Source organism: Panthera pardus, unplaced genomic scaffold, assembly GCF_024362965.1.
Source record: "Panthera pardus isolate Hobbes unplaced genomic scaffold, ASM2436296v1 HiC_scaffold_6, whole genome shotgun sequence".
NCBI classification, from domain to species: Eukaryota; Metazoa; Chordata; class Mammalia; order Carnivora; family Felidae; genus Panthera; species Panthera pardus.
The window spans coordinates 124794421-124938599 of record NW_026526991.1 but is presented as its reverse complement, the minus strand read 5'-3'; the positions used below and the strand labels follow the sequence as shown (position 1 = coordinate 124938599).

Genomic DNA, 144179 nt, shown 5'->3' with positions numbered 1-144179 from the left:
TAAAATGATAATAAGAGAAAATGTACTTAAGGTTTTGAGGTGTCTAGGTCTTTTCGAACAAAACATAGAGAAAAGACTGGCAAGTTTTGCACTTTATAAACAAAACTAATCATAAGCGCTCAATGGAAAGAAACGTGTATGTTAAAGAATGTAAGCAGATGAAGGGGCACCTGGGTGGCTCAGTCGGTTGAGTGTCCGACTTCAGCTCAGGTCATGACCTCACAGTTCATGAGTTCGAGCCCAGCATCGGGCTCTGTGCGGACAGTTCAGAGCCTGCTTCGGATTCTGTCTCCCTCTCTCTCTGTTCCTCCCCTGCTCACACTCTGTCTCTCTCTCAAAAATAAATAAAACTTAAAAAAAAAAAAACGCACGTAGATGACTTACGTATGCACTTACACATCAATAAAAATGACTAATAATTCGACAGAACGGGGGGCAAACAATATTCCTGAAAAATTCACATGAAAAATACAAATAATCACTGAACATATGAAAATACATGAGGTTTTAATAATCAGGTGCACATAAATTGGGAAAAAAAATTTAAACTGACACTATTTTGTGTAGGAATATGAATGGTACAGGTGCTCCCATGTCTTGCTGTTGGGGACCAAATCGACAACAGCTTTTTTGGAGCACAACTTAACGGCATCAACCAAAATTTAAAATGGGTATTCCCTTTAGCCTAACAATTGACACGTAAGGAGTCTCTTACATATGTGTATCTGCACAAAGGTACAATGTTCTTGGGCCTTACTTAACCTCTCCGAGACTAATCTTTTATTGGCAAAATGTTTATTATAATAGCATGTACCTCCCTTGGTTGTTTTTTTTTTTTTTTTTTAATGAAGTAAATTAGCTCCTGGCCTGCTACAAAATAAATTTCAATGAATGTTATAATATACTGATGATATTACTATTATCACATTGCCATTTAATTGTGATACGGTTATGTCTGTGTCCTTGTAATTATACACAAGTGCACCTCAATGCAGCAATACATGTTATGGAATAGCACGCACACGTATGTACATAGAACTCTCTAAAGTGTGCGAGCAAAATTCTATAAAACATGTACAGATTACTTCATTTAACAATTACGCATGTGCGTGTGTGTGTGTGTGTGTGTGTGTGTAAAACAGAAGAGCAAGTGTGTTTTATAAGTCTATGAAGAGGGGCGCCTGGATGGCTCAGTCGGTTAAGCATCTGACTCTTGACTTTCAGCTTAGGTCATGATCTCACGGTTTGTGAGTTCGAGCTCCACGTCAGACTCCACACTGACAGTGTGGAGCCTGATTGGGATTTTCTCTCTCCCTCTCTCTCTGCCTTGCCCCTGCTTGCTCGCTCTCTCTCTCTCTCTCTCAAAATAAATAAGTAAACTTAAAAAAAAAAAAAAAAAAGGCCTATAAAGATACCAAGCTGTTATTAATGCTTGAAGTATTGGAACAAAGGGAAAAAGAACATTTTTTTTACCCTGCATCTGACTGTATTTGAATTTTGACCTTTCTAAACAGCCAATATAAGCTGGCATGGTCTCTCTAAAACCAGTGAGTTTGACTCGTCTAAAACCATAACAACCAGACCATATGACTTCAATTCTAACCAATTTGGTCATCTAGTTTTTCAGATTAGAAATGACAGAAGATAGGGGCACCTGGGTGGCTCCGTCAGTTGGGCATCTGACTTTGGCTCAGGTCATGATCTCATGGTTCGTGGGTTTGAGCCCCACATCAGACTCTATACTGACAGCTCAGAGCCTGAAGCCTGCTTTGGATTCTCTCTCCCTCTCTCTTTGCCCCTCCCCTGCTCACACACTCTCTCTCTCAAAAACAAACATTAAAAAAAGTTTAAAAAAGAAATGACAGAAGATAATTTAAAATCTAGATTTTGCACACCATTTAGGACGATAGAGGTTTACATCTCATTTTTCTAAATGGGGACTTAAGATGAGCTTAAGTTTTTTGGAAAACCATCTTACTGCTAACAATGGCAGATCAATGAGGCATTTCTGAATAAAATTATGTCATATTCTGGTTAAGGAACTCTTCATTTGACAAACCTATAAAACTTTTATATACTTAATGCCATATGTACAAATTATTAATAATACACTGACATAATGGAATTCTCTAAAAGGATCTCTTGTTGTAAAGATGGTCACATACCCTCAGTCCTGGGACTGCTGTCAGTGGACTGCCAAGGGGGGACCAGGCTGGCTGGAAAATACCTCACCACAGATCCTGCCTTAGCGTAAATAGTCACTATCAAAAGATATGCCCATCAGGATACCACATGTATCCTAAAAGAGATCAATTTATAGGTAACTTCTTTCCACCATTCTACCAAATGAAATGATGTCCTTCTATGTCTAATCAAGATAAGAACAATAAATCATTAAATATCAGCCATCCTTCAAATCAATATAGAAAGAAAAAATATGGGAAAAGAAAATGTTACCAAGACAATTCTTTATAAATTACATTAAATTCTACCCGAGAAACAAGTGGGTTTGGTACAATGGCAGAATTTCACCTGACACAATATCATTGTTATAAAACCATTAAAAGCAGGGGCACCTGGGTGGCTCAGTTGGTTAAGCATCCAATTCTCGATTTCGGGCTCAGGTCATGATCTCACGGTTTGTAGAATCGAGACCCATGTCGTGCTCTGCACTCTGAGCCCCCTTGGGATTCTCTCTCCCCCTCTCTCTGCTCCCCCGCCCTCAAAATAAATAAGCATTTTTAAAAAGTATAAAAAAATAATCTGTTTAAAATAAATAAAACTATTAAAAGCAAACTGTCACTAGCATCAATATTTACTGAGTGTTTATATTTGAGAAAGTCTGTGCTACAGTTATAAATGTTCTCTCGTTTGCAACTCAGACAACCTCTTACCCTCTTTACAAATGACTCTGAAGCCAAAGAAAATTGGGTATTTTTCCTCCAAATCTACCACAGGTCTTATGCCCGTGCCTCACTCTCGACCATTCCACAAGCCACCAATCCACCACCAAATGTGGCTGATGAGAGAGAATTTCAAAATACCTGTCATCAGAATCTAATAATGATATCCTAAGGTATCGTCATAATTTTTTTATTTTGTATTTGTCAAGAAGTAAGTCCACGTGCTCTTTTTAGCCCCTACAGAAATATTTACAGCTTGAAAAGTTAATTCACTTCCTTTACGAGACTAGAATTGCTGCTCAAACAACTCAGCCTTCATTCCACGAAACTTTAGAATAAATGTGGTAATTTCTTCTTTCAAAGTTTACTCAACAACAAATCTCAACAGAAATTCAAGGAGTGTTTACAACACACATACGCAGTGTAATTCACAGAAAATATTTTTGAAATATTTTCAAAAATTATGTGAGGGGTGCCTGGCTGACTCAGTCAGTTAAGTGTCCAACTCTTGAGTTCGGCTCGGGTCATGATCTCATGATTTGTGGGTCTGAGCCCCGCATTAGGCTCTGGGATGTCAGCATGGAACCTGCTTGGGACTCTCTCTCTTGCTCTCTCTGCCTTTCCCCTGTGCTCTCTCTCCCAAAAATAAATAAACTTAAAAAAAAAAAAAAAAAAAAAAAAAGACTGTGTGAATGAATTTACATAAAACAGATCACTCCTCACCATAATAAATTAGGAATTTTCCAGGACCCACACTTCTTCAGAACTATGAACATGGCCAACCTATAAAATAACCAACATTCTCACAAAATAATTTTTAAAAGTCTTTTTGCTATCTATAGTCACACTTAACTTTTGGTACCTATCACGTTGTTAGTTTATACTACTTACCACAGACAATAGCACCTCTTCTACCAAAAAAAAAAAACAAAAAACAAAAAAGTATTCCTGAAATCCTGAACCTTCTGATATTTAAATTTTCATGAAAAGATGTAATACACTTTGAATGCTACAAAATAAGCCTCTATATAAATTATGTTGATTTTAATATTGAAATAAAAGAGTAACTCCAGATTTGGGTGAAAATGCTTATGCATACAAGTTACAAATAAAGTTGGAGCTTTGAAAAGGAATATTTGACGCTCAAAAATCTACATTCCCCCAGCTGAAAACTGATTAAAAGTCTTTTTTTTTCCTTTTTGAGTACACTTACTGTAAATTAATCTTTCCATTTCTTCAGTTCTTAAGATTCATTTCTGTTGGAAGGGTTCTAATGAAATTCAGTTAAAATTTAACTCAATAAAAACCAGCTTCAGAGCATATTAATTTAGCTACAAACCTATTTTAGTCAACTGACGATTGAATTACAAATCCTCCAGGCAAATTATAATTACTTGCTGTCATGCGCATATTTCTCAAAAATCAGGGGCATATACATTTTTTCACAATCTTGAATACATTCCTCTCTGGTGTGTACGTGTGTGTCTGATTTACAACAGAGACTAGAAGTTCTGTTCGATTAACGATACCATCAAACTAAAGTCTTTTAACATAGTTTCTAACTGTAATGATGTCCACTTAATTCGGATCATTAAATTCAGCACAACAACAAAAAAAAAACCCTATTACTCTGGATGTTACTTGTCTTATGTTCTATACTACACCTCGGCGAGTGGACGGGTGAACGGTATGGCTGTAAAATAATAGTGTTTAAAAAAACACATGGAGAATGTCTTACTTCTTCATACTATGTTGCGATAGGGTCCCCTCCCTGAGGAGAAAACAAAAAACACCTCAAGACAACCTGGCTATAGAGCACAAGACAACATCCCTCACGACCTTGTACCATGAGACCACTTCATCAGACTGCATGTTTGTATACTACCATATATGGGAGACAAAGGAGTTAAAAATATATAAAAAACTACGCCACGCGGCGTTCAGGGCTCAGTTCTTCGGGTACGAGCCCAACTGAGCGGTGCCGGTACGAATAAAGTTGCTTCCTGGAAAGAAAAGCCTCGGTGTCGTGACTTTGTGCCAGAATCCTGCTACAATGTTAAGTTCAAGTTTTCCATGTGTATAAACTCAAACTATGGTGTTCATTTTGATTAGAGACAATACGGAATGATGTAGGAATGTTGGCTTTTTCAGTGATATTAAGTACACTGAAAAGGGCATTTGTAAGAAATCTTCTTCCTCCACCCCCCGATATGTAACATCTCTATGGGAGGGACTCTGGGATCTCAGTCGGCTCTTCTAAAAGCTGTGGTCTGATGACCATTTCTCTTCAGCCATTATCCTCAGAGTAAAACCACAAAGCATTAAGTGGATTTAAGCATAATTTTCAATTTCCAAACTGTACAAATTGCTTTTTAAAATATAGGGGTAAGACACTACCATAAATAAAGAAGTAAACTTAATTTTTACAGCAATCTCAGTCTTGTGTTATCATTTTAGTATAGCAGAATAACATGGTAAGAGTATGTCATAGTATACAACAGAATGCTGTGGTTAAGAACTTTTAAGCAAAACCAAAGTATATTAATTAGTCACCGAGATTTATAGTCTAGAGACACAGAAGTCAATAGAAAGGTGAGTTAATAATATGCCTGGAAATTGCATGTGTAAAAAGAATTTAGTACTTTTTAAGTACTTAAAAAGACATCCATCTTCATGTATCAGAGCACAAGCATCTTAATTGGGTAAAAAAGAAAAAAATCCCAGTGCCTGATTTCAAAGACAAAACTCCAAAGAACTAGACCAAAAAGGGCTTCTCTTACTAAAATGCCTACTTGTTATTGTAATATTATAAAACAAAAACCCTAACACATCCAAGTTACTATCACCAGTAAATGGAACAAATCGATATTCCTGCTGAAGGATACATAAATTGAATGTAATCATGAGGAAACATCAAACCCAAATTGAGAGACTTTCTACAAAGTTACCCCCCTGTACTGCTGAAAAAGTCAAAGTCATGAAGCATGAAGAAAAATCAGGGAGCCACTCTAGACCGGAAGAGGGGACAGGTAACACCCGAACCAGGACGGCATCTTGACCCAGAGCACGTATGTGTTCCAAAGACCCTGCTGGGGAGATTTGCGTGAGGTCTGTAGTCTAGAGAAAGGTACTCTATCAACGTGGAATTTTCTGATTTGGGTCACTGCACTGCGGCAATGTAAGGGGATGCCCTTGTTCTTAAGTAATCACAAGTTCATGCTTCCAACTTACTCTCAAATGGCTCACAAAATAGTATGGAGAGAAACAGAGAAAGTGAGAGAGAGAGAATGCTAACAGCAAATGGGGCAAAGTGTTAGAAGTGGGGAATTCAAACAAAGACGTTCTAGCATTCCTGCGACTTTCCCGTTAAGTTTTAAATTATTTCAAAATAAAAAGTGATAAAAATATTTTTTAAAGCTATCATAAGAACACCAAAAAAACTAAAACTTTTGGGACATATTTTTAAGCTTCATATCTAGAGGTACTACTTATGTCTATTTAAGTTGTTTTGTAAATCTAAAAATATAAACAAACCAAATCTTCACTTCCATTCAATGCCTTCCTTCATCCTAGAAATTACAGAACTGTGTTGTTCTTTTTTCTTCTATCAGTTATATGTACGTCCCAGATCACTATATAGGTTAGTGGAAAAAAGTTCTGCGTTTTGCACGTTGATTTGAAAAATAATTCAAACGTTGATTTTTATGGTTATTTTTTTTTCCCTAATAGTTCTTTCCTTCCTTTCCTTGTGCCTTAATGATTTCTTTTATCAGTTTCATATCTGTAATTGATTTTGGGTCTATTTGAAAGTAGCTTTAAACCAGAATGTTACCTGTTTAGTGGCGTAGATACACTTACACACACGTAAGCAACAAAACCCCCTGCCACATCAGCTCTCCAATACACGGTATTTTGTGATTATTTTGGATGTGATTTCCTAACCGACCTAACAATTGTGTCAGAGGTCCTACTGCGTAGGGTGGAGAGGGGGATGATAGGAAAAAGATGCCAATTCCCTACAGCAGCACTTGACGCACATTTGCCACAAAATAAATATGTGTGGGGGACAGGTCAGTGCATGAATCCACATCACCTGCCATGTATCGTCAGAAACCAGGAGACCATGGCATACGAAACAGATGCTTACAAATCCAAAGGTGTGGAAATAATGCTTCTGAGAATCTAGAGATGTCAAGTAATATAAGCTTTTGGTGAAAATGACTTTCTTGTGTTTATTTTGTCATGCTTCTAAATATTAAGTTATAACAGGGATGTTGTCGTATTAATATCAAATTAAGGCCATGAAAAGTAAAAGAAAAAAAAAGACTTGTACACACTGTATATATTGTGTATTAATCCTTCAAGCTATGAAAAATTTAAAACAATCAGATTTTTATGGAGTGTCACCAAATATAACTGAAAACTTGTTAGTATCAAAAAGTCTTGATGTATGCTTTCCAAATGCCAAAATCTTCAGGACCAAATGGAAGCTCTGTTTGATTCACGTCCTGGTTCGTCTACCGCAAAAGGAAAGTTAGGATGACTTCAGGAGAACTCTAAAATATGCAGGTACAGGAAATAAGTGCAAAGGAATCTCAAATACCCCCTCTTTAAGATCCAAATATCATTTAACCCCTTCATTTTCTACACAAGGGACAGTTTAGAATTAGTTGAATATAGAAGATACCGAAGATAAACTAAATCTAAAGTGTAGGGATAATATGCTAACATAGGTCAGTAGATAATTGTTTGAGGCATTTTCATTTTTATTAAAGTTAATCACAATTTCTACTTCAGGATATTCCACAACTAAAGGAAAAAGAGCTATTACAGCTGCTTGAAGGGGGTACAAGTTGAATTGACACAAGTTTTAGGAATAGGATTTAAAATATTTTGAGCAGGACAAGCATCTAACAGGATCAATATTTACTTGACCTTCTTATACTATGGTACCAAAGGGAAAAACTCCCTGAAAATTTCTTCCATATAAAAACTCAAGACAAAAACAGATCAAGCAGTGTAAAAAGCAGAATGAACATTTGCATTTTGAGAATTAGTAGCCTAATACACAGAATACACTGTGCTCGTTGAAACATTCAGCTGCAGAGAAATATTAAAGTGTAATGTAATAAAGGAAATAGCACCTTTCAAAAATCACGTTATCTAAAATGAAAGTTTGCAGAACTATTCTTGCTACAAATCTCCATAGGAAGAAAACAGAGAAGGAGGTGGTAACGCAAAACAGTTTTGAAAAGTGTAATGCTACGTGTTGATTGCAAGTGCAAACGTTACAAAACACTTAAGGCCAAAGTTACACTTCCATAGCTGCAGGATGCAAAAAAACCCTCTTCTTTTAAAGTCACATATTTCATAGCCTCTCTAAACTGGGCCAGTAAAGCAGCATACCTTAACGTAAGGGGAAAAATATTTAAAGGGCCTACTTAAGAATTAAAGCAGTAAGTATTAAAGTATCTTCTGTATGTCTTTCTACTAAACGCATGGCGAGGAGCTTCACTATAAGACTCTTTTGCTTCAACTCAATGGAATTCAGAATAAAATGAGTCTGTCATGTCATAGCCCAAAACTTTTCATTACCTAAGTACCACAAAGAGATTATCATGATTTTTATTAGATGAGTCTAGGTACAGAGAAACCTTTTGCAGCCAGAGTTCTGACTATAATGTTATGATCAGACTCAATGTTATTCTTTTGTTTTTTACAAGTGAGGCAAAGTATACACTCATTCTTTCTAGTCCCTTAAAATCCTTACAGTTGAAAAGGTGGTCCTTGAAGGTTAATTCAAATAGAAATAAATTTGCTTAGTGGTATATGTAATTTTAACAGCCTAGACATATATTCAAAGAATATTTTCCAATTGTGACATCTGTTTGGATATTTTGTTATACGGCTACTTTATCAAAAGTCCTACCATAGCCAATTATGTCCATGTTTCCAAAAATTGTTATTAATCAAAAATGCTGCCATCTAACTTGTAAGAAACAGATCTTGGGTTCAGGAAATACCAATACATTACTAACAAGTTATTATAATTCTGCATTTACTTTCATTTATAAATATCATATAAATATCACCGCCAAGTATCATAATGTTAAATCATTAAACTCATTTGTAAATATTGATTTAAAAACCTTGGAGCATATGCCACAAAAACAAAAACAAAAAAACTTGAGTAAAGCTAAAAACAAAAACAAAAAAAAGTATTTTTTTTCCAGGTAACACAGCCAATTATTTTCTTCATGATCATCACCTACCCGGGAGTTGATAATAAACACACGCACAGTTTTTATAGGAAACCGACCTTGCACAATGTGAAGACAAATATTGGCAAACACCACATCTCAAGTTATATTCTAAGAAATCATACAAGCTGTAATATTTCATAAAGTTGTTTATTCTTGTTATTAAAACTTGGACTCAAGTAATCCGGGTTATTCTGGAAAAAGCACCTTGTTTGCAGGGATCACTTAATCATCCTTTTCTACAATCACCTCTCCATGAAGCACCTTTCTTCTTTGGCGTAACATGTGAAAATAGAGTTGTGGAAACACTGATTGAAAAAAAAGAAAACAAAAGAAGGTATTGTTGAAAATTATTTATACTAGAAAGTTCTTCCCAGTAGCAAGCTTTGAGGGCAAGCACATCATCCACCACCTCGGCCTTCCCAAATATTCACAGAGCTCGGGGAAAGAGTAGAAATGTGGGCCTCCACATACCATACGCCTACATGTTTTACAGGCTCACCTCCTTTGATTGCATTTTTTACACATTGAAGGTCTGTGGTAACCTCACCTTGAGCGAGTCTGTTGGCACCATTTTTCCAACAGCATCTGCTCATTTTGTGTCCCTGTGCCACATTTTGGTAATTCTCACAAGACTTCAACCTTCCTCATTATTATTATTATCGTACTTGTCATGGCCATCTGTGATCAGTGGTTAGGACACGCTGAAAGCCCAGCTGACGGGGAGCACGTTCTAGCAACAAGGTATTTTTAAATTAAGATGTGAACATTGATGCTATTGCACACTTAACAGACTACAGCATAATGCAAACCTAACTTTGGTGTGCACTGGGAAACCAAAAAATTCATCTGACTCACTTCATGGCAGTAATAGCTTTACGGCAGTGGCCTGGAACTGGACCCACAGTATCTCCAGGGTATGGCTGTAATGCCATTAACTGCTGGGGATTCTGGAGCAAAGTTAAATATCTTGATAAATGTACCTTTGTAATGACCTGGAAGGCCACGTTTGAATTTAGAACTCTGTAACTCTTTGGAATCCTGTGCTAGAACGTTCCAGCACAAGGAAAACTGCCCCACCCGGCCCCCTTTTCTCTGGTCCACTGGCTATCCCGTATCACTCGGGGTCTCATGAACATGTATGGACATCTACGCCCACACGACCCAACTGTATCCATACCCTTCATACGCAGCTGCCCTTTGGCTACCCCTTGATCTCAGGACCGTTTTCACTGGTGACATGGTTTATCCCTCAGGAGAACAGACTGGGGAAGAGGCCTATCCGTGCAGTCCCTACGTGCATGCACGCTCAGCACCACTTGGGTTACAAATTCCATGATCCCAGGTTTCTAGAAAGTGGTCTAGAAGGGGAGGGGAGGCCTGTGTGGAGAATGATCAGTGGAGGGCCAGAACGCCGAGAGCAGAAGCCTCTCTTGGTTGGGTATATGGGTATTCTGCTATATACACATTTATGTATATGTATTAAGTCAGTTAGACAAATGGTCATCTGCCTTTCCAAATTTGAAGAATTACTTTGAGCCCATTTGAACCAGGGCTTTTAAACTATAGTGTAAATGTTAGTGGGTATACAAATTAACATCAGCTATAAACAACATAAATATTTGTAAAAATATCTCTGAAAATGATGAACTGAATTATTAAAATCAATTAATGACAAAAAAAAAGCTTTGAATATCTTGCTCGGGCAACTTTAGTTAACTATTTTTAGAACTTAGCCCACATGGAAGAAAAATACACAACGGATTTTATTCTTTTTGATTTAGGTATCACCCATCTTGATAAATGTAATCATCGGATCATACCCAGGGGCCTGAACATATTCAGGTAAAATATACTTAAACCTAACTGACCAGTTATTGAAAATACTTCTATCACATTCTGAGTAGTGCAGTGGAAGGGCAGGCTTGAGTTCAAACCCTAGCCTTATTTACTACCTGGGTGATTTGTAAGCCATGTCTGTAACGTCCTCATTGCGATGTCCTCTAATCTGTAATGTCATTATTGAAAAATGAGAGTAGCACTTCTTTTGAGTACTATTTGCAGGACTGTTAATACAGTCAATGAACAAAAAAATTCAATGAACAAACTAAAACTAGCTGTATTACAGCGAATATTAACGATCCAGTGGAAAACATCCCCCTGGCTGACAGATGCTCCAGCAAGTGGGACCCTCACGGAACCATCAGCATCGTGAACGGAGCTCCTAGTGACACGGGCCAGAGTCTACGTCTCTCAGGACACCACTGAACACACAACCAACAGTTACTAGTTTGATGGTTTCCAGCCATGACCTGTTGGGCCTCGGGTTTCTGTGGAGATGCCTCCGCAGTTACAAGGAAGAGGGGGACCCGATTCCCAAACCTGTAATAGGATATAAACGGAAGCAGGCCGTGGCCCTGCGCCAGGCATGGTCCATTCACCAGACGCTGCGGAAGCAGAGGGCGCACACGGGTGCCGCAGACATCCCACCCCTCAGCCCTCCCGAACGGCCGCTGGTGGATGATCTGATGACAGTTAGGCCCAACTGACAGAAGATGAGGGGAATAAATGCACTGTGTGACCATCAAGTCAATGCCAATTTTGAAAAAGCTTCAAAGTTCAAGGCCTCAAGGGGCTGGCCAAGTTTTATGTGCACCCCCATTACATAAAATATTTTATATCGTGTCGATGCAGATTTTAGATGCTATAAACTCTGCTTATTTCCTTGGCTCCCTCACGGATTTTAGAGTCTCTAATTTTATTGAGAAAAGTAAAGAACGGTCTTGTTTTACTTGTGTATTTCCTGCTGGTGACTATCAAAATTTGACCGAAAAACATTAACCCTGTGGGTATTTACATGAAGTGAGTAAAGCCTCACCAATTCACTGCAACCTACTGAAAGGGGACAAGAAATTAGTGAAGAGGCTGAATTATTCAAAATATTTTAATGGGGCACCTAGATGGCTCAGTCTGTTAAGCATCCAAGTCTTGATTTCAACTTAGGTCATGATCTTGAAGTTCATGGGTTCAAGCCCCGCTTCGGGCTCTCTGCTGTCAGTGCAGAGCCCACTTGGGGTTCTCCCTCCCACCCTCTCTCCCTCAGCCCCTCTCCCGCTCGTGCATGCTCGCACTCTCTCTCTCTCAAAAATAAATAAACATTAAAAAAATGTTTTTAAAAAAGCACCTTCGTTATTTTCTAGTACATAGAGCGACACACACAAGACTAAAAAGTAATCTTGAATAACTTTTCCAAGTATATGCTCAAGGAATAGATAGAAATGACCCGACATTTTCTTGGATAAAATGTTTATCTTCAGAGAAATAATTCTAAATGCTGGCAAATAGTTCACTGATGTGGGCTCTATCTTTTCTTTAAAAAGAAAAAAAGTCATATTAAGCTTCTCTTTAAATGATTTTGAGAAGGCAGTCATTTGTGTATCAATTTACCTACCTTTTTCCTTATAACTAGGAAACAGTCTTTTTTGACTCACTCTTCAATTATTCAAAATTATGAATTTTAAATGTGGGGTTGAACAGAAGTTTTGATATATTTGTAAGCCATTATGCTGCCTTGCTTATTAAGCCAGCATATCATGATACTTTACAAAAACTTTCACAGCATCTGTTAAACCAAAGTACTAATAACCATATACTTACGTGGTATATATGAGGCCATGGTTATAAGAAGAAAATAATAGTAGTCAAAAGAGACATTGTATTTATTAGGAAGTCTTATTGAAAACATTCCTGTCTTCTTCACGTAGGGTAAGGCAGCATATATTGTAAGAAGTTCACCAGCAACTCCAACAGGGTATAAGATGATAAAAAAATTGTATCTGGAGAAAAGAAAGACCTCAAGGAATTATTTTTCTAGGGCAATGACTGGATTTGACATCATCATTCTTTTGCTACTACTGTCTTTAAACCTAAAAATTCATCCTGCACATAGTTACAATGCCCCTCACAGGTTAGTTTTCTCTACTTTAATTATTTGCTTATAAATTTAATGATCTTCCTTTTTTCTCATAGCAGTTTCCATTTTAAGATGGCAAGATCTTAATAAAATAAGAAGTCAACTTACTTTACAGTACTGAAATAATGGTATACATGTTAAAAATATATATGTAGTTTTGTATTGCAAAGCACGTAAGCGTTGTAAATACTGTAAAGTACCTGTACGTATTATAAGGTATTGTAAAGGTAACTTCTTTGACACCTGAAATCAGAACTGAACGAGTCACTTACTGGTCAGGAGCAGTGTTTTTTAAAGACCAGTTATGATCCTAACTTTGTATCTACATCTTCAAATTACCAAAGGGGTTCTCTGGAGGCATTTGAAAACCCTGTTGTGGTTACTAATTAAAAGAGAATTAATTACCATTTCAGAAAACTGAAATAAAGCTACCTAAGGTTTCCGTAACCACTAATGAATATATTGTCTAAAACTGCTTTCATAATAAAACAAGAAAGACAAGTTGTTTCCAAAATTCCCACGTTAAAGGAACAACTTGCTTAAAACAGAACTGAGAAAGTTGTTTCCAAAACCCCAAATCACAAGCTTGTTCATTTGGGCTATGGCGGGGTCTCTAACGCAGAGTAGCCAGCCGTCACTTCCACCTGCAGTGAGAGAAACATTCTGCAAGTCTCTGCAGGCCTCCAGCAGAAAGAGCAGCAAGGACCCAAGGCGACAACATTTCTCCACTAAAGAAAATCATTTTTCTCCAAGGCAGTTACCACAGAAAATAAAGGTCAAAATCTCGATGGAAAAAGAAAGAAATCAAATCAATCCATATTTTATTTAATCATGTTGTTGGCATTAAGATAATATTTGTAGAGAAAAGTTAAAATCATCAGCATGGCAGGAAACTGGTGATACCAAGTACGCCAAGGGCATACAAGGATAAGAGATGGGAGAGGAACAGAATTATTTGCCAAAATAAACTAAGTGGTGAAAGAAAAGACCAATGATCCTTTTACTGTCCCTGTTTATCCCCTCCTTGCCTTGGGTATATCATCTGCTTTCTTACTAGTCTTTGTAATTTGTATATTATTTAAATCACTCTTTTCCAGTCTTAATGTCCTAACTCAATTTAAAATCATATAACTGAACATTTTATAAGCCCTTCTCCAGTAAAACGTTCAAACTTATTTACGTGGTTTTTAAACTTTATGTGACTCTCCAATGAGTTTTTTGGAAGCATTGTTCTTCAACAACAACAAAAAACCTTATCACTCCTAGAGTGAACTAGTTTAAGGCCTTCGGCCACTGATTATTTTTAATGTAATGAGAAAGAATTATGTCATTTACTTTCTTTGCACTTTAAAAAGACTGCACATCACCAACTCTCTAAGTTCGGATGGCAGCATGAGAAATTTAACTCCTTATTGAGAAAAAGATATAATGCCTCCTTTAAAATTCCCAATTGGCACCTAAAATTTTTTTTGAAGGGAATGCATTTTCAAAATTAAAGTGGAAATTAACATAAAAACAACAATATACAAGTACCTATTCAGTGGACTTTTCTAGGAACACTTCTAACACATAAACAGCATCAAAGTATATTCAAACTGCCAGAGTAGGCCGGCTACTTATAAATAAGAAGCCATTCTTAAAGTGGAACTTTTATTTGAGAACAGAAGCTTCAACATTTGAACATACATACAAATATTATTTTAGGTTTTTTAATGAGGTTGGCAAATACGCCTGGGAACTTAAGATTTTTGACATGAAATAAAATGATTCGTGATTACGATTAACTGACATGTATCATGCTAACATGGACATTTCAAAGCTGAAAGATTTTATAGTACCTGGTTTAACATTAATGCAATTGAGGAAGGATTTCTAAACAGCAAATTTAAACATGCAATGGCAGAGCTTTGAACTTTTCTAGAAATTCAACACATGCAAAATGCATTCTAAAAGGCAGACAGACAAAACATTAAAGACATGTGCCTTTCACAAACAAATTGTATAAATACGGCAAGTGAAGAAACTATCTCATGAATTAGTATTTTCGAAGGTGCCAGAAGCCTGGAAGACTGGGATCATGCAAGATGGCACTGAGGTATATTCTAGGATTAGTCTGGTGACACTCCAAACCGCCAACTGTGTGAAAGGCCCAACTGCTCAAAGCGGAAGAATGTTCAGTTACAGTAAGAATAAAACCAACAAACATACATCCATGGGAGCACGACCTTCTTACGATAGACAATGTGCTTAAGTTCAAACGACAATTTTGAAGCATTTTCAAGAAACAAAATGGGTCAGCCACAAATGTCTAAAAGGAGCTGGGGCACATAAAAAGTGTGAAAGAATATAAATCCAGTTAACGGTGAGAATCATGATAGAGGGGTATTATAAACAATTTGAAAGGTTTTTTTCCTTTATTTTTGATTTTTTATATATTCAACAGTTCATTATATTTGAACATGTGTAGTACAGAAGTTAGGAAAAAGGAGTAACTACTTAAAAAAAAGCGTTAGGCTTTTAATATACGGGGATGAAAATCAAATCTGACGCTAGTTGTATGCTTACTTTCAAACTAGTTAGGAATGTGTTACTATAAATATCAGGGTTTTAAAAAATAGAAATAAGGGCACCTGGGTGGCTCAGTCAGTTAAGCATCTGACTTTGGTTCAGGTCATGATCTCATGGTTCATGGGTTCGAGCCCCGCGTCGGGCTCTGTGCTGACAACTCGGAGCCTGGAGCCTGCCTCGGATTCTGTGTCTCCCTCACTCTCTGCCCTTCACCCACTCATACTCTGTCTCTCTCTCTCAAAAATAAATAAACAAAAAAAACCTTTTTAAATAAAAAACAAAAATATGGGGCACCTGTGTGGCTCAGTCACTTAAGTGTCTGACTCTTGATTTTGGCTCACGCCATGATCTCACAGTTTGTGGGATCGAGCCTGAAGCTGGGCTCTGCACTGACAGCACAGAGCCGGGAGCCTGCTTCGGATGCTGTGTCTCCCTCTCTCTCTACCCCTCCCCTGCTTATCTCTGTCTCTCAAAAATTATAAATACATAAATAAATAAACACCAAAAAAAATTTTTTTAAATAGATATATGGATATAGCATTGTTTATGATATCTCAAAGCAGGCCTTCTACTATTAGCAAACTGGAAATTATCTAAATTCTAGCAACAGAGAACTGGCCAGTCATACTACGGAATACTGCCCAGCATTAAGAGTTACAGCTAGATCTAAAAATTCCTGTTTTGACTTAAAAAAAAAAAAAAAAAAGCTCCAAGATATAAAAAGCAAATACAATGTCATTCTACTTCTGTTTTTAGAAACTCACATTTGCATGTTCACATTTTCGTTAACATGAAAAAGTCTGGATGGGTACACTGCAAACATCTTCCCTCCAGGGGAAGCGAGCTCGTGAGGTAGGTATAAGCAGGAACTTTCCGTGTTGATTCTATATACTTTGTACTTTTGAGTTTTTTACAACGAAAACATACTACTTCTGTTGTTTAACAGAAAATATAAAGGATGCAAATATCACCGAACTCTTGTACCCTACCTATGGAGAACAGACATAGAGGGGACAGACGTATCTGGGATAGATCTCTTTCACTCCAGTTGTCCTTCCCACCATCTGGCATTTCACATATCTGTGAGTGGTTTCATTTTTTGTCTCCTAGGTCATGAGAGGACAGAGTTTTTCTTGTGCTCAAACCTGCATCTCAGGTATGGAGGACGCACACAACACGTGTTACTCTTGTAGCAACTGTAAGTATGACACAGGGAAGGAAAAAAACAAATCTACGCTGGCTGGTATGATTTGTTCCCCAAAGAGCAGTCTTGTTTTTATAATAACTTTGTAAAATATCAGGTGCTCAAAGAATTCAAACTTAAAAAAAAAAAACATAAAAGTTGTTGCTTTAGGATAGACATATTTAGAACCCTTGAAATATAAATTTTGTCACATTCCAAATAATACAGTTTAGGTAAGTATGACCTTTAAAAATTTCTGTCTCTGCTACTTAAAACGTACCAAAGAAGCTGACATTATAGGGGCACCTGGGTGGCTCAGTCCATTAAGCATCCAACTCTTGATTTCGGACGAGGTCATAATCTCACAGTTTGGGAGTGTGAGCCCTGCATCGGGCTCTGCACTGGCAGCATGGAGCCTGCCTGCGATTCTCTCTCTCCCTCTCCCTGCCCCTCCCCTGCTTGAGCTCTCTCTCTCTCTCAAAATAAATAAATAAACATTAAAAAAAAAGAAGTTGACATTGTATATATAAGATCCTAAAAATTATGGATGCCAGATTACTAAAATAATTTAAATCATTCAGACAAAAGGCCATATTTTTGGCACTGTGTTTATTTAATAAAATTCAAAAAACTGTACATTTTGCTTTTAAAGAAAAATAAATGGCCAATTCAGGTTATTTAAGGATACTGATATAATTTGCCCTGCATTGATTTTACTCCAAATATATATCAATGTGATTTTTCTCTGATCATTAAGTTAAGCCTTTAGAATGCAAGTTATTATACGGCTAACAGCCAAACAACAGCATCCTGGCATCACGGGGCTAAGGCACAAATTTCGGTTCGCTGATGTTAGCACACAAAACGCACATGCACAGGGCTGTGAGCAGTTAAACCGCAAGACATCGCCACCTGGCCCATTTAATGAAGTATGGCAAGTGGTCGAGAAGACTGAATGTGTAGAAGGAATAGCGAGTGATCTCTGTCACAGTCCACGCGACCAGAAAAAGCACCACGCTCTCCTCATTCTGGATCTGCAGAATCACAGAGAAATCCACAGTGTCGTTTCACCTTGAACATTTTCCTCCGGGAAGAGATTTCATTTTAGTTATTTACTATGTGTCTTTTATCGCATTGGAAAGTTAGGGGTAGACCAAGGCAAGACAGCAAACTTCACGCAGTCCCCATTACGTAATCCCGTTATGACACACAACGCGACCGCGTCCGGGGCGGGGGAAGAGTCAAATCTCTACTGCTTTCTCTTCCTCAGCCTTCACTCCAGCCGCTGACAGAACCACCCGAGGACGACATCACCCCCTCAAAACCAGCATGGGAACGATCTAACGTTCCAACTTTCTGGCGGTCACCTGATGACCCATCCTCCTGCAGCCCTGGCCCCTGCATCCGCCCACCCGTTTCCTGTTTCCACCACTGTAATTCGGGGCTCTTCTCCCATCCAGACTCCCGTAACAGCCTCCCGGATACTCGTTCCACTCTACTCTCTTCGTGGATGGAAGTTTTCTCTCAAAAGCAAAACAAACAAAAACACATTTGGAAGTAGCTCGTCTGTGACTTACAGGCTTCTCGGGCTCCCCATTGCTTAACAGGAGAAAGGGATAAAATCCTACCCCCTGTGCATGGTGGTCAAGGTGTTTTTTACAATCTGAGCTCAGAAGTCTCTCCAACTTAACCTGCAATCTCTCAACACTCCACTACTACCTCTCTCTCTCTCTCTCTCTCTCTCTCTCTCTCTCTCTCACCAATTTTGTATTATTTCCAGAACATGTTCTGAATGTTTACATCTTAACACATCCCTCCATGAGAATGCTACTTACTCACTTATTGGCTCCCATAGAAAACCGTCTCTCATCCTTTAAGATCCAGCTACATCACGCCCTCTGGAAAACTTTTCCCAAACCCTTCCTTTCACCCCAAGCAGGTATTTGTCTACCTTCCTTGTTCAGATCTGTATCATAACACTTGCCAATTGGTTTTAAAGTCTGTCTGCCTAACCCTTGCGTATCCCTCACTGTGCTATTTATACACTCCTTCTTCAGGGAAGCCTTCCTTCCCCTCCATAGGTCAGACTAAGTCCCCAAGTATATTGTAATATAATGCACTCGTCTTGTTTCAAAGCACTAACACTAATATAATGAAACCATGACAGCTGACCCCTGCACAACGTGGGGGTTAGGGGCACCAACGCCCCCTGTGTAGTCAAGAAGCCTGTGTGTGTATAACTTTTGACTCCCCCAAAGCTTAGCTACTAAAAGCTTACTGGTGACCAGAAGCCTTACTGATAACATACAAACAGCTGATGAACACATTTGTATATCATATGTATTATATACTGTATTCTGACAAGAAAGTGAGCTAGAGAAAAGAAGACCCTATTAAGAAAAACTTAAGAGAAAATACACTGACAGTACTTTACTATATTTGTCCAAAAAAAAAAAAAAATCTGCGTATGAGTGAACACATGCAGTTAAATCGCATGTTGTTCAAGGTCAGCTGTATTTGCACATCTACTTGTCTACCATCTCTCCCAGCTACAGGCTCCACAAGGCAGGAACTGTACTTGTATTATGAACAGCCAGGTCCCCAGCACAGTCCCAGGCACAGAACAGATGTGCAGTCGGTATTTCTCAAATGATTCCACATCTGTATGACCGCACCCCCACTTCCCAACAGCCAGGATACATGACAGCTGGGACCGCCCCGTCCGTTTTTGTAAATCCGGACATTAGCACAGTGTCAAGTGCATACGAGGCACTCAGTAAATGTTGGCTAAGTTAATTAAAGAGTGGTGGAAAGGTGCCAGTGGGAAACTATTGTTGGAGACAATTAAGTAGTAATATTCAGGCAGAGATCCTTTGGAGGATAAAAGAGAGCAGATGGGTCTTTTTTCTCTTGGGGGCGAGCAACCTGTTAGATTCTTGAACTGCTCTGCAGTAACGTTGGCCACCCCATCTTGTCCTTCTTTCTCCTCGGTCTTCAGATTCTTTGTAGTCCTGGCCCAGCTCTTACATTCGCTCACTGTCTGGAATAGTCTCTCTTTTATTTTGTTAATGTTGGACTCCTGCTTTTAAACTGCATGGCAATCTGGATAAAAGGTCTGGCTCTCCATACGGCAGGCAGTCATTGCTAAGTGCATGGCGGGCACTGGCAAGGGCCCAGGTGGACTGAGTAAGGTGTGTGAAAGACACCGGTCGGAAGGGCTAACGTGCAGAGTGGTGAGAGGGCAGAAGGGCAGTGATCTGTCCCCACACGGACGGGGGCCAGTAAGTCTAGCAGGCAAGGGAAGGGAGTTACGGTATCATTTCAAGCAGACTAGGGACAAGAAAGGCATGTCAGGAATGGAAAGGAGGCCAGAGATCTGTCCTCAAGTAGACAGGAGACGCTGGCGGCTGTCAGAAGGTCAGAAGGGTCCATCTGGGAAATGTTTCTGTCATGGGTTTATAAGGCCCAGTGTCTTGACATAGTGAGCATGGTGTTTGTTTGTCTAAAAGGGTTTAAGCCATTAATTAGATTTAGGTCTGTCTCCTGTCATGCCTCAGTAAATAATATGCTAATTTCCCCTAAGTTCCTCAGCCCTTCCAACTTTCATTTTGCCTTCCCCATTTGCTCAGATCTACAGAACTACATTTGCTTTTTTATGCCTGTTGCTACACCACCCCATGGTGAATGAGAAACAATAAACTGTTGACACTGATGACTTCAATACAGGATCAAAAACAATACGCATCAATAGGAAATAGAATTTTCAGTTCGTTATTTGACGGAATATGAATATTAATTTTAAAAGCTGAGAAACATCAGAGAGTAGACTGTGGACATAAATATTTAGTTTTGCTTGTGTTACAAGGTCATTCTACTAATGCGCTAAGTTAATGGACAATCACACTTAAATCCAAACCCAGCCCTTTTCTGTCTAGTGGTTCTGTTTCCTGAAATACAGCAATGTTAATATTTTAGACTCCTATTAATAAAAAGCTTTTCTACAGGCTCCTGAAGAGAACACGTTAGCATCACTTACCGGTTTTATACTGTGAGTAATGAGCCACACCATAAAGATTCTTGAACTCACTTGGACCCCAGCCACAATCACAGAAGTAGGTACAATTCCTTAAAGAGAAAAACAAGTCAGGGGTGCCTGGGTGGCTCAGTTGGTTAAGCATCTGAATTCGGCCCAGGTCACGATCTTGCAGTTTGTGACTTTGAGCCCCACAAGGGGCCCTGTGCTGATGACAGAGAGCCGGCTTGGGATCCTCTGTCCCCCTCTCTCTCTGCCCCTCCCCGGCTCTCACACTCTCCCTCTCCCAAAAATAAACATTAAAAAACAAAAACAAAAACAAGTCAACCGCTGCCCTGGAGGCAATTTATACCAACAATAAAAATTAAGTCAGAAACTCACCAATTAAACAGTGGACTATCTGTAAGCAAATAAAAAAAAAACCACAAGTCAATAGCATGCAACATAAAATAAATCCCTGTGAACACTGGTTTTCTACAAATCCGTAGGTGGTATGTCATCAGCAGAATAAGACTGGCTTTGCTCAACAAACAATTTTTCAAATAAATATTACAACAATAGAAAAACAGCATCGTAGGAAACTTACCTCAAGCAAGGCAAATGTCTGGAAAAATTTAAGCGTCTTCTGAATACTTTTATATAAACCTTTGTGTGTTCCTTTTTCCATATAAAAACGTACCATGGCAATAGCTAGAACCAACCACCTAGAAGAAATAAAAGTATTTTATAAAGTTCTACCAAAATGAATACCACTGAGCTTCCTACAAGGAAATGGTGTAATTTAGAGTAACGATATATGTTTTATTATGTCCTCAGTTCATTATTCTTTTTTAACAAAACCCACAGGAAGAAATGACATTGTTTTCATATGGGCTCTTCAAGGGGATGAACACAACATACTGGAGACCAGCGAGACTCAAATGTCAAACAATATCCAGTTCGTGTTTGGTTTCAGCAGATAAACTGACGCACTGAAGAAATTAGCTTTATGTACCAAGTGAGGTTATTGCCAAGCATTTCATAATTATAGAAATATGTCTCAAGGTAAAAAGCTGTGAGTATAAGCACGTACTTACACAATATACAGTGTATACTTACATGTAAGTATAAGTAAAAATCTTCCATAATAATTATGTTTTTAACATTCTTACTTATTTTTGAGAGAGACAGATTGTGAGCGGGTGGGGGTGAGGGGCAGAGCAGAGACACAGACAGAGAGACACAGAATCCGAAGCAGGCTCCAGGCTCCGAGCTGTCAGCACAGAGCCTGATGCGGGGCTCGAACTCACGAACTGTGAAATCATGACCTGAGCTGAAGTCAGACACTTAACTGATTGAGTCACCCATTAAAAACAACTGTTGGGCCACACAAGACATACATACAGAAGGCCATATTATGGGCCTGCCTTAAAAGAATTTGCTTTACAAAAAGGACAAAATGCATATGCCTTCCCTTTTCAACTTGCATTTGTACATGAAACAGAGGTTCTGTGCTGTGAATCAAGGGTACTTCAAACACAAGCTACACCTGTGGAGACCAGCTTTCTCACCCTATGCCCAATCTGCTAGAGACACTCAGGAGAGTTAATTTTTTTTCCAATTCCCCTCACAATTACAAGAGCACGTTTAGGTTTGAAAAAGTTGAACCATCTATAACTTTTTTAAATCTTTACTAACACACCCATGGAAATGAGTATTTAAAAACCCCAGGCTTTTAATTCAGTGGTCTCCAAAGTGTCTAGTTAAATGGGTTTGTGAATGACATTTTGATACGGTTTTAACTTTTTAATTTAAGAACACTCATAAAATGGACAAACGGCTTAAAGGTTCCCGCAAAGAAACTACTGGTTGAATATGATGAACATGGGCAACAAGGTCAACAGAAGAAGATGGCGGCGGGCACTTCCGCTCCGGGCACTCATATTCCTCCTCAGCACACACCAGGTGAAAGCAGAGGTGTTCCTATGACAAGAAGTCAGGTAAAGTCTGGAACTATCAGCGAGACCTTCAAAATGGGGAACTGTTAATGATAACAGTAATGATAATAATCGGTAAACTTTCAGAATGCTTTCACATTCTAGACAATATTCTAAATGCGTGTTTAACATACTAATATTTCATCCTCACAAAAGCCTTGTGAGGTAGGGACTGCTATTAACCTATTTTAATGCTGAGGAAATAGGCAGAAAAGGTCACAGAGCCAGGCAGCTGGGATGTAAACCCATCGCTGGGCTCAGAGTCTATGCTCTTGAACCACGATGCTATACTGGTCTGGCTCTAGGTAGATACTGTGTCTTGGGATACTAGTTAATCACAATATTTCATATATTTAAGTTACAAGTAAATTTTAAAATGTATACGAAGAGGGGTGGCCTCGGTGGCTCAGTTGGTTGAGTGTCCTACTCTTGGTTTCGGCTCAGGTCGTAATCTCATGGTTTGTGAGTTTCAGCCCCACATTTGGCTCTGTGCTGGCAGCACGGAGCTTGCTTGGGATTCTCTCTTTTCTTCTCTCTCTGCCCCTCCCCTGCTCACGCTGTCTCTGCCTCTCTCAAATAAATAAATAAACTTAAAATAAATAACTTATTTATTTAAATAACAAATAAATAAACTTAACAAAAGTTATAAGGAGAATTATGCTCAAATATTTTCACCGATAGTAGTGTACTATCAAAAAGGTTGGAAGGCCACTGTTGTAGATGAGACAGTCACCAGGCAGAGATGTCCAGTGACTTACCCTAAGTATTAAGGTCTAGGTAGACATAGAACCCCTGAGGTCTCCTAATCCCCCATGCTATTCTGTCTCCACAATACCCCAGCTTTCCTAGATATAACTGATGGCTTCATCCCATAGTGAACCAACGTTGAATTCTGTGCTGGGCTAATCTGGGTGATGTTTTAGGTGCCTTCCAGGTTTAAAATGTTATGGTTTCATTATCTCCAATTCTAAGTCCCTATATACTAACAATAAGAAAACAAACAGCTTAGTAAGATATTTAAATTCACATTTTCCATCCACTGTCCTCTTTTTTAGGAAAATCCATAGATTTTTATAAAAGATCATTCTGAGAGGTAATTACTAACGTACCAAAGCATTCATCCAAGGATTCGTTTAGATGGCAAGTTCTCTACGACGTTAAATAGCATGATATAAAAAGCCCTGCATAAGAACTTGGGAACAAATTCTACTGTTGTTCCATAGGTGGCAGTATTGTACCACCTAGTGTGGTATTAGAACACCAATAACTAACTTGTTTGAAATAAAAAAAAAAAAAAAAATTAATACTCTGGGTGGGGTTAGAAAGGACCACTTCTCATCTATTTTTCAGTCAATATGGCCAAGAGCTAATCCGACCTAATCAGTGCTCACTTTCTAAGCCCACCATCACAAGGGAGTGACAATCAAAGTCTCCCATAAGGGCCCTACATTTAACTAACTTTGGACTTCCTATATTCACTGGTTTAGTAATTGGGATTCAAAGAAAAAAAATTCAAAAGCGATTAGAGCCTCTGCAACTGGCAATTCTTTTCCGGAAAGTTCTGTTTTTAAAAAATATGCCAGACCTACTGATTACCCAAATATGAACCCAGATAGATATGCTGAGTCCTTGAGAAAAATACTCATTTTGTGAAATATACAAACATGTGCTCTATATGTAGGAGATTGTTTCATTCATTTCTTTATCCATTCATCTTCACATTCAGCACTTGTTGCTAAGCCAGGGAGAGTGCTATATGCTGGCAAATTAGAAATAAATAAGACATAGGCCTTGCCTCAAGAAACCATTAAATTAGTAAGTGGCGAAAACAAAACAACGCTGTAACAGGAGGTATGTGCCATAACTCACTCAACACACGGCCTTCTCACCATGCCAGTATGCTACCATGACCCTGAAAAATCTTATCAAAGGAGTTCTTCTGTTTCTGGTGCTTCGTTTTCTACTGAGATTTCTTGGAGACAACCTGCTCCGTAAGTAACTTGGTTACCTAAACCTGCATCTTCTTTTCTTATTTCAATACTTCTTTCAAAATTTTAATTATGAACAACTTCAAATATATACAACAATACAGAAAATGGTATAATGAACCCCCGTGTGCCCACTGTCCAGCTTCCATCGTTATCATCTTACGGACAATCCTGTATTATCCAAACCTCCATTCACTTCTCTCCTCACCATCCCCCTCCCTCATTATTTTGAAGGAACTCTAATAGATTCTATAGTTTCATTCATAATAAAAGGATTGCTTTCAATAAACATTACCATAATACCATCATCCCATGTGAAAAATTTTAACAATAGCATCTTAGATCACAAAATGTAGAGTCAGGATACAAATTTCCTCAATTGTCTCTCAACTTTAAAAAATCATGATTGAAATAAGGTTCGTACATTGTAATTAGTTGCTTTGTCTTTCATGATTTATTTAATCTATAGGCTTCCCCTCCCTTCCTCTATCCACTCATTTCTCCCTCCCTTTCTTTCTTGTGAAACTTGTCTGTTGAGGACACCGAGTGGTTTATTCTGCAGAGTCATCCTCCATCTGGGTTTTGCTAATCACACACCCACGAGCCATTTACTATGTTCTTCTGTCCCCTGTATTCCCTGTTGACAGTTCCAGGGCCTTGATCAGATAGATTCACACTGGAGGCTAATTTCTAAGTTATGCTGTGCCCTTCCTTCCCTAAAGAGCACATAATCCGTGGCTGTCCCTCTTGTCTGTAATGTTAGCAGTCATTGCTGATCATTGCCCAGATCCATCAGTTGAGCAGTTATGGAGAAGTGATGATATTCTAACTGTATCATTTCTTCTTGACACCTCCTATAAAGTAGCCATTTGGAGACTTGCGCCCCTGGGCTTTGATACATTGTTCATTGACACCGCTAAACTTCCTTTCCTAAACTAAAATGAAACTTTTATTTCCCAGCCAACATGTGTGTCAACTTACTGCGTAGATACTCATGCCAATGGGATTAAGCTGAAAGGTTCACAAAAGAAAAAAAAAAAACAAAAACAGATAAACTAGACATTGTCAAGATTAAGACCTTCCACTCTTTGAGAGACACTGTGAGGAGAATGAAAAACCAAGCCACAACTAGGAGAAAATATTTAAAACATATATCGGAGAAAAGACTTATATCCATACTATATTAAAAAAAATCTTGGAATTCAGTAATAGAAAATCAACATCATTAAAAAAATAGGTATAAGGGGCGCCTGGGTGGCTCAGTCAGTTAAGGGTCCAACTCTGGCTCAGGTCATGATCTCGCGGTTTGAGTTTTTGTGAGTTCAAGCTCCGCGTCAGGCTCTGTGCTGACAGCTCAGAGCCTGGAGCCTGCTTCGGATTCTGTGTCTCCCTCTCTCACTCTGCCCCTCCTCTGCTCTCTCTCAAAAATAAACATTTAAAAAATTTTTTTTAAAATAGGCGAAAGATTTGAACAGACACTATTACCAAAAAAGATATACAATTGGTAAGTAAATGCATGAAAAGACGTTCCATGTCATTAGTCACTAGGGAAATGCAAAATAAAAACACAATACACCCATTAGAATGTCTAAAATTACAATGACTGACCCTATCAAGTGTTGGTGAGGATGTACAGAAGCTGGAACTCGCATTCGTTGCCCATCAGGATGTAAAATGGTACAATCACTCCCGAAAAGTTTGGCAGTTCCATACGACCCGGTCATTCCACCCACAGGTATCCACCCACGAAAAATGAAAGCGTATGTTCGAAGACTTGTGTATAAATGCTCACGGTAGTGTCACAGCCAAAAACTGGGAAGAACCGAAATGTCCATCAACAGATGAATGGACCAACAAGTTGTGGTAGATCCGTTGTATGGGATAAAATATATGTCTGTTACTTAACATTTGGGGAAATGGATATGCCTGAACTGTGGGTTTGGTACTCTACTAACTCACACTATTTACACTCTGAAACTATCTTAAATAGTTTCTCTTTCTGTGTCGAACACCCCGCTGATCATATCCGTGATCTTTTTATTCCTTGTAATACTCTCACAAGGTAGTTGTGTTGTTCCAATTTACAGATAAGAAAACTCAGGGACAAGGAGGTTAAGTAACTTATCTGAGGCTACCTGGCTAAAAAGGAGAGAAGCACAGCCTTTAACCAACACCTTATTGTGCTATTTACAGGTTAAAACCTGAATATGTTAGCAAGGTGTTTAAGGCCCTGTGCAATGATCCAGGCTCCCTATCCAGCTTCATTCCTCCTCTCCCCCCCACCACACACACACAAACACACACACACACACACACACACACTTCAGGCCCACTTGTTATTGCCTCAATAACATGTCTAGGAATGTCACATCTGTGTACTCTAATTCACGCTGTTTCCTCATCCATGCCTGTGAAATACCACTGATCTTTCAAAGCTCAGTTGAAATGCTATGATCTCCACCACAAAGCTTTCTCTGATTCCCACTACCTGTCTGACCTGTCACCTCTGCTGAGCACCTATTTCACTGTCTTTTATTGCAATATATAAATGCCCCAGGTTACACTTCTTCAAGGACAGAGCTTAAAATATTTATCTTATGTCTCTCATTTGACCAAGGAAAGGCACTTAACATGCCTGGGCTCAAAAGTCCTGAAAAGGAAAACAAAACAAAACAAAACCAGAGAGAGAGAGAGAGAGAGAGAAAGAGAGAATACATCCACTTCTCTGGTCAAGTATCTATTATGAACAAGTACCGTAAAAATCCTCACATCCTTTAAAGGTGTAATTCTACTCCTGAGAACTCATCTGAAGCTACTGACTTAAGAGAAACAAAAGGAAATTGTCATTAGGAGAATGATTTAAGCCATTATACACTCTGATGGAACCATGGAAGAATATATTTATGAAAACCACACAGAAATATCTAGTAGAATATTATGTGAAAATAAACTATATAATAGAGCAGATACTATAACCACAATGCTCTATAAGATGCATTTTAGAGCTTACACTGTAATGAGGGGGGGAGAGATAATGGACAATAACAACAAGCCGAATTAGTAAAATACACTATACAGTTATATGGCAATAAGTGCAATGAGAAAAACCAAGCATGCAAGAGGAATAATAGCATAATGGGGACATGTGCTATTTGAATGAAGATAGCTAGGGAAGGCCTCCCTAAAAATGGAGATTTGAATGAAATTCTGAAGGAAATTAGATACTCACATGAAAGCTAAGAAAAAAACAGAAGGTCGTGCTAAGCTCAGAGAATTAGGCAAGTTTTTTTTATTATTATTATTTTTAACGTTTATTTATTTGTGAGAAAGAGAGAGAGAGGGACAGAGTGTGAGCAGGGGAGGGGCGGAGAGAGAGGGAGACACAGAATCTGAAGCAGGCTTCAGGCTCTGAGCTGTGAGCTCAGAGGATGACACGGGGCTGGAACTCACACACTGTGAGATCATGACCTGAGCCGAAGTCATTGGACACTTAACCGACTGAGCCATCCAGGTGTCCCTAGGCAAGTTCTTTTTTACCGTTATGTAAATACTTCTTATCTCTGTTGTTTTCAAAAGTATTACAAAAAATTGATGAATTTCAAAGTTCTGCTGAAAGAGAAAAACAAAATAAGTTAAATGGACAAAAAGAACCTCAGCTAACCCCTCTGCTACCCATACTATTCGACGTCTACCTTTGTGTCTCATTTTCCACACCACAACCTTATTTGCCTCTATTCCCCCGAAGCCACCCTTCAATTAGATCAAGACAATATGCCAGGCTTTCCTGCACCTCATGCCTATTTCTAGACTTTATCTCACTCGAAATATCTACCCTCCATGTATGCCAATCCTATTCCTTCTTCAAATCTCAAGGTCTCTAGAAAGCCTGCAAAGAGTTACATGGATTATTCCATTTTGGTGTCCTTGGGTTTTAAACAGAGATGAAAATGACAAAACAACCTTCTCAATATAGGCAGGAGACAGATACAAGTTTCAGATACGCAGTAATAGGCTGGGCAGGTAGGAAAGAGAGGAATGAAGTGTGAGAACACAACGGACACGGCATTTAATTCTGCCCCAGATGGGGTGGGAGACCTAGAAAACGTCAAAGAGGATGGCTTGACTTAGAAATCATATGAGGAATAAGGAAGATATGCAAACAGTGAACAGCCTGAGCAAAAAAGGAGAGCCGTGAATATAAAAATGCACGGTGCTTTGCCAGCATCAGGAGTTAGAGTTGATTTCAAATGCCACCAAACTGGAAATGAGAATCAGAGAGCATATTGCAAAGGCCTTTGAATGACAAACAGCCTAAATCCCTTAGGTTACAGTGGGGGGTAACGGGGAGTCACCGGAGGCTTTAAACTAGTTACGTTAGTTTTAAGGTTAACCCTGTTTTCAAAAGGGAGAGTGCATTGGAAAGGGAAGGGACAGCAGACCAGTTAACCAACAGCAGGTATTCCAAAAATGTTTATTAACTGGGTGAGGCTATCACAGGAGAGAAAATTCTTTCAGCTTCCACTCTATCTAAAGACAGCAGGTATAGCGGGTACTCGATTGTTCTCCAGTTGCTCTGAATATATTATTCTTCTCTTTCAAGATTATAAAGCTTACTAAAGCGTAAAGGCAAAGAAGCAGCACATCTCTGAAGTCAGACTGTCTAGGCTGAAATCCAAGTCTGACCCCTGCTGGTTGTATGATCTTGAGCAAATGACTTAACCACTCTGTGCCTCGGTTTCCCAATCTGTCAAATGTAGTATCTCATACCCCTCACAGAATGGTAGGGGACTAAAAACGACATAGTACATCTAAAGTAACCAACACAGTATTTGGCACATAGTAAATGCTCAATAAATATATGTTTCATCAACTGTATTTGGTATTCGGGATCACTCTAAACACATAATAAGCACTCAGTACTGGGTCACACCATTTATTCTTTGTCAATACCATTTTTCTATGAGCCCTGGAGAAAGTTTAAGATATTAAGCTCTCCCCCACACTTACATAGGTTAATACTTCACGTGCTAGTGGGAAACTCACTTCTTAAAAAGGCAATGCAATTTAGATACGGAAGAGCATTTTCTCAACAGGTCTTGAGAAGCAGTCGACACAGCAGTCACTTTGACAGCTCTCTGACGAGCGACAGTCATTGTGTAACCTTAACTTGTAAGTCACACTCCAAGCCAGAAATAAAAGTAAGTACGGGGTATCAGTCGTCAAGTATGGGGCCATAAAGATGCTGCACACGAGCGCCGCACTCTGATAAGGCAGGCTTTCTAAACTATCGTCCCAAGCAAGTAGCTCTGGGGCTCAAAAATGTGAAAATCGTGGTGACATTAACAGTGAAGAAGACTCTGCCCAGCGACCCGCAGCACGAGCAAACGCACGGTGGGGGCCACCGGCCGGGCAGCTCCGGGCTCGGGGGGCGGCCGGGACCCGGGCGTTTCTTCAACGGCAGCAGCGGCAGCAGCAGCAGCAGCAGCAGCAGCAGCAGCAGCCGGTAGCGGCGCCCGGGGCGGCCGGGCCGAAGCCGCCTCCCCCGCGGGTCGGCCCCGCATTCCTGCCCGGGTCTATACTTAACCTCCGGCCCGCGCCCCGGGCCGCCGCGCCACGCCGTGCACCGTATTAGGCAATGCCGGGCGAGCAGGGCCCCGGCCCCCCCCCCCCCCCCGCCTCCGCCCCACTCCATTCAACGCCCGCGGCCGCGGCGGCGCCCGCGCCCCTCCCCCACGGCCGCCGCCCGCGCCCCCTCCCCGCGCCGCGCCCCCTCCCCGCGCCGCGCCCCCCCCCTCCCCGCCGCCCCGCGCCGCACGCGCCCCGCGCGCCCGGCCCGCTCGCCCCTCGCCGCCCCGCGCCGCCGCAGCCCCAGCCCCGCCGGCGCCCCGAGCGCTGAGCGTCCCGGGACGGCGGCGCGGGGGTGGGGGGCGGAGGGAGACGAGGGCCCCTCGCGGCGCACGTACCCCGCGGTCATGGCGATGTTGTAGAAGGTGAGCCAGACGGTGGCCAGCAAGCCGAGGCGCCTCCTCTTGCCGGGGGCCTCCCGCTCCTCGCCGGCCTCCGAGGCGCCGCCGTTGGCGCCGTCCTCCTCGCTGGACGCCATGGTGGCCGTGCACCCGGGGGAGGTGGAAGACAGGGGAAGGGGAGTGGGAGGGGGCCCCGCCGAGCGCGCCGCCGAAGCGCCGCCGCCCGCTGCCGCCGCCTCCGTCAGGCGCCCCATGTGCCGCGCGCAGGGGGCTCGGCGCCTACCGCCCTGCCGCCCGCGGGGGGAGGAGCGGGCGCCCCCCGCCGCCGCCGCCGCCGCCGCCGCCCCGGCCGCCCCGCCCCCGGCCCTCGGGAGCGCGCGCGGCACGGGGGACCTGGCCGCCGGGCCTGGGAGCCCGGGCTCGGGGTCCCGCGAGCCCCCGGGTACGGTTTCGAGGCGGCCGTGTGGCTTCCGCTCCCACAGAAACCTGTCCGCTTCTCCAACTGGGGGAACCTCCTCTTAGAGAGACGCCCCACATGTCTCGGGAGCTGGCGCCGGGCCCCTTGCTAGTGCATTTAGTCGGGACGCACGGAACACACCTGACTCGGCGTGGTCCTGCCCCGCCCAACCTTTGGGAAGGTAGTTTCTGGACGCCGGGCCGGGCACTAGGATCTTCCCGCCAAGGGCTCCTTCAGACCCTCCGAGGGAGACGCGCCCACTTGAGCCTGTTTCACTTGCGCGGGCCAGTGGGTCATGCACAGGGGGAATATAGTAGGATTGCCTCACTTGTGTGGATTCCCCTGGAGCCAGTGTTCTAAAGGCATTGACTCCAATGCAGTGCAGTGTTGGGTGTTAGAAGCTGGAGGAAAGAAGACATGACAGGATACCACAGGAGAGAAGTCGGAGCGGATACCGGCAAGCTACAGATGCAGGGCGAAGCAGAACCTTTCCCGGCAGTAAAGAGTATCTCACTGTTCCCCACTCTACCCCTTTCCTTTTTGTATCTTCCTCCAGAGACCCGTGCTTTCTCCGAACGGCTCTTTGCTCTTTCCCCTTGAAGCACACGGTTGGGAAGGCAGGCTCTGGAGTCAGATTACTGAAATCCAAACCCCAAATTCTTGGCTCCACCGGTCTTATTAGCTTGTGGACTTGGGCGCCTAAACTTCTTTATGCCTCAGTTTCCTCAGTGGGAATAATTTATAAACCTGTGTCATGGGTTTTTGTGAGATACAAGTGAAATCACTCATGTAAACCACTTACAGTTGTGAAACAGGTTGAGTCGCCCCAAATCGGCGTGCGATCACCATTCTGGCCACTCGGATCTTTGTTGATCCAGCGAAAGAAATTCTGGGCCGGCCTGTGGAAACGATCTGCCTGTTAGGCTGTGCTCTGGAACCTGAGCCTGGCCCCGGGCAGGGGACAACCACCAGAAGACCACATAGCCACGGGAGTCTGGTAGCGCCTCAGGGTACGGCGTCATTCTGATACGGAGGAAAGCATGAAAGAAGTCACCAAACTAGAGAAAAGAGGACACAACCCTGTCCATCCTTGTGATCTGGCCTCTGGGCGCCCGATCCGATCCCGGCAGCACCACCGGCCTGCTTGGGAAACTTAGATACGTTTGAGGAAGACATTCCAGTAGGGGAGGAGTCTGAGATGTTTCTGGGGAAGAAATAATGGCCGGAAAATGTTCAAATTGGATGAAAACTACAAACGACTGTTTTTTAAGACATTTAAATTGGAAAGGATGAAGTAAAACTATTTGCAAATGACAACATTGTATAATTAGAAAAGCCTAAGGAAACAAAACCAGTGTAAACAAAACAAAACAAAACAAAACCTAATTGTTTTTTACCTATTAGAAGAGAAAACTGGTAATTGAAATTTAAAATAAAACCATATAATGCTCATCAGCATTCCAATGAAATATATAAGGATACATTTAACACAAGGCTCAAGTCCTATACACTGAAAGCCACATAAATCACAGCCAAGGGAAATTAAAGACTTAAATAGCTATCCGTGTTCACGAACTGGAAGATGACAAGGTTAAAACGTCAGTTCTCCCCAAATCCCAGCAGAATACATATATAGTTTTTCAATTTGGCAAGGTAACTCTAAAATTTATACAGAAATGCATAGGAAAAGCAATGTTGAGGCACATACATACTTGTTTTCAAGATAGCGTGAAACTACAGTTTATAAGACGGCATGGTAGACGTAAGGAGAGACAAATCAGTGAAAAGGAATAGAGTCCAGACCCGTAAGTACGCGGTCAACTGATTTTCAACAAAGATGTCAACATGTATCTTATCAACAAATAGTGCTGAATTAACTGGATAGCCACATGGAAAAATGAACCCTGACACTTTTCTCGCACCATAGGCCAAGTATTAATTTGATATGGATCATAGACCTAGACACAAATGCTAAAACTATAAAACTTAAAAAAAAAAAAATCATTGTGACCTTGGGGAAGGCAAAGATTTCTTGGATTCAATAACAAAAAAAGCATTAATCATAAAGGAAAAGAAAAGACAGATGGCACGTCATCAAAATATAAACCTCTGTTATTTCAAAGACACCATTTAAAAGGTGAAGATTTTCACAACACACAATATCTAAAGAATCTTTACATATAATATATAAAGAATCTTACAACTCAATAATATATATATATATATAAAGAATCTTATAAATATATTTGATATATAAAGAATATATAAAGAATCTTACAACTCAATAATATAACAAACTGATTTGGGGCACCTGGGTGACTCAGTTGGTTAAGCATCCGACTCTTCAACCCAGCTCAGGTATGATTTCATGGTTCCTAGGATCAAGCCCCCATTGGGCTCTGGGCTGGCAGCATGGAGCCTGCTTGGGATTCTCTCTCTCTCCCCATCTTTGTCTGCACCTCCCCTGCTTGTGCTGTCTCTCTCTCTCTCAAAATAACTAAATAAAATACTTTTAAAAAATAACAGGGGCGCCTGGGTGGCTCAGTCAGTTAAGCATCTGGCTCTTGGTTTCGGCTCAGGTCATGGTCTCACGCGTTTTGTGGGTTCAAGCCCACATTGGGCCCTGTGCTGACAGTGCAGAGCCTGCTTGGGATTTTCTCTCTCTCTCTCTCTCTCTCTGCTCCTCCCCTGCTTGCTTTCTCTGTCTCTCTCGAAATGAATAAACTTCAAAAAAAAAAATTAAAAAATAACAAACCAGGGCATCCAGGTGGCTCTGTTGGTTGAGCATCCAACTTTGGCTCAGGTCATGATGTCGTGGTTCGTGGGTTCAAGCCCCACGTCAGGCTCTGTGCTGACAGCTCTGGAGCCTGCTTCGGATTCTGTCTTCCTCTCTGTCGCCACTCCCCTGTTCGTGCTCTCTCTCTCTAAAATAAACATTTAAAAATTAAAAAAATAATAAACTGAGTTTTTTTAAATGAACAAAAGATGTGAACAGATTCTTTGCAGAAAAGATATATAAATAACAATAGTATGCACAAAGACACCCAATCTTATTAGTCATCAGGGAAATGCAAATCAAACCCACAGTAAGGTATCACTACTTTTTAAATGTTGACAAGGATGTGGAGCAATTGGCATTCTCATACGTGGCTAAAGAGAATAACACTTGGGAAAACAGTTTGGTAATTTCTTTAAAAAGATCAACACACTCTTGGTTACCATATGACCCAACAATCTCATTACTAGTTATTTAACCAAGAGAACAAAAACAGGTCCCCACAGACTTCGACACAAACGTTCATAACAGCTTTATTCATAGTAACCCCAAACTGAAAATAATCCACATGTCCATCAACAGACAAAATAAAATAAATCACAAAGTGCTACGAGAGTTAAAGAGCCGTCAGAAAACATACCTTGTTTGGGGGATCCAAAAAGGCTTTGTGCAAGAAACCACCATTGAATACTTGAAAAATGAGTGTGATTCCGACAAATTGCAAGAGTATATTGCAGGCTGAGGGCTCACCATGAACATGGAGGCAGGACAAAACAAACCTGAGGAAAAGCGAATTGAACATTTTGACTAAACCTTAAAAATATCAGGAGAAAGAATAGAAGAAACATGTTGAGAAACACACTATTTGAAAAGGCAGCAGTGAACTTCTGAAGACTTGTGAAAAGGAAAATCATGTTAAAGAAACCTCTTTTCAAAAGATGAATTAGGCGGCAGGAGATGAAATCAATCGTCTTCTAGGAGGGAAGTAACAAAGGCCAAAACTAGGTTGGTGTGGTCAGTTTCAGCATGAAGACAGGAATGACTGAGGAGACTTCTTGAGACACAATAGAGTCAGGGAAAGATTTTTGTTTATTTGCTGAAGTGAAGGTGCCAGAAAACAGGGAGAGATGGTCTATGCGAAATAGGCTATTTATGAAGCAAGATCCTCTGACTGTGGGGAGATGAGAAATTAAGATAGATGGAGGAATTAGGTTTTGAAAAGAGAAAAGACACTTCTTTCTCAAGAATGAAGGAAATGGAGGTGGAGGTATTCTGAGGTAGGGAACAGAAAGTTGAGGTAGGGAACCTAATTGAAAGTGAGATGTCTTGACAGCAAAGAAGGTTTGGAAAAGCACTTAACATACAACCTTGTGTGATTTATCAAAACATCTTTGATTTTATCAATCCCTGGATTAGTCCTTGCCTTTAGGATAAAAACTGATGACTTAGCTTGATTTTAGAGCTCTCTACCATAACCTGAGCCCAAGGGAGCCAATCAAACATTATCTCTTAGTAGGTATCTGTCCCCAAAATACTGTGATCCAACTAAGCAGGTCTATTCATTGTCCGTAAACTGATCTGGATAAACTTTAATCAAATTTTGCATTCTTTTCATCCTACAAAAGTGCTATTTCCCCTTGTGTAAATTGCATTCACTCTCCAAGGCTGCATTTAATACCAGTTCTTTCAAGTGGCTTTCCCTGACCACTTCAACTTATATTGAACCCTTTGTTCTTTCCCAGCTAAAACAGTTTGTGTTGATAATGCATCATTCATTTTAGCAGTAAATTATATATTGTCTTCTGTTTTAACTAAACTTATGCTTGCATGTATTTTGTCTGGGAGCAGAATTGCATATCAGAGATCATGAACTCTATTTTTTAAAATCCTTTTCAAAGGCCAATTAGTTTTGCAATTTTTAGTAGCTTTATTGAGATATAACTGACATACAGCATAGTGCATGTATTTAAAGTGTACAACTTCATAAACTTTGACCTACGTATTGTCAACGAAACCTTGATCACAGACAAGATAGTGAACATATCCATCATCTCAAAAAGTTTCTCTGTGTTCCTTTTTCAATGCCCCCCTCCTATCACACCCCACATCGTCCCCAGGCAACCACTGATCAGCTTTCTTTCATTACAGATTAGTTTGCATTTTCACGAATTTTCTATAAATGAAATCATACATTATATACTCTTTTCTGTCTGGCTTATTTTACTCAGAATAATTATTTTGAGCAGGTCCAGCTTCATGGGCATGCAGCTTCTGCAGTCCCATGGGGTCCTGTGCTCAAAAGGGCCTGGTGCTTGATTTAATGCTGTTTTAATTGAATGCTCTTCTTTCTGTTTTGAAATTCTTAATAATTTGTGAATAAGAGGGACTATATTTTCACTTTGCACTGTGTCCCACAAATTCTGTAGCTGAACCCTAATTTAAGATTCGGGTGATGTATGTCAGTAATTCATTCTCTTATTGCCGAGCAGTATACCTCTGTATGGATATACCACAATTTATTAATCCATTCACCACGTAATTTATTTATCTGTTCATGTTTAGATGTTGGGTTCTTTTTTCCCTGTTACAAATAAAGAGGCATGAACATCTTTTAACAAGTCTTTTGTGGAGATACATTTTCATTTTTCTTAGGTATATACTTAGCAGTGGAGTGACCAGTTCACATATGTATGTCTAACTTTTTAAGAAAACTGCTAAAGTGTTTTCAAAAGTGGTTGTACTATTTTACATTCCAAATAGCTATATTTAAGAGTTTCAGTTTCTCCATATCCTGGCCAATACTTGGTATGGTCAGTCTTAGATTTTTACATACTTTAATAGATATGTTGTGCTGTCTTACTGTGTTTTTTTAAAGATGGTTTTATTTATTTGTCTTTAATTTAAAATTGTTTTAATTAATTTTTTTTTGAGAGAGAGAGAGAGCATGAGCAGGGGAGAGGGGTAATAGGGAGAGACAGAGAGAGAGAGAGAGAGAGAGAGAGAGAGAGAGAGAGAGAATCTTAAGCAGGCTTCATGCTCAGTGTGAAGCTTGACACAGGGCTTGATCCCACGACCCTGGGCATGACCTGAGCTGAAATCGAGTCAGACATTCAACCAACTGAGCCCCCCTGGTATCCCTATTTTATTGTGGTTTAAAATTTTTTTTATTAGTTTTCTTTATTTTTGAGAGGCAGAGAGAGACAGAGCACATGTGGGGGAGGGGCAGAGAGAGAGAGGGAGACACAGAATCAGAAGCAGGCTCCAGGCTCTGAGCGGTCAGCACAAAGACTGATGCGGGGCTTGAACTCATGAACCGTGAGATCATAACTTGAGCCGAAGTTGGTCGCTCAACCATCTGAGCCACCCAGGCGCCCCTTTATTGTGGTTTTAATTTTTCATTTCCCTAGTGACTAATGATGCTGAGCTTCTTTTCACATGCTTATTTTTCAATTGTATATTTCTTAGCTTTAGAGACTTTTCAAATCTATTCCCCATTTTCTTAGTGGTGAAGCTGTGTTCTCAGTAAGTTTTGAGAGTACTTTATAGATTCTGGATATAAGTCTTTTATCAGATATATGATGGGCTAATATTTTCTCCCATTTATGGTTTGCTTTTCATTCTCGTAACAGTGTCTTTCAAACAGTACAAAGTCTTAATTTTGACAGGGTTCTATTTACCAAGTTTTCTCTTTGATAGGTTGTGTTTTTTGGGGTCATATCTAAGAATCTTTGCCTGACCCAAGGTCACAAGAGACTTTGTGCAGTTTTGTTGTGGAAGATTAGTAGTTTGAAATTCTACAGTTAGGTTTTTAATCTACTTTGAGTTAATTTTTGTATATGGTGTGAGATATAGATTGAAGTTCATATTTTTGCTTATTGATAATGTTCAGCACCATTTATTGAGAATCTATCCTTTCTCCACTGAGTTGCCTTTGTACCTTTGTCAAAAATGTGTTGTCTATATATGTATAGTTATATTTCTGAAATGTCTATTCAGTTCCATAGATTTATCTATCCTTACACAAGTACGATGTCATCTTGTCTAGCATAGCTTTTTAAAATTATTATCATAGCTTTATAACAAATCTTAAAATCAGATAGAGTTAGTGACAGTGTTAGTGATGTTAGTGATCTGTCATGCATGTCTTTAGCATTTAGTGATAAAATCTGACTAGGCTTGGTGTGGTTATTTCAATAGGATAAGGGCAATGATATCATTAATGGGAAGTGATATCCTTAATTTAAGAGAAAAAACAATTTCAAATTTTAACCAGTTTTTCTATTTGTAGGTATCACAATAGGAATGGCTACAAGAGGGAAGAAGGCAGTTGGATTCAAGAGTAGAGTATTTGTAAAGCACTACCTAAGTGAGTAATGAATGGAAGGATAGTTAAAAGCAAATACAAAGAAAGAGAATGAGAACTGAAATGTGAAGAATGAGAAACCTCTTCAACACAGAGGAATTAATGTAGAAAATGATAAATTGAGCAATGTAGCTTGGATGGAATATTGGAGTTCATTTGATTTTTTTGATGTGAAAACTGAGGCATCAGTGTTGTTTTTACCTAGAGCTTACCTAGAATCTCCTCAAAAGTAGAATCAATTGTACAAACTTGGTTCTAGGCCACCAGCTGAAAGTCAAATCTTCTTAAGTAAAATCCTTCTGTTCAATAGGTTTACTATTTTACATGAGAACTTCATTCCTGAAGAATTATTTCATACCTGACAAAACTGATCATGAAAATGAAACTAAACACATATGCTATTACAAATATTAATTATGTCAGACTAAACATAATATAAAAATAGTATTTTAATTGTTCCTTTGGGGAACATGTTCTACATACACACAGATATAGTACAGGGAACTTAGGACGAAAATGCCTTTTTTTCTTCCTATCAATGTCCCTAGACATTCTAGTTCCCAGAAATGAACTACCTTCAAAATTGGAGTCACTTGTTTTAAAAGTCTGTGCCTGATTTAAAAAAAAAAAAAATCTGTGTCTTACTTTAATAGGCATGAAAGCCTCTGAAAATTCTTTGAATGGTAAAGGCTGGAGAGGAGCAGATTCCTTAGTGAGGCTCTTTTCAAAGATCCTTCAGTATACACCAGCTGCAAACAGAGTCAGCAGAATCACCATAAACCCAGACCAGCTGGTGAGTGTTACTAATCTAGTTACCCAGTCTTTGGCAGTTATTTGGTTAAAGAAAATATATGATCTTTGTAATAGGAAATGGGGCAAAAGTGGAAATGACAAGCTGAGGTATAATAAATCAAGGGAGTTTATATTTACTATAAAACTAGGGTTTGTTGTGAAAACGTTATTTATAGACCATGGCATTAGACAGATTGGTCCAATTTGCTCAAAAAGATGTTAAACGAAGAGGCAGCTGTTCCAGAATTATATATAAGGAGAGACTGGGGCAATCTGGTTGTTGGAGAATCGGTTGAGGCCTTGGTTTTCAAACATTTTTACCTTCACTTGTATTTTAAATGATACTCTGAAACTTTTCATCAAAACTATAAATTGTCATGAAGGATAAATTTCTGGTAATTAAAAAAATATTTTTTTTTTAATTTTTTTTTTTTTAACGTTTATTTATTTTTGAGACAGAGACAGAGCATGAACAGGGGAGGAGCAGAGAGAGAGGGAGACACAGAATGTGAAACAGGCTCCAGGCTCCGAGCTGTCAGCACAGAGCCCGACGCGGGGCTCGAACCCACGGACCGTGAGATCATGACCTGAGCCGAAGTCAGACGCTTAACCGACCAAGCCACCCAGGCACCCCTAAAAAAATATTTTTTAATGTTTATTTGTTTTTTTTGAGAGAGACTGAGAGAGAGCACAAGCAGGGGAAGGGCATAGAGGGAGACCCAGAATCTGAAATAGGCTCCAGGCTCTGAGCTGTCAGCACACACTCCGACGCAGGGCTTGAACTCACGAACCACAAGATCATGACCTGAGCTGATTAGACACTTAACTCACTGACCCACCCAGGGGCCCCATTTCTGGTAATCTTCATTGCTTTATTGAGGTCTAATTAACATACAATATCTGTACATATTTAAAATGTGCAATTCAATAAGTATTGACATACATGTGCATCAATGAAACTATTACTACTCTCAAAATAATGAAAATAGCTTATCAACCTCCAATTCCCAATTTCCTCATACTCCTTTGTAATCCACAGTGAATTCATGTAGGCCTGAAATTAATTTTGTTGAAGGTTTTTAACAAGCAATTACCTTTCTTTACTAGAAAAAGATCTATTCAAGTTAACTATTTCTTTTTGAGCTTTAGTAATCTGTGCCTTTGAAGGAATTTGTCATTTCCTCTAAGTTACTCAATTTATAGGTATAAAATTCCATTATTATCCTAATATCTGTAGTGTGGTCATTTCCCTCACTCCTGAAATTGGTAATTTGTATCTTTTCATTTTCCTCATCAGTCTGACTATAATCAGTTTTATCTCCAAAAAAAACCCTAGTTTTTAGTTTTATTTTTCCTATTGTTTTCCTCTTTGATGTTTTTCCTTTCTCTGCTTACTTTAGGTTTCATTTGCTATTTTTATTAGATTCTTAAAATGAAAGCTGAGATAATTGATGAGACCTTTCTTCTTTTCTAGAAAAATGCTATATTATAAATATCCCTCTAAGTATTGCTTTAAGTGCTTTCCACAAATTTGGATAGGTTTTCATTTTCATGACATTCAAAATACTTTCTAATTTCCAGTTTTATTTCTCCTTTGACCAATGGTTATTTAGAAGGGTGTTATTTTGTTTCCAAATATTTGGTGACTTTTAAGTATTCTTCTATTATTTATTTTTAATTCAATTCCATTGTAATCAGAGAATATACTTGTTTGACTTGAATGCTTTCAGATTTATTGAGATTTGTTTTTTGTATGTCATGGGCACTTGAAAAGAATATTCAGCTCTTGCTGGATGTGGTGTTTGATCAGTTTCAATTAGGTTAAGTTGGTTGATAGTATTGTTCAAGTCTTTACAGCCTTACCCATTTTCTGTCTACTTGTCCTATCACTGTTGGAACAAGAGAGTTGTAATTTCCAACTATAATTGTGGAATTGTCTGTTTTTCCTTGAAGTTCCATCAGTTTTTGTTTTACGTTCTTTGAAATTCTTTTATTATATACAAAACCATAGAGGGGATGTTCTATTATTAACCCCTTTTTCATTATAAAATGACATTCTGTATCTCTGGTAATATTCTCTGATCTGAAACCTACTTTGTCTGATATTAATATAGATATCTCAGCTCTCTTTTGATTAGTGTTAGCATGGTATATCTTTATATGCCATGATATACTCTTATACTTAAAGGAGTTTTCTTATGGACAGCTAGTTAATTTTGTATTGAATGTTAGACATGGTGTATTTTATCTGGTCCAGTGATGGAATCTTCTGTGTTCCAGCCATGTCTCCAGTACTCTTCCTTGCAAACTTTTTTAGCCTTGGCCCCTCTCAGCTGTTTCCTCATCTCAAGAAGACTAATGCTGTATGTGATGGCCTTGAAAAATCAGTCTAGTAAGCTAGGGCAATCATAAGGCTTTCTTCATTTGTGTCCCATCTCCCACTGATCATTGCCCTTTGTTGTTTGATGTCCAGTGTCATAAGAACTGTTGTTCATACATTTTGTCCAGTTCGGTTGTTTCAGGCAGGAAGATAAATCTAGCCTGTGTTACTCCATCTAGACCAGAGGTGAAGTCTGAGATCTATATTCTTTTTATTTTTTTCTTGACTTTAGTACTAACGCCACCATAATATTTACTGTAGTATGAAATGGATATTCTTGTATTGTTTATCATAGAAACACCATTTTCCTTCACCATTAGGTAAGATGTTAGCTTTAAGTTTTTCAAAGAGGCCCTTTGTCAGGTTGAGAAAGGTTTCTTCTATTCTTTGCTGAGTTTTTTTTTTTTTTAATTTTTTTTTTTAACGTTTATTTATTTTTGAGAGAGAGAGAGAGAGACAGAGCATGAACGGGGGAGGGTCAGAGAGAGGGAGACACAGAATCCGAAACAGGCTCCAGGCTCTGAGCTGTCAGCACAGAGCCCGACGCGGGGCTCGAACTCACGGACCGTGAGATCACGACCTGAGCCGAAGTCGGCCGCTTAACCGACTGAGCCACCCAGGCGCCCTCTTTGCTGAGTTTTTATCACAAAGGCTTTTGAATTTTCTCAGATATTTTCCTGCGTCTATTATCTCATATCGTTTTTCTCTTACATTCTGTTAAAATGGTGAACCCTGTTGATTTTCAAAAGCTCAAGTAACTTTGTATTCCTAGGATACACTCTGGTAATGATACATTTTTGTTTCTATATATTGCTGTAAATCTCTATTTTTTTTTCCAATAATGTAAATCTCTATTTTTAAAGAATTATTATATTATGTTAATGAAAGATATTGAAGTTTTCTTATAATATGTCATTTGATTTTGCTATCAGGATAATGTTGGTCTCATAAAATAAGTATGAAACTGTCCTTCATGTGTATTTTCTAAAGATTTTGTATAGATTTGAGATTATTTCTTCCTAACAAGTTTGATGAATTAGGATTAACTACTGAATTCATGGGCCTGAAGGTTTTTGTGGAGAGTTTTTAAGAATTTAATTTCTATTATTGATATATATCTTTTCAGGTTTGCTGTTTCTTTTTGACCCAGTTGTGCCCGTTTGTATCTCTCAAGGGTTTTTTGTTTTGTTTTGTTTTTTTCCATTCAAACTATGTTCTCAAATGTATTGGCATAGAGTTTAAGAATATTCCTTTATGGGTGTTTTAATTTAATATCACTTAATTCCTGTGATGTTTTAATTACAGGGTATGTAGTCGTGTTGCTTCTTTCAATCCGTATACTGGTAATTTGCATGTTTCCTCTTTATCCTTTGATCTAGGTAGAGTTTTATCCATTTTATTAACCTTTTTAGAGGCTTAAGTTTTGGTTTTATTGATTTTCCCTTTGTGTTTTATTTCATTGGTTCCTGGTTTTATCTTTATTATTTCCTTTTTTCTAATTAGTTTGACTTCTTCTTTACCTTAAGGGATTAATGTTGGATTTTCTTTTCTATTATATAATGCTTAAAGTATTCCTCTAAACAACATAACTGCATCGCACAATTTTGACATGTTGTGTTTTCACTTTCATCCAGTTCAAAATATTTTCTGATTTTTCTGATTTTCTGATTTTTCTTTATAACCGCATGGGTCAATTTTTACATAAGTTGCAATTTTCCAGGTAACTTTGTCTTATAATCCTAAATTAATTCTGTTTTAGTCAAGGAACAAAATCTGTATGATTTTATCTTTTAAATTATATGGAGTCATTTTAAGGCCCAGCACATTGTTAATGTTCAGTGTCCACTTGACAAAAATGCTTGACTTGCAGGGCCATTATAAAAGTCACTTAGGTCAAGTTAATTGATAAGTTGAGTAATTAATGAGTAAGTAATTACTAATTTTCTATTTGTTCTATCTTTATCTGAGAGGAGTGTTAAAATAGCCAACAGATACTATGGATGTATCTATTTTTCCTTTCAGTTTTGTAAGTTTTGTTTCCTTTTTTTCCCCAAATTCTGTCATTATGTTGATACATATTTAATACAATTATGTCTTCTTGGTTAACCATCCCTTCATCCCTATGAAATGTCATTCATTATCCCTGGAAGTTTCTGGTTTTCAGTTTATTTGGTCAGATATTAATACAACCAGAGATTTCTTTAGTATTTTCAAAATACATCATTTTCCATTCATTTACTTTTAACCTACCTTTGTCTTTATTTTTAAAGCAAGTTTCTTATATCATACATCATATAGTTGGATCTTGCTTTTTTTTAAATCCACTCTGACAATTTCTATATTTTAATTGGAACATTTTGATCTTTTATATTTAGTGTAGTTATTTATATGGTTGGATTTAAACTATTTGTTTTCTATTTGTCCCATTTGGGTTTTTTTCCCTTCCTTTACTGCCTTTTAAAAAATTATTTGAATTAAAAATTTTTCATTTATTTCTATCATTGTCTATATTCTTTTGATTTTCTCGGGGGGGGGGCTATGGCTCTAGGACTTAAGGTATGTTTTAATGTTTTTTATTTATTTTTGAGAGAGAGAGAGAGAAAGAGAGAAGAGTGTGAGCAGGGGAAGGTCAGAAAGAGAGGGAGACACAGAATCTGGGCTGTCTGCACAGACCCCAACGCAGGGCTTGAACTCATGAACTGCAAGATCATGACCTGAGCAAAGTTGGACGCTTAACTGAATGAGCTGGCCAGGTGCTTCCCCCCGCCCCCAAGGTATGTGTTTTTAACTTTTCACAATCTCTTTTCAAATAATATTTATGCTACTTTATATGTAACATAAGGACTCTTTCAACACTACATTTCTATTTTCCTCCTGCCATCCTTTGCGCTATTTTCATTTATTTTATTTCTACCTGTGTTATCGACTCCAAAATATACAGTTGATATTTTTGTTTTCAAAGAAATTTTTAAAAGGTAGAAATATCCTTTATATTTATTCACACATGACCATTCTGATGTTCTATGAAGATTTAGATCATAGATACCATACTCCTTTTGCCTAAAATTATTTTCATTTGTATGTTTTAACACTTTTCATTGTGTAGGTTTGCTGGTGATGAGGGTTTTTAATGTAAGTATTTATTTCACCTTCATTTTTGAAAAACATTTTTGTTGACAGAATTCTAGGTTGACAATTTTAAATTTCAGGACTTTAAAGGTACTGTTCCACTGTATTATTTTTTTTTTTTTATCTTGCATGGTTTGACTAGAAGTCTACTATAATTTTTTTATTCCTTTTTATGTCTTTTTGTTTTCCACACACTTTTAAGATTTTCTCTTTATCGCTGATTTTCACTAATTTGATCATGTTGTACCTTGGTGTCATTTTTTATTATTGTTAGTTATGATTGGGATTCACTCATATTCTCAGATCTGTGGAGATAAAATTTTCATTAATTTAGAGGAAAATTGGACATTTGAAAAATTTTCCCCCTTTTTCTTACTTGCTATGAGACTATACACATTGTACTTTCATATAATACTTTCATATTTTCATATACTTTCATATTGAGGTTCTGTTAATATTTTTTTGTCTTTTTCTTCTATGTACTTCAATTTGTAACCTTTCTGTTGATCTGTCTTTAAATTTCTGTATCTTTTCTTCTGCAGTGTCTAATCTGTTAATCCTGAGTTTCATCTTGGTATTATATTTTTGTAGAAATTCCATTGGCTTCTTTTTGATATCTGATAACTTTTATTTTCTCTCATTATGTTCATCTGTTTTTAAATCATTAAGTTTATTGACCATAGTTATAATAGTTCTTTAAACATTTCCATGTGTTAGTTCAATTGTCTATTTAATTTCTGGATCTGTTTCTATGGACTGATTTCCCCTACTGGTTATTAGTCACATTTGACTGGGCCTTCATGTGTCCAGTAGGTTTTCTTGGAGTCTAGCCATTTTACATATTTGAATGTTGTATTTTAGAAGAGGGGGGGGAGCATTCCTTTTAATTTCATACTTTGTTTTATCCTTCATTTAGGTCATGTCTTGATCTTTTCAAGAAGTACCATTTAAGCTTTTTTGGAGCAGATAAAGAGTAGCCTTTTCTTTTAGGCTACTACCCATTACTAAGACATTACTTTTTTGTGGTTATCTATTAAATACTCAATATATTCAATTGGGTTTCTTCAGACTTTGAGAACCCAAATGCTTCCCATACTTGTACAAACTCTTGGGATTTTTCAGATTTTGGTTCCCTGGAAATAGCTTTTTCCTTGAAAGTTCCAGCATACAGCTAGACTTGTAGAGCTCTACCTGACCCATGACTAGATTAGCATTCAACCATAATCTCAAGGGGACTCCTGTGCAGATTTCTAGAGCTCTTTTTCTACATAGTACCCTACTAGTATCCTGTCCTCCAAACTCTAGCCCCTTAGCCTACCTAAACTCGGATTTTTCTCTCTTTAATACAATAAGACTATTTGGTTCCTTTTGGGTTCCCCTTCCTATAGCATAGTCCAGAAACTGACTCTAGGCAGAAAGCTGTAGCAATTGCAGGGCTCCCTTTTCCCAATTGCATGTTCCCTTTCTCCTTGGGATTATAGTCTGTTGTCTCATGTTTGAAATCAATTGTTTCATATATCTTATTCAGTGTTCTGTTTGGTTATGGTAAAAAGATTAGTCCACGTCCTGTTACTCCCTCATGGCTGATGAGTATACCATTGGAAATATGCTACTTTAATCATGACAAATTTTATTTCTTTAGCATATTTAACATGTATTTATGGGACACCTACCATGGAAATGTAGAGATAAGTAAGTCACAGACGAAAGCTATACAAACAAGTAAAATGTTACACTATTGTGGTAGCTTTCAAATATAGTCCCTGAATTCTTAAATAGACCTTCCATCAAGAATTGGGTTTCGGGCACCTGGGTGGCTCAGTCGGTTAAGCATCTGACTTCGGCTCAGGTCATGATCTCACTCATGGCTCATGAGTTTGAGCCCTGTGTCAGGCTCTGTGCTGACAGCTCAGAGTCTGGAGCCTGCCCTAGATTCTGCATCTCCCTCTCTCTCTGCTCCTCTCCTGATCATGCTCTGTCTCTCTTTGTCTCTCTCTCAAAAGTAAATAGATATCTTTGAAAAAAAATTTTTTTTTAATTTTTTTTTAACGTTTATTTATTTTTGAGACAGAGAGAGACAGAGCATGAACGGGGGAGGGGCAGAGAGAGAGGGAGACACAGAATTGGAAGCAGGCTCCAGGCTCTGAGCGGTCAGCACAGAGCCCGATGCGGGGCTCGAACTCACAGACCGCGAGATCGTGACCTGAGCTGAAGTTGGACGCCCAACCAACTGAGCCACCCAGGCGCCCCTGAAAAAATTTTTTAAAAATTGGGTTTTATTTCCTGTGCCTTTTACTATAGACATTGTGACTGTTTGTCCAATAGAATATGACTGATATGATGTTGTGCCCCTTACCTACCTCAGGTCTTCGTATCTCTTGGAATGCTTGGTCCAATATGTTGGGAGAAAAAGGAGACACACAGGAGGTCCCATGTAGTTCTAGCTGACAGCCCCAGTGACCTAGCCAACTGCCAGCGTCAATTGCCAGACATGTAAGTGCAAAAGCTTTCCAGTGATTGCAACCCCAAGATGTAGGATCATTCCAGACTTTGAGGCACCCCTGCTGACACTGTGTGGAAGAGAAGGAATCTGTGCCTGCAGAACACTGACTAAATTTCTGATTTGTAATCAAAGAAAGGATTATCGTTGCCTTAACAAGACTTTGGAGTGGTTTTTATATAAAGACACTTGGAATAAATATAATACCACTAAGTGCTGTGACAGAGGTCGCCAATAACCAACTAATTAACATGTATTTATCATGTGCCTATTATTGGTCAGGTACTGAGTACAGAAAGCCCAGAAAGGGAAGTGAAATCTGAGAAGAGGTTTAGAGAAGTTATAGAATCAGAGCGGAAAAGGCAGAAAAACTTGCTTGTTTGAAGATAGGGAAACCATGGAACATCACAAATGTTAGAGGAGAGACTATGAAAAAAGACTGAAGAGATGAGATACTCAGGGGCCACTTCAGTAAGGATATACTTACTAAAGAATCAGAATTTAATCCTGAAGGTAGGAGACTACTCTGCATACCTGTAATCATGGAATTACTTAATGACTATTCTCCAAACAGGAGATACTCCAAATAGCAGATACTCCAAAAGAGGTTATCTCATATACAGCATTTATCCTTGTTATTTCCAACATACAGAATGGTACCTTGCACACATAAAGTGTTAATAAATATGTACTGAACGACTGAAGAACGGATATGAGAATTCCATAGGAATGACACAATCAGGTTTGTGTTAGAAAAAATCATTCCAGCAGGGGTTTGGAGAATGGTTTGGAGATAGGTAGGTGTATCAGTCAACTCTGGTGCTGTAAGAAATGATCATAGATTGGGAAGCTTAAACAACAAATTTGTTTTTGGAGGCTGGAAATAGATCAGGAGGCCAGCATGCTCAGGTTCTGGTGAGAACTCTGTTTCCGGCTTCCCTTCCGTGTCCTCACAGAGGAAGCTCCCTCTTGCCTATTCTTAAAAAGGGCACTAATCCCTTGGGGCACCTGGGGGCGCTCAGTCGGTTAAGCGTCCAACTTCCGCTCTGGTCATGAGCTCACGGTTCTTGAGTTCAAGCTCCGCGTCCAGCTCTGTGCTGACAGCTCAGAGCCTGGAGCCTGCTTCGGATTCTGTGTCTCCCCCTCTCTCTGCCCCTCCCCCTGCTCGCACTATCTCTCTCCCTCAAAATAAACGAACGTTAAAAAAAATTTTTTTAAAAAGGGCACTAATCCCATCATGAGGGCCCCACCCTCAGGACCTCATCTAAACCTAATTACTGAATTATCTACCAAAGGCTTCATCTCCAAATGTCATCACTTTCGGGGTAGGGCTTTAACATGAATTTGGGTGGGATGCAAATCAATCCATAACAGTAAGAAAGTAGAAAAACATAGGAGGTGGATGTAATAATTCATCTAAGAGATGATGAGGGTGTGAACTAGTGTGAATAATCTTCCTGGGATATTTCTTTTCCTAAACTTTAAAATTATAGATATCCCCTGGAACAACTCCATTTGCACACTGCTATCATTTTTTACTGTAGAAGAATTTTCAATGTCACACCAAAAAGAAAAGGAACTAATATTTTAAAATTAACCACAGAATTTATTAAACCCATGTATTATAGAAATTATATGTAATTTCTAGATTTTAAAAATTTTGGTAATCTTAAAAGTGCCAACTCCTGCAGTTTCAATGTGTTAAGGGATAATAACAGAAAGCTAACCTCAAAATACAAACCCATTTAACTTTTTATATTTGACTTTTATGTTAAGCATGACAATATTAAAATTTCTACATTTAAAAATGTCTATTATTTATAGCATATAAATTATAAAGGTCCCAAATAGCTGAAGGAATTCTTTTAGGTTGGAAGACAAGGATAATGGTATCAAGACTAACTAATTCCTTCACTATTCCCAGTGCTTTCACATACTGATGATCAAGGCTCGCACAATTTGATCACTAGCTTATTGCCAGCAACACGGCAACTCAGTCTCCTTATTGCAGCACAAAGCACGTCCAAACGCATTTTTATAAATAATTGGCTTTGATGCAGGGCGATTATGGTAATGTGCCCCAGACACTGCTCAGGACCTTAAGATGGACAAGCTGTCACTTGATTCTATCAGATTAGTCACCAAGAACCGGTTTTAGAGAGAATGTTCTGCTTTTCCCATCAATAGTGATGTTTTAGAATAATTTTATACTTGCCATCATGAAACACAAACAAGCTTTCGGTACTGGCTCCTCAAGATGTTAAGAAGTGGTATTACTAATATGCTACATTTTTTACACTGTTGTGTTTTAACTCTTTTTCTGCTTCTGAAAGAAATAGAGGCTCATCGTGAAAATATTTGGAAAACATAACATGCACAAAGAAGAAAATATCATCTCAAATCTTACCACTCAGAGACAGCCCTGTCATAATAGTCTCATGTATTTCAGGCTTTAAAAATTGGGCGTATTCTGTAATTTTACGCGTTTTTGTAACCCGCTTTTAAGAACTTATGTATCTGGGGGCGCCTGGGTGGCTCAGTGGGTTAAGTGTCCAACTTCGGCTCAGGTCACGATCTCAAGGTCCGTGAGTTCGAGCCCCGCGTCGGGCTCTGGGCTGATGGCTCAGAGCCTGGAGCCTGCTTCCGATTCTGTGTCTCCCTCTCTCTCTGCCCCTCCCCCGTTCATGCTCTGTCTCTCTCTGTCCCAAAAATAAATTAAAAACGTTGAAAAAAAAAAATTTAAAAAAAAAATTAAAAAATTAAAAAAAATAAATAAAACATTAAAAAAAAATTTTAAAAAGAACTTATGTATCTGGATGTCTTTGTACGTAAATACACATCTACATCATCACCTCGGACGGCTGCGGAGTTTCTACATCGTGTGTACTATGATTTGCTTGACCAATATTAATTATAATGATTACTTACGTTTATTTAGTGCTTACTACATGCTAGGCACCTAAGGGTTTGGTTTGTATTCATCCATTCCATGCTCACAACCCTATGATTGTTCCTGCTTCTCACAGATGAGAAAATAAAATTGAAGCACCAGGAGGCGATGTAATTTATATTGGGCATTTTAGTGGTGAACGACGCTTTGATATCAGAAGCCACGTTGCCACGCACACCGTTGTTCGTGTCCTTCAAGACTGTCTTTAGGATAAATTCCAAAAAGTAGAATTGCTGGGTCCAAAGGTGTTCCTACTTTTGTAACATCCTTTCAAACAGTTCCTTTAGGAAGACTGTATTAATTTAGCCTTCAGTCCCTGTCTGAATGGGCGCAAGGTATCCGGACGCTACTTGAATTTGCGTTTTTCACTTTCAGCAGTGAGATTTCATTCGCCACGGATTTTTGTAAGCCCGCCTTGCATAGTGATCCCGTCGCCGACAAGTTGGAAATATTTGTTTACACGCTACGTGTGTTAAGGGCTCTAACCGGCGGTACGATTCACAGAATTCCAATTTATGCGCAAGCTGCTCTTTAAGTTGGTTCCAAGTGGGACACAAAACCCCCCGGAAGCTGCTTAAAATTTCTACGTGACATAAACACAATTTGTTAAAGACTTAAAAATAAAGTTACCAAGTCAACATTCTGAGGTGCTAGGAATCCCTCATCAATTTCTAGCCCCATTTCTCAGTTGGTTTTGGTTTGGATTTTTTTTTTTTTTTTTTGGCTGGGTCTGGGAAGCGGGGCGGGGACGGCTCTCGCAGACATTCCTGGGGCGTGAAACTGATTTTCCAATCGCCACAACTGTTCAGTGACTGCACAGTTCGTCAGGCGCGCCAACGCCCAGCTAGAAGTGCTTTCCACAGAGACTCAGAAGCCAGGCGTCCGGGGACTCTCGGGAAGGTGCCAGCGTTACCTCAGCCTCTCCGAGGGAGCCGCGCGCCCTGACACTCCCCTCTTTGAGGATTCGGGCCAATCGGTTCAGCTCACATGACTTCATCCAAGCAAGTTTCTGGTCACCTCGGGCAGCGAACTGAACTCACGGCTTTTTGACTTAGCTGACCCCCAACGAAGGAGTTTCCGTCCCCCCTCAAGAGGGACTATAAAATCATGACAACTGACTGAGCCAGGGCCGGGCATGGGGTCTGGCTCAGTCCTCACGCGACCCTTTTTCTTTCTCGGTCTCTGATTCACGCCTGGGCTCGGTAGTCGTCTTCGGCGCGCCTGGAGGACCCCGTCCTCCGGAGACTCCTGGCCAAAGCAAAAGCAGAAAACACAGGCATTATTCCTACTCTCGCGCACGACCGATCGCAAGTGGGGGTCCGGGAGAGGGGATTCTTTGGTGGGGCCTGATTTGGCGGGGCAGGTTCCGGGCAGGTCCTGAGCAGGCAGCGCCGAGGTCGCCTAGGTTCCCGACAGGCTCCGCGCGGCGGGGGCCTTGCCTGCGCCTCCGCTGTTGCCGCCGCCGCCGCCGCCGCCGCCGCCGCTGCCGCGGTTGCTGGGGGTCGGTGAGAGGTGGAGCTGTCCCCAAGCCCGTGGAGTCCGTCTGTGTTGCTGTTTTTGCCTGAGGAGTCTTCCTTCCGAGGTCGCTCCCCGACTCCCGTGGTGTCGAGGGGGAGTCCCTGCGGACGCCTGGGCACGCAGCTGAGATGCCTCTCTTTGCCACCAATCCCTTCGATCAGGATGTTGGTAAGTGCTTTTGCCGCTCCCTGTCCGCCCCGCGCCGGAGTGCAAGCCCACCCTGCCTGCTGTGTGCGGGCGCCCCTGACCCGCTGGCCGGGGCTGAGCGCTTCTCCTTTCCCGAAGCTCCTTCTTAAAGAGTTTGGAGGAGGTTGGGGGCTTGGCTCACCCTCTTTGAAAGAAATGGGACTCAGAGAGCCTGCGAAATGGGCCTTGGACTAGCACTGTGGGTTTCAAAAGAACTGCTTCTGATGTCGAGGGCCTCGGAGGAACAGCTGGTGTAGCATCTGGTGCTGGGACAGTGCTTCTGGAAGAAGAGAGTTTGAGAGCCGAGCAATATGTCACCTAGGGTAGGATGATAAGCCCTCCAATAAAGTGTTTTCCCTGGACAAATGTTAAACGTTTGGAATAGGAGAATGTTTTGGGTTAGTTTCCTTAGGGGATTTAAAAAACATTTTTGTTGACTGTAGAGAGAGGAGAGAGCTTCTGGTGCAGGGTTGATTCTCAAAAATGTTAGGAGAGATGCAAATGGAATGCTTGGAAACGACTGGAACCGAATTTAGGACCGGAACCACTGTGCTGCATTTTTTAGCCTGGCTCTCAGTACTTTAAGAGGCGTGGAAGAGAACCTTAAATCTGAGAATGTTAATTCGTTTTGATTTTGAAATGCCTTTTTTGTTTTGTTTTTCTGTTTTCTGAGTCGTTGGTCTTAGGTCCTGATCGTACCGACTCAACAGGTTAGTTTTTTGTTTGTTTCTGGTCTGAGGGTAATAATTACAGGACTTTGAGTTTCCTGGAGAAGAATTTTGGGGTGATTTGAATGCACTTAGGAACCAGTTTGGCATATAAGTGTGGAATGAAAGCAAGCCAGATACCATGACTAACTACCATAGTAAAGAAATATAAGGACACCCTTTTAGACTTGCTTTTTATTTTTTAGTATGATTTAGCTACAAAAGGTAGGTGTTGAATTTTGCTTTTTAACTCTTCCTTAGAGTATGTCACTGAGTCTTGGAGGTTTGGGTTAAGACTAGAAAGGAGTTCACTTGGCCACTGCCTAGCTTGTAGTGAAATCATAGGCAAGTCACTTAAGCTCTCTGAGTCCCAGGGTGCCCATCTTTAAAGAGTGGAAAAACACATTATTTTTGTGATCAATGAAATAATATGCATAGAGGGTCTACTACGGTGCCTTTCTATAGTAGTCACCTACCAAATGATAGCTCTTTTTGGTTCCAGTTTCAATGAATGTCCTAAATCAGCAGTGGGTGGAACTTTAGAGATAGCCAATAATACTTAATAAATAATTGGAAAATCGCGTTTAATTCAGTAGGCACTTAGCACACAGATCCCTGACTCACAGTAGTTCAACTTAACGATTTTCAAATTTAGGATGGTGTGATAGCGATATGCATTCAGTAGAAACTGTACTTTGAATTTTGAATTTGGATCTTTTCCCGGGAGAGCCAGATGCAGTTGGTATGATCCCCTCTCGTGATGCGAGGCAGTGGCTCCCATCTGCAGCTCCCCGTTAGCCGTGCAACCGTGAGGGTAAACTCCCCGTATACTTAGAACCATTCTGCATCCTTAAAACCATTCTGTTTTTCACTTTCAGTACAGTATGCAATAAATTACGTGAGATAGTCAACATTTTACTATAAAATAGGCTTTGTATTACATGATTTTGCCCAACTGTAGGCTAATGTAAGTTTTCTGAGTACATTTAAGGTAGGCTAAGCTAAGCTGTGATGTTTGGTAGGTTAGGTATATTAAATGCATTTTTGACTTAGGATATTTTCAGCTTACTGTGGGTTGAGAGCTAACCCCTCATAAGTCTAGGAAGATCTGTATTTACAGGACACTGCCTCGGTGACATAAGAGAGTGATGAATAAGACATGGTTGCTGCTCTCAAGCAGTTTTATAACATTACAGTAATTTCTAGGGCAAATGTTCAAAATAATTTTTTTTAAGTTTATTTATTTTGACAGAGAGAGAGAGATGGGGGAAGGGTAGGGAGGGAGAGAGAGAGAATCCCAAGCAGGCTCCGTGCTGTCAAAGCGGAGCCTGAAGGAGGGCTTGAACTCACAAACCTTGAGATCATGACCTCAATCAAGAGTCAGATGCTTAACTCCTGAAACAATTTCTTAATATCTGCTTCTTTGGTTTCCAGAACTTTTATCTAGTTTTCATGGCTGTATATAATCTAGTTTTCAACTACATTCACTTTTATATCCTACTGACTTTTTGAACACACGTTTATATTGGGGTTAAACAAATTTCTTAAAGTCAAACTCTCCCAGTACCTTTACCACCCAATTCAAACACAGGCTCTGTCAGCCTTTATACTTTAACTTGTATTATTATGGCTTCCAAATTGCTGCACGTGCCCATGATTAAAGGCCAGCTCTGGGTCCAACTCGTTTTTCAATCATTTCCTGATTACTCTAGCCTAAAGTTTCTTAGTGACACTTGACATTTTGGACCAGATAAATGTCTTTCTTTTGCAAGCCTATCCTGTGCAATGTAGGGAAGCCTATCCTGTGCAATGGAGGATGTTTAGCAGCATGCCTGACCTCTACCCAGTAGAGACCAGTGCGCCTACCCGCCGTCCCCCCCTCCCCCACACATGATTTTAAAAGTTTTGACATTACTAAATGTCCCCTGGGGGCACAAAATAGCTCCCAGCTGAGAACCTCTCTTTTAGCCTACTGGAATCTTTGCCCTTTTCCAAACTCCTGCAATGCTTTCTGTCTTCACCAAATTATTTAGTATTAAAGATAGTTACATTCTGTACTATGTTTCTTAATTATTTTATTAGTTGCAACATATTAGGTGCCTAATGTTCAATTGAGAATGTCTCACTTGAGCTTACTAGATAGTAAGCTTCTTGAGTGTAGGAACATTCCTTTGCTCCAGGAAAGCTTACTTTTTTTTTTAATTATATTTTACAGAGAGAGAGAATGTGTGCGGGGGAGAGGGGTGGGTTGGGGGGGGGGGGGGAGAGAGAGAGAGAGAGAGAGAGAGAGAGAGAGAGAGAGAGAGAGAGAATCGTAAGCAGTCTCCAGTGTCCGCACGGAGCTCCACTGTGGGACTCCATCGCATAATCACGGGATCGTGAACTGAGCCGAAATCAAGAGTTGGCTGCCCAACCGACCAAACCACCCAGGCACCCCTGGGGAAGCTTACTTTTTAAAGTTAGTCCGGTTCTGTATTTGGATTAATTTGCTCCACATGATCCATATATCAAAATATCATGAAAGGCTACCTAAGGAGACCTGTCAGAGACTCCCAGTAAGTAATTCTTGGAAAGAGTCCTTTAGACTCCCATGTTAACTTTTTTACTAGTATGATATGTAGAATACTGTGTGTAGAATAAATTTAACAACATTCCTTCTTCTTTGTCCATCAATGAGTATGTGACATTAAAGCAGTCCTACTAACTCACTTGATTTAATATAACTTAATGTTGTATTTGTACTTTTTCAAAATTAACTGTCTTTAGCTTTATTTATAAACTGAAATGGTGAATCAGAAATTCACTATCTGACTTATGTAATGTAACATTTTATACAAAGAGGCAAAATACTGGTCATAGCTTTTTCCTGGAAGAAATGCTGAAATGTGTTGTTAGAATGTGAGCTCTAAGAGGACAGAGATTTTTGGTTTGCTCAGTACTGTATCCCAAGCATGTAGGCCACTGTCTGCACTAATAAAACATTCAGCAAACATTTATTGAATAAATTAATCTTATTTTGGATGTTGTGTTTCTTGCTCAGTTCAACTGTTGAATTACAACGATAACTTATTCTATCGAGCTTTTATTTCAAAGTCCCTAGTGACTTCCATCTTGCCAAATCTAATGGTCAATTCCTAGTCTCTTTGTTGATCTCTTAGTTTTCGTCTTTGATATACTTTATTCAGTTGGTTTCCAGGACACCAAACTTTTTCTAATTTGCTGCTTAGCTCCATTTTAGTCTTTCTGGCTTTTCCTTTTGTGACCTTCAAATGTTGAACCAAACTTTAGGCTCAGTTCTAGAAATTCTTTTGACATTTTTCTTCTTGCAGTCTTACTAGACAATTTAACTTAGCATTAAGAATTCAGACCTTGGGGGTGCCTGGGTGGCTCAGTCGGTTAAGTGTCCGACTTCAGCTCAGGTCACCATCTCAGGGTCTGTGAGTTCGAGCCCCGCGTCGGGCTCTGTGCTGACAGCTCAGAGCCTGGAGCCTGTTTCAGATTCTGTGTCTCCCTCTCTCTGACCCTCCCCTGTTCATGCTCTGTCTCTCTCTGTCTCAAAAATAAATAAACGTTAAAAAAAAAATTTTAAGAATTCAGACCTTGGAACTATACTGCTTGAATTCAATTCCTAACTTTGCTGCTTACCAGCAGTGACCTTGGGCTAGTTGCTTAGATGTTCTGTGCATCAGTTTCTTTATCTTTAATATGGGCTATTGAGGTAAATGGTTCTTGGTTTTCTTACCTAAACCTTCTCTTTTCTTCATTCTTGCCTGTTTCAGTAGATGGCACCATCGATATTCCTGTCACTCATCTCTAATGTCTAGCTAGGAGTCATCATTGATTCTTCTTTTTTCACATTCCACATCCATTCTGTCAGTAAGATCTTTGGCTCTACTTTAGTCACTTCTCCTTTCCTTACCATTATTATCTTACTAGTCCAGTCATTGATATCTCTCTCATAGACTATGGCATGAGCCTTCTAGTTGGGCTGCACAATTGCCCCCTACAGTCAATTCTTATACAAAAAAGTCAGTGATCTTTTAAAAATCTTAGATAATGTCATTTACTTGCTCAGAACCCTCCAGTAGCTTCCCATCAACTTACAGGGAAATGCAAATTCCTTATTGTGGCCTACATTTAGGCCCCTTCCTGTGTCTCTGATATGATTTTGATCTCCAGACTCTATCATTCTAAGCCTCTTGGGTCAGAACACTCTGAGCTCTTCCCTGCCTCTGTCTCTGTATTGTGCTGTCTTTTTTGCTTGCAGTGCCTTCCTCCCCAATATTTGAAGATCTTGATGTCCATTACATCCTTTAAGACTGTGTTCAAATGAGTTTCGAAGAGAAGCTTTCCCTAATTACTTTCTATAAAAAAAATCCATTTCTACCCTCTCATTCTGTTTCCTTGTTCCATTTTATTTTTCTTTATGGTATTCAACCACTTGACATTGATTGTTCCCTGTATAAAATACAAACTCCACAGGATGAGAAAATTTCATTTCTATTTTTTTTTAATGTTTATTTATTTTTAAGACAGAGACAGAGCATGAATGGGGGAGGGTCAGAGAGAGAGGGAGACACAGAATCTGAAACAGGCTCCAGGCTCTGAGCTGTCAGCACAGAGCCCGATGTAGGGCTCGAACTCACGGACTGCGAGATCATGACTTGAGCCAAAGTTGGATGCTTACCTGACTGAGCCACCCAGACGCCCCGAGAAAATTTCATTTCTATCCCTAGTATCTTAGGGACAGTATCTGATACATAGTAAGCAGTCAATAAGTATTTATCAAATAATGAATTACTGATTTTTTTTTTTTTTCATCTCCAGTCTTGTATTTCTATTGGGTATTTTGTTATCACCTAGAAATCAATCTATCAGAAAACTGAACTTATTTTCCAGTCTGGTTCTACCTTCATTATATGGTAAATATTTTACACTGTATTAGTTGTCTTGATTTGAAACCCTAGAGGCATCTCTGAATTATTACCTTGCCTCTTCTAAACCATATCTTTGTTTTTGTGATAGTACTTTTGCATTCCTAATCAGAGTACTTTGGACCAGCTCATATCCTATAGACTTGGACATGGTTTTAGTCTGTTTTGTTAGTCCATTCAGGATCATAAATCACAGCCAGTTTAATTTTCATAAATGTTAATGCTATTCTCCTGCAGTATGGTGTGATGGAAAGACCTTGGGCTCTGGGTTTAAATGGCAGCTGCAGCATTTGCTGTTAATAAATGGGCACGGTATGGACATGAACAAGTACAGAAGCCCTCTGCGTTCACTTTCCACCTTTGTAAATAGGGATAAAAATATCTACCTCATGGAGTTGTTATTAGGAATATTTATAAAAATACATGATGTTCTGATTCTTTTTTAAGAATTTTTTTTAACATTTATTCATTTTTGAGAATGAGAGAGACAGAGCATAAGCGGGGGAGGGGCCGAAAGAGAGGGAGACACAGAATCTGAAGCAGGCTCCAGGCTCCGAGCTGTCAGCACAGGGCCTGACGTGGGGCTTGAACTCATGGACTGCGAGATCATGACCTGAGCTGAGAGCTGAAGTCGGACGCTTAACCGACTGAGCCACCCATGTGCCCATGATATTCTGATTCTTTACTGGAAATGAATATGCTTCAAGTCTGGCTTTTTCAAAATCATATTTAAACTTTCCTTAAGTATTCTTTTCTTCTGTGCTGATGACTGGTACTTCAGTTTAGTCATGTATGTCTAGATTCTTGGGAGTCATTCTTGACTTCTGTAGTAATTTTCTACGTTCCAGACAACAGACACATATGGTCTACTCTGTGCCAGCACACGGATCATGCCCTTAAGGATTCTGGTGTTGCTATAATCTCTGAGCTTTATCTTCCTAACAGGTCTTGAATCCACATTCATTTTCCCTCCATTCATTCTTCCCCTCCTTTCTATTCTCATTGCCACTGCTAGGGCAGGTTTGGGTCACTGAGCTCTTAGATGAGTACATTAGCCTCCAACTGTTATCCCTGCCTCCAGTCTGTCCCCAGGAATTTTCTAGGTGGTTGATCGTGATATTTCGAAAATATAATATAATCATATGGCTCCGGTGATTACGGCATTTCAGTAAATCTACAGCTTTCACAGGAATTTGACTTTTCAGCCTAGAATGTAACACTTGTTAGCATTTAGCTCCTTTCTTACCTCTTCATCCTCACGTTCCACTTTTGTTTCTCAAGGCATGTTTCTTTGTTGGTTTTATATCACTGCTTTTTCAGGTGTGGATCCTCTGGCCTGGCATAGCCTTCTCTTCATTAGTTTTCATTAGGGTTGTTTTAAGGATATGATACATGTAAAGCACTTAACACAGTACTTGCTATAGTAAGTAATGGACAAATTTTAGCTTCTCTTATGATAAAGTTAGAAATAGCTGTGGAGCCTCTAGAGACTACTCAGATTCTAAGGGATGGGATTAGTTACTGTGAAAACATGCTTGGGGAGAAATGTGAAAATTTAGAATACAGGTCTATTAAAGGTCTGATAACCACTGGGTTAAGAAATTATACTCATTGTTTCTTCTGTTTTAATTTTATCTATCCTGTAAAGTTTTCTTTGTATAGCTTTTTAGGTTTTCATTTCTATTTTGTGCTTTTCTCTGAGATGCTTCCATGCTGTTCTTTTGACGCCTACTGATTCCTTTCTGGTTAGTAGAGCTTCAGATTGCTTTTCTTTGTAAACACAGTTTCTAGGGGTCAGCGGGACTAGGGACATAAGATGAAACATTTTTGAAAAATTGATAACCATAATCTCAAAAAGACAATAATTTCTTTAAGTCTTGCTTTTTCCATTAGCTCTTTTTGATGAACTATTACATCTCCAAACTGATTGACCTTTTTTCCCCCCTATAGCCGGAACATGATGGGCAATCATCCTGTCAGCATTTCTTACCTCCCCAAATCTTTTATTAAATTTTCAAAAATGTTTATTTTAGAGAGAGAGAGAGCGAGCAAGCACACACAAGTGGGGGAGAAGGGCAGAGGAAGAGAGAGAGAATCTTAAGCTGGCTCCATGCTCAGTGTGGAGCCTGACGTGGGGCTCCATCCCACGGCTCTGGGATCAAGACCTAAGCTGAAATCGGGAGTTGGACGTTCAACTGACTGAGCCACCCAGGCGCCCCGATTTAGCATAGTTCTTAAGGGCCCTAGGATTTCCATAATGATGAACGAGCATTGGCTTCAATTTAGACACCAGCTGCATTAGCCTCTAACAGGAGGGTCAGCCTGTCTTTCAAAGCTTTGAAGCTAAGCATTGACTTCACTCTAGCTATGAAAGTCAGAATTGGCGTCTTCTGCCATAAGGCTGTTTTGTCTACATTGAACATCTGTTTAGTGTAGCCACCTCCGTTATCTTAGTTACATCTTCTGGATAACTTGCTGCAGCTTATACTTCAGCACTTGCTGTTTCACCTTGCACTTTTGTCTTCTGGACATGGCTGCTTTCCTTAAACCTCATGAAAACTCTGCTATCTTCTAACTTCTGCAGCTTCCTTACCTTTATCAGCCTTAATAGAATTTGAAGAGAGGACATTCCTCGGGGTGAGGCTTTGACTTAAGGGAGTGTTGTGGCTGATTTGATACTCTCTCCAGCCACTAAAACTTTCTCCATATCAGCAATAAAGCTGCTTCACTTTCTTATCATTTGTGTGCTGGAGTACTAGAGTAGCATTTTCAATTTCTGTCAAGAACTTTTCCTTTGCATTCACAACTTGGTTAACTGTTTGGTTCAAGACACCTAGCTTTTGACCTTTCTCAGCTTTTGACATACCTTCCTCACTAAGTTGAATCATATCTAGTTTTTTATTTAAAGTAAGAGATGTGGCTCTTCCTGTCACTTGAATACTTAGAGGTGATTGTTGAGTTATTAATTGGCCTAATTTCAATATTTTGTGTCTCAGGGAATAGGAAGGCCCCAGAAGAGAGAGAGAGAGAGAGAGCCACGGAGAGAGGGGGGGAAGGAGGGAGAGAGATGGGGGAATGGCCATTCAGTGGACAGTCAGAACATACACATTTATCTATTAAATTCATTGTCTTACTATGGACGTGATTTGTGATGATCCAAAACAGTTAACAGTTGCAACATCAAAGATCACTAATCTTTGTATTCAGGCATACCTTGAAGGTATTGTGGGCTGGGTTACAGACCACTGTAATAGAGTGAACATATCAATAAAGTGAGTCAAATGAATTTTTTTTGTTTCCTGGTGCATGTACAAGTTATGTTTATAACATACCATAGTCTATTAAATGTGCAATAGCATCACTCCTAGAAAGAATACATCTTTTTTTTTTTTTACAAATTTTTTTTTAATGTTTATTTATTTTTGAGAGAGAGAGAGAGCGCGCGTGCAAGCAGGGGAGGGGCAGAGAGAGAGCGAGACACAGAGTCTGAAGCAGGCTCCAGGCTCTGAGCTGTCAGCACAGAGCCTGATGTGGGGCTCGAACTCATGAACTGCGAGATCATGACCCGAGCCGAAGTCGGACACTCAACCAACTGAGTAACCCAGGCACCCCAGTGCACACATTTTAATTAAAAAGTGCTTTATTACTAAAAAATGCTCACCATCATTTGAGCTTTTAGCAAATCATAATCACTAATCACAGATCACTGTAACAAATATAATAATGAAAGAGTTTGAAATATTGCAAGAATTATCAAAATGTGACACGTGGAAAAATGGTGCTGATAGACTTGCTCGAAGCTTGGTTGCCACAAACCTTCAATTTGTAGAAAAAGCATTATCTGCAGAGTGCAATAAAGTGAAGTGCAATTAAACGAGCTTTGTATTAGGGTGAGGATAATCTGAGGATAAAGTGAGATCATTATGAAGCTTTGAATTCTTTAGAAGCAAGTCTCTGTTTTTGCTTGTCACTTTTACCTTGCCTACAAACCCTGTTTTTGTCTTAGAAAATAGTTTTGATTTTGCTGTTCACAAAACCATGTTGAATTGTTACTAATAGTTTTTGTTCATCCGATTTAAAAATATTCGCTGTTTTTGTCACTGACGAAGAACTGTGCTATTGCTCTTGTTGATTGTGAGGCAGCATCGATAAAGAATTTGAATAGTTCTAGAGTTCTGAAATACGTTGCATTTCTGATCTGTAGAAGTTTGAGTCAGATCCTGATCCTGTTTATACATTGGAGAGTAAGAAGGTAGGTAGTTCACGAGTTTTCATCAAATCTGCTGACGTACTCCTGGGTACAACTTAATTCAGAACTGTAAGATCATACTCTGTTAATGGTTATAAGCAGTTTATATTTGATCCGACATAAAAATATCATTTCTAGTTAACTATTGACGTTTTAGTAAGTTTTTTTTTTTAAGTTTATTTGTTTTGAAAGAGAGAAAGAGCACGCTTGCATATGAGAAGGGAAGAGGCAGAGAGAGAGAGAGAGAGAAGGAGAGAGAGAGAATCCCAAGAAGGCTGCACACTGATGCAGAGCTTGAACTCACGAACTGTGAGATCATCACCTGAGCCGAAATCAAGAGTCAGATGCTTAACTGACTGAGCCACTCAGGCATCCATAAGTTAAGTTTTAATAAGCTTAGCTATTATATTTTTAAATAAGATGGTAGAATTTAAGTGTTTTCTTGTTTTTGCGCTATGTTTTTAAATGCATAAGTGCACTATGTTTTTTAAAAGGCTTGCTTGGCTACCAGTCAGTAAGGATGATGAATAAATTATTTAAATACACTATCAGATCAAAGTAATGACTTGATTTCCTTTTCTAAGATGAAGTAAATGTTAGACTGGAGGATATTGATCAGGATGAGTCACTCAGTTTTCTTTGGTTTCATAGGGGTTGGGGATCCATAGGGTCTCCTCAATTAGAGGAGGGTCTAATAGAGGTTGGGTCTCGCTGGGTCTCCTCAATTAGAGCAGTTCTACTTGGATTTGGTTTACAACTGAGTTTCTTTGAAGGTAAGATTTTCTTATAAAAGAATATTGAATGAGAGTCTGTGATCTTTGTCTATGTTAATGAGATGACTCAGCATGGAAGCTGGTCACTCTAGCTTAACCTTGTGATTAGATGGTTGAGACTTTGAATCATATGATATTAGCCAGATCCCCAGGGAGGAGTAGGAGGCCTGGAGATTGAGTTCCAGGAGGTGGCTTCATAACTTCGTAACGAAATGCCAGTAAATGCTCTAGACACCAAATCTTGGTTGAGCCTCCTTGTTGGTGATGCACATTTATGTTCCAGGAGGATGATGTGTCCTGAGGGTACAGAGGCATTGGGTTTGGGATTGTTCCAGACCTTACCCTGTGCAAGAATCTCTTTACTGGCTTGTACAGATTTGTATCTGTTGTAATAAAACTGTAATCATAAGTACTTTTCTGAGTTCTGAGTTGTTACAGTGAATTAATGAACCTGAGGGGGATAATGGGAACCCTTGAATTTGTAGCCAGTTGATCAGAAGTGCATTTGACCTGGGAACCCCTGAGCTTGTTGCTTGTGTGTGAAGTGCGGGGAAACTTGTGGAGTTCTGTGCCCACAACTGTGAACAGAACGAGCTTCTGCTAGGTAGCATCACAGTTACATTGTGGAGGGTTTCCTGTACTGAAAAGTAAAATTTGAAAATTATTGAAGTAGATGCTATTAAAGGTCTCTGTGTTTCTGTGACTCTTATGGATTCATGTTGTGATTGTGTAAGTTTAGTATTTATTAATTACGTAGGCTGAGAACATGAATATTGAAAAAACTGCCCAAAATAGAAATGGTTGTTGTTTTCAAGGGATTTACAGTATATTATGTAAGCTTGAACAGTGACAGGTAAATTTGACTCAGTTATCCTCTTGGCATACCCACAGCCCAAATGAAATTAAATAGCATTTCAACATTTGCTTTCTAAATAACCTGTTTAGTTTCCAAAGTACTGTTCATTTCTCATTCTGTTTTCTTCTTTTCCCCTTTCAAACTATTTTCACATATGGGTAGTATTCATTTTTGTCTGAAAGTCCAGCTCTGGTTAGGTTATTTATTTGCTGGAAACTTTATTGGCTCTCTGTTTGTTGAATTAAGACAAACACAACATCTTGTATTTTAGGTTTTTGAGTGATTCCAACCGTTCACAACATAGTCTCTATTGTATCTAGCCTAGATTCTTTGTTATGCTTCTCTTCTGTTTTTATAACTTCACTCTTTACTGTATTTACTGTATATTTACTATACTTAAATAGAAACAAAATTTTGCTATTAATCCTGTTCTCTTCTTAGTTTCTAAGTATATCAAGAAGCCTTTCTGGTTTCTCTTTCTCTCTCCCCCCCCCCCCCCCCCCCCCAGGTCTTTACCTTTTTTTAAGCTTGCTTGGGCTTTCCATTTTTTTCTGTGACACTTTTTCTGTCATCTATTTAGGTCTCTATCGGCTGGTTTCATTTCTTTTTTTAGAGTCGAAGCTACTTCAGATGGAGCCTGGCATAGATTAGAAACTTATTCCATTTTGTTGAATGTCTGTCCAAATTTTGTAATTTCCTGCAAATAAGTTACCTAACCAAGATCTCAGATGTATTGGACATTTGTATTCTTATACAAGGAATTCATTTGTGTGAATAACCTGCTTTTGTTATTTTCCCTATTCGAAGATGGTAGGATGATTAGGTATAGGTACCCACTACTCGTTGGTGACAACTCACTGCTAGCGTCTGGTGGCAGTGACTGACTAGTAGATGTTGCTCTATCCCTTGGGGCTGTGCTGTGGATCAGAAGTTGTAAGCCTGCAAAGAATTTGGACAGAGTTGGCTGCTTGCTCTTTTCTGCTTTAAACCAACTCTGACCTCCAGCTCTCAGTAGTAGATCAAAATGGAGGAAATGAGTATCATTGTTGAACCAGGCTGCAGGGCATTGAGGGGACGTGGGGAGCAGGAATTTCACTGTCATCACCAAGACCAACCCTTACAGGTAAGAATCTTGGTGTGGATCAGGCCTCTCACTCCTAACCCATCTTAGGTTAAAAAAAATGAAAATGTTAGTTGGGATCATGATGATGCTGTCTTTTAAACTATCTGTTCTTAAATTACAGTGCTCCCGTCAAGACAGATTATGTCTACTTCTGTACAGAATTTGTTTCAGATTTCTTTTGAAATTTTTTCCCTCCTACATAGGCTCTTGTTTATTCTAACTTGCCTTATTTTGGTTTTTTCTCTTTTTCTTTTTTCTTTCTTTTTTTTTTTTTTTTTTTTTGCTTTCTGTATTTGTTTTGTCTTTTCTTGTATCTTGTATGTTAGAAGATTCTCTCAGATAGATGATAATCCTTGGTTGTTTGCCCATGGTTAATACCAGAGAAATAGAAAACACTTCAGAAGCTGTAATCATGTGGTTAGGCCTTGTAAACTGAACTTCATTATAGGTTGCTGTGGTATGCCTTTTACTGTGGAACTTCCCTCTACCCCTTCATATCATGATCTTGAGTGTGTTTAGGTGTTTCCTCTTGGGCTGACCTGGAATCCCCAGAGAGCAGTCCTGTAAGGTGAAGGTACAAATGAAGGTGAGGGGGTAGAATAGAATAATTTCTCAGAGGGCAGATATTTGATGCAGGGCGGGGGTAGGATTCAAGACCACCCACTCCCAGCCCCCCAGTTCTAGAATTCACCAGGACTCATAGGACTCAACATAGAACAGCTACGATTTATTACAGTGAAAGGACCCAAAGTTTAGTCAGCAGAGGGAAAGGGCACACGAATGAAGTCCGGGAAAACCAGACACAAGCTTCCTTGGGTCCTCTGCATAGGATATAGTTAATTGCCCCAGCAGTGAGTTGTGACAACATGTATGAAATGTTGCATCCAGGGACGTTCATTAGAAACTCAGTGCTTGGGCTTTTATTGGGAGCTGATCTTGTAGGCACACTCTACTTGGCACGTAACCCAAACTCCCACAAGGAAAGCAGGTATTCAGCAAAAACCATAGTGTTTGTACGTTTGTACAACCAGTTTAGACATAAGGAGTCAGTCTTCTCAGTTCTGTGAATGGTGGGAACTTTCTCCTTAAACCCAAGTTCCTGTACACAGACAATGCTTATAAGCAGGCCCTTTAAAGGATACCAGTCAGGAAGGCCTCTGTGTTAAACTCTTTTTTTCACAGCAAGTATCAGCATTAATGCAGTTGCTTAATTCATCTATTTATTAATTTTTTAAAAATGGACTTTATTTTTTAGAGTGGTTTTAGATTCACAGAAAAATTCAGCAGAAGGTAAAGAAATTTCCTATATCCCTCCTGCCCCCACATACGCACAGCCTCCCCAACTATCAACATCTTGCAGCAAAGTGGTATATTTGTTGTAGTCTCTTAACCCACATACGCCCGTCATCATCACCCCAATTCCACAGCTTACATTAGCATTCCCTTTTGGTGTTGTATCTGCCAAGGGTTTTGACAAATACATAATAACATGTGTCTACCGTTGTATGCAGAGTAGTTCACTGCCCCACACAACCTGTGTGCTCCACCTGTTTCTCTTCCCCTCCCTCCAGCTCCTGGCAACCACTGATTTTTTTTTTACTGTCTCCATAATTTTGCCTTCTTTCGAACGTCATATAGTTAAAAACATGTAGTATCTGGTTTTTTCACACTGGCTCCTTTCACTTAGTAGTACGCCTTTAAAGTTTGTTGTGTCTTTTAATGGCTCATTTTTATTTTTTAGCACTGAATAATATTTCATTATTCTAATGTACCTTATTTTATCCATTCATTTACTGAAGTATGTCATGGTTGTTTCCAAGTTTTGGGAATTATGAATAAATCTGCTGTAAATATCCCTGAACATGGAATATCTTTCCATTTATTTAATTCTTTGATTTCTTTCATCATAGTTTTGTAGTTTTTCTCATATAGATCTTACACGTATTCTGTAAATTTATACTCATTTTTATTTTATTATTTTTTTAATGTTTATTTATTTGTGAGAGAGTGAGATAGAGTGTGAAAAGGGGAGGGGCAGAGAGAGAGGGAGACAGGCTCTGAGCTATCAGAAGCAGGCTCCAGGCTCTGAGCTATCAGCCCAGAGCCTGACGCGGGGCTCAAACTCATGGAACGAGAGATCATGACCTGAGCCGAAGTTAGACACTTAACCAAATGACTGAGCCACCTAGGCACCCCAAGTATTTTATTTTTTTGAGTGCTAATATAAATGGTATTGTGTTTTTAATTTAAACTGACACTCGTTTGTTGCTCTTATTTAGGAAAGCTATTGACTTTTCTATAATTAACCTTGTATCCTACAGTTTTGCCAAAATCATTTATTATTTCTAGGAATTTTTGTTGTTGATGATGTTTTTGGATTTTCTACATAGATGAACATGTCATCTGTGAAGAAAGACAAGTTTATTTGTTCCTTCTTAATCTGAGTACTTTATATATATATATATGTGTGTGTGTGTGTGTGTATGTGATGTGTATATATTTTATATATACATATATATATGTATATATAATATATATATCTGTTTGTTTTTTGTTTTTTGTTTTTTTTTTTTTGCATTAGCTAGGACTTCCAGTATGGTGGCAAAAAGGTATGGTGAGAGAAGATATCCTTGCCTTATTTCTGATCTTAGTGGTAAAGCTACTAGTGTCTCACCATGAAATATATTAACTATAGATGTTTTTGTAGATGTTCTTTATCAAGTTGAGGAAGTACCCTTTATTCCTAGTTGGCTGAGAATTTTTATCCTGAGTTGTTAGACTTTGTCAGATGCTTCTGAGTTTATTGATAAGATCATGTGATTTTTTTCTTCTTTAGTTGTCAGTGAGATGGATTACATTTATTGATTTTTGAATACTGACCCAGAATTGCATACCTGGGATAAATTCCATTTGATTGTGAAGTGTAATTCTTTTTTATATATTGTTGGATTTGATTTGCTAATATCTTGTTAAGAATTTTTGCATCTATGTTCATAAGAGATTCTAGTCTATAGTTCTTTTTCCTAGTAATGTCTTTGTCTGGTTTGGTAGTAGGGTAGTATTGTTTTCATAGAATGATTTCCTGTTTCTGTCTTCCAGATGAGATTGGAGATAATTGGTATAATTTTTTCTTTAAATGTCTGGTAGAATTTAACATTAACTTCTCTGTGCCTGATGCTCTCTGTTTTGTAAGGTTATTAATTATTGGTTCAATTTTTTTTTTTTTTTTTTTTTTTTTTTTTGTGAGAGAGAGAGTGCAAGCGGGAGAAGGAGACACAGAATCCAGGCTCCAGGCTCTGAGCTGAGAGCTCTGAGCCTGATGCAGGACTCGAACTCACAAACCATGAGCTCATAACCTGAGCTGAAGTTGGACACTTAACTCACTGAGCCACTCAGGCACCCCTATTGGTTCAGTTTTTTAAATGTGGTATTCAGATTGTCTTTTTTTTATGTGTATACTGTGACAGATGTGTCTTTCAAGGAATTGATCCACTTTATCTGAGTTATTAAATTTGTGGGCATAGAGTTATTCATAATTCTCATTTGTGGTTTTCCAACACTGCTGAGCAGCTCTCTGCTTCTCAGTGGATAACTGACCAGTGTCCCACTAATTTAACTCAATTCTGACACTATCTATCTGCCTGGAAATAATGTCAGATCCCACAGGTTAAGGGCTCAGTCCCACAAGAATGTCCTCACTCTCCACTTCAGATGCCAATCAAAGTCTAGGATATGACCTGTGCTTCTTACTGATTGGCTATAAATTGGAGGTTCCCATGATCCTCTCAATATTATTGAGCCATAGTAACGTTCGTATTACTTTAATGTTTGCGAGATCTGTAGTAACATCTCCTTCATTTCTGATATTAGTTATTTGTATCTTCTCTTTATTTTTTTCTTTTTCAACTATCAATTTTATCGATCTTTTCAAAGAACCAACTTTTGGTTGTATTGATTTTTCTCTATTTTCTTTTTTCAGTTTCATTGATTTCTGCTCTAATTCTTTTCTTCTGCTTACTTTGGATTTAATTTGCTCTTTTTTCTAATGTATGCATTCAAAGCTGTAAACTTTTCCAGTATGCATAGATTTCAACTGTATCATACGAATTTGGTATGTCGTACTTTCATTTTCATTTAGTTGAAAATATTTTAAAATTCTCTTGAGATTTCTTCCTTGACTGTGTATTACTTCGAAGCATGTTATTTAATCTCCATATATTTTGTGATTTTCTAGCTATTTTTTGTTAATAATTTTTCATTTAATTCCATTGTGGTCCTTGAGCAGACATTGTAAGATATCTAATCTTTTAACATTTATTATCGTGTGTTTTATGGCCATGCAGTGTATTTTGGTGAATATTTCATGTAAGCTTGAGAAGAATGTGTATTCTGCTGTTGTTGGATAGTCTGTAGATGCCAATTATGGTCAATTGTCTGATGGTATTGTTGAATTTAACTTTGTCCTTACTGATTTTCTGCCTGTTGGATTTGTCCATATTTTGGATAGAGGGCTGTTGAACTCTCCAATTATATTAGTGGCTTCATTTATTTATCTTTGCAGTTCTGTTACTTTTTGACATTGTTATTTTAACATTCTGTAATTAGGCATGTACATAGTAAGGATGTTAGGTCTTTTTTGGAGAATTAAACCCTTTACCTTATGTAATGCCTCTATCCCTGGTAACTTTACTTGCTCCCAAATCTGCTCTGTCTAAAATTAATGTAGCTACTCCCACTTTCTTTTAATTGATGTTAGCATAGTATCTCTTTCTCCATCTCTTTATTTTTAATGTTTACATGTCTTTGTATTTAAAGTGGGCTTCCAGTAGACAAAATATGTTGCATCTTGTTTTTTTTTTTTATCACTTTGATAATATTTGTATTTAGACCATTAAATTTAGACCATTAACAATACCATTAATGTGGTATTGTTGGATTAATATCTACCATATCTGTTACAGTTTTCTAGTTGTAGCCCTTGTTATTTTTTCCTATTTTTTCTTCCACTTTTTTTTTTTTTTTTTGCCTTTTGTGACTTTAAGGCAACATTTCATATGATTCAGTCTTCTCACTTTTGTAGCATATTAATTAACTTCTATTTTTGCTATTTTTAGTGGTTGCTCTTTCAAATAACATACCACTTCACTGGTAGTGCAGACAAGTGAAACGAATAATGAAATATTCATAGTTCCTCTCTCCTTTTCCTGATATCCTTGCTGTCATTTATTTCACTTTTATGGAAACACACATACACCCTATCCTATATCATTTTCTTCTCTCTGAAGAGCTCTTTTTTTAAACATTTGTTTTGCAAGGTGAGTTTATTGGCAACAGATTTCTTTAATGATTCTTTGAGAAAGTCTTTATTTCTGCTTTCCTCTTGAAGAATAATTTCACAGGGTACATAATAGGTTGATGGTTATTTTCTCTCATTGCTAACTATTTCACTCCATTTCCTCCTTGTTTGCAGGGTTTCTGAGATGTCAGATGTAATTCTTATGTTTACTCCTGTTTAGACAAGGTATTTTTTTCTGCTGATTTCTTTTTATATTTTTTTCTTTATCATTGATTTTTTGCAGCTTGAAAATGATATAACTAGGTGTAGTTTTTTGATATTTATTGTGCGTGGTGTTCTTGGAGCTTCCTGGACCTGTGGTTTGATGTCTGACATCGGTTTGGGGAAATGTTGAGTTGTTTTTGCTTCAAGTATTCTGTTTCTTTCCTCTCTGCTATTTCTTTATTTCTAATGTTTATTTTGGGGTGGGGGCTGACATGGGGCTCAAACTCACAAACCTTGAGATCATGACCTGAGCCCAAGTTGGATGTCTAATCAACTGAGCCACCAGGCACCCCTCCTCTCTGCTGTTTGAATTATGTCTACGTTTGACTTTTTGTAGTTTCCTACAGTTCTTGGATGATCTGTTGCAGGTTTTTTTTTTGTTTTTTTTTTTTCTTCCAGTCATCTTTTTTTTTTCTCTTGCTTTTCAGTTTTGGAAGTTCTTCTTGACATATGTGCAAGTCCAGAGATTCATTCTTCAGCCATGTCCAAGTCTGCTGATGAGTCCCATCACAGGCATTCATTTCTATTAGACTGTTTTTGGTCTCTAGCATTTCTTTTTGATTCTTTCTTAGAATTTCCATTTTTTTTTTGCTTTTTTTCCATTTCTTTGCTTACAATATGTTCTTGCATATTCTCTCCTTTTTCCTTTAGAGCTCTTAGCATATTAATCAGAGCTTTTAAAATTCCTTGTCTGATAATTCCAACATTTCCTGTCATGTGTGAATCTGGTTCTAATATTTACTCTTCAAACTGTGATTTTTGTTTTATACTGTGGCTTGCTGAAAGCTAAACAAGTTGTAATGGTAAGATGTTAGGTAAGAAGAAGTGTTCTGTAGTTTGGTGGGTAGGTAGTCTTTTAAAATGAGCCTTTGCCCCTGAGGTGTGAATTTCTCCCATGCTCAGCTTTTTCCTCCCTCTTAGGTGGGAAAGGATTGCCAGATGGGCTGCAATTGGGTAATCCCCTTACAAACATGAAGGCTGGAGCAGACTGGAGTTGGGAATTTCCTTTACCCTAGGTGGGTTAATCTCTGGTAAAACACTAGTTGGTTAGGTGCTAGTTAAAATAATTAACAGGTAGGCCTTGTTAAGAAGAGAATGCTCTGGTGTATTTCACCGTGGTTATCGTCTCCCTTCCCCTGCTGAAAAATAGAAAATTTTCTCTGGTGTTCACCTTGAGATCCTGGGAGAGCTTATGGAAGTAAAATTCGCAAAAATGCAGTAACTCTCTTGTGTCCGGGCCCCTTTGGATTTTAACTCAGAATTGTGCACATTTAGCTTCCAGCAATTTGGCTGTTAAAAATTTAGATTTATGGTACTGGTTTCTGGTGACGTTTCTGCTCATGGGTTTCTGCTCTGTTGTTTTTCTATGTATCCATCTATCTGTGTGTCTCTGATTTTTGGGACAGCATTTGTCCTGTGATCCCACTTCTGAGGGATCTAAGAAGAGTTGTTTTCACTTTATTTAATAGCTTTTTACTTGGTTGGAGTGGTAACTTCCAAGTTCCTTAAATGCTGTACTGGAAACTAGAAGTAATTCCTTATTTTGGGTGCTTATGTGTCAACTGTGCCTGATGTCTCTTTATCAAGGAAACCTTTCTTTATCTTCGGAAAGCAAATCATTCATTTACTCAGGTGGGTGGGAGAGAAGTGGTTGCAAGAGCTTTCGAATAAGGAAGGCAAAGTAGGTACCTACCTACATTTCCCAGAACATTAACCCATTCTCCCTAAGTCCTTTCTTCTCCACTGTCAGCTGTAGGCATTACCTTCTGCTACTAGGACATGACTTTTCTGAGAATTCGGTGGTGGAAAACAGGCTGGTTCTTAAGCTCTTTTGTTACTGCCAGTATATGACGCACCTCTTTTGGGTCTTCTAAGTAGGTGCCACATGCTTATATTGTTATATAGTTTTTGAGGAATTGTTGCTCATGTTTTTCTTGTCATTGTGTGTTTGCTTCAAAAATCCTTTTGCTGTAATTAAGGGAGGGAGCTTAGTGAGATGACGGACTCAATGTATGGGGTACCTCTGTTGATGTTTTTAATTTAGTTTGTCAAGTTTTTATTTAATGGAAAATAATCAGTTAAAGCTTGGTTTTCTTTTGTTCATTTTTCCCCCTTCCCCATGTCAGACACGAAAATCAACAAAATCATATAATTTAATTACCTGAAACATTTTGGTAGAGATTTGTCATGTTTCTTCACTGGCAAGTAAAGCTAAGAATTATTTGATAATGAAGGTATTTCTTATTTTAGTCTTTCTGTGTGTGGAAAAGGGTAGACCTGTATGTAGTTTTTTTATAAATAAGTATCAGTGGCCTATTTATTATATTAAGTAACAAGCAACTGAAGTGTTTATCGGGAAAATGGTTGTAATAGACAGTAAAGGTGCTCCTACCCCCTTTTAAAGATGGACTTGAACATTTCATTGAACACACTCCTGGCAGCCATTCCTATTTGTTGCTGATACTTGATTTTATCACAGTTTAGTAATTTGTGATCATTTACCTCTTAAAGATTTTTTAAAATGATATGTCTATGCTTTCTTTCCATAATACACAGAGAAAGCAACCAGTGAGATGAATACTGCTGAGGATTGGGGCCTCATTTTGGATATTTGTGACAAAGTCGGTCAGTCTCGCACTGGGTAAGTGTTGCAGAGTTTCAAAGGAGCTTTATTTATTCTCTTTATTAATGTGAATAAAATGAGAGCCACGAGGTAAAGCATATTACAAATTAGTTTGAGAATTTTTGGCCGGCAAGATTTGAGGAATCATCCCATTTAAGTTACTCTTTATGACCATTTAGGGTAACATGACTGGTAACAATGTTGCTATTTTAATTACCCTTGTCCATAGTTGCTTCCTGAAGTCTAGCTTTTCCCACTGATTTTTATTTTATTTTTTTTTAATTTTTTTTTTTTAACGTTTATTTATTTTTGAGACAGAGAGAGACAGAGCATGAACGGGGGAGGGGCAGAGAGAAAGGGAGACACAGAATCGGAGGCAGGCTCCAGGCTCTGAGCCATCATCCCAGAGCCCGATGCGGGGCTCGAACTCACGGACTCACGGACCGCGAGATCTTGACCTGAGCTGAAGTCGGACGCTTAACCGACTGAGCCACCCACGTGCCCCATCCCACTGATTTTTAAAACCATTAGTGATTTCTCAGCTATCAAGTTTCATGGTTATTTTTCAGTTCTTTTCTTCTTTGTCATATCTGCAACATTGCACCTAATTGAAAAGAGTGGCTATGAAAGTTAGTTTTAGGACAGTATAATCCTAAACTTTTTGGCATAAAGCCTAATACAGAGCTTTCAATACAGCAAATGGATTAACAACTGGTATACAGATTAATAGTTTCCTTAATTCCTGGGCTAATAATGTCAGGTTATTAGTAGCCTCATTTACCCCTTTGTGCCACAAAAATACTGTCTTGTTTATGTACTTGGTTGTGAAAAATGTAAGAGAGCATTGCTGTATTATACTTGATTCTTGTGGTGCTAATCTTAATCCTCTGATGATGCTTTCTTTGGCTCTCCTTCCTTCCCTTCTAAATATATGCTTCCTTAAACTTTCTTTGATCCATTTTTTTCCCTAATACTTTTTTCTTTTCTAGTACTTTTTTGTTTTAAATCTTACAGCTTCTTTATATCTTTATATGGGTGACATCTCTATTTTCAGTTGTGATTTTTCTCACTCTAGCACTAGTCTTGAGGACACATCATTGTTTCTGGACATGATAGTGTATAAGCTTTCATCTCAACATGTAGAAACCTGAAGTCATCTCTCTTTTTGCTTTAAACCTTTTTTCCCCTCGTTTGTTCCCTGTCTCTGTTAATGACAAGATTATTTCATTTGTTCTTAAAACCTCAGAGTCACCTCCATGTTAATATTGTTGAGAAATTCTGTCAGTCTGCCTCCATAGTATCTCTCAAAAGTGTTGATATTTTGAAGTTTCCTCAGTTAACTTCTTGAGCATAGCCAAACCAGGCAGGGGCAGTTTGTCTTCAAGGTCTTTCTACCCCTTCAGTCAAGCCCTTTTTGGCCCGTAACATGCAGCCCTTGTCCCCAGAACAGCCAAGTTCCCCAAAGCGAGGCCTCCACATGTGGCCTCATCCATATCCCCTTTGTTGTTGTTACATATTAGCATGCTGAGTCCTTTTCTGACCTGAGTCCTGACCCTGTTAGTTCCTTAATTTAATTGGAATTGGAGTAGCTACTGTTTGCTACGGATCTATTCCTTTTTCTCTATTTCTGTTGGCCCCATTTTACGTGAGACATTCGCTACCGTGCCTGGACTAGTGAATTAACCTTCTGATGTTTCTTTCTATTTCCATTTTTTTCTGTCCACTTCTTATATCTCGTTACCATAAACAACTCCTCCCATGTTACTCCCCTCCCTTCTGCGCTCAGTTAAGTCTGACCTCCCTCTAGGCATCTGACTCTCTTATTTTCCATTTATTTTTCCCCTGAGTATCATTTTTTTCAACTCAAGCTTTTCAGTTGCCAGTGCTTTTCTACCTTAGTTTAATGCTTTTGGTCATTCTATTCCTTTAGTGTGAAATATTTTATTCTCCCATTTTCTGTCTCTGTGTCTCATATCCTTGCAGGCCCAATGTAGATACCATTTCTCCTAGAGGCTTTCTTTATCCCCTTTGCTGCGGATCATATCACGGTCCTGTGAATCCTCAAAACACTCTATCAAAATCACTCTTATTTTTGTGTTGTTTTGTGTTGTAGTAACTTATATCTATCTGGTAGGCTTAGATTTGTAGAGTAGACAGGTCCGTGAATTTTTGTTGTGCAGAGGAAAGAAGCAGCTAGCTGAATGGTTGAGAGCATGGACTTTGGAGTGACACTGCCTGGGTTCACACCTGAGCTCTGACCACTTTCCTTGTTTGCTATGGAGGAATAAAAATAGCATCTCCTATGTAGGGGGCGAATTGTCAGTGTGAGATTGGTTAACGTGTGTAAAATGTTTATAGTCCTACCTGGCATGTGGTTAACTGGGTGCAACTTTACCTCTTTTTGACTCAAGTTCCAGTTTTGTGACAGTTTGTCCCTTAAACACTAGGTATCAACCTAGCTGCATCCCTGTATATTTTGGAGATACAAGTTTTATCTGGCATTTCAGTTACTAAGTCCCTCTTCTCTTCATTCTGTCAGTTTTCTTTTTATGTTGATAAAGATAAATTCGGTATTCCGTTTTGTAGTCACCTTTTATAATGGGTTAGTTGCTTGAAATGCAAAGATTAAACTCCCTGTCATTACTAGAAATATTTCATATTTTTCCAGTTAAATAATTTATAATCTATCTGAAATTCTGTGTAATGTACAATGAAGCTGAAGAGATCAGTTTGTTTTTCTTCATGTTAACATTATTTTCCTAGTAACGTTTATTTGTTATTCTTTCCCCTATTATTTTCTTGTAGTGAGAACTTTTAAGTCTACTCCCTTTGCAACTTTAAAATTACAATAAACTATTGTAACTGTACTCTCCATGCTGTAATTACATCCTCAGAACTTAGTTGTAACTGGAACTTTGTACCTTTTGACCACCTTCACCTACTTCACCTCACCCCCATTCCCCACCTCTGGAAACCGTGAACCTGTTCTCTATTGCTGTGAGTTCTGTTTTATTAGATGTCACATATCGGTGAGATCATATAGTATTTGTCTTTCTCTGACTTATTTCACTTAGCATAATGCCCTCAAGGTCCATCTATGTTGTCCTTATATATTTAATATGTCTTAATTTAATGGCAACCCTCTTGTACTGCTGGTGGGAATGCAAACTGGTGCAGCCGCTCTGGAAAACAGCATGGAGATTCCTCAAAAAATTAAAAATAGATCTACCCTCTGACCCAGCAATAACACTGCTAGGAATTTACCCAAGGGATTCAGGAGTGTTGATGCATAGGGGCACTTGTACCCCAATGTTTACAGCAACACTTTCAACAAGAGCCCAATTATGGAAAGAGCCTAAATGTCCATCAACTGATGAATGGATAAAGAAGATGTGGTTTGTTTACACAATGGAATACTACTTGGCAATGAGAAAGAATGAAATCTGGCCATTTGCAGCAATGTGGATGGAACTGGAAGGTATTATGCTAAGTGAAATAAGTCAGTCAGAGAAGAACAGATACCATACGTTTTCATTCATATGTGGATCTAGAGAAAGTTAACAGAAGACCATGGGGGAGGGGAAGGGGAAAAAAAGTTACAGAGAGGGAGGGAGGCAAATAATAAGAGACTTGTAAACACTGAGAATAAGGGTTGATGGGGGGTGGGGGAGAGGGGAAAGTGGGTGATGGGCATTGAGAAGGGCACCTGTTGGGATGAGCACTGGTGTTGTGTGGAAACCAATTTGACAATAAATTATGTTAAAAAATAAATATATAAAAATAATTCATAGAATTCAAAAAAGGTCTTAGTTTGTAACTTTAAAAGCTGTGTTCCATTTGTGTTTTTTAAATATAATATCAGTAGTTTAGACACATGCTCATTTTTTTTTCGTATTTATTTTAGATAGCTGTCATTATATTCGTTAATATTTCAGCTATCTTTTGGGCATTTAAAAAAAGTGTTTACGTATTTTGAGAGAGAGAGAGAGTACTAGAGCTAGCGGGAGAGGAGCAGAGAGAGAGAGGGAGGCAGAGAGAATCCCAAGCAGGCTCTGTGCGGTCAGCACAATGCCTGACGTGGGGCTCGATCCCACAAAGAGATCATGACCTGAGCCACAATCAAGATATGCTTAACTGACTGAGCCACCCACATGCTCCTCTTTTGGGCATTTTAATTGACATTGTGCAATTTTTATGAATTTACTTAGGGAGTATTTTCAACTTTGCTAATTTAAACAATGAAGTGTAGCTCTGTTTGTGCTTTTTATTTTTTTGTTTATTTTTGAGAGAGAGACAGAGCACAAGTTGGGGAGGGGCAGAGAGAGCGAGGGAGACACAGAATCGGAAGCAGGCTCCTGACTCCGAGCTGTCAGCACAGAGCCCAATGCAGGGCTCAAAACCATGAACCTTGAGATTGTGACCTGAGCCGAAGTCAGACAACTGAGTCACCAACTGAGACCAACTCAGTCAACCAACTGAGCCACCCAGGCGTCCCTAGTTCTGTTTGTTCTTTCAAGTAGTCTTTTCTCCTTTCCTCTTCTCTCTTTTCCTTCCACTTGTATTTCCTCCCTTAACATTTATTCCTTTCTGATTCCTTTAAATCCTCATTAAGTTAATTTCCAAGCATTTGTTTATTTATATAAATGTAATATGTCTTCACAGCTCTCATTAATAAAGAATTGTTTGAAAAGGATTAAATAGTAATTGAGATGCTATTCTGATATTATTGAGCTTTAAAAAAAATTTCAAACTCTTAATATTTGTTCATGTGTGATTTCTCTTTAAGAATAATGTTTTATATTTATCCAGGTGCATTTCACTTTTTGTTGTAACTTGGTAATTTCATAATAGGAAGTAATTAGGGCCATTATTAGGACTTTTCACAGGCCCTGGGCACTTTTGCCTTCATGGGTCCATTTCTCCATGAAAATTAATAAAACTATTTTATGACTGTGTTGTTATAAAGACAATATATTATTACACATCCAAACATTTTCTTTGCCTCAGAAGTTCATTGTTTTCCTTTTCTTTTAAAATAAAACATTTTTGTGGGCCCCTGAAATTATTGTGTTGTACCTACATGCCTAAGAAGAATTGTTACAAATTGTGTTAGATAGTCTCAGATCGACTTAGTAGTAGAAAATTATTCAAGTTCTTCTCAGGTGAGTAGTAAACTATGGGATACTTACGGTGGTGTTCATACTTCTTTTCTTTGCTTGTCTGCTTTTATTGTGTGTGGTAAAATACATACAGTATACCATAAAATTTATAAGTTTAACTGTTTTGTGGCATGTTTGGTGACATTCAGTACATTCACATTGTTATGGGGTTAGCGTCACTATCCATCTCCAGTACTCTTTGTCATGCCCAGCGGAAACTGTTTACTAGAAAACTCATATCCCTCTCCCCCAAGCATCTGGTAACCACTTAAAATTTGTTTTTAATCTCTGAAATAATTTTGTAGTTAGTGTATATGCAGAACTTGAGATCTGGTTTACGTTTGTTTAGCTTAATCATATGTTTAGTTATGATTGCTGATGGTAGCATAAGAATATTGGACATTACTGTGGGTTGTCAGTGAGGTATTCTAGATACCTGGTTGCGCTTTACAGAAGATTGGTGTGAGGGGGTGTTCCTGAAACTACACCCATGTGATGTGACATTTCCTGAGACAAATTTAGGTCGGGTAGGTTGAAGTAGAGGGTAGTTATGGATTGGAATGCATTTCATAAGCTTTTTTGTGTACTAGGCAACAGTCTAGATTTTTTAAGAAAGCATTGCCATTTGGTGTTAATCTAATTTTATAAAATATACAGATCTATTTAAGAGGGTGGATTTGGGGATTTGTGCACGGAACTTTAGGGAAAGTTTTTTTTTCTGTAAGCTTTGATATTTTTATCAAAATGATTTCTAACCATCAGTGTATTGTAGAATTATTTAGTGCACAAATAAAATAATTTATATCGTCTTTCTTCCCCCACCTACCCCCCACAAATCCTTTTCTTCTTCTTTTTTTTTTTAACCAAAAAAATCTATTCAAATAGATTGAATCTATTCAAATAGATGAATAGATAACTTTTCATCTATTTTAAAGTTATGGCAGTTTTGAAAATATTTTCAAGTCTTAAGGGGAAGAAAAAGAGCCGTCATTGTGAAATTGTCTAAATTTAGTCAGAACTGTGACCCAGAAACACAGCTTCCAATGTTTTGAAAAATCTTCCATAATGATTTCTCTTTTAAAAGTCCTGTTGTTCTATCCTTTAAACCATACGTATATATGTGTGAGTGTATTTATGTGTGTTGGTTTCAGGAAATACATGTGCTCGTATAAAATACATACTTTTTTTTTTTAAGTTTATTTATTTATTTTGAGGGGAAGAGAGAGAGAGTACACAAGCAGGGGAGGGGCAGAGAGAGAGGGAAAGAATCCCAAGCAGGCTCTAAGCTGTCATCTTGGAGCCTGATGTGGGGCTCTACCCCATGAATCATGAGATCATGACCTGAGCTGAAATCCAGTGTCGGTTGCTTAGCCCACTGAGCCATGCAGGTGTCCCTGTACTTTTTTCTTTTAAAAATAGATCTATTTTGGCTCAAAAATTAAAACTTAAAAAGATGACATTGATAAGTCTAATGGCCATCCCTGTTTTTCTCCCCATCTTCCATAGGTACCACTTTTGTTTCTTTTGTATCTTTCTGTTGTTTCTTTACTGAAATATGAATTTATTTCCCATTTATATATAATGAACATATTGTATATACTATTCGACATTTTTAGTTAATTCATTAACATATCCTGGTAGCCTTAGAAATGTATTTCTTTTAATGTCTGTTAGTAATGCATTGCTTGTTAAATAGACAAATTTAGAAATCATTTTCTAGTTTAACATCAATTTTTGATTAGTGATATGTAGAATATTTAACACACTTTAATAATTGCTAACTAAAATTATTTAATTAATGATTGTAAATAGTTGTATGAATCTCAGGAAGCCTAGTAGATGTTATTACTGTTTGCTTCATATAAGGTTATTGAAGGTTTTTTTAAGCCTGAAATGTTTGAATATGCTGGATTTAAAACCTTAAAGAACATTTTTAAAATTTTTTCTGACTTCCTAAGATATTCACATGATTTTTAGTGTGTGGTTCCAGTGTATGAGTAAGTACTGAAAAATGCCTAGCCATTGAGGTCATATGATGGACTGAAAAGTCAGTTTAGAATCAAGAGAACTTTGAATGATGGTAGCAGTTTTCCTTAACATGTCTTCACATAATGAATAGCTTTTGTCTGTTAGTTTTAATTGATTTGTCTATATTCTCATGTGAAAAATAAATGTGAAGGGTAGGTCTTGATTGCCCACAATAACAAGTTAAAATTAAAGTTCGGAAATTGGCATCCAGATTGATTTCTGGTATTACTTTATGTCTGAATTGTGTTTGCTTGGCTTTAGACAAAGATACAGTTGACTGAATGTGGAAAACATGATACAAATTTTCTCTTTACTTGGCTAAGGGATCTGTTTAGGTAGTAAATCATTGATTTATTCCTATAGAATTAGAAGGATAATGATAGTCATTACTGACGTTTTGTGAAAAATACAAATAGGGGCCTTTGGAAAAGAATTTGCTAAAATTTTTATGCTTTTAATTTTGTCTGTATCATCTTGACTTGGGCTGTGACTGTTTCTGTTTTTCAACTGGGAATGGATAGAATATTTCCTGATATTTTTGAGGAAAAAATAATCTCTGACTCACACATTTTCAGTCCAGTAGAGAAACAGATGTCTTTCAATACCCTTAATTTTCAAGGTCTTTTAAGTGCTTTTTTAAAGAATGGTAGCCAACTGTTATTGATGGCATCAGTCATTTTTTCTTTTATTTGACAAAACAGTGAGTACTGGCCAGGTATAATGCTTCAAGTATGCAGTGGTAAATAAAGCAATATAGCCTTTGTCATCAGCTGTGGTGACAGTCTACTTGTGGAAGGTAGAAATAGATAACAAGTGAAGGAGATAGTGATCAGAGTGCTTTAGTGGAGAATAAAAGGGGAGACCTACTTAGATTTTTTAGGAAAGCTCTACTGTGAAGGGGTAACATTTACGCTATGACTTTAAAGCTGAGAAGAAGCAAAGAGCTGAAAGCAAGAAGTCCCAGGCAGAGGGAGTAACATCTACATGAATTCCTGCAAGCTTAGTGCTTTTTAAGAACTTGAAAGGTACACAGGGTAGCTGGAGAAGAGGTGATTTGCCCTAAATGAGTACAGAGTTGGATATAAGAGAGTGAGTGAGTTAGAAAAATAGAAGTGCTAGTTGGAATGCTTGAAATTGAGATTATAGAGGTTTTTCATTTATTGGCAATAATATGGTCTAGGATTATGACCATGGTAGTTAATAAGGTGGGATAGAAGTTGAAAAGACAAGATATTGGGAACATCACCTGTGTAGTAATTAACATCTCTGAGAATTAAGACAGGAGTGATGTTGGACAGAGTAGTAGGGAGCCAGGAGTTAAAATCATTGAGGGATGAGGGGGCAATTGAGGTTTTTTAAATAATTGCATTAAGAAGATAGTCTGACCTGATGAAAACTGGACTGTTTTAGGAAAGAGGGAGGGAGAATGATTTGGAAGTAGTAAAGGGGGCAAAGAATGCCCATATATAGTAAGAGTAGTGTCGTCCCTAGCCAGATTTCTGTAGAGCAAAAGGCCTGAGGAGCAGGGCTTTTGTTGACAACAGACTGTGAATTCTAGAGGACAGAGTGGAGAAGTTTCAGAAGGTGGAAAGTAATGCATAGGCAGAGCTGTTTAATGATGAAAAGAATAGTCTGGAGCTTCTCTTCAGGCACTGGGAAATAGGAATAATAGACATGTGTTCTCAAATTCTCAATTATTGTTTAGTAGAGAAAGTTGAGTGCCTAAGACTTGCTCTAGACCTTTGCAGATGGAACCTTTGAGACCTGGGAAGGAGTAGTTGGGGCTCTCTTTTGAGCCCTGTCCGTAAAGGTGAAGAGGCTTCAGATGGGATAGTCTTTTTTTCTTCTTTTTTTTTTAACTAAATTTCACTTGACATACGGTGTTATATAAATTTCAGGTGTACAATATAGTAATTCATCCCTTCCATATACATCACTGTGGGCTCATCATGGGATAGTCAGTCTTCCATAGAGTTGAAGGTTTCACTCTTATCTTTTGCAAAGTTGAACATCCTTTTCTATGTTTAAGAGCTTTTTATGTTTCCTTTTCTGTGAACTGTCTATACATATCCTTTCATTTCTTATAGTTTTTGATACATTAGGGACAGACCTTGTCTATAATTTATGTGTATATATGTGTATATGTATGTTACATTGTTCTTTTGACTTTGTTGTTTTTCCATTTAGAAGATTTTAATTTTATATGATTATTGTGGTTTGTAGAATTATGAATTGTATAGGACTTTCCCTCTCTCAGGCTTTACTGGAATTAACTCATTTTTTCTTTGTGGTTTCATTTTTTTTGTTTGTTTGTTTCTTTCGTAATTAATAGACTTTGGTTTTTAAATACAGTTTAAAAAATTTTTAATGTTTATTTTTTTGAGGAAGGGAGAGAGAAAGAGCACGAGCAGGGGAGGGGCAGAGAGAAAGGGAGACACAGAATCTGAACTAAAGTAGGCTCCAGGCTCTGAGCTGTCAGCACAGCCCCAATACAGTTTTAGATTTGCAGAAAAGGTGAGCATACAGAACAAAGAATTCTGTATACCTACCCTATCCCTTACGTGAAGCTACCCCTATTATTAACATCTTGCATTGTGTGGGACATATGTTACAAGTAGTGAATCAGTAATGATACATTATTATTAACTAAAGTCCACAGTTTCCATAAAGTCTCATTTTGTGCTGTACACTTTTATGGATTTTGACAAATCTTTAATGATATGTATCTGTCATTACAATATCACACAGAATAGCTTCACCATCTTGAAAAGGTCCTGTGCTCCAGCTGTTCATTCCTTTTCTCCCTTTTTCTGAACCTTTGACAACCATTGTTTTGGTTTGGGTTTTTTACTGCTTTTATAATGCTGCCTTTACTAAAATGTCATATAATTGAGATGATATAATATGTAGCCTTTCATACTGGCTTCTTTTATTTAGCAAAAGGCATTTAAGTTTCATCTGTGTCTTTTCATGGCTTGATAGCTCACTTCATTTTATTTCTGAATAATATTCCATTTTATGGGTGCACTGTAGTTTTGTTTATCCATTCATCTATTGAAAGACTTCTTGATTCCTTCCAGTTTTTGGTAACTGTGAATAAAGCCAATATGAAATATATTCAGGTACAGGTGTTTTGTGTGTGGACTCAGGCTTTCAAATTCAGTTGGGTAAATACCTAGGAGCATGGTTGCTGGATCATTTGGAAGACTATGATTGGCTTTGTAAGAAACTGCCAAACTGGGGCGCCTGGGTGGCTCAGTCGGTTAAGCGTCTGACTTCAGCTCAGGTCACGATCTCGCGGTCCGCGAGTTCGAGCCCCGCGTCGGGCTCTGGGCTGATGGCTCAGAGCCTGGAGCTTGCTTCCGATTCTGTGTCTCCCTCTCTCTCTGCCCCTCCCCCGTTCATGCTGTGTCTCTCTCTGTCTCAAAAATAAATAAACGTTAAAAAAAAAAAATTAAAAAAAAAAAGAAACTGCCAAACTGTCTTCCAAAGTCTCTGTATTGGTGGTTTCGTTTTTTACATTTAAATCTTTGATCTATTTGGAATATCCTCTTATGTAGTATAAGGTATGGCTCTAACTTTATTCTTTTCTGTTTGGGTACCTAAAATTCCAGCGCCATTTTTTTGTATAATCCATCTTTTTCCTGTCTGATTTGAAATACTGCCTTTATATATTATGCTCCTTTACATATATATACACTGTGTATATTACCCCAACTATTTTAGAACTTTATCTTTTGTTTCATTGGTGCTGCTACCACCTGATTTCAATTATTAAAGCCTTAGACTACATTTCAGTAATTGACAGGGCTAGATTTCCTTTTCTGCCTCCCCCCCCCCCCCCCTTGAAGTTTTTCTAAATACTCCTTCCCCTTCCTGCTGTCCCCATATAAACCTTTGGGATTGGCTTGACTAGTTTAAAAACAAAACTGTTTCTTTTTAAATTGGCTTTGTTTTGAATTAATAAATTGTTCTATGATACTAAATCTTCCTATTCAAGAACATAGCATATCTTCATATTTTTTAGTAGTGTTGCAAAGTTTTCCTCTTATAGTCTTGAACATTTTTGGTGAAGTGTCTTATAAGATATTTTGTCCTTTTGGCTACTGTTTAAGTGGAGCCTTTCTTTAACTGGCTGTTTGATAGGAATTTTCTCTTTTTAATGGTGGACTGTATTAAATATAACATCTGTTTATCCCGAAGAGAATGACCCATTGTAAGGGGAGAAAGAAGATGATGATTGAGGAAGTGGGGATAGTAGCAGGAGCCAAGTCCTTGACTAGCATAGGGTTCTGATTCAATCTCATTTTTTCGTCTTTATTTGTCCTAGACAATGATTTTACTTTTGGATTTTACTGCAGTTTTTAAAACACCATATATTTTATAGCTAGGACCTGTAGAATCCTCGTGACTGTAGAGATCATTTCATAGATGAGGAAGCTAAAGCCCTGATATTTTATTTTTTATTTATATAAAAAAATTAAAATTTATTTCAGAGAGTAAGCATTGCATGCAAGTGGTGGGGGAGGGGGAGAGGGGGAGAGAGAGAATCTTGGGCTCCATGCTAAGCATGGATCCCACGACCCTGGGATCATGACCTGAGTCAAAATCAAGAGTTGGACACTCAGCTGACTGAGCCACCCAGGCACCCCAAGCACTGAGATTTTTAATGTGACTTTTCCAAAAGTAGTAGCAGAGGCAAAATTCAAAATTGGGTTTTTACTCCCAATTTTATTTTTTCTCACTTCTTTGTGCTGTATTCTTAGGCACTTAAAACGAACAGTTATTTGAAAGTTAAAGTCATGAATCAAGACATGCCAATCTGATATTGAAGTATCAATATGTATTGATATACATGTATTATATATTATAATACATGTATTATATATTATAATACATGTATTATATATTGTATTATATAGTATATGTATTATGTATTGCACATATTTTGCATTACATGTACTATATGTCATGGATCTGTGGGTTAACAGCTGGGCACTTCTTGCTTGAGGTCGCTCATGAACTTGCAGTCACCTGATGGCTGGGACTGGAGTCATCTGAAGGCCTGAGTGGGATGATGCTCAATATGGCTGGCAATTGATGGCTGGCAGTCAGTTAGGACCTCAGCTGGAGCTGTCACTTGAAACACTAACCAAAACCTGTACATGTGGCTTGAGTTTCTCACTGAATAGTAGCTGGGATCTCAGAGGGAGCATCCTAAGAGCAAATGTTCTAAGATGTAGGTGAAGTCTACACAGCTTTTTATGAACTATATGTCTCACAATATCACTTTTACTACATTATGTTGATCAAGCAAGTCACTGAGGTCAGCCCAGATTCAGGAGGAGGGTTAGTAAACTACCTCTTGATAGGAAATGTCATAGTCACTTCATACAAGAGCATGTGGGAAGGGAGTTACTATTGTGGGTATCTTTGGAATACATAATTTGCCACAGAGGCCAGCTCTAAATATTGAATGCGAGCTTTGACCTAGATAACAAAACAATGAATATATATCATTAGAGTAAAACAGTGGATTTTAGTAAACAAAATTGTAAATTCCAGTTTTTCATACCTGAGACACAGTCATTAAGAACGTGAATGACAAATGTGATGTAAGTGTCTCTTACTATTTTTATCTAATATTTATTTATGACTTTTTACATAGAAAGTTGTTCTGTGTTCAGAGTTCTACCCATTTGTAGATATTTGTAAATAAAAACAACTAACATGTGAAAGCTGATTTGGTAGTCATAAAGATTTAGTTTGATGGTGACCTTTTGTGGCTTTGTTTTATATATAAGACTTGGTAAAACTTAGCTTATGAAAATTCATAAAAGCCAAAGTGAAAATGATGGCATAACATTAGTTAATGAAAGCATTATCAGCAGAGTTACTTGCTACCTGTTGAACTTTTTTTCCATAGTGTCATTGTAATATACATGGAGATGGTGATTGAGTCTGACAGTATTGGTCACAGGATGAATCATAAGGGTCGGTATTGTTCAGCACTCCATATGAACATATGGCACTGTAGGTAGAGGGCTTTTGCTTTCTGGATACTTTTTCAATAAGATGAATGAGCAAGAATGAAACATTTTATTAATTCACTTAGGTTAGGTTAGGTTGAAGAGTGACTGCTGATACAATGTATTTAAAGACTGTATCCTTTCCAGAATTGCCTTAAAAGCTTCATTTCTGCAGTCTGTGTTTTCTGTGGGAAACTGGAAAAGTCTGAATTGCAAAAGAAAGCATGGTAGCATGGCCCTGTGATATTTGTGTCTGAAGATTAAGGAGATTTCACGCCTTAGTTTTTCATTTACCTTCCAGCCTAAGATAGTTTATTTTTAGACGTTGCAACTTCACATAGAAACTGAATGGCTGAGAGTGGTATGATGGGAGATGAGTGGGAGTAGAGAGGATTTGATAGAAAAGAGCCCCCTCTTAAAGCTCTGTCTTGCTTTCTTTGAAGCCCACAGTAGTTTGTTGAGGTGGGTTGGAATAAGAACTTGTGAATGGTGAAATTGACTTCAGTGCTTTAGTTCATCAGAACTAACATTTGCTAAGGCAGCTGTGTACATTCCTGACAAATCTGTCCATTCTGGCTAGTCTTTGATTTGAGAAAAAGTCGTTAGAAGCCCCAGCTACATGAAAGTACAGGTATCCCCTGCTTTTGGAAGGTTTGTTTTATGCCACTTCGCAGTTACAGAAAGACCTGTTTACCTTAACTAAAAGAAATTTGAAGAGGTTTTTCACTTTTACAAAAAAAGGCCCAAAGTGACTTTCTTTTAATTAATATTGATATTCTCTTTTCCTATCTTGTTTCTGTCTTTTAATCTGTCTATATTTAAAGTAGATTTTCCTGGGGCATCTGGGTGGCTCAGTCGGTTAAGCGGCCGACTTAGGCTCAGGTCATGATCTCGCGGTCTGTGAGTTCGAGCCCCACGTCAGGCTCTGTGCTGACAGCTCAGAGCCTGGAGCCTGTTTCAGATTCTGTGTCTCCCTCTCTCTGACCCTCCCCCATTCATGCTCTGTCTCTCTCTGTCTCAAAAATAAATAAACGTTAAAAAAAAATAAATTTAAAGTAGATTTTCCTGTAGATAGTTTATAGCCAGCATATACCTGGTCCTTTTTTATCCAATTTGAGTCTCTGCCTAGTAATTGGAGTGTTTAGGTTATTTATATTTAATGTAGTTATTGATATGGTTGGATTTAAAGCTACCATTTTGCTGTTAGTTTTCAGTATGTTTTATTTTGTTCTTCCCTTTGTTTTCTATTTTTTTCTTTTCATTTTTTTATGATCATATTTTATCTCCATTTTGGGCCATAACCTGTGGCTCAAAGAGGAAATCACAACAGCATTTGGAAAATATTTTCAGTGAAATGAAAGTGAAAATGAAATATATCAACACTTGGAGGATGTAGCTATAGCTATCCATAGAGGTAAATTTATAGAATTAAATGTTTATGTTTGAAGAAGAAATGTCCCAAGTCCATGATCTAAATTTTTTATCTTAAGAAACAAGGAGAGCAAATGTAAAGGAAGCAGAAGAAAGGAAATGAAGAAAATAAGAACAGAGACCTATGAAACTGGAAAGAGAAAAACAATAGGGAAAATTCAGAAGTAAAGCTGGTTCTTTGAAAAAAATCTTGTGGATTTTATCCCAGGCATGCAAGCCTGGTTCACCCTTGAAAATAAATCAGTGTAATTTACTGTCTCAAAGCCTAAAGAAAAAAACATATAATCATCTCAATAAATGTGGAAAGTTCCTTTGAAAAAAATTCAATTTACATTTGTAACAAAAACTTTAAGAACTAAAGGAAATTTCCTCAACCTGATAAAGGATATCTACAGAAAAATTGTGTATTCAGCACAATAGCAATTATTTGATAGAATTCATTACTGAAGTCATCCGGACTTAGAATTTTCTTTCTTGGAACTCATTTTATAAGCCCTTCAATAGGTCAGTACCAAAAACAAAGAAAAGCACAGACCGGTTATGTACAAAGGTACAAAAATCCTCAACAATATTGTAATCAAACCCAATAACCTATAAAAAGGATAATGTATTATGACCAACTGTGGTCCAATTTTCTTTTTTTTTTTTAATGTTTTTATTTATATTTGAGAGAGATGGAGAGAGAGACAGAAAGACAGACAGAGGCAGTACATGAGCAGGGGAGGAATGGAGAGAGGTGGAGACAATCTGAGGCAGGCTCTAGACTTTGAGCTGTCAGCACAGAACCCAGCGTAGGACTTGAACTCACAAGCTGTCGTATCATGACCTGAGCCAAAGTCGGACACTTAACCAACTGAGCCACCCAGGCGCCCCCAATTTTCTTTACGTTATTCATTTATAGTATAATTTTATCGTGGTCTAAAGACATAGCATGTTATCATTTCAATTTTTAAAAAGTTAAGTTTTTTTTAATGGTTCAATATATGGTCTATCTTGGTTAGTATTCTGTGTGCACCACAAGTAATATCTATCCCGCTATTGTAGAGTGCAATGTTCCTTACCTATTTTTCTGTTTAATTGTTTTATCTATTTCTAAGAAAGGAATGAAGTCTCCCAACTAAATTGTGGATTTGTCTCTCTTTTCAGTTTTATCAATTTTTGCTTCATGTATTTCAAAGCTCTGTTTTTGGATAAGAATACACATCTAGATGTTTTATGTCTTCTTGGAGAATTGATTCCCTTATCATTATGTAATTTTACTCTATATCCCTGGTAATATTACTTAAAGTGCAATTTGTCTGATACTAGTATAGCTACTTCAGCTTTCTTGTTTGCATGATAAATCTTTCTTTCCTCCATCCTTTTACTTTTAACTTATGTAAGTCTTTATATTTAAACAGTTTCTTATAGGGAGCATTTAGGTGGGCCCTGCTTTTTTTAATCCATTCTAGCAATCTGTCTTTTATTTGGTGTGCTTAGACCATTTGCATTTAATATAAATGTTGATATGATTGGATTAAAATGTCAAAATTTGCTATTTTTCTAGATGATATCTGTAAGGTTGAACTTATGCTTTTTTATTGTCTTTATATACCAATTGAATATTTTTATGATTTTCTTTTATTTCCATTTCTCTTTTAAAAATATTTTTAGTGATGATCTGTATTAAATTTATTTGGTCTTTTTTCCCCTCTGTACTTAAGTTCATGTACCTAAGCGTGTCTTCAAGTTTTACTGATCTTTTAGAAAATCAAAATTCAGGGAGGCCAAGGGAGACAGAATTTATAAGACACAGTAGAAGGAGCTATATGAAGAAATAGTTCTGGTCTGCATTTTGATTTCTGTTCCCTCAACTCAGATCACCATTCACTTCTTAGGATCATCTTCTCTGCCCTGAGATCCGGAAATTGCCTTTAGGCAGAAAGCCTGTACCGATATTTGAGAAGTGCCTCTGAGTGGAAAGTTGAGGCAAATGTCTGTCTTAATCTAATTGTATTCCTTCTTAGAGACTATTCAACACTGCCTATGGCCTGATGTCCCAAACAGTTACCTAAGTATATATTTTAAGTATATTTTTCTACTTTTCTCATTGTTTACAACAGGAATATAAGTTTAGGTCCAGTTATTCCATCATGACCGAAAGTGGAAGTTTTGGTCTACCATTTTATTTCCAGAACTTTTTTTTCATCCAGAAGTAGGATTCCTCCTGTATGGAATGCCTAATGTATGATTGCTAAGGAAGAGAGCCTGTTAATTTTGTTTGAAAAATTTAAAGGAACTTGTTAGTATACAGTTGAATTGTGTCATTAATAAGAATTAAACTTCTCTACCATATTCTGCCTTTTGTATGGTACAGTCTATTACCTATTATGTTAAGGGGGAAAATGGCTGGATGTACTACTAATTGTTACATTTCTCATTTTTTAGACCTAAAGATTGTCTTCGGTCTATTATGAGAAGGGTGAACCATAAAGATCCTCATGTTGCTATGCAGGCTCTGACTGTGAGTGATTTCATTTTAAGTTTTACCACAAAATTTTCTGCTGAAACAGAGCCTTTTTAACTTGCTATTTTATGCTTTTAGCTTCTAGGAGCATGTGTATCAAACTGTGGCAAAATTTTTCATTTAGAAGTATGTTCAAGAGATTTTGCTAGTGAAGTAAGCAACGTATTAAACAAGGTAAGGGACATTATACAGTCTTTTTCTTTCATGTATTTTATTCAGTTCTTTACATTTTAAATCACAAAGGACTGGTCTGTGCTTTCTTTCTTTTTTTAAAAACGCTTCCTAGGCTATGTCTATTCAGCATGTCAGTATGTAAGTTATTTTGCTGAAGAGACTGTAGATTTATGTACTTAGATAATTTTTTTTTCCAAACCAGATTAGACTATATTTAACCTGTTTTCTTCATCATTCCTTTCATCTGATAAGAAAATATGTGTATTTTTTTATCTGATTAAATAATACCAGTGTGTTTTAGGCACCGTTTTTATAACCATTTGTGTAGCCACAGAGGTATTTTCCCAGTGTAGAAGTGTTCAGAAATACTGCCAAAATATGGCACTGTTTTCATTGTGACATGAGTAAGGCCACTACCTGACCATGATAGGATTTTAATACTATACTCTTTATTTAACTGAATGTATCATAAAAAATTCACTTTAAGCAGTTTAAAAAATTTAAGTGAGTAATATGTGAATTTTCCTAGTAAAAATTTGTGCCTTCTAAAGGTAATTATTTTTTATTTTTTCGGCGGGGGGAGGGGAAGGATGCAGTGTTATATAATCAAGAAAAATTTTAAGATGTGAAAGGGAAAATTTTCATATTTTTGGGGGAAGATGAGTATTTCTCGGTTTTAGTAGAAAACAGTTCAGAAATAGATAAAAATTTGTTTCCATAATTCTTTACAGAATTTCTGTACCTTGTTTTCAAACATGATCATGTGTTAATTCTTTTCATGTTTTGCTTTATTCTTTATTTATATTTAGGTGTCTTCTAATTAATAACCATTCTTTTAATGTCCTGAGTGTCCCTCAAAATGTATGGTTGTTTGTGAATAGATTCTAGTGTATTCTATAATTTAATTGAAGATGTGATATGCAGATTTGTGTTTAGTAGCAGGAACAACTATTTTGAAAAGCAAACAGCTACATACAGGAAAAAGGACTACTTTATTTTCCAAATACATATCGATTTTATACTTAAGGGGGAGGTGTTATTTTGAAGAAATGAGGTTTCTAGGAATATTGACATGCACTGGACCTCAAACCAGCCTCTGATAATTAAACAACTTGGGGAAAAGACACAGTCAGGCATATTAAAAGTCAGGGATTAGGAATAAAGGAACTATCATTTTTTTCTCTTCCCAGCTTATTTTTTACTGGTCTGCAAAATTACCAAAACAAAACAGACTACTTTTCTGTGTCTTCCTGATATACAAAGCTCGCTTAGTTGCGAAATACTCTAAAAAGTTCTGTCTCTCTGACCTCCAGTATAAGTTAGTACACACTGTTTTACTTTGATATGAGGGATGTACGTTGATATCACCTATTGTTTTTTCATAATGTGAAAAAATATTTGATTATTTCTAGTAACCAACTATATTTTCTTATGTATTATCTATAGCTAGGGATAATTTGTGATTCAAAAAAATGTCTACAGCACTTTTATAATACTTATATTTAATGTATCTGTGTTAAATTACCCAGGCAATTAGTACCTTTTAATGAAAAATTTTCTCTATTTTCAGGGTCATCCTAAAGTCTGTGAAAAATTAAAGGCTCTTATGGTTGAATGGACAGATGAATTTAAGAATGATCCACAGCTTAGTCTAATATCAGCAATGATTAAGAACCTTAAGGAGCAAGGAGTTACATTTCCAGCTATTGGCTCTCAGGTATTTTGTAAAGTTGCATGTGTGCTATAGTTGGTTTCTCTAAAGTAGCCACATTTATATGAAGTTTTCTTTTTTCCTCCAAACCAGGTAGTTTTTACTATCCCAAAGGAATTTTTGTTATTAAGTCCTGCGTTCAGTGATGCCAGAAAAATTCAGGGGAATATTTATTTGTTCCAACTTCCACTTTCCCACTGTTTCTCCTTCTTTATAAATAAATTAGATTAGCATTTTGCAATTAAAAAAATTTTGAGTTTTTAATAATATAGACAAAACTGCTGTATGGTATCAGCTAATACTGACAGTCTTCTTAAATGCTCTTAATTCTTTAATTTTATCTACAAAGAATGACAGCCTAAAAGTTGGGCTGTCCTTAAAATTTAAGGGTGAGTTTGAGTTTGTTTTGATAGTGAAATTTATGAATACTTGTATTAAAAGTGAGACGGAGATAAGGGAGTCGATGAGAAGAGAAACGCATGAAGCAGCTTTTCACTTAATTAGAACTGACCAGTGCATAAATACGATTGAGTGAAAGGCTGAAATTTCCTTTCTGCCTCTCCCTTCCCCAGTTTATATAATGGGATCAACCTCTAATTTATGTCACGAAGAAAGCATTTTTGAAAGGGTATCTTTTATTTTTTTTCTATTCTGAGTAAGCATCCTTTGAGATGCCCAGCGAATCTAGGGGGCCTTAAAATGTGTGATAATTTATTATACTGTCTTTCCCTACGGCATGGACTGGGGTGAAATATGACAAGTGGTGTGAAAGCATGCACAGAAAACTCTCAAGCTGTGGAGGGCTCAAGTTCGGGGTTTTGAGCACTTCACCGAATTATGAAGTGATTTATCCAGACTTAACTTTCTTCCCAAAGTACTCTTTTAGTTTGTCTGAATAGTCTTGAGATGTGAAGATGCAGAAATATATTTGGGAGATACGGGAAGGGCAGGATATTTTTCTTCTTACTTGAAATTTGACTTATGAATAGTTTTATAATGATAAATTATGTCTTTAAGAAGTATTTATTCATAATTTGTAGCTGGCTTTTACTACTCTCAGAATGTTTTCTAACATCTGTGTAATTAGGGAATAATTTCATGCAGAGCAACAACAACCTATCTTATAATTAAGTTCCTTGACAAGACAGGCGATGTTTAATTACCAAAGGGTAGACTCCCTATAGAAAACTAGAGTATAGATGCTTACTGAAATTACAGTTTCTGTGGCCCGAGAAGCTATTCTAGAGCTTGTTACTTAAAATGTAGCTTGTTGATCATCATCATCACCACATGGAAGCTTGTTAGAAATGAAGTATCTTAGGTGCCACTCCAGACCTATGGATTTATTATCTCTATTTTAACAAGATCTCCAGATGATTCTGTGTGCACGTTAAAGTTTGGGAAGCACTGCTCTTGATCTTGAGTACGGCTTTCAGTACAAGTGAAAACTATTTTTCAGTCCACAATGGAATTTGTTCCAGTTAGAGAAGGAAGGACTAACGATCTATGTGTCATGTAGCTTTGTTTCGTTAACCTAGAATCTCAGGTAGTTGTGTGAACAACTTTAGGGATTCTCTAATCTAATCCCCTCATTTTACAGATGAGGAAACTGAGACCCAGAATGGTTAAGTGACTTCCCCAGGGCCACAGCTCGTAGTTGACAGAGCTGGAAGTAGAACACAGGCCTCCTGACACTCAGTCCAGTGTTCTTTCCACTACACGATCCTGCCTTCCGGTTGATATAGAGGTTAGTGGATATGTGTCTGTCCGGACTAGGCTTCACAGGACAGGAAGTGGAGTGAACACTGGCAAGAGCACTTATCTATTGACTGGCACAGAAGTTAGGTTCCTCTCCTGTTCAAGAGGTTCAGGACATACATCAGCAGTAGTAAAGTTAAGAGTTACTTTTCTTTTTTTCATCTAGATGTTCTAAAGCATATGAAAGCTAATTTTGTTGTAGTTACTATCTTTAGCCACAAGAAATACATAAAATGCGTATAAAGTAATATATAATCAGCTAGAATGGTGATTTTATTTAACAGTTGTGTCTGATAGCTGATTATTGGAAACCATGTTTGTGAAGAACTTCATATTTAATAAAAAATGATCAGGTAGGATCATCTACACAAGTCCCTCGAGATTTTAAACTCACTTAGTTGCCTGATCATTATTACATTTTAATCAGACTAGATCTTTGTCAGTGTACTTAACAAAAGCCTCTGAAAATATTAGGATTTTTAAAGTGTATTTTTTCATCCACGTACAGAAGAAAATAATCTAAAAATATTAAGAAAAGTCATACTTCAGTCACTTCACTCATTCCGCTGCAGTTCTCGTAGCACTAACTTTTGACACAGAGATAAAAGTGACGGTAGCACTGCGACTGTATTCGACAAATGAGTAACAGGAATCATTGCAACACCTAGAACTTGATGATCGGAAAGAACTTTGAGAAGTGTGCAGCCCAGGAGTATAGGGCTTAAATATAGCTTGTTTCTGCACTTCCTTCTCTGTTTTCTTTAATTGAAGAATATTTGACATACAATATTGTATTAGCTTCAGGTGTACAACATAATTATTGACTGTTTATATACATTATGAAACGGTCACTTTAATAAGTCTAGTTACCATCTGCCACAATACAGAGTTGTTACGATGTTATTGATTCTCTATGCTGTATATTATATCCCCCCTCTTACTTATTTTATAACCGGAAGATTGTATCTCTTAATCCCCTTTACCTGTTTTGTCCATTCCCCTCACCTGCCTCCTGTTTGGCAGCCACCGGTTTCTTTTCCGTATCTGTGAGTCTGTTTCTGTTTCTGTTTTGTTTGTTAGATTTCACATATAAGTGAAATCATACCATGTGTCTTTCTCTGGCTAACGTAATTTCACTTAGCATACTCTCTAGGCCCATCCATGTTGTTGCAAATGGCAAGATTTTACTCTTTTGTTATGGCTGAGTAATGTGTGTGTGTGTGTGTGTGTGTGCGTGCGTGCATGCATGCATGTAGCGTGCACGTGCACATAAACCATATCTTTATCCATTCATCTTTCAGCAGACATTTAGGTTACTTCTAGTCTTGGCTGTTGTACTGCAGTGAACACAAGGGTACATATGTTTTTTTGGAATGAGTGGGTTTTTTGTCCGTTGGATAAAAACCTAGAAGTTTTTCACACAAAAACCAGAACTGCTGGATTTTAATTTGTTAAATTAAACAAATTGCTGGATTTTTAATTTGTTGAGGAGGAATCTCCATAGTGTTTTCAGTAGAGGCTGTACGAGTTTACATTTCCAGCAACAATGTGAGGATTCTCTTTTCTCCACTTCCTTGCCAATACTTGTAATTTATTTACTTTTGATACTAGCCATTCTGTCAGATGTGAAGTAGTTATCTCATCATGATCCTGATTTTCATTTCCCTGATCGTTAGTAATGTTGAATATCTTTTGATGTACCTGTTAATCATCTGTATGTCTTCTTTGGAGACATGTCTATTCAGGTTCCCTGCCCATTTTTAAATTGTAGAACTTGTTTTTTAAATATATATTTCATATATTTTTATGTTATATCTTTGTATATATTTTTATATATTTTGGACGTTAACTTCTTAGGAGATATATCACTTATAAATATTTTCTCCCATTCAGGTTGCCGTTTTGTTTTGTTGATGTTTTCTTTGCTGTGCAAAAACTTCTTAGTTTGATGTAGTCCCATTTGGGTGTTTTGCTTTTGTTGTCCTTGCCTGAGGAGTTAGAGTCAAAGAAATATTGCTAAGACAGATGTCAGAGAGCTTACTGCCTGTGTTTTCTTCTATGAATTGTATGGTTTGAGTTTTACATTTAAGTCTTTAGTCCATTTTGAGTTTATTTTTGTATATGGTGTAAGAAGGTGGTCCGGTTTCATTCTTGTGCATGTGGTTGTCCAGTTTTCTCAACACTATTGAAGACACTCTTCTTCCCATTGTATATTCTTGCTTCCTTTGTCATAGATTAATTGACCAAATAAGTGTTGTTTTATTTCTGAGTTGTCTTTTATGTTCCATTGATTTGTGTGTCTGTTTTTTGTGCCAGTACCATACTGTTTTGATTATATGATAGCTTTATAGTATATTTTGAAATCCAAAAGTGTGATATGCCCAGCTTTGTTTTTCTTTCTCAGGATTGCTTTGGCTATTTGGCATCTTTTATGGTTCCATACAAATTTTAGAACTATTTATTCTAGTTCTGTGAATAATATTCTGTGAAAAATTAATATTTTGATATGGATTGCATTGAATCTGGACCTGTAGATTTAGGTAGTATGGACATCTTAACAATATTAATTCTCCTAGTTCATGATATTGGCATATCTTTTCATTTATTTGTGTCATCTTCATTTGTTTTCATCAGTGTCTTACAGTTTTCAGGGTACGGGTCTTTCACCTTCTTGATTAAATTTATTCCTAGGTATTTTTTGCATTTTGATGGGATTGTAAATGGGATTGTATTCTTAATTTCTCTCTCTGGTAGCTTGTCATTAGTGTATAGAAATGCAAGAGATTTCTGTAAATTGAATTTGTGTCCCACAGTTTGACTGGAGGAATGTAGTAGTTCTGATAGTTTTTCAGAGAAGTCTGAGGTTTTCTTTTTAAATTTTTTTTAACATTTATTCATTTTCGAGAGAGACAGAGCATGAGTGGGGGAAGGGCAGAGAGAGAGGGAGACACAGAATCCTAAGCAGGCTCCAGTCTCTAGGCTCTGAGCTGTCAGCACAGAGCCTGACATGAGGCTTGAACCCACAAACTGCGAGATCATGACCTGAGCCAAAGTCGGACACAACCGACTGAGCCACCCAGGTGCCCCAAGGGGTTTTCTATATATGGTATCATGTCACCTGCAAATAGTGACAGTTTTACTTCTTCCTTTACAATTTGGATGTCTTTTTCTTTTTCTTCCTTTTTTTTTCTTTTTCTCTTTCTTTTTCTTTTTTCTTTTTTCTTTCTTTTTTTTTTTTTTGGGCTTGGTACAGTGTACTTTATTGATGGTTCAAGACAGGGTAGGGCTCCTCTTCTTCATGGTGTCTGGGATGGAAACTGTGTCGAGGTTGGGAGGTTCTCAGTGTGTTGGGGATGAGCTGGGGCAAGGATTCCCTAGCAGCTCAAGGCTTCTCTCTTTTGTGCTCTGGCAGGGGCTGGTGGTGCAGGGGGGCTCTTACCCAGTTCACCACCCAGTTGCTTTTGGCCAAATTCATTATCATAACAGGGAATGAGCTTGACAAAGTGGTCATTGAGGGCAATGCCAGCCCCAGCAGTGAAGGTAGAAGAGTAGGCGTCTACTGTTAAAGTGTCAGGAGACCATCTGCTACTCAGTCCAGCATGCCCTTAAGGGGTCCTGCTAATTCCTGCTTCACCACCATCTTGATATCGTCCTATTTGGTACCTTTCTCCAGGTGGCAGACATAATCCACAACTGACACACTCGAGGATGGGGACATGGCAGGCGTGCCAGTGACCTTCCCATTCATTTCAGGGATGACCTTGGTTACAGCCTTGGCAGTGCCAGTAGAAACAGATGCTGTTCTGGGCAGCCTCTTGACCATCATGCCACAGCTTCACAGAGGGCCATCCGTGGTCTTCTGGCTGGCACTGACGGCATGGACTATGGTTATGAGTCCCTTCAGGATGCCAGAGTTGTCATAGATGACGTTGGTCAGAGTGACCAGGCAGTTGGTGGTGCAGGAGGCATTGTTGACAATCCTGAGGGAGTTGTCATCTTTCTCATGGTTCATGCACATCACGAACATGGGGGAATCAGCAGAAAGGGCACAGGATGACCTTCTTGGCTCTACCCTTCAAGTGAGCCCCAAGCCTTCTCCATAGTAGTGAAGACCCCAGGTGACTCCACAACGTATTCAGTACCAGTATCGTCCCATTTGATGTTGGTGGGATCTTGCTCCTAGGAGACGGGCTTTCCATTGATGACAGGTTTCCTGTTCTCAGCCTTGACTGTGCCTTTGAATTTGTCATAGGTGGAATCATGCTGGAACATGTATACCACTGGGTTGAATTCAGTGAAGGGGTCAGTGATGGCAACAGTATCCACTTTGCCAGAGTTACAAGTAGCTCTGGTGACCAGAAGCCTAATACAGCCAAATTCATTTACTCCAACATTCACCATCATGTCTCAGGGTTGTGGTTGGCAAATCATAAGAAGATGCAACTGTGCCAAATGAGAAGGTGCAGAGCAACCACCCCCCTCCTTTTTTTTCCCTTGCCTAATTGCTGTGGCTAGGACTTCCAACAATACGTTGAACAATAAAGTGGCAAGAGTGGGCTTCCTTATCTAGTTCTTGATCCTAGAGGAAATGTTTTCAGCTTTTCAGCACTAAGTGTGGTGTCAGTCATGGGTTTTATTGCCATTTTGTTCATTGTTTTCTGGTTATTTTTGTGGTTCTCTAGTTTTCTTCTCTTGGTCTCTTCCCTTGTGATTTGATGACTTTATTTAGTGTTGTTTGGATTGCTTTCTCTTTACTTTTTGTGTATCTGTTAATAGGATTTTGGTTTGTGGTTACCGTGAGGTTCATTTATGACAACCTGTGTATTTTTGGCAGATTATTTTAAGTTGGTGGTTGCTTATGCTCAAACACATTCTCAAAGCGCTACATTTTTATTCCCCTCACCTCACATTTTGTTTTTGATGTCATGTTTTGCATCTTTTTATTTGTGTGTCCCTTAAGTAATATTATGAATATAGTTGACTTTATTACTCTTGTCTTATAATCTTCATACTAGCATTATTAGTGGTTTGTCAGTAACCCATGCTATGTGTTTTCCTTTATCATTGTAATTTTTCCTTCACTTATTTTCTTATTTCTAGTTATGGTCTTTTCCCCATAAAGCAGTCTTTCTAATATTTCTTTGAAACCCTTGTTTCAAGTTATGAAACTCCCATAGCTTTTTGCTTATTTGAGAAACTCCTCATTTCTGCAATTCTGAATGATAATCTTGCCAAGTACAGTATACTTAGCTGTATTTTGTTTCCTTTTAGCACTTTGAATCTATTGTCTGCACTTTCTTCTTGATTGATAGAGATTACTTCACAGACAATAAAAGATCAATAGGTCTATTTTGTGAAATTCACCAAACTGAAAACAATTCATATGCAATTGAAAAGGACATTCTGAGGAAGCATACCTTTAATTTTCAGAGATATGTGTTGATTAAAACCTTAATATCTAAAAAAATTCCATGGAGAGATGGATCAGAATTGAGAGTGCTTGAAGTTGCATTCAGTGAACTACAAAAAGCTTTTTAGTATCCGGTTTTCTAAAAATAAATGCTTTGTGCATTTGTTTTACAGTATAAAATACAGTTATGTATATATGGAACTGTATAACTATATATCTGTAACTGTATTTTACCCGTTATGTTGAATATTTTGCCTTTCATTTACTAAACAAATGTTTCTTTATTGTCATCAGTATTTAGGCACATATATTCTCAGGGAATATATAGCATGGTTATGGAGACAGATGTAAGCAGATAATTATAATAGAAGCTGAGATTTACTAACTGTTACTAGTGCCAGGCACTAATCTATGTGCTGTACATGTGTTAATTTGAATACTTATAAGAATTCCATTTTTGTTGGTGGTGGTTGCTTTGGGTATTCTAATATACCTTTGTAACTGTTCACAGTGTATTTTGAGTAAACATTGTATTATTTCATGTAAACTGTAGAAATGTTGCAACTGTTGAGGGTTTATCCTTCATTTCATCATTCTTTATGCAATAATTACTGTACACGTGACCTAGATTACCTCTATGTACATTATAAATCCCAAGAGAGAATGTTATACTTTTTGTTTTAAACCGTCATTGGTGGCCCTCATCCTATCTGAGTTTGGAAGCTACATGTTAATTTATTCTCTCAAACCTATCTAGTTGCTATTATTACCCTCATTTTGTAGATGAGGAACTTGAGATACAAAGAGTTTAATGTACCCCAGGTCATTCATTAGAACCTCGTGGATTTAGAATTTGAACCCATGTTTCCCTGACTCCAAAATTTACATTCTTAACTACCTATAGCATAGTACCTTGGTAAAAATACTATCAGAGGAACAGAGAAGAGGATGCTTAATTTGGCGGTTTAGGAATGTTTCATCGAGAAAGGGATTATTTTAGCTGTTTACAGACTGGTAAGTTAAAACTCAATAGGAAAAATGTTGATCAAGTAAAAGGAGCCAGAGGGGAGGACGTTATAAGCAGAAACAAATCTTTGTCAAAGGCATGTAAGTGTGTGTGTGTGTGTGTGTGTGTGTGTGTGTGTGTGTGTGTATGCTGGCAGTTCCTGGTAACTGGAATATGCTGTCAGAATTAACCACTTGTATTTTAGTTTACAAAAAAGTATAATTTTATGAGCATTATATTGTCACATGTAAATTTCTATTCCTAAGGATAACATCCTGCCTTTTAACCTGGCAGGAAGCCATAAAATATAACTGTTAAATAGCTTAAAATTTTAAAAACTATTTGTTTTCAAAATAGACGTCTCCTTCCCTTTCTCAACCCATTTTCTGGTTTCAGAATTTTTCTAAAAAATTTTAAATCTCCTCTGGTCTTTCTTGGCTCGTTTGCATCCTGTCTGCTTTTAGCAGCCCTCAGTATCCCGTTGCTCTCCATTTCTTTCCTCCAGTTCCACATCTTCTCCTTTCAAAGTGGAGGCTGCTTCGGTTTGGATTTTCTTCTTTCTTTTTTTTTTATTTAAATCTTCTTTAATGTTTGTTCATTTTTTGAGAGAGAGCAGGAGCAGAGGAAGGGCAGAGAGAGAGGAGAGAGAAGAGAGAATCCCAAGCAGGCTTTGTGCTGTCGAGCACAGAGCTTGACACAGGGCTCGGATCGCACAAACTGCGAGGTCATGGACCTGAGCCAAAACCAAAAGTCAGATGCTTAACCGACTAAGCCACCCAGGCGCCTCTGGATTATTTTCTTCTTCAGAAGTCTGTGGTAGATTGATAAGAATGGTCTTGCAAGTTCTTAGATTAAGTGTAGGTAGGAAAATTCGAGAACATTCTGCAAACATTGTCTTCCTTTTTTTGTGTTAGGCTGCAGAACAAGCAAAAGCAAGCCCAGCCCTGGTTGCCAAAGACCCTGGTACTGTGGCTAACAAAAAAGAAGAAGAAGATTTAGCAAAAGGTATGTTTTTTAAGTCTCTGGTGTTGGAAAGGTGGGAAGAAGATGGGCCCTCAATATTTTTTTCCTGAGATATTTAAAAATAAAAGAAATAGGATTTTACAGCTCACACTGAAATCCATTTTGTTCCCCTTTGCAGTATCAACTGATACTCTTTTGAGACAACTACTCTTCATATGTGTCCTTTCAGTCTTTCTTTTTTATTAATATTTTTATCACACCATATATCCATAAACAATGCCAAATACCTTATGTGTCCAACAGATTCTTTACTTTTTTAAGTTTATTTATTTATTTTGAGAGAGAGGAAGAACAAGCACAAGAGGGGCAGAGAGAGAGGGAGAGAAAGAATCCCAAGCAGGCTCCACGCCATTAGCCCAGAGCCCAACATGGGACTCAGTCTCACAACTGTGAGATCATGACTCGAGCCGAACCGAAGAGTTGGACACTCAACTGACAGAGCCACCCGGGTGCCCCACAAATTGTTTTTTCATAGGGTACATAACATGTACAGTTTGGTTTTTTTCATGCGACAGTACGTCTAAGATCTATTCATAATAAAATATGTAAGTCAAGTTCATTTAACTATTGCGTAATATTTCAGTGTACTAAAAAAAATGTATATGGCAATTTTCTGTCCTGCTACTGACGGGCATTTGGGTTTTCTGATTTTTTTTTTTTTTTTTTTTACTATAATAATAGGGTGCATTGAGAATCTTTGTAATATCTATTGTAGATATCTACTCTTGATTTGTGGCATTTACTTTAACTTTGATACTGGCGTATTTTATCTAACAAGTTTTCAATTTTGATATAGTCAAAATTTTTGCTTTTTTGTTATGATTTTGCATTTTTTATATCTTAAGATATTTTTCCCCCAAATCCTAAAAGGTACTTTCCTGTATTTTCTTAGGAGAGTTTTAAAGTTTGCTTTTACCTGTTAGGTCTTTTATCAATGTAGAACAGAAGTAGCAGGGATGAAGGGGTTATGGTTTGAGTTGAAGCAGGGTTCTCAGTCTGTTCAGGTTATATTACAGAGCCTAAGTGACACATGGTGATGACTTCCATTGGGGGAGGAGGGAAGCAATGCAAGAGACACATTTGAAATCTCTTTGAGGGAATTTGATAGGTGAGACTTCATTGTAGTTATTTCCTAGTTCTACTTCTTAGACTGATCACAAAGAATTACCTTTGGAGCAGTAAAATGCAGGTTCCCATATACTACCTCTGACATTCTGATTTAGTAAGTCTTCATTGAGATTTGGGACTCTTGCCAAGTGATTGTGATTATCATTTTTGGGAATTGAAGCTATAGAAATATATTGAAAAGATGAAAGAAAATTAAAATATCTGCAGCTAAATAAAAACATTGGATTTGAGAGATAATATCTTTTTATTACCCAGAATAATTTAAATTTTATCCATTCAGTAAAAATAGTCATTAATGGCTGCTCAACTTTTTAATAGTTTATTCTTTAAACTTTCGGTTGTGAATGAATGAATTAAATTGATGAAATGATTTTTATTCAGTATGTAATAATATATCCTAGTTTCCAGCTCCACATTTAAAAGAATGCATTTTTACCTTCAGATTTTTTTTATACTTTGGATTGTTGGATATATTAACATTTGGAGTCTTTTTAACTCATTATTTTCTAGCTATTGAGTTGTCCTTGAAGGAGCAAAGGCAGCAGTCAACCACACTTTCTACTTTGTACCCAAGCACATCCAATCTCTTAACTAACCACCAACATGAAGGCCGAAAAGTTCGTGCTATATATGACTTTGAAGCTGCTGAAGATAATGAACTTACTTTTAAAGCCGGAGAAATTATTACAGTTCTTGATGACAGGTGATGGATAATATCAAATTGATATTAACTTGACATTCATATGAAAACATATATTACTTCTGTGTTTCATATTATTCCTGTTGAATGCCATTACCAAAGGTAATAAGAAAAATATTGATGTAGATATTTTCTGTGTCACATTTGGTTGCTTTGCTTGTGTCATATTGTCTATATTCTTATTTTGTAGTTTAATTTTTTTCTTATTTCTTGTTTAAATTGTTTTTATTTGATTTGGAAGACTCGTTTATTAATTTTTTTTTCATCTCATAAGATCGGTTTTTAAATTAGTAAGTTAAAATTTTAGAAATTAAATTAGTAAAGTTAAAATGTTAGAAAATACACCAAATATGTATACGTATTTATGGAATTTGTAAGAAATACATAATATATTGAATTTATTTATTCACAAAAAATAGTATATCCATGTAGGACAAATTCATTTTATGTGCAATTATATACATTTATATTACTATGGGAGATGATTCAATATATCTGGTTTTTGACTGTAGCTTTATTTTTACTTGAAAATTGTTACTGATGATGGTTATTGATAATGAAGTACTAAAATTTGCAAGCAGTTTTAAAGAATAAATTCAAAAATATTTAGGTTAGTCCTATAGTAGCACATTTACATTCTCTTCTCTTGAGTGAAAGAAAATGAATTCAATTTTGGGCTGGTTAGCTGGAAATTGCACAAAACCTTGATCATTGATTCATTCAAAAAATGTTTATTGAGAGCTTGTTGGCTTTCCTCATACTAGGCACCCAAGATAAAACAGTGAACCTGGAGTTGTACCTGGAAGTGTGTTCCTTGTGAATGCTTTGTTCTATAAACAGTGTCATCTGTCATGTTGTCTCTTGTGGGGGGAGAAATGTGCATTTTTGGACAAGAAAAATGTGCATTTTGTATGTACAAGAGAGAGCACTAATTTAGGAATGGATCTGAATTAAGTGCCTACCATTTATTTTATCACAAAAGAGCCTTACAGACAGTGGAGCTCATGAACTACCTGAAGTTGACAGTCAAATGCAGAGACCTCTGTTTTGGAGAGAGAGTTCAGACCTTTTATTAAATCCTCAGAGCATTCGCCAGCCTTCCAAAAGATAAAGAACTGTGTTTAACAGCCCTTTATCTTCTCTGAGGGTTCATCTTCTGTTTGTAATAATAATATATTCATTTCTTCCCTCATTGGATTGTTGTGGGATTCAGATCTGAAAATAATGCAAGTTAAACACTATTAAGGTAGAGATTTATAGAGATAAAAATATTTTTTGTTTCTCATTAGTGATCCCAACTGGTGGAAAGGTGAAACCCATCAAGGCATGGGGTTATTTCCCTCTAATTTTGTGACTGCTGATCTTACTGCTGAACCAGAAATGAGTAAGTATTTTCCAGTCTGTAAGTGGATGATAATCCATAATTTTCTTCTTAATAAAAGTTGAGTAAATTCAATTTAATGGAGCTGGGACTCTCAGACATTAGTGCCTCTGAGGTGTTTATTAAAAATGCAGCTTGCTAGTGAGATTATTTACCGAAAATCATCTAATTATCTACAAATTGAAATTATATTTCTACCAAGATTATCCTTAATCAGGTAATTGTGCAGCCTATGGATTTTTCTTTTAAAACATTATATATATATATACCATTGTAAAAACGCAGATTAAGAAGTGTTATGAAATTTATGCATTAGGTATTTTCTTTATCAGTTCCTGAAGTGTGACAAATGCAGTGTAATCTCATAGGAATTCTTTCTGTTCAAAGATTAAAGCCATTTCTTTAGCATCTAGCCCCAAACTTGGAGGCACTGGCCTGTAAGTAATATAATGAATGGCTTTCCTAAGACCTCATGTCAGATAGTCAGAAGGAGCCATAACTAATCTTATGAAAACTTTCTGTTTACTTTCCAAACCTGTGCTACCAAGGGAAGTAAACTAGAAAGTGGGGCCTAGAAGGAAAAGTGATGTTACGGGCAGGCATAATAGTTGCAGGAGACGTAAGTATTGGTAGCCCGCCAAAATGTTTGTAGGCAGTTCACTATATTTCTACATAATACTATAGTTCACTGAATCTTCATAATGATGAGTTGGGGTCACCAAGATTAGGTCATAAATGAGAAATCTATTCTAGTGTAGAAAGGTTTCTATTAGTGGTTGAAAGGTTTAGAATTTTAAAAGAGCTTTTGTATATAAGTTGGTAGGCTATAGTTAGCTGGCAAAATATCTCATCTTTCTATAAAGTGAGTACGAGGGGTCAAAGAAAGTTACAAATTGCAAGATGCTTAGGTCTTTTTTAGTTTACAAGAATTTAAAGAAGGATCTTTGTCTTAGTCACCTTTTCATTTCCAGCAACTGGAATGAATCTTACCCAAACCAGTACTGAATCTTACCCAAAATATAGACTATATAAATATTTATGCAGTAAATGATACATAAGTATGTGTGTATATACGTACATATATACCTATATATGTATACATAAAACAACACATATACTTTTCTTGAAAAAATACAGGAACACTTTTCTTTCAAGAGAAGGCTTTAACAGCAAATCAGATACTACTTTTATCTGTAATGAAACGATGCTGTCTTCTGATGATTCCCAGGTTATCTTGTGTCATTTCATGACAGATTTATAGCAGAGACAGATTCCTGCTACCCGTCCTAATAATGTAGTTCTTTTTTGTTAGAACCCAAGAAATATGTCGTAGAACCTATTTAAGATGGCAGTGTATTGTGTGCCGGCTTTTTAACCTGCGTTTATGCTGGTGGTTTTTTTAATTTGTTTTTTGGGTGTTGGGGTTTTTTGTTTTTGTCCTGAATCAGCTGTTGGAAAGGATAGAATGGTCTTGGACTTGTGTTCAATCTGAGATCCAAGATCTTGTATCGATCATGTAGCCGTCTCATCTTGTCCCCCATCGTGTAGAGTGCAGTGTTAAAATGAATACTCTAGCTCTTCTTCCTGTGTTTCTCTCCGGACTTCTGTAAAGAGGAGAACTGGAACAGCAGAGCTTCTGTCATAGAAATGTAGTTATTGAACTTGGGAAAGCAATGTTAGCATGATCGTCATCATGCTATTCTTTGTGAGGAATCAGAAGCCCACTTTACTTACTGGCAAGGAGAAGTACCCACCCTGCTTAGCTTGTTTTTTCTTTGGAAGTGTGGTAGATACTGTGAAAACAGTTTGTTTCGTGCACATGTCTATACATGTACACACATACGCACGTGCACACACACTATACACAGACGTGCACACGTGCGTAGTAATAGTATCGGTGCCTGTGAGGAAAACACTGACAACTTGTACATGGTCGGCTGGCACGAGGTCGAGTCCTCCGTGTGTTCTCTTATGGGTAGCAGCCAATGCGTGCTTTCCCAGCTTCCTACTTGTTAATAGCTCAAGATATAAAAAGCAAAAATACCTCTAGCACATGTCTCTTTTACCCCCAAGGGAAAATGAAACCAGCTGAAAGTGTTTTGTATAGAATTTTGCTTTATGGTGACTTACGTGGAATGAATGTATTCCTTACGTTGGAGATTACATTATCTGCATTTTATACAGAAGCACACAATACAGAATACATGAGTGATAGGAGCTCCTGTTCTCAGAGTAAAATCATTGGCCAGATTCCAGCATGTGGACTGGTAGAGCCAGATAGGCTGGCATTCAGATCCAGGCTGTGTCATACATCAGCTTTCTCCTGTGCACGAACTTTTAATATTACTGTGCTGCTGTTAACCTCATTTTAAAATGGGCGTATTTCCTAGTATAAGAGAGTCACTGGGGGGAAATGTAATATTCTATTACACACATTAAATAGTTTAATAATACATTTCCTTTCCTTACTTCTGCTCTGTTCCCAACCCCCTTTTTATAGTTTCTTCTTAACATTGTTATGAATACCAATTGACCACATTGATACAAGGATGAAAAATACAGAAAGTTCATTCCTTTAAAGCTGTATGGACCTCTCAGGATTTGTGGGGAGAAGGTTAATTGCTCTATTAATCATAACCTTGTATTTACTAGTTAGTGATACATTGAATAGTTTTTAAAGATTGCTTTGTTGAGCAAGAGAAATAATGTGCGTCTGGTCAGTGGTTTGCAGGTCCCTTCATAACCACAGTGTTATTTCAAAGAGTAATGCAACTAAAAAATGTAGGCCGATTTAGTGGAAAATTCAGATCACTGCCAGTGCTACTTGTAAAGTCCTCCACTGACCTGGATGTCATTGATTCTCTTAGTAAAAACACTGAATGGCATGCCAAAAAACATATGCCTAACTTTCCAGTTCACTACAATGAAATAGTGTGGTCTTTCAAATGAGACTTTTCTTTGAAAGGACTGGTAATTTAAAAGAGAGTTTATTTTGATTGCAGAGTTCATTTATGTAAAACTTTACTTGTGAAAGAACTTTACTTCTAAAACTTAACTTTTTGCCCACCAGTTCACTAAATTCTCATATGTAGTAAGTGATTAATCTTTGCTTTGGAAATATCCCTTTTATTTTTAGTGAAGTGTCTTTCCAGGAAAATGTAAAATCTTAGAAGAGAAAATTAAGAAATCTTCACGGAATTCCACAAAATAATGTTCTGTCATTTTTGTCTAAATCTGTTGTCTTAATGACCCCTTAAACTACGTCTCCCAGATCAAAGGGAATATTGAGAAAAATCCAGATTCTCTCATAGAATTTGAAGTGCTTTGAAATAGAATTTTAAATTTCTTATAAGGAAAAGGTGAATATTACATGTTTTGCAGTTAAAACGGAGAAGAAGACGGTACAATTTAGTGATGATGTTCAGGTAGAAACAATAGAGCCAGAACCGGAACAAGCCTTTATTGATGAAGTAAGTGATTTCTTCTGTGAAAGTGGTTCATACTTGGTATTGAAGTTGAAATACTTGTCTTGTTTTAAAAAAAGTGATTACTTGATTAATGCATGTATTTTATGTTATAAAAATTCAGGCAATATAGACAAAGCAAAGATTCTCCTTGAAACTGTCTCTATAGTCTTATTCTGTACCTCATTATTTAAAATTTCTGCTTAATATTCCATAGAATGGACTTGGCATGATTTAATTATTCTTCTTTTGGACCCTTAGGTTGTTTGCAGTTTTTTGAGGTTTTTTGATTATTACAAACACTAGTGTAGTGAATTTTTCTTTGGATTGAATATAGTTAATAGAATATATGACTGTTTCATTTACAAAGATCATTATTTAATGCTCTGGAAATTACATCCTTTGTAATATCTTAAACTTATGATGAAAAATGATATGTCATCTTAAAAATAAGTGAAGGGATTTTATAGGTTTTTAGCCTTCTTCTGGAGGGAACCGGAAACAAAGTTTGAAGAGTGCTCTTTTAGAGAAACCGACTGCAGATTGTGCTGAGAGCCAGCGAATTTGACGGGGTCAGGGAAACTTAACATTTGGGCAGTTGCATTACATAAGAAAATGCGTGTCGAGTCAGCCTGGTGGTCCGTATAACAAACCTCATGTCTTCGATTCTAGGTAATTTCAAATAGAGTGTGGTGTTTAAAACAAAAATTATCCACATGTTAGTTGACTGTCACATTACCCCCCTTCTCCCCCCACTTTTTTTTTGCTGTAAGCAGTCTTTTCTGTAGCACGCCTTCCGTTTTAGACTATTTAAAATTAAAATGGTGACTCTTTTACATTAAAAACTGGTATCCATTTCAAAATACAAAATTCTTGTGACTTTAGAAGTTTTTTATGTACTTGTGCGACTTTCACCATCCAGTGATTAGTTCATCTCTCAATCTGTTCTTTGCAGAAATAGCATTTATTTATTTTTAAAAATAATTTACTTATTTTTGAGAGAGAGCACAAACAGGGGAGGAGAAGAGAGAGAGAGAGACACACAGAATCTGAAGCAGGCTTCAGGCTCTGAGCTGTCAGCACAGAGCCCGATGCGAAGCTCAAACCTATGGACTGTGAGGTCATGACCTGAGCCGAAGTCGGACGTTTAACCGACTGAGCCACCCAGGCGCCCCAGAAATAGCATTTTGGTTTTAGTTTAAATGACTGCTTAGAATTGGTAGTCTTTTACACTGTTTACCTAATGTACCTGTGTTTAGTAATATAACCATGTAAGAACCATGCATGGAGAGAAGTTCGTAATTATTACACTATCATTCTTTGGTACATGAGATCAGTATTTTGATTTTTAAAAATTTAAATTTAAGTACATATGTACTTGTGTAATATACAGATGTGTTTATGTAATGATGGTTTCATTAGGTCCATTGGTTTTTGCAAGGGAATATTCTGTGATAGATCTGAGTCCTTGCTTTGGGATCCTTCCAGCCTTTCCCTACATAGGAAAGGAGAGAAGCCACAATCTTACTGCTTCCTTTATGACAGACTGAAACATTGGTGGGAAGAAAATATAGAATAAGATCTTATGGCCCTACTTAGAAGAAGAGCTGTACTATAGCTGAGCTGTGCCTTGCTAAAGCAGCTGCTGGATTCGCCATGGTGGAGAAGTAATAACTGAGCTGTTAGTCATAGGTAATGCCATCTTGAGAGCGAAGTTACACCTGTCAGCATGGCAAGGGTACCAGCTGCTCCAAAACAAAGTGACACGGAATTCCACAACCATGACATAACAGATCGAAGAACTCACACGTTGTAAGTTGAAACATGGCTCTCTTCTTCTCATATAAGAGAGTCTCCGTGAGCAGTTTGAAAAATAAGTAGGAAGAGCTTTCAAGGCTCTGACTTCACTTGGTACTAAAGAGAATACGTGGATAGTAAATACATAAAAGCAAAATTGGAGTCTCTGTATGAAATATAAAAGTTTTTCATCCATTATCTAATTAATGAAATGAGAACATATCGTTGCATAATGATTTGTTGCTTTTTGTATTAACTATCTAATTCTTGTAGGACAAAATGGACCAGTTGCTACAGATGTTGCAGAGTACAGATCCCAGTGATGACCAACCAGATCTTCCAGAGTTACTTCATCTTGAAGGTAAACTTTGTTTTCCATTGACCTTGAACGTAAAGAATAATTAGAGCTTGTCTGTAGTGTTCTGTTACAGAATGGTTTTATATTTAAATAAAATTTAAAATGATATAGAAAAATGTGAACACTTCTCATTCTTCTATGACCCAGTCTTGCCTATATGAGTATCTATCACAGATAAGCTTTTCTTTGCTGTGTTGTCTTATATTTCTTTAAATCTTGTTATCTTAGCAATGTGTCACCAGATGGGACCTCTCATTGATGAAAAGCTGGAAGATATTGATAGGTAAAAGAACATGTGCTATGTCTATATTGTGTGTCTTCTTTGCTGAAGTTCTAAGTGTATGCTGGGATAGAGCTGCCTTTTAATTTTATTTATTTTTATTTTAAAAATATGCCAAAGATCTGCCAGAGGTACCAGTTCTCATTCAGTTGTTTTCCACTAGATGTGGGAATTAGAATTGGACCCATCTTCCTGCGTTTTTTTTTTTTTTTTTTAAGTGAGAATTTATTTGATCTTAATTATATTAGTCTTTTTAAAAAATAATACCTAGCTGTTCTAATCATTGTAATGCTATAAGTGACATTACCAGAGCCCACAGATGACTCACCCATCTGTTATTTATTAGGGATACCTAGTTATTTCAAGATAAAGTCAAGTACAATAAGCTAGAGTTCTGCCAGCACCATACCTTAGATAGTTTTGGTTGCCCTGGAGCTAGAATACAGGATATTTTCTGTCATAAGGTTAAAGTAATGTCTACTTATATTACTTTTTGCTATTTTTGTGTGTGGTCATATTTAGAACATTGTATCATTTAATTAGCAATTGTATTTGAAATTACTCTGTAATATTTCAGAAAACATTCAGAACTCTCAGAACTTAATGTTAAAGTGATGGAAGCACTTTCATTGTATACCAAGTTAATGAATGAAGATCCAATGTATTCCATGTATGCAAAATTACAGAATCAGCAGTATTATATGCAGTCATCTGGTGTTTCTGGTTCTCAGGTAAGCTTTTAAAAATTCAAGTATATCATTTTAAATTCTCAACTATGTTTGAGATTATTTGGAATAGCTGTGTTTTGTAAGATTTGAAACTTTCTAAAAGTAATGCTTAGAACAAAGTTTAAAAGAATTTTTTACTTGACAAATACAGTGTATAATATACTAATTATTCCAGTAATTCTTTTCACAATATTATTTTTCTTCAAAGGTGTGCATCAGAATCAAACATTTAAAAAAAAATACAGGTTGCTTCTCCCCACCCCAGACTACTGAATCAGAATGTTCAAGAGAAAGGCCGAAACATCTGTATATTTTTAAAGCTTCATATATAATTATCTGGTTAAGAACCATGTCTTCTGTCTGAGTAAATTGTCTAATTACTACGAATTTTTTCTGAGAATCTACAGTTTTGGGTTTTATAGTAAGTGGCTTTAATCTGAATGTTTCCATCTTCCTTTACATGAGAAGGCATAGAATGCATCCTCCTTCTTCACCTTAAGTGACTGTTTCAGGAGCCCTTTTCCCACAAACTCAGTATGGTCACTGTATAGGGACCTAGCCAGGCATTCCATTTTATTTATGTGGGTGGCATAAACTTTGTGCAAATTAATTTTTTTCTTATAACATGGCCCACTTTCCTCGAAATGAGGGACCGGATCCCTGGAGTTGACCAGCCACACTTGTCCAGTGTGAGGCTAGATGACACGTACTCACGGCTCTTGATACCAGTTTTAGCAAAAAAATTCCTCTTCATGTTCCATTTGCAAATACAAAAAAAAAAAAAATGCTTTTAAGAGGACTGGAATACCTCTGTTTATAGTGAACACCTTCTGTATTCTGATGTATGTATGGTCAGTCTCTTAGGGCTTAAACGAAGTGCTGAGATGATTGTCTTCTCTCCTGATGACTGTGTTACTATCTCAACAGCTGGCAAAAATCTGACCACATACACAGTTCTCTTTTCAAACATGTGAAATGGAAAGATTGAATGAATACTATAGAAAATTAGAGTATTTTGTGTGCTTTAGATTTTGGGCATTTAAGAGATCAATCCCATTAGATTAAAATACTGTTTCTGGATGCATAGCCCAAGGGCCAAATCCAACCTCCCACCTGTTTTTTGTGTTTGTTTTTGTTTTTGAATAAACCTTTGCTATAACAGCCATTCTCATTTGTTTTTACATTGTTTCCGGCTACTTTCTATATGGGCGGTTCAGTAGTTGTGACAGAAAGGCCCACAAGGCCTAAAATATTTACTATCTGGACTTTTGCAAAAATGTTTTTGCTCATCCCTGCTTTAGAAAGTTAGCTTGCTCTGTGTTCACTAAACTGTAATTTAGGAAATACAAATTGTATCTATAAGCACATGCAGGCTATTGATATAAAACTGAATTCAAAGAGACTTCTTAAACATTTTTTGAGATTCCTTTTATGAAAGTACTTAAAATATCAGTATGGAAAGAGAGATAATATTAGTTTCAAGATAAGTTCCTTTATTGTTTCTGTATGAAATAAACCTGAGTGTAGCTCATGGTTTGTTTACCTAAGAACAAAAATGATCAGAAAGCCCACTTCACTGAAAAGTATTCTTTAAAATACCTGTCAAAAGAAGTAACTTTTAAAAAGTTTTTGGAGCTTTCGTTGTTCACTTTGTAACTGAATGCCTCTACAAAGAAATTTTGGCACACCTGTTAAAATCTTAGAAAGTCTAATTTTTTTTTTTTTTTTTTTTTAATCATGACCTGTTCTAGGTGTACCCAGGGCCTCCTCAGAGTGGTGCTTACCTGGTTGCAGGGAGCGCACAGATGAGCCATCTCAGGAGCTACAGTCTTCCCCCAGAGCAGCTGTCTTCTCTCAGCCAAGGAGCTGTTCCGCCATCTGTAAACCCAGCCCTTCCCAGTCAGCAGACTCAGGCTTCTTACCCTAAGTAATTTGAGTTTTGACTGTTATTTGACTACTGTTTGCAGTTAGTGCTCTTACAACTCTTAAATGCCTCCACTCATCTGTAACCGTAAGAACTGCATAAGAACAACCTAGGATAGATGGATGCCGTCACCAATATCAGATGGTCAGCCCTCTTTACGGTGATGAGTGGGTCCTACAGGACCCCTTGCAGTATTGCATTACTAGCCAGAAGGCTATTCCTCTGTCTTACTGACTCATTGAACGGCTGTATTCAGGTCTCGGTTCTGTCCTTTTAAAATTTCCTATCATTTTTCTTTTTATCGAAGTAAAATTGGCCGTATAACGTTATGTGAAGTTTCAGATGTACGTTATAATTGTACATCTGTATGCACTGCCAGGTGATCACCACTGAAAGTCCAGTTACCATCCATCACCCTTCTTCACACATTCCAGCTACCCCATCACCCCCTTCCTCTCTGGGAAACCACCAGTCTGTTCTCTTTTAAGTTTGGTTTCGTTGTTTGTTTGTTTGTTTTTTAGATTCCACCTGTGGGTGAAATCATATTGTCTATTTGTCTTTTTCTGACTTATTTCACTTAGCATGACATATTTCTAAGGTCCATGCATGTTGTCTCAAATGGCAAGATTTAATTTTTTTTTTTTTTTAGGGCTGTAGTATATGTACACTGTACGTACTTCTACACAGGCACACGCACCCCACGTACATCTTCTTTATCCATTAATTTATCGGTGGACATTTAGGTTATTTCCATTTCTTAGCTATTATAAATAATCCTGCAGTGAACAAAAGGGGGGCTCTACTTTTTCGAATCGATGTTTCTGTATTCTTCAGGTAATTACCATATCCAGAAGCGGAAGAGCTGGATCGTAGAGTAGTTCTGTTCTTAATTTTTTGAGGGATCTCCAAATGTTGGCTGCACCACTTTACGTTCCCACCAACAGTATGTGATGGTTCTCTTCTTTGTACTGCCTCATCGGCACTTGCTATTTCTTGTCTTTTTTGATAATACCCATTTTAATTGGTGTAAGATAATATCTCATTGTAGTTTTGATTTGTATTTCCATGATAAGTACTGATGTTGAGCGTCTTTCCTGTGCCTCTTGGCCATCCTGTATGTCTTCTTTGGAAAAATGTTTATTCGTATCACCTGCCCACTTTTTAAATTGGATGGTTTGTATTTTTTGTTGTTGAGTTGTGTGAATTCTTTATGTATTTTGGGTAAATCCTTGTCAGATACATGATTTGCAAAAACTTTCTCCCATTCAGTAGGTTGCTTTTCATTTTGATGATGGTATCTTTTGGTGAGGAGAAGCTTTTTATTTTGATGTAATTTGTTTATTTTTTTCTTTTGTTTCTCTGTCTTTGGAGTCCGAGCCATACAGATATCGCTAAGACTGATGTCAGGGAGCTTATTACCGCTTGTGTTTTCTTCTAGGAAATTTATGGCATCAAGTTTTACATTCAAGTCTTTAATCCATTTTGTATATATTTTTGTAATGTTTATTTTTGAGAGAGAGAGAGAGAGAGAGAGAGAGCAAGGGAGGGGCAAAGAGAGAGAGGGAGACACAGAATCTGAAGCAGGTTCCAGGCTCCAAGCTGTCAGCACAAACCCTGACGCGGGGCTCAAACTCATGAACTGTGAGATCATGACCTGAACTGAAGTTGGACACTTAACTGACTGAGCCACCCAGGCACCCTCTTTACTCCATTTTGAATTCATTTTTGTGTATGGTGTAAGCTGGTAGTCCAGTTTCATTCTTTTCTATTTGGCTGTTCAGTATTTCCAACACCATTTATTAAAGATACAGTCCTTTCTTCATTGCATGTTCTCGGCTCCTTTGTTGTAAAATAATTGTCCATATAGGTGTGGGTGTAACTCTGAGCTCCCAATTCTGTTCCACTGATCAGTGTGTTTCTTTTTATGCTGATACCATACTGTTTTGATTACCATAGCTTTGTAGTATACTTTGAAATCAGGGAGCATGATACCTCCAACTTTGTCGTTTCTTCTCAAGATTGCTTTTACTATTTGGGTTTTTTTTTTGTTTTTTTTTTTTTTTTTGGTTCCATGCAAAATTTAGAACTGTTTGTTCTAGTTCTTGGAATTTTGATAGAGATTGCAATGAATCTGTAGATTGATTTGGATAGTATGGAGACTTGAACAGCATTAGTTCTTCCATACCATGAGTACAAAATATTTTTCTTTTTTTTGTGTCATCTTCAGTTTTTTTCATTAGTGTCTTACAGTTTTCAGTGTACAGGTCTTTCACTTCCTTCGTTAAATCTATTTCTAGGTGTTTTATTCTTTTTGATGCAGCTGTAAATGGGATTATTTTCTTAGTTCCTCTTTCTAATAAGTCATTATGAGTATATAAGAAATGCTACAATTCTATATATTGATTTTGTGTGTTTATAAAATCTTTGTCAAGTATCTTTACCGAATTCATGTATTCTGACAGTTGTTTTGGTGGTGTCTTTTGGCTTATCGCCATGTACTCTCCTGTCATCTGGAAATAGTGACAGTTTTACTTCTTCCTTTCCAGTTTGGATACATTCTCTTCCCCCCTCCTTCCCTCCCTTCCTTCCATCCTTGCTTCTTTTTATTTTTTTTGGCCTAATTGCTGTAGCTAGGACTTCTAATACTATGCTTACTAAAAGTGGCAAGAGTGGACATTCTTGTCTTCTTACTGATCTTAGAGGAAAAGCTTTCAGCTCTTTACCATCGAATATAACGTTAGCTGTGCCTATGTCATTATATCTTTTCTTATGTTGACTAATGGTGCCTCTGTACCCATGGTGCCTCTGTACCTCAACCCTCTGTTGAGGGTTTTTATCAGAAGTAGATGTTAGATTTCGTCAAATGCTTTTTCTGTATCTGTTGAAATGTGATCTTTGTCCTTAGTTTTGTTAATGTGGTGTATCACATTGTTTGATTTGTGGATATTGAGGCATCCTTGCATCCCTGTAATAAATGTCATTTGATATCATAGTGTTTGATCCTCTTAATGTACTGTTGAATTTGATTTGCTAATGTTTTGTTGATTTTTGAATCAATGTTCATCAGCGATAGGTTTGTAATGACATTTTTTTGTGATTTCCATATTTGGTTTTGGTATCAGGGTAAGGCTGGCCTCATGAAATGATTTTGGAAGTAGTCTCTCCTCTTCATTTTTTGGAAGAGTTTGAAAAAGATAGTTATTAAATCTTTGAATATTTGGTAGAATTCACCAGTGAAGCTGTTTAGTCCTGAATTTTGTTCATTGATAGATTTTTGATTACTGATTCAATCTTACAGTAACTGGTCTATTCAGATTTTCTATTTCTCTATGATTTAGCCTTGGAAGATTGTTTCTAGTAATTTTTCCATTGTTTCTACCTTTTCCAATTTGTTGGCATATATTTGTAGTAGTTGCTCCTCATCCTTTGTATTTCTGTGGGGTCAGTTAAAACTTTTCATTTCTGATTTTGTTTACTAGAGCCCTCTCTTTCTCATAAAGGTTTGAGTTTCTTTATCTTTTCAAAGAACCAGGTCTTAGTTTTATTTATGTGTGTATGTATTTATTTTATGTGTCTCTGTTATTTACTTCTCTGATTTTATTATCTCCTTATTTTTCTTGACTTTGGGCTTCATTTGTTCTTCTTTTTCCAGGTCCTTTATGTGGAAAGTTAGATTGAGATTTTCTGGTTTCTTGAGGTAGGCCTATATTGCTCTGATCTTCCCTCTTAGAACTACATTTGCTGAATCCTATAGATTGTACTATGTCATATTTCTGTTCATTTGTCTCTAGGTGTTTTGTTTTTTTTTTATTTCTCTTTCTTTCTTGATTCAGTGGTGTTCAGTAGCGTAGTATTTAATCTTCAAATATTTGTAGTTTTCCCAGTTTTCTTCTTGTAATTGATTTCTAGTTTTTATACTATTGTGGCCATAGTGGATACGTGATATGATTTCAGTTTTCTTGAATTTATTGAGTCTTATTTTGTAGTGTAACATATGGTCTGTCCTGGAAAATATTCCACATGCATTTGAGAAGAATGTGTATTCTCTTCCTTTTGCATGGTGTGTTCTATAAATATCTAAGTTCGTCAGGTCTAATGTGTTGTTTAAGGCTGATGTTTTGTATTGATTTTCTGTTGGGATGATCTATCCATTGATGTAAGTAAGGTGTTAAAGTCCTTTACTATTACTGTATTACTGTCCATTCCTGTCTTTTGGTCTGTCAGTGTTTACTTTATCTATCTTGTTGCTTCTATGTTAGATGCATATATATTTTTAAACGTTATGTCTTTTTGGGATTGGACCTTTTTATCATTGTGTAATGCTCTTTGTCTGTTATTACAGTCTTTTAAGGCCTGTGTTGTCTAATGTGAGTACAGCTACTTCAGCTTTATTTTTGTTTCCATTTGCATGGAATATCTTTCTCTAGCCCTTCACTTTCAGTCTGTTTCTGGACTTCCTTCTGAAGTACATCTTTTGTAGGCTGCATATAGATGGGTCATTTTTTTTAAATCTATTCATTTATTTCATCTTTTTTTCATTAGAGAGTTTAGTCCATTTTCATTTAAAGTAATTATATATTACATTTAAAGTAAATATATACCTATCAAGGTGTATATTTACTATTTTGTTAATTGTTCTCAAAGCTCTTTTCTGTTCCTTTTCTTTGTCTACTCTCTTGTGGTTTGATGGCTTTCTTCATTGTATGTTTAGATTTTTTTTACATTTTCTCTTATGTACTTATTAGAAGTTTTTGCTTTGTGGTTACCATGACATTCACATATAACTTACTATGTATATAACAGTCCGTTTTGAGTTGATAGTAACTTAAATTTGAACACATTCCAAAACTTTACATTTTTCCCACTACCCCCAGTTTTTATATTTTTGATGTGTCATTTTGCACTTTTATTTTAGCATCCCTTAACTAATTATTGCATTTTAATTAATTTTACTCTTTTTGGTTTTTAATCTTCATACTTGCTTTATAAGTGAGTGATCTACCTTTACTATGTTTTTACCTTTCCCAATGAGATTTTTGCTTTTGTATATTTTCTTATTATTAATTGGTGCCATTTCTTTGCATGTTAAAGTCATCCCTTTAGCATTTCTTGAAAAGCCAGGTTTAGTGGTGATTAACTCCTTTAACTTTTGTTTATCTGGAACACTTTTAATCTCTCCTTCAATTTTCAGTGATGATCTTGCTTGATGATTCTTTGTTGGAAGTTTTTTTCTTTTAGCACTATAAATGCTATCTTCTGACCTTCAGTTTCTACAGAAAAATCTGCTGATAGCCTTATGGGGTTTTTCTTGTATGTAATAAGTTGTTTTTCTCTTACTGCTTTTAAGATTTTCTCTTTAACTTTCACTGTTGTAGTTATAATGTGTCCTGGTGTAGATCTTTTGGGTTCATGTCTTTTGAAGCTCTCTGAGCTTCCTGGACCTGTATGTTCATTTCATTCTCCAGATAAGGGGAAGTTTTCAGCTATTATTTCTTCAGAGTAAGTTTTTTGGTCTTTTCTTTCTATCTTCTCCTTCTGGGACCCTGTAATGGGAATGCTATTCTGCTTGATATTTTATTAAAGGTCTTCATTTGTTTTATTTATTTTTTCTTTTTTTCTTTTCTGTTCCTTCTGGATGAGTGCTGTTGCTTTGAATTCCAGTTTGCTGATCAAACTTTGGATTCATCCAGCCTGCTGTTGTACCTGCCTTGTACATTCCAGTTCATTTATTGTATTTTTCAGTTGCATAACTTTTGTTGGGTACTTTCTTATATTTTCTCTCTCTTTGTTCAAGATAAAACTGTTCATCCATTTTTCTTCGAAGTGTGATCAGTTTCTGAGCTTCTTTATGATCATTACTTTGAACTCTATGAGGTTGCTTGTTACAGTTTCATTAATGTCTTTTTCTGATATTTTTTTCTTGTTCTTTCATTGGAACATACTACTCTGTTTCTTCATTTTGCCTGACTTTCCATGTTTGTTTCTTTGTGTTAGGTAGATTAACTACCTCTCTGTCTTGAAGGAGTGGCCTTGTGTGGAGCACAAGAAGCATAATCCCTTCTGAGCAGAGCTTGGTGCTCGCAGGGTGTCCCCTGTGTGGATTGTGCATGCTTGTCTGCTGTGTCAGGGCCCAGTCTGTGGTGTGGGGGTGGGTAGGGCTGGTGCCTGATTGGGCCGTGACTCACAGATGTGCTGCAGTGTGGTGGCAGGCATGGCTCTTGCCCTCACCTGACCATTTCTCATGGCTGTGCTGGTGTGGGCAGAGTTCTTCACTGTGGCTCTAGCTAGCAGTAGGCTAGATAGCTCCAAAATGGTAGCTGCTAACCCTGACATTCTCAAGGTAGGGTGAGGTCACCGATATGGCTCCTACCAGTTTCTCTGTCCCTGGAGAAAGTCCCAACAGTTTCCTGCCTCTCTGGTGGGCACTTCAAGATTAGTAAATATTTCTTGTTTACATAGAGTCCAGGCGCTTTTCAAACTGTTGTTTTAGTGTTGGGTTTTGAGTGAGTCTCCATCTCTAGCTCTTCCAAGAACAAGTTCCCTGAAGTCTGTGGCTTTCCTTGATTAAATCACCATTGTTTTTCCAAAACCCAGCATATTTGGAGCTCTTCTCATGCAGGATCTGAAGGTTGGGGTCCCTGAGCACAGACCCCTCACTATCCAGGGAAGATGTGTGTGTATTTGAGATCTCTCCCAATTGTAGATCACTGTGCCTGGGATGGGGTTCTTTGTCCAGACGGTATCTCTGCCTCTCCTGCCTATCTCAGTGGTATCCTTTTTTGTCCTTTGTTGCAGAGGCTTTATCCAGTTTTCTGGTCTTTTTCAGAGTAAATTATTTCATGGGTTTCATCTTAAACCCAGCCCATAATTTGGTTTTGTTTTTATTTGAGTATGTGATGATACTTGCTAAGGACTTTAATGAAACTTAAATTCAGTAACTATAATTTATTATCTTCCACAAATTTCATATGAAATCTAAATGTTTTTATCATTACTGTTATAGAATTTATAGTTCTGGGATGTGTCTTAAGACAAATATTTCCTTCTTTTTGCCCTACATTGGAATTTAGTATATATCACGGCAAGATAAACCATTTGAAAGGAGAGATACAAGAAGCTATATGCCTCTATGGTTTATGCATCAAGTAGCTGAATATGAAAAGACAGGCCCATGTTTTGGCTATTTATTCTAATGCCTATTCACGTAGTTAAATGATTATGTATGATGAGATTTATAATGATATGTTTTTGCTGCTTCAATGGGAACCTAAACTGAAGTCTTTCTTTTAAAGTGAATAAAAGATAGGCAGTAAGAGTTCAGCAGTGTGTCATTCTAGAAGTCACGATATTCTTCTGACGCACAGCTGAAGTTTCTTGTTGGCACAGGCACAATTTGTAGAAACCTTTCCATTAGTGTTGGAAGTTTCCCAGGAATGCTGCTCTACTAACATCACTGTGTTATTCATTCTCAAGAGTCATACAGGGGATGCTTAGAGATCTTCACATGTCATTTTGTGATCACATCTAGTATTCTGAAGTGACCATAAGAAGAAGGGTAATGGGGAGGCCTGTTATAGCCATTAAAAAACAAGGAATTTACTACTGGGCTATATAGGTTAGGAAAAAAATGTTATGTGTAGCTCTTTCTGTTCTAAGACTTTTTTTTTTTTTAAGTTGAGTTTGGAGGAATATGAATACCCTTAGGTGGGACATAAGCAAATTGGTAGTGAGCAGCTGTTCTTGGAAGAGTAACATCCTTTTTTTTTTTTTAAAACTAGATACAAGGTAGGTAGGTATTGTTGAGAATGTACATAAGGTAACTAGGAACTTCTTCGATACTTTACTGTGGAGCCAGAAGTGCTGCCTCTTTTCCAGCTAGTCCTCTGTTACTGTGTCACATACTGCTCTAGCAACCTTGTTACTAGAGATTGCTTGGGAACAGTTCTTAGGTCAGGGCCTGGAGAAATTGTCCTTGTAAATGAACTAATCTGTTGGTAGGTGCTTGACCTTACATTGTGCTTTAGAGCTGCAGTGTCTTGTTGACTTTTGTCCTCTGTTGCTGTGTCTGCTTCTGCAGTCAGGTCATGGAAATCCCTGGTGCAGGTCCTTCTCTGTAGTCTGGGGCCTCATCTGCTGATACATTGTGGCTGTTAATATCATCTCTCAAGAGATAAATGCACATTTCAGTAGGTGCTTTTTGTAGAACATTTCCTTAAAATATTTAGCCCTTTTTAAAAACCTGGCTAATTCTGTTTATTCTTTAGTTCTTAGAACTTTGTCTTTACTAGACCACCTGTTTTGCCTTCCCTCCTCTCCAGCACTGTTCCTCTTCTGTTGCTGTCACAGGACCCCAGCACACGGTGTACTGTTTTACTGTCACTTTTTAACTTGCTTACATCCCTAAACTATAAACTTGCTTATATCCCTAAACTAAACTATTGAATATGGAGAGCTGGAGCTAAGTCTCTTTCACCTTTTTTTTTTTTTTTTTTTAATGTTTTAATAGGGGGCGGGTGGAGATCGTGAGCAGGGGGGAGGGGCAGAGAGTGGGAGACAGAGAATCCCAAGTAGGCTCTGCACTGTCAGCACAGAACCCAAATGCAAGTCTTGAACTCATGAACTGTGGAATCATGACCTGAGCCGAAATCAAGAGTAGGACGCATAACTGATTGAGCCACCCAGGCCCCTCTTTCACCTTTGTATGCATACTGTGCAGCCCAGAGTTTTACACCTGGTAGGAACTTGGTAAATATTTGATAAATAAATATTTAGTATTGATGGGAATTTCAGGTGCTGTGTTAGGGCCAATGAGATAAATTTTTTAATTTCTTGCAAAGGCTTCACAAAGGCACATACACATATATACACCCATGTATACCATATATTTATAAATATGTAAGAAAATTTGTGGGGTGCCTGGGTGGCTCAGTTGGTTAAGCATCTGACTTCAGCTCAGGTCTTGATCTTGCAGTTTGTGAGTTCAAGCCCTGCGATGGGCTGTGCGCTGACAGCTTGGAGCCCGAGCCAACTTCTGATGCTGTGTCTCCCTCTCTCTTTCTTCCCCTCCACCGCTCATGCTCGCGCTCTCTCTCTCTCTCTCTCTCTCAAAAATAAATAAACATTAAAAAAAAAACTTTAAGAAAACTTGTGTTATGTGTTTAAATGAGGAAATTGATGACAAAATAAATGTAGGATAACAAAATTGGGAAGAGCAAGAATTGGGATTGGAAGTACACCTGATAGAGGTGTGCTGCTTTGTAATTACGAATCATGGTCCATGAGCAATTATTTTGTCTTCTTTTGTCTTCCTGCACCAGTTTACAGGTTTTTAAGTGTCCCTCAGTTCATACCTAGAAGGCAGTTTCTTATTCTTTTACATACACTTTTTGTTCGTGGACAATCACTTGTCCAGATCTCTGTCATCCTATGATGATCTTACTGGTAATTGGGTAAGGTAGTACTGATGCACTTTCCTAAACCACAAGATTATTAGCTAGAACTACCATGTTGTACGTTAGATGACAGCTTGTTCAATCTTATAACTGAAAGTATATACCCTTCATTCAGGATTCCCTCATTTTCCTCAACTCCCAAACCTTAGTAACCACACCTGTCCTCTGAGATTGACTCTTTTGATTTCTACATATAAGTGAAATAATATGGTATTTGTCTTTCTGTGTTTTATTTCACTTAGCATAATGTCTTCAGGTCTCATCCAAGTTGTCACAAATGGCTGAATTTCCTTCTTTCTTGGGCCTGAAGAGTATTCCATTTGTGTGTACCTGTGCGTGTGTGCGTGCACGCATATGCGTGTGTATAAACCCCATATCTGTATCCATTCATCCACTGATGGACACTTAGGTTGTTTCCATACCTTGGCTACTGTGAGTAATGCTGCAGGGTAGGTGGGAGTGCAGATGTCTCTATGAGGTCCCGACTTCAGTTTCTATAGATATATATCCAGAAATGAGATTGCTGGGTCATATGGTAGTTCCATTTTTCATTTTGGGAGGAACCTTCATACTGTTTTCCAGAGTGGCTGCACCAGTTTACATACCCAACAACACTGCACAAGGATTCCCTTTTCTCCACATTCTTGCTAATACTTCTTTTTAATGATCGCCCTTTTAACATGTGTGAGGCGGTATCTCATTATAGTTTTCATTACCATTTCTCTGATGATTAGTGATATTGAGCACTTTCCATGTACGTATTGATCATTTTATGTTTTCTTTGGAAACTGTATATTCAGTTCCTCTGCCCATTTTTTAATTGGGCCGTTAGGGTTTTTTGTTTTTTCTTTCTTCTTTTTTTTGCTGTTGAGTTATAGGAGTTCTTTATATATTGTGGGTATTAACCCCTTATTAGGTACGTGATTTAAAACATTTTTTCCCATTCTATATGTTGCCTTTTAATTTTGTTGATTGGTTTTTTTGCTGCACTTTGTAATTTGATGTAGTCCCACTTGCTGATTTTTATTTTTGTTGCCTACACTTTTGTTATCATCCAAGAAATTGCTGCCAAGACCAGTGTCGAAGAGCTTTTTCTCTGTTTTATTCTAGGAGTTTCAAGTCTTTTTTTGTTTGTTTTTTAATATCTATTTATTTTTGAGACAGAGAGAGAGAGAGACAGAGTGCGAGCAGGGGAAGGGCAGAGAGAGAGGGAGATAGAGAATCGGAAGCAGGCTCCCTGCTCTGAGCTGTCAGCACAGAGCCCGACGTGGGGCTCGAACTCACAGACCACGAGATCATGACCTGAGCCAAAGTCAGCTGCTTAGCTGACTGAGCCACACAGGCACCCTTAGGAGTTTCAGGGCTTAAATACAAATCTTTAATCTGTTTCAAGTTCATTTTTATGAATGGTATAAGACAGAGGTGCAATTTCATTTTTCTGCATGTGGTTATCCAACTCTCCCAACACCATTTATGAGGGAGGCTATCCTTTTTTTATTGAACATTCTCGACTCCCTGGTCAAATGTTAGGTGACCATTGATTTTAGTTTCTTAGCCTCAAGGTGCTTACTGGTTATTAGAGGCAAACACATACAGATTATGTAACGATCACATAAATTACAAATAGAGGTACTTGCAGGATGCTTTAGGAGCCTTGTGGTTTGGGGAATGTTTACAAGAAAATATGCTCAAGCTTGTTATTCTTAGCCTGGAGGAAAAAAGTAAGAAAGATTTTCTGTCATGAGCAAAGACTTTGGTAGTATGAAATGGCTTGATATCCATGGAAGGAGTAAACCAAGGAGTTATAAAAACGTGTGGTACATTTTAAGCATTATCAAATAGTACAGTTTTACTAAAGGATTCAACTCTGGTGGGACAGGGAAGAGATAGGCTTGGAGTTACTGACAAGGACAATGAATGGTCCTAGATATGTTAAGGAGGTTGGGTCCTGTCTGGGAAAGCTCATTAAAGGGCTTCAAGTGGCAATAATATAGATGAATTCTTAGGGGCTAGGTAAGAAGCTGGGTGACTGTATATATTAGACAAAAATGATTGTCTAAAGGATAAAATGATAAGAGATGGGGAAAGTTATTTAGGAGATTGACAAATGATTGCATATGGGTGACAAGGTAGGGAGCTAGGGCAGAGCAGTGATATGAAAGGGAAGTATTGGGTGAATTGCTAGGATCTGCCCTTGGGTGGATGGTGGAACTGTAAATTGAGGTAAAGGGTGTAATACAAAGCAGGAATGATTACAGTAATAGCTGGCATTTATGGGGAGTTTCAGTAAGTACCAGGCACTGTACTTTATGCTTTACATGTGTTAACTCATTTACTCTAATAACCTATGAAGAACCCGTCTTTTATAGATGAGGAGACTGAGGCATGGTGGGTAAGACTAAGGCCCACTTAGATAGGTTACAAAACCAGGCATTTTGGCTCCAGAGCTTACCACTTAGCCTCAACATTTTATCGTACAGGTATTGTGACCCTTACTAATATAAGTAATGACATCAGATCTGACTTCTTCCAGTACTTTATATCTCACAACACAACACATAGATGATAAAGGTTAATGCCTTTAATCATTACTTGAGTGGTTACAGTAGTTGGTGGAACGTGGCAGTAAGTGGATTATCTATGATCATAATGAATTGGTTTAATTTGTGCCAAGTACAAGAGCATTGAATTTACAAATGACTGATTTGTAAACAATGTAACGATTGAAAAGTTTAGAAATAGGCAACATTTTGAAAATTTTGGGCAATTGCCCAGTGCATAGATTGTTTTACATTTTTCATAGAAAGGGTGGGGGAAGAAATCTCAGTATTAAAGCCCTGAGTATTTCTCTTTGTATAGCTAACCTAGTGCCTTGCACATAGTTGAAACTCAGATAGCAGGTTGGGAACGGGGAGAGAGGAAGCAGAGGCAGCAAACAGTTTGAAGGAATGTTTTGGTGGATTAGGAGCCACGCACAGTGGAGGGTGCCTTGGATGGGAGCACTGACACTGATCATTTTCAGCGAGAGGGAAGGCTGAATCTGACAGTGGCATGGTACCGATACTAACTGTGGTCAGGGTAGATCGAAGGCTTCTTTCAGTGCTCCTATATTTCCAGGGAAGTAAGGGAAACAAGGGTATTAAGCTTTCATCTCCCCCACTGCACTGGAACTACTCTTGTCAAGGACTGGTGATTTCTGTATTGTCAGATCCAGTGGTCCCGTCCTTTTTGAAATACTGTCTCCACTTGGCCAGGACCATTCTCTCTTCGTTTTCCTTCCACCTTATTGCCACTCCTCAGTCTTCTTTGCCTAGTGCCTCTTTATCTTTCTTGTTTCTAGGTCTAGGGTTCAAATAAGAAGTATTCACCTAAGTGTTGAGTGAATGATTTATTTCTCAGTAGTCACTCCCTAGGGGATCTCATTCAGGCCTGTGATTCTGAACACGCTGTGTATGCCAATAACTGTTTGATGTATTTCTAGTCCTGACCTCTCATTGGACTCCAGACCCGTCCATTATCTTTTGTGAATCTTCTATGTCTCTCACTTGATGTGTTTACAACTGTACTTTGATTCTCCCTCCCCAAATCTACTGTAATGCTTATCTGTAGTCTTCCTTTCAGTGAATGGCCACTCTACCAGGTACTCCATTCTAAAACCTCAGGCATTCTTGACCACTTCCCATTAGCAAATGTTGATGGCACTACCTTCAAAATCCGCCCTTTCCTCCCCTCTTGACCATGTCCACCATGGCTCTAGCTGACTGTCATCTCTCACATGGACGGCCTCCTTTCAGGTATCCTTGTATCTATCATTGGCGCAAAGTGAGTCTGTTAAAACCTAAGTCAAATTACATCACTCTTCTGTCCAAACCAACCAGTCCGTGTCTTCATCTCACTCAGACAGAATCCTTGTTGTGGTCTCTAAGGCACTATGTATTCAAAGGCTGTCCTCCCCCTTCCTTCTGCCACTAAATGTTATACTGTTCTCCCCTTTGCTCACTCTGCCTCCATCATGGCCTCCTCTTTGTTCCTTGAACATGCCTGGCATTTTTCTCTTCTCTAAGGCTTCTGTATTTGCTCTTCACTTTGCCTGGTACACTTTTCCCCTCCTAGATAATCAGTATGACTCCCTCTCCCACTTTTTTCAGCTCTCTTTTTACTTTTTTTTAATTTAATTTATTTTTATTTATTATTTGTTTTTTTTTTAATTTTTTTTTTATGAAATTTATTGTCAAATTGGTTTCTATACAACACCCAGGGCTCATCCCAACAGGTGCCCTCCTCAGTGCCCATCACCCACTTTCCTCCCCCCCCACCCCCCATCAACCCTCAGTTTGTTTTCAGTATTTAAGAGTCTCTTATGGTTTGCCTCCTTCCCTCTCTGTAACTTTTTTTTTCCCCCCTTCCGCTCCCCACTGGTCTCCTGTTGAGTTTCTCAGGATCCACATATGAGTGAAAACATATGGTATCTGTCTTTCTCTGTATGGCTTATTTCACTTAGCATAACACTCTCCAGTTCCATCCACGTTGCTACGAATGGCCAGATTTCATTCTTTCTCATTGCCAAGTAGTATTCCATTGTATATGTAAACCACATCTTCTTGATATCCATTCATCAGTTGATGGACATTTAGGCTTTTTCCATAATTTGGCTCTCTTTTTAAACGTTGCCTTCCCCTACCACTGTTCTAGACTGGAATCTCTTGTCCCAGGTACCCTTGGTCCTCCTACTTTGCTTTATTTTTCTTCATACCCATTATTACCACTTGACATATTATAAATTTATTACCTTTTTTCTCCTACTAGAATTTAAGCTTCATGATGAGCTCCAAGCTCTTTTTCCTTCTTTCTTTATGATATCCCAGTGCCTAAAATAACAGTGTTTGGCTCTTAGAGGTGTTTAATAAATATTTATGGAATGGATTGATTGGTTGAATGAATGAATGAATGAATGAATGAATGAAAGTTTAATGAATAGCTTTCCTGTTTATCTACATGGCTGTGTAAGTCAGTATTGATCTAATCGAGTGTTTTTTCCCCCTCCACAGCACAATGGTCAGTTCTGTTCAAGGAAATACATACCCCAACCAGGCTTCAGTATATAGTCCTCCTCCTGCCGCTGCTGCTGCTACTGCCGATGTCACTATATACCAGAATGCAGGAACTAATATGTCCCAGGTGCCAAACTATAATTTAACATCATCATCGTTGCCTCAACCCGGAGGCAGTCAACAGCCACCTCAGCCACAGCAACCATATTCTCAGAAGGCTCTGCTATAGGACTTGGGATTCCTCTTTGTGGCAAATACCTGCTAAAAGCCGCTGACAATGTTATGAGATTCTTTAATATCTTAAGGTTTGTTTATCCTCAGCTTATAGGAATCTATCTTGGTCTACAAGTTCCAATATTCAAGAAGGTAGAACTCTCTTCAATTTGCACTGACTTTTTAGAGGTTCTCCCTTCCCCCGCCCCCTAGAGGAATGAAACTACTTACAACATTTAATTCCTTTCATAATATGAAAGAATTGATACAAGATTATTTGTCTCATGAAATTACCTGGTCTGCAAAAAGTCAAACTTAAAAACACTGTTGTGGCAAACGTTATGTACATATACTGCTGTGTGACTTCATTAGTGGCCATTTTGAATCACAATGGTGATCATGTGAATATATTTAACACTGTTAAATTAATTTACATTGCTATTTTATTTTAATCATGAACAACTACCATGTTTCATAATGTTTTGTGTAAATTTAAGGTAATTACACTATCCCTTTAAACTGCAAGAGAACAAAGCTGTAGCATATTTACGTGAAGGCATTATGCTGTCCATGTTCCAGTTTCACATTAAACTGAACCTTCCTTTGACTACTTGTGAGCTAAACATACGTATTTTACGTCTTTCTGTAGCCTCTGTGTACTACTAGCTGTCATCACACCAGCGTACAGGAGCTAAATTTTTGGTGCAATTATAGCAAATGATGATGTTCCCTTTTACACTTTGACATTTCGGCATGACATTTCAGGATATTGTGGGACCACGAGACAAAATTAAGTAGGATCACATTCTTTATATCTTATTTTTAAAGGAATAATGTTGGTTTACTTTTTCCTAGTTGAAGATAGAAATTAGATTTCTGAGCTGTATACTGTGTTTCTTGGTGGCAGTGACACCAAAGATAGAGGCAATGGATAGAAAGTTTTAAACTGGAAAGAAAACATGAATTACACTACATTTTCAAAGTCTCTTGTAATTATTTAGGATATAAACAAAATTTGACTCATCTGTCTTTTCCCACTAGTAGTCTTTTAAATATGTCTTTAACACATTGTATCCTTTAATTGTTCATTAAAATGGATATAAGTAGATGTTTCAAAGTCTTCTATATTCCTGGTTTTGCTTCATAGTTTGTATATTTATTCTTCTCTTTCAGACTGGACTTTTGGGGCTCTTCTCTCGTAAAGTTCTAATGGGATTATTTTGGCTTCCTATTCAGGAGTATTTGTGAGCAAAGGCTTTCCTTTTGATCTGTATGAAATACGTTTTCCACCGACATTTTAATCTTAAATATTTATCATTTCCGTAGTTGTGCTATACTGTTATTTAACACTGTTTAAACAACTGAAAAATTGAGTTCAGGATTATATTAAATGAGTTGACCTAACGTGCTTCATACCATACGTGAAAATTTAATGTGTATTTTCTAAGATCGCAGTCAGGTAGCTTGTTCCTTTCCTTTTTGACAAACGATCCCATCTGTGGCAAGTAATCTCAATGGTGACTCATGTTGGAGGTTCACGTTTACAGCATCATCTTCACCTCCGATATGTCATCCTAGTGGTTTGTTTTCCTCAGTTTATTTGTTTTGTTTGTTTTATTTTTTGTGTTTTCCTGCATGTAGAGGATGTTGCCCTCAAATAGTAATTTTAAAACTTGAATTCACATTTTCCATTAAAATTTTTAATATATTGCTTCTTGATAAACATTATCAAACAGATTATAATCTTTTTCATTCCAACTTGAATATTCTAACTGATAGACCTTTTCCCAAGTCACATTGTATTTTTCTGTCTTTTGATGAATTTCTCTTTACCAAACTGGCACATGTATCATTTTCCCAGTTTATCTTGAGATCCTTCATGCTGTAACATCATTTACGTAGTTTCTGGTATACTTTTTGCCCTGTAAAAGTGAATGAATGGTGAAATGAAAAAAAGCTGCCCTTATTGCAGTGTATATACATTTTTCTTACTTATTACATTACTAGGCTTCAAAGAATACTTAAAAACTGATACTATGTTAGTTTGTGCTTTACGTTTATTTGGTATAAAAATACCAGATGGAAAAATTCCAGTGGAGAGGAACCCCAGGATTTGTCGTCATTCAGATGACATGGCAAGGATAGAAATAGGAAAGGACCAGTTAGGAGCATAAATAAATGATTTTGTTCTTAAACCAGCGTATGTATCATACTTTCAAAAAGTCTTTTTAAAATATGACTGTCTCCCCCTTTTTAAGGAAGAGAATTATTTATAAAATGAATTGACTATAATGTTGATTTCTGTGAAGCAAATTTTACTTCTCAGTTTATTGCCTTTATAAAATTTGAGTGTGTGTGCATAAACAGTGACATCTAAATGGAAAAATTCAGCCAGTTACTGTCTAGTATAAGTAACTGACAAACCCTACAGCCAGTTGGATGTGATAATATATCAGTGCCACAAACCTGCTAGGACTCATGTATAGTGTGTACTTACTGTGAATTTATAGTCTTTCCATCTCAAGGATCGTCCCTCTCTGTTCTTCTCCTACTCAGCAAGGGACCATGTTAGGGATATAAGAGATCCCCATCATTGTGTTCATAACTTCTGGAACTTTTTTTCTATACCTTTTAATTTTTGTATTTAAAATGCTTAATAGGCCACTAACATTATTTTTAGTACAGTTTTCATGTATATATCACATGTATAATTCATCTCAGGATACCTTTAGTCCAAAGCTTTAAGTTTATATAAGACAAATTAGTGTCCTGTGTGATAAACTATGCAACTATAAGAACTATATATTATTTTCTAAAATGAGGTCCATTAGTATTACTGGTCAAATTTTCATCTGTTTAATACTTTAAAATCACTGTTTTCTTTTTCTCATCTTTTTCCTTACCAGTTGTACTAGTAATTATAGCTTTCTGTTATATTACTTCTTAAATATTTAATAACAAAACCGTAAAGTTTTCATTCTTACATCATTTTCTTTTCCTTTTTTTTTTAAATCATTTAACTGCCTGCACCCCTTAGAATAAAATATATAGAAGAAACTTACCTCAATATTTTCTGAGGCCTTTATGTTCAGTTATCTTTTACTTGAGAATCATGTTTCGATTACGTATTCTTGTCAAGTGTCTAGATTACTTTCTATACTATTTATGATGACATCTTCTCCCCCCAGTTTTTAATCATAGCTATCTGACTTTTATGTATTCTTTTGTAGTGTGATCTTCATTTGAAATTATAAAACTTCAGTAATTTTTTCTGAAGTTTTCCTAGATTCAACATTTTGTTTTCTTATGTTCTAGAGCATTTTGAATCTCAGTATTTAAAATCTTAGATTCCCTTGCTGAACAAAATCTAGCAATTTATTTGTGATAACTTGGGGTCATTCTGTCCTTTGCTGATTGTCTGACTCTAACGTATCCTAATACTTCTCACTACCACGATTGCCTGTTTGCTGCTGCTTATAGACTCACAGAATTTCTGATGAGGATTACATATTAAATTATTGAGTCAGCATTCTCTCAGATAAAAGCAAAGGGATTGCTTTTAATGACCTTCTGGTGGTCAGAAACTTCAAAAAAAAAAAAAGTTATGTCTATTTGAAAGAAGAATTGTACCCCAATTTTTTTTATCTGATACCTCTATTTTTAAGTATAAAGCTTCAGGATACATATGTATATATATTTACAAATTGTACAGGTTCTACTGTTGTACCTTATACAGCACTTTGAAAAAATAGACATCTTAGAAAGGTGAGGGAAGAAATATTAATAGAAATTCTACTGGTTTCTTCCTGTATCTCTGGTTCATTTTGTCTGTGTCCTAGGATGAAGGAAATTTGCGCCTTTACAAAAAATAGCCTCCTTTCCCCCTCATTCAAGCCAAAATAACGACTTTTTAAGTAGCTTTTAGAAACGTAATCAGTAATGAAAGGACTTTATGTTTCTGGATGCATGCATTTTGGCATGTTTATTTTAAAAGACTTCTCATAACCTTATAGTCATATCTTAAGATATTGAAATCACTGAAGAGAAAGGAAAATCCTTTCTTCTTGAAAGTTCTAATTGTTAATTATTTTTCTCAAGTTGGTTACCAAATTGGAATAAGACCAAATAAAATTGATAACCACAGCCAAGTTAGAAGTATGTGCAAGTTACAATAATGTAACCATCAGATTATTCAATAGCTTGTTTATGGCCTTACATTATTTTGGTTGGTTCATGGCTTTTAAAAAACAGAGTAAATGTAATCCATTGTTTTCTGTGGCGGGATATAGGAAGTTTTTTAAGTGAAAGATCATGACATATCTTGTTACTTTAAAAAGAGATATGGTATATAAACAGTTGAGAAGGTTTTCAATTAATTATGTATAATAGCTAGCCAGTTTAGATGCCAGATATGATGAAAGATCCACGTGATAGGGTTGTTTTCCTCAGAATCAGAAGCACACAAAAATACCCATATACTGTTTTAGTTAGAATTTGTCCCTCTTCCCTCAGAGAATGGAATGTTTAAATATAAGTATCTCTGATATTCTGTAATTTAAAAATACAGTGATAACACACTTCAAATGCGTTGCTGAAAATGACTGAAGAAGTTGGAATCGAGTGTACAGGTAAATGCACTTACTTTTTACCAAAGAGGCTTCACTGTCACAAGTCCATTTCTATAAAGGGTGGATGGCACATGATAAAACAGTTTGATTAATTTGCGTTGTGAAATGTCTCCGTCTGTGACCACATGGATTTCTTGTGAAGAAAGTGGTGGTACTTTTTGATTGAGAAGAGTGAGGATAAGAACTAAATTAGATTGTAGTTTACTGGAGTTCTTTTCTGCTCTCAAGTGGAAATTTCAGTTCATTGCCCTAGGAAATCAGAGGACTGGATTTTGACCCGGATATATATCTTTTGTCAAAAGAAGATCTTATTAGATAGGTGATCCTGGGCAGTTCCGTGAATCTCTCTGGGCAGCCTTCTTATTTATAAACTGTAGTGTTCGTGTAACTACAGAAGCCTTTGAAGCTTGCAGAAATTCTGTGCTTTAGATCCTCTGCCTCTGCCTACCTTAAATATCCCTGCCTTTCAGCCTGAATAACACCTGTGCCAGCGCAGTTACCCTGTCATGGTAGAGAAGGAAACAGGATGGGATGGGGTAGCATACTGTGGTACTGACACTTGGGGACGTGATTTCTGGCATTCGTAATATACTTCCTGAAGGTAATTGGACATGTTATTTCTATTAGCAAATTCTTGAGGCTTTTGGTTATGTTTGAGTGACCTCACCAGGAACATCTGCATTCCAGATAGAAGTGCTTTTATTTAATGGTACTTTCGTTTTCACTGGTGCTGATTTGGGGGTTGGGGGATTAGTAATTACAGCTCTGAAGCCTATACTGTTTTTGTATATTGCTTCAGCCTGAATGAGATACGGGTATCATCAGACTAAATAAAGTGTTGCTGTTCTCGACGTCCTCATAGACACAGTAGTACCATTGGTCTCAATGACTGAAAATGATGAAGGAGGCCACGTGCTACACTTGCCATCCTTCAGCTGTTTTGTTTACTTCGTAAGCAGATTGCTTGAGACGTTAAAGTGCTTGGCTGAGAGCCTGTTTCTAATATTCCAAGTAAGATGCAGAATCAGCAGTGGCATTTTTTTGTATCACAAATATTTGGCCTAGAAAAATGCCATTATACATTGTTTTGTTACAAGTTATCATTATAAAAAACATTAGCTGTTAAAGGTTTTTTTTTTCCCCAGTCAACCTTCTTCTTGTGTGCCAGTTACATGTGTCCTTTTATGTAGTTCTATAAGACATTTCTTTCTTTTTTTTTAATTTTTTTTATTTCAGAGTTTATTTTTGCAAAGGAATATAATAGAATAATATCCCCCAACCAACCCCATCTTCATGCTGGGAAAGATGGCTCTGCCTCCTGACAAATGGACTTACATTAAAGTCACAAACAAAAAAGTTATCTCTGAGGTATAGGAATGTGCAGTTCCTGGCCTCCCCCAAAATCCCCACTGGGACAATTTTTTTCTGTAGAACATTTCTAAGAATAACGTGTTTTAGCTTTCTTGTACTTTAGAAGACTAGATACCTTGCTAGTATTAGAAAAGTCTGTTTACTAAATTAGTTTATGCTATTTAATGGAATCTGGTAAAGAAGGCCTAAACCAAGTATTTAATAAAGTGGAAAAGAAATAAGCTTTGTAGAGCTCTTTTTTGTAGAAGGGGAAATATATTTTTCCAGTTGATTATCACTGATTGTGTCAGAGGGAATAGTCACTGCCCTGTGTAGAGCCTTTTTTGCTGTCTCATGCTAATGTTTTCAAGAATAGTCTCAGAAATGAATACTTCTTGGGATTTACCAAAAAAATGTTCTTTATCTTACATCACAGTAGAGGTTAATTTTGTCTTTGTACAGTTAATATATTTTTCTTCTTTATAAAAGCTTACTTAGATTCTGATTGGTTTTAGTGAAGTGTTTTGAAATCAAAACATCAGGACAATTTCATTTCATTCATGTGGTTGCCAAACATTGATTTACATGGAGGGGGGCATTTAGGCCAATGTACTTGAAATGAGAAGACTCCCAGTGCCTGGAACGGAAATACATCAGGCTGCAGGCTAAATTACTGTGCTTTTGTTTACTCCATTAAACCAGGAATATTTCTTCCCTGCGTGCCTTTCATGTATTTGAAAGATGATAATTTCCTTAAGGTTTTTAGCATGATAGGAGCAAAAATGTTTTTATTTAACTTTCATCCAGCATTTGTTTGTATGTAACTCTTCTGACTGGTATATTTGAATGGCAGAAAATCCCCCCAGATTTTTATTTGCTGAAGAATACTCACTCAAACATGGTCCTGCTGATGCCTTCGGTAGGGAAAATTTTAAATTAAGCAGTGTCCAGTGTATGCTTAGGTTTGTTTTATGTATAATTCTGAATGGTCAGAGAAATTGTTTTCAAAAATTAAGCAGAAGAGGGTAATGAGAATAATAGCTAAATAAGCTGAGTTTAGGTCCTATGTTTTAGCACTTTTGTCAAAAGTAAACATTTTGAGATTAAAAACGTTGAAGTGCTATTTTCCATATTTGACCAAGAGATAAGCATCACTAAATTAAAACTGAGTAGCATGATCTAAATACTATGTTTAATATCTTAAAAGTAACATCTCTAAAATTTTTTTCCCACTGATTCATGGCTTATTAATCAAATGTTGTTTATAACTCATTGTTTTCTAGATATTTATTCCAGGAGCTGTGGTTTGAGAAATATAAGTTCTCTACAGAATGCTTAAAATCCCCTTAAGAGAAACCTGAACATGGGCATTTGTTTCTAAGAGTTGACTCTTGTATATTGGACTTTGTTGTAATTAATTCGAACTAGGGTTCGTAATAGCATATAGTGAATTCTGCTCTAATGCAAATATGTTTTCTAAAAATCATGTTTGGCATCATTGGGCAATAAAAAAGCCTTAGCATTTATGCGAAAAACAGGATTAGAGGCACAACACTCCAAAATTTCAGCACTGACACACTTAAGAATAAAGATAGGGATCTGATTAAAAAAACAGCACAGTTTTACATGTTTAATGGTTAATAAATATATAAGTATTACAATATGGCACTTTACTTTGAAAAGGACCTGGAGTGTACCTGTGGAAGTAGGTGTCAGAAGGGTCGTGGCCTGTGGGTTTTGGGAAGGTGGGAGGCAGGGCTGCTGGAATCTGAGGGCACGATGTGACCCCATGTGCTGGGGCGGGGGAGTGAGACTCAGCCCTGGCAGTGACCTGGGGACACAGCTGCTGGTGGCAGGGGTGTATGTGTCTTCTGTGTATTCCTGCATGGCTCCACTCAAGGGGCGTGGTTTTCTCTGTTTCATTTCATGTTTCTTCTGGATGAAATCCTGCAGGAGCCAACTGAAATTTGCATTTTGCTCATATTGTTTCTTAGCATACCAGTCTGCAACAAGTAAGTGTTTTCCAAATCATCATTATGTCAGAACTGACTCTGAAAGTGATATAGAGATGGAAAATGAATGGCTAGTAACCATTTATTTCTAACTTCAGAAATACTCCTTTTAAGCTCTGAAGTGATTGGTAAGAATTATGGACATCTAGGATACAAAGCTTTCTTCCTCCTTGGCAGATCAGAAACTATCCCAGTTGAAGATGTGAGCATGTTTAGATGCAAATAATTAGGTATTTTGCTTAATAGAATCTGTGAGAAATTGTATGCCCTACATACATAATCCTGCCCTATCTCCCCACCCCCTCAAAAGAGGGAAAGAAAAGAAAATTAAGGATTTAATTTTGCAATAACTGGGCATAGCCATTATATCGTTTTCACTGATTTTTGCTTATTAAGTATTGATTTGCTTTTCATTTAGTTGACTTTTGAGTATATACAAGATTTTCAAGTTTTACTAACTGTTTTTTAAATTTTTACGTGTCAGCACTAAATATGGTAGGTATTTAAACATTTACCTTAAATACTTTAGTACCTTTACAAATCCACAAATGTGGATGCAGGTTATTTACAAATTTATTTTCATATCAACAGATAAACTTAACTAAAAAGTGAGCAATAAAAAAGCACACTAGTGGTTTCATTCTGTCAGAACGTAATTGTTACACAGTATGTTATGAGGTCTTTTGACCTTCATCATTCCTAATTGCTCCCCTAAAGCTTATTTGTAACCTGGTACTAGGACACATTTGAGGAACAATGTTGAACCTGGTGATTAGGGTGCTGGGCTAGGATCTAAACCCTGTCAAAGCCATGATGTAACCAAAGGATAGCATTGTGTTCATGGTGTTTTGAAGTTCTATACCCCCGATGCTTCCCCAGGAAAACGTACTCAAGAGTCCAAACTTGGATGCCAGAAGCGTATCTCCCAGCTCTGCTGGGTTCAGAGACGTGCAGCTGCCCATAAACCATGGCACTTAACCTCATTTCCACCCTCGGAGTACCCATTCTGCACCAGTTTGCTCTCAGATCCTGAGATCCGGAGAGAAATCTACTGGTCGTCTTCACCATTTTCACAGCTTGCAGCATCAGATCTTGTTTTCGCCCTACCCAATCCATTGGAGGACTAAGGACAGTCCCATGGCTCCTTTCTCTCCCCAGAACAACTTTCTGTGGTTTTCTAATTGCAAGTGTGAGCACCAGGCCTGAACTGAAACAGAGGCCCCAGGCAGGCTGATTTGATGTCTGTTCCCATATGATAATTCCAAAATTTGTTTACCTTTATTTCACAGAAAGGCTACAAGTTATATACTCACCCAGGGAATCCAGAGCCCAGTTCCCATCATCGGAGTGGTTTAGCTTCTGTTGTTGGTACTTGGCCCTCCGGGGGGAGGAGAGGAGGAAGGAGGTGGAAAGGGGTGGGCTTTCTCCTCACCCCCAGCACCAGTCTTCCCCTATAATACCCTCTCTTGTGGGTTTCAAAAGTTAATGCAATATTTTCATTTCCTTGATGACTCCAGCAATTTGAGGGCATTTTCTATCTTAATTCACCTCTAGGGAGCACCGAGGTAAAGTAGTTCCCATTTTTGCCCTTTCTTGCTTTTCATTCATACTTGGGGAAGATAGCAGATGTATGAGAGAATGAAGTAAAATGATCAGAAGAACATACACATTTTCTTCTTGACATTTAAGAGTTGGGGGAAGAGAGTAAAGAAAAAGAGGCAATCTTCCCTGCTTCCTTCTCAGACTGTCCTTTAGTGAGACAAAAGGTGGGCATGGGGTGGGGTTGAAAGGAAAGGCTTGGAGGGGAGATTCTTGGACCCCAAGAAAAGCCTTTTTTCCCTGGTCAGTCCAGAACATGGTCAGTTCTGAAGAACTACAGTGATGGAGCTCCCGAAAACTTAGAAAGTAAAGGAAATAAGATTACCCTTTGTGTTCAAACAGGACAATTGATACAGAACGAAGCACAATGGAAGAATAGGCACCTTAAAGCAGAGGTTAAAAACTGACGGCTCAGCCAGATCCTGCCAGTATGTTTTATTTGGCCTGCATGGAGTTAGTTTCTTTAAAAATGGATGTTATATTAAGACTAGGTGATTTCCCATGTAAAAGATTTTTGGCTCCTTGGGGGAAAAAAATGATCTAACCCCATGAGGCCTATATTATCCCACAGCTGGCCATTCAATCTCTGGTTTGCCACTGAGCCCTCCATTTCTTAAAACTTGTGCCCTTTTAATTGTCAAAGAGAACCAGAGCCAGGTATTTAGTTAATAGGACACAGATTTTAATCAGAAACTTACAGTCTAGGACAAGTGACTTCAGTTTAAAACTGGGCTCAATTCAGAATACAATAAGGACAACTAGGGAGTTATAGCTGAGGAGTAGGGGTGGGGGAGACCCATAGATGGAAAATTTCTGGGAAATGACATCAAGGATATGGGGGATTCTTGCTGAGGGCAGGTCCTTGTGATCAGATCTCAAGGAGGAAGAGGTAGATTCTCTGAACTGACTTAGCAGAATTCTTGCTAAAATGGGGCTCTTGAAGCCTGGCAAGGACAGGGACCACGTCAAGACCTAGTCAAGAAGAGGGCTTAGAGGAACCTGACTGAAGTTTGATCAAACAGCATCTTGTTGCCACAGAACTCATTTTTGCCTGACACCTGGGGTTACTTGAGGCTCTCATTGTTGCTTTCAAGAGAGAATGGATCCAAGGATGGATTGTCCAGGGAGACTCTTGAGCACTTGTAATGGGCTAATGCAATTGAGGAACTGAATTTTAAATCCTGATTCTAATCAATTTAAATTTAAAACCTGAAGCAGTGTAAAAATATTTTTCCCACATAACATAACTTTATCATTTCAGTAGGACTATATTTCACTATAACCATTGGGTCACATTAAAGTGGTGTTGTAGTGCTTGTATCCTTAAAAACACTTTTGAATGCAGGTATTAGAAAGCTTAAATTAAATATGGGGCTCACTGTCTACTGGACAGTGCTGATCTAAGCCTTCTAAGACCTGACCATGTAATTCTGAAGAATATGTCTGATGTGATGAGGCAAATCCACTCTAGAGTGGATTCCCTCATGATCGTTTCCTGATGATGATCATGCTTTTATTTAATCCCTTCCCTTTAAGGGTGGGTGGGACCTATAACTTTCTAATAACTAGCAGACTATGGAAAGGTGAGGGGATGTTCCTTCTGCAATTATGTTATGTTACATGAGACTCCATGTTGCTTCCTGTCGAGTCTCCAGATGAGAACCGAGCTCTGGCCAGCATCTCATGTGCAGCCTTGATGAGGAGCCCACTTAGCCATGCCCAGGATCCTGACCCACAGAAACTGTGAGATCATAAATGTATGTTATCTTAAGCCACTAAATGTGTGGTAATTTGTTGTTCAGTAATGAAACATGTAACCTGGGCAAAGGGGGGGGGGGGTGGACAGTGTAGAACTATAGTCTAGCAAAAGGGGATCTACGGGGTAGAGTGAATCTTAGCTAGTGTACTTTGAGTGTCCTCACTCTTTAGATAAGCAGTTCTCGGTGGTAATACATAAGGCTTTTGGTTCAGGTGACTTCCTGACTTCCTGACTTCCCTGGTTTTTATTTCATGCTCAGGAAACCTTGTTCATTATTATGCGCCCCCTGTGTAGGTCCACTTCAGAGAGAAGAAGTTCAGTTCCATCTGACTTGCGAAGGTGAATTTGGATGCCTTGTGGGATTTGTTTAATTGGCTGGATCCAGGCCACTGGGGCATGGTTGAAATTGACCTGATCCTGCTGCTTGGAGGCCTGTTGGCTGTAGTTTTAGTGGATTGCTGTGTGAGACAAATTAAACAGTTGATCCCAGCCTCTGTCAGATTGATCAGTGATCGGTGGAATGAATGGTGCATTCATGAAAATTTCTCCAAGACTAAGATGGTGTAGAAACGAAGGGTAGAAATTGTGGAGAGATGCTTTTCCAAAGTTCTTTGGTGTTTGTGCACATCGTGAAAGCAGAGGCACTGGCTGTGCCCTTTCTAGACCATCTTTCCAAGGATGTTTGTGCAGTGAACAGCTTTGCTAAAGATAGAGGGGATATCTCCCTTTGGAGCAAAAAGCAGTATTGCTTAAAGCCTTGGAAGATAGACTTAGTGTCTCCCTTTGGAGCAAGGGACACTAGTAGTATAAAAAATTGGGGTTCCCTAAACTCTCTCCCTCTTTTGTTCTGCAACTTTCTGCAAGTGCTGTTATTACCTGACCTGCTTCTCTCCTTGTGTTCAGGGAACTGGCCCAAGAAAATGCTAACATTCTGCCTCTTGCTAGTGTTTTAAATGATGCAGTCCTTTGTCTTAGACCCATGGATCTTGTGTCTTCTTTCAGCATTCATGGAACGGTGCAGATTAACTTGTTAGCTTGCAAGCAAGCGAGCCTTCATAGGTCTTGAAATTTGTGTTGGATAACAATAATAGAGTCAAGATTTTCTTTCTTATGCAACAGAAGTTAATCTATTCATGATTAAACCTTTTCCAGAATGGATTGGGTGCCCATATGTGTTTCTACTGCCTGGAAAAAAATATTGTTACTTGTTTTGTTGGATAAAACTGCTCCATTATGTCTGAAGCTTGTATCAATGAGTGGATCTTCCTAGGAGTGAAGTTATCTAAGACTGTCACATCTTTTACGCTAGCTTATTGTATTAACTTTTCCAGGGCTTCAGTTCTGTCACCTACAAATGAGAAAATCATATTGTCTAAGGTCCTTTCCAACTACAGTACTTCTAGGCAATATAAAAAAAACAGCATCACTTTAATTTTATTTATTTGATAAGTCCTTACATTGTTTTTGCTACGGGACAGGTACCAGTCTTAAGTGCTTTTCAAATAACTCATTTAAACAAGGCTAATGTTGTAGGTAAGGAAACTGAGGCAGAGAGTTAAGTAATTTACTCAGGGTCATCCAGCTAGAAAGTGACATAGCTGGGGTTCAAACCCTGGTAAAGTTTGTACGCTTTCCCACAATGCTGTGCTGCTCCCAGCTTTTCATTGAAAAAATGATTCACTTTCTGCCCCGTGAGAACTCAGGAAGCCACAGGAGAGAATGAAACAGGTCCCTGCTCTTCAGAATCTGCACACAAAGTGAGAATTTTATGCTCTGTGTGTTTGTCCCACAGAAGGTCTCCAAGGTAATCATTTGCCTAGAAGAATACCTTTTTAGAATGTAAAAGTGTACATTTTTAGGTTGAGTAGTTGGCTCCAGGTTTTTAAATGCCTTATTTATGATTGTTCACATAAACCTTACGGTTCTAATCTGTTGGTGGTAAACTAGGTTAGACTTCGGGGAACTATGGAGACATAATTGGCCAAAAGGCTTACCTAGTTAATACCTAAAATAAGATTAATAAAATTATGTATAGAAATTAAAATAGTTACACTGAATCATTTTCTTTGAAAGTTTTTCATCAACCCACATCTCATTTATGTATGCTAATATGAGCTTCTTGAGGATAGTAGTAGAATCTTTCTCATCTTTGTGTCTGTATCTATATTATACCTAAGACAATATTTCTCACTGTATTCATTTAAGTGTTGAGTGAATGATCATTTCATTTTTATAGTATACAAGATGATTCTACGTATCTGGCAGGGGCCTGGCAGGAAGCAAAATTACACTCAGGTGGTCCAACCGAGCAGGCTTGCATGAAGGAACTACTTACTAAAGACTGAAGGGAACAAACTTAGTGAAGGAAACAAACAAGGGATGCGGAGGCACCGTGCTGTCATGACTCCTAGGTCGAAAGGGGCAACTATTATACAGCAACTGCATGGAGCCCAGGGACAGACTGACAGAGCTGTGACTGGCACAGCAGACAGGAAAGAGAGACAAGGAGGATAGATACCCCTGTGTCTCCTGCCACCCTCCAATCTCCTCCCAATAATCCTCTCGTTGGCCGAGCCCAACTGGAATACTGAATGATAAGGAGTGTATAAAGGAGGGAGGGGGACAAAGGGAAAATAGCAGGCTAGAAACATCTGGAGTTGTCTCAGTCCATTCAGGCTGCTATAACAGAATGCCATAGACCACGTGGTTTATAAACAACACAAGTTTAGTTCTTAGTTTTGGAGACTGGGAAGTCAAGAACAAGGTTCTGGCAAGATCCAGTGTGAGGTACAGACTCACTTGCTGGTTCATAGAAGGTTGTCTCCTCCTTATAGGTTCACATGGCCAGAAGAAAGGCGTAGGCAGCTCTCTGGGGTCTCTTGTAAGTACTAATCCCATTCACAAGGGCTCTGCTCAGATGACCTACTCACATCTCAAAGGCCCCACTGCCTCCTACCTTCATGTTACTGGTTAGGATTTCAAGATTAATTTTAGGGGGATGCACATTCATTCTATAGCAGGATTGAAGCATGCATTATCATTTAATGCAATTTGATTCACCACTTGCAAAAATATTAAATCTTCCCTCTATCAGTTATGTTGTCACGCATGTTTTATGAAAAGCCCAATGTGTCCTAGATGTTTTCCAGTTAATTGTTTAATATTCACTTTGCTAAGAATTTCCATAAAGTACTGAATCTAAATCATCAGTAGGTGGTGCTGCTGAGATTGAATCCTGAAAAATCTAAAATAGACATTTAACTGAAGATTAATCTAGTATTCAGATAGGTTATTTGGGAAAGAATGTTACAAGCCAGTCAGTTTCTGATTCATTGTTTTTTCACAACATCTGTAAAGCATCGGTTTTTACAATTTTGATTTACTAACAGTGTGGAATAATATTCTGGATTTGCCCAACAATCAAAGGAGCAGCACCTAAGTATCTCCACAAAATCTGGAGGATGGGCGTGATCTAGAACACTGATCATGTTCTGACCTGCTGTACTGGCAGTGAGGAAGGTAACTATTGCCTTCTTGTTCTAATTTACTTTTAGAGGCATAAGCGATAAAGCATAATGTGTACCAAGATATTTTAAGTGATTCAGTTAAAATTTTCTGGCGAAGAGAATTACTTGCAAGGAACTTCACAACTTTATCTCTGGCAGTATCATCTTATGAGACAAGGGTGGGCAATGATTTGTTGACCCACTGAGATACCATTTTCCTGTCACCCCTCAGGAAACAGAGTATTACGGGCCTTGACTGATAGCAATAGGCCCATAAGAACCATGGAGTTGTACAATGTCTTACCTGCCATGGATTTTTAACATGCTGAAGTCTTTTGTCACTCAAATTAGGTAGTTGGTAAAATATAGATTCTCAGGCCATTTTCCTGGAGATTCTGATTTAGTGGATCTGAGGTAGGCTGGAAATCTATAGTAAGTGTCCCAAGTGATCCTTATGGCCACACTAGTTCAGAAAACACGGATATTCTGTAGCTTGCTTTTGACCTAAGTTTTCTTACACACTTGGCCCGAGGCTTCACAAATATTTTAGGGTCACCATCACCTTTGAGAAGTTGAAGAAAGCTCTGGACCCCTCCCAGAAAAATACTCCTACCCAGAGTTTTACGTGTAATTTCAGATGCTTTCAGAGATTTTCACAGTACATCTGTATCACCTGTCTTACAAAACCCCATCATACAGAATCAGCTCAAAATTCCCCAGCCTAGATTCCAAGCTTCCTGTAACCTTGGTCTACCCTATTGGTTGAGCCTTGTGCCACATTATTCCCATCATACTCAGGAGCTATAAAGATGAGCAGATTTTTTCAGATTATATTCCTGGATACATGGAAAAATTAAAATCAAAGGAACCAGTATGGTTTTCTTGAAGTCTATATGAATTTGTCAAAATACAGAATATAATCTACTAAGGAAATGCTCTAGGTAGAATTTTATAGTTTGCAATCATTGGCTTTTTCTGAGAAGGTAGACTGTGTTGATCCATCAAGATATATGTATCCATTTATTCTCTTCTCAAAGACCGGCCTCTTGTTTAGAGCATAAGTTGGGCTGGCCATGCCATACCACAGCAAAAACCATTCTGCTTCATTCTAGTGGTGAAGCTCACGAGAGCTTGGAACTCACATTGATTTCTCCCATCTTTTAACCACAAAAATCTGTCAGTGTGAGCAGACCTGGATTCTACCAGCAGTTAGACTTGTGAAGTCACTCAAAGTTTTTAAATTATTGAGACTAATAGGTTCATTATTCATCTGAATCAATTTATTAGCAGCCTGATTCTGACTGTGATATAAATTCAGAGTATGACTGTCATTGCAGAGGAAAATCATACAGATTAAATACCTTGGTCACATCTCCCAAATAGATGTTTAAAATAGGAATTATATCTGGGCCATTATCTCTGGTGGTGATTTAACCATTACATATTGTTTATTTCTATATTTATTATCATGATTAGCTAGATGTTTACATGAAATTGGTTTATCCAAGTTTAGGTAATATAGGAAAAAAACAACTATTATGTAGCAAGACACAGTTTTTAAAAACTGTTTTTTAAACATGCAGTTTTAAGATATAAACGTAGTTCTTTGTATGTATGAGATTTTTATTTCTTTAACTCCCATTGTCTCATTTTATCAATAGCATAAGGTTGAAAATGGAATTCAGATATTTGAGCACTAGTGGGATTCAACAGTGACCAAGTGGACAGAAAAAAACCGCCTGACTGCCTGACTGCCATCTTTTGAAAGTCCCACTTACAAGGTTGGCCCTCGACTTGCATCTGGGAACTTGTATTTGGGGAGGGTTCCCATCACTCCCAGAATTGATGGGTGGCTCACTTGTGCCCAAACTATTTGCACCAATGGTGT

General features: G+C 37.9%; 2 protein-coding genes and 1 long non-coding RNA gene across 5 annotated transcripts; 2 read left to right on the top strand and 1 right to left on the bottom strand.

Annotated features, from left to right (window-relative positions):
- Positions 1–9294: 9294 nt before the first annotated feature.
- On the bottom strand, positions 9295–32171 carry HACD1 (3-hydroxyacyl-CoA dehydratase 1). 2 transcript variants are annotated; one of them, XM_019460655.1, is made up of 7 exons: positions 32110–32171; positions 21507–21624; positions 21302–21320; positions 20924–21012; positions 17800–17921; positions 12821–12999; positions 9295–9471 (listed from the first exon to the last, which is right to left on the bottom strand). In XM_019460655.1, exons 1-7 carry the CDS (start codon positions 32154–32156, stop codon positions 9389–9391), a joined length of 657 nt encoding a protein of 218 aa, XP_019316200.1. In that variant the 5' UTR covers positions 32157–32171; the 3' UTR covers positions 9295–9388. The 2 variants fall into 2 exon arrangements, with proteins under 2 accessions (XP_019316200.1, XP_019316199.1); XM_019460654.2 differs by lacking the exon at positions 32110–32171 and adding an exon at positions 30848–31367.
- On the top strand, positions 16456–18405 carry LOC109273679 (uncharacterized). The gene is made up of 3 exons (XR_002083193.2): positions 16456–16556; positions 16815–16860; positions 18158–18405. It is a non-coding gene; the product is annotated as an uncharacterized LOC109273679 (long non-coding RNA).
- A 19518-nt stretch (positions 32172–51689) lies between the features above and the next one.
- On the top strand, positions 51690–128545 carry STAM (signal transducing adaptor molecule). 2 transcript variants are annotated; one of them, XM_019460653.2, is made up of 14 exons: positions 51690–51883; positions 72660–72744; positions 89801–89876; positions 89958–90053; positions 91624–91770; positions 100853–100943; positions 102600–102792; positions 104079–104173; positions 107552–107640; positions 109705–109792; positions 110018–110072; positions 110647–110800; positions 112549–112724; positions 127222–128545. In XM_019460653.2, exons 1-14 carry the CDS (start codon positions 51844–51846, stop codon positions 127451–127453), a joined length of 1617 nt encoding a protein of 538 aa, XP_019316198.1. In that variant the 5' UTR covers positions 51690–51843; the 3' UTR covers positions 127454–128545. The 2 variants fall into 2 exon arrangements, with proteins under 2 accessions (XP_019316198.1, XP_053750627.1); XM_053894652.1 differs by lacking the exon at positions 72660–72744 and having other exon boundaries at positions 51865–51883.
- Positions 128546–144179: the final 15634 nt, after the last annotated feature.

What these genes read in the sequence shown, in the direction of transcription:
- STAM (XM_019460653.2), top strand. Translation starts at nt 51,844, where the DNA reads ATGCCTCTCTTTGCCACCAATCCCTTCGATCAGGATGTTG. An exon ending in ATTACAGTTCTTGATGACAG is followed by an intron (nt 102,793 to 104,078) that starts GTGATGGATAAT and finishes GTTTCTCATTAG; the next exon opens with TGATCCCAACTGGTGGAAAG. An exon ending in TACTGCTGAACCAGAAATGA is followed by an intron (nt 104,174 to 107,551) that starts GTAAGTATTTTC and finishes CATGTTTTGCAG; the next exon opens with TTAAAACGGAGAAGAAGACG.
- HACD1 (XM_019460654.2), bottom strand. Translation starts at nt 31,104, where the DNA reads ATGGGGCGCCTGACGGAGGCGGCGGCAGCGGGCGGCGGCGCTTCGGCG. An exon ending in TTACTCACAGTATAAAACCG is followed by an intron (nt 17,922 to 20,923) that starts GTAAGTGATGCT and finishes GTGATTCTGCAG; the next exon opens with ATCCAGAATGAGGAGAGCGT. An exon ending in CATGGCCTCATATATACCAC is followed by an intron (nt 9,472 to 12,820) that starts GTAAGTATATGG and finishes TTTTTCAATCAG; the next exon opens with TGTTTCCACAACTCTATTTT.